Below are 144179 nucleotides of genomic sequence, written 5' to 3'. Positions count from 1 at the left end.
TTTATCCTTTTGTGTGAATGTGTGTTCATAGAAGAACACCAAAGGAATTTAGTCTATGACTGTCAGATAAATTTCGATTGTAAGGGAGTATGCTAGATATAAGAAATTATTAGGATGTAAGAAAACTAAATTGAAACAGACTCATTTTGTATTTTATGTAAATGTAGCTGTCAAATGATGGCCTACACTAAACCACCATGAACTACTCTGTTTGAAATTTACTACAGAGGGAAACAGTAGATTGTTAAAGCAATTCTGATTTAGCCCAAGATATGCTGCTTTGCTTGTGAGTGATACCTGACAAGCAGTAAAGCTATGCTACACTTTGAATTGTGTATTCTTACTTTCAATTACATGAGGTCTTCCATTACTCACGTTGCTTCATATTTCTATTGTGATACTATCAGAATTTTTACTGCAAAGCTACCGGCTTTACTTATCCTTTCTTAATCCTGGAAATGAAATTGTCAGCGAGGACATACAGGCATATCCCATAAGAAGTTTCAAGTTCATGTAGTTTCATGCATATGTTTATGGATCTATTCTAGGATTATTCCTGAAGGTTTAACCTGACATATCTGAGATAAAGTAATGAGTTGAAAATGGCTGACGTTCTTTTAGACACCTGGAAAAATTTACCTAGAATATAATTATTATCTGGTTTTCTATTCAAGATGAAAAAAGTGGTGTATATATTTAAATTTGAATCAAAAAGAATTCATCATTTGTGTTGTTCAAATTTATCTTTATAAACTATTCCACTAGCTTGGTAGAAAAGCATGCCATTTTGTCAAACAATAACCAAGATGTCAAAGAGAAAGTCAAAATGGTTGTCTTTTAAAATGTTAGTTTAACTTCCCTATGAAGTTGGTTGGAAGAAATGTAAAAAGAGATCCAATTCTATAAATCAAGGATTTATAACAAAAATCAGCCCTGATTTTATCTTTGCAACTGCAGAACAAAACCAAATTGATGATTTGTTCAACCCAAAACAGGACAGACTGTCCTGTGTCTGAAGATATTCATATGCACATTTATGAGCACATTTATCATGGTCTTTTAGACTTGCCTTGCAGAAAACATACATAGTACTTGAATCAATGTGTAGGCCTTTCCCCCTTGTTTGAAGTAATAAAAGGATCAAATACATTATAAGCAAATATTGTAGCATGAAAAATACTATTAAAGTGAACATGCTTAATTTAATATGATCTACTGCGAGATATTTGAAATAGTCATGCCAAACTTGACACAGAAAATTTTTCATGTGGGCATGCTGGTCAAATGCTGGGAATGCTGAGTTCTTGAATGCAGGGAATGCTTTGGCAAAAATATAGTTTTCATATGGAAATTACAAATAGAGAGAACCTCGATCTGACAACACATCTGAAAACTGTTAATCCCTTGTTGCTTGCTGGTATAGTACACCTGGCAATTCAGGAGGTGTAGAATATTTCTCCTGGGAGATAAGATATCAGAGAAGATGAAGTCACAAACACTTTTGATGTAATAAGCTCTAAATAAGTAGGTTATGCTTTTTCATCATCCATTTATCTTCTTGTGTACTTTTTCTGGTATAATATAAAATAATTCAGATTATTACTAAACATTCTGTCTTTTTTGAAGAAATATTAAGGATGATTTTTTTCAGAAAACCTGCAAGCTTTGGATTCAACTAAATGCAGGTGACATTTCATTGCTATGCTTTTACACCAGAACACCTCTCTATTAACTGATGTAGAAATATACTATTAACTCACTATGCTGCAAAGAAAGTTGACTGATAAGTTGAGTCTTATTCTAACCTATACACCTAAGAGAAATACTTGTCTGAAATGGAAGGAGATTTAAATTATTTGCTGCTAAGCTGCTGCAAGTTTTACAGACAAAATAGAAGCTCTTGAGACACTGAAGATCTCAAGTTATATTTACATGGATATTTGTTCCTTTATCTGTCTTATTTTACAGAGATCTAGATGCCAATAAGTGTCCAAGGAAGAAGTTAAGTTCCAGTAAATTTTTTGTGTACAGATTGTACTATGTTACATGTAACAATATTGTGATTTGTTGATATGTTGAATGTTTTGCGTAGGATAGATACAGATCACTGCTTTCAATCTGTTTTCTCTATCTTCATTCTCACTACTTTCAAGTTCCACTGCAGTGTATCTCAGTATATCAAGCTATCAGTGCACATTTCTTTCCTCCTTCCTAGGAGTGTTTCTCCTCCAGGATTTCCTGGAATATCCGTAAATTTTAAAGGTTCCTATGAGATTTTTAATATTATTGCAAGATGTTTTCTTTTTAGCTACTGTAGTAACATTTTCCTGGCACATCTCAGTTTAGTATCTTAACATTCAGATATTCCATTCAAATAATTATCATTGAATTTTCTACAGAAAACTGTTTTAAAGGCTGTGAGTTTATTTACATCAGCCTGCAAGAATTCTGTGCTCAACCCATAAAGTATATAGCGCCGTAAAAACATTTTGTTTTTTACTGTTTCAGTCTTCTCTCCAGTTCTATAATGCATGTCTGGAACATTATGAATTTAAATTTTTCATGAAGAATGACTTTTATGACCTCAACAGTTCAGTAACCTTTTAAATTTTCCAAGTCACAGGCAGTTTTCTCCATTTCTGTACCGTCAGCATTCATGTGGCAAGTTGTACAGTTCACCTGGTTACCTCTCCTACATTTTAGGCACATGATTTCAGATTACTTTCTACTGCTTTACCTGCCTTGATCTTGGATGGAAGTTCTTTAATGGGTGATCTTGTGTACATCAACCTACTAGAACATTAGATGCTCTTTTTTTAATTTTTTTTTTGTAATCTTGACAAAAAATAGTATACAGTAATAACATTAATTATTTTTCATAGTCTCTTCTGCACTCTAGCTCTGGAGTCTGGTTGACAGTACATTTTCCCATAACTATGTTTTTTATTTCATTTTATTATGCACAGATAGTTGAAGGTTAGAAGCAATGTGTTATTCAACACGTGAACCATCAACATTTCTCAACAGAGAAATCTATGCATATAACAAGCAAAATGATGCCTTCTACTGTAAAAAAAAAATTGTATAAGAACTTGTCAGTATATTTCACATTACATCACAGAGAAAAGAAAGCGTAGGAAAAAAATAACTCATTGAGGTCAGAAGAAAAACACTTCTGAAGTGTAAACAATTTACTTCTGCAGAAGTGCAAAACAACTTCAGTGGGGATAGTTTCTGCCATAGTACTTGTTAGAACATGTTGTTAGTGTAGGCCCCTTTTGTTCTTTCATGTTGCTTTCTGATATCCTCTTCCCAGACAAGAAGATATGAAGTTCTCCCAAATGCTGGCCTAGTTGCTTTTTTATTTTCTTGTTTGTTTTGTTTTGTTTGTTTGGATTTTATATTTTCTTTTTAGGGGAAGTTGTATCATTTTGTTTTCTTTTTTTCTTTTCCTTCCTTCCTCTCACCTCACCCCCCTCTCCCTATTATGTGAGTCATTTTACAACTTATTAGATGGTGTTTATCCAGGTGCTGCTTTTTAGTCTTTTTCTTCATCTATTGAGGTCTGAGTTGGAGACTGAAAGTAATAGGGTATTGGTGTGATTTGTTGATCCTTGAGCACAACTGATAAACTTGCTAAGTAATTCTATGCTACTTCATATTTTTATTTTATATTCACATTTCAGAAGAAGAATACCATCTACAAATTAACATGCAACTCTTTTCTAGAGTCTCTACTCTAGAAATACATTGTAACAAATAAATTTATATACATAAAGGTATAATTACTTTAGTCATAGCTGAAAATATATGTATTTGTAAGAGAAAATTAATCCTTAGAAACTTAGCAAGTTAAATTTGCATAAATAGGACAGTAGCTAATTTTTAGGTATATTCACAAATGGGAAACATTTGAAAGTGGGTACACAGAAGTTCTTGAGATACAGTTCTTATGTAAATAATATGGAAAATGACCAGTTTACTGTATTCTGCAAGAGCTTTCTTTTGAAGATTAAAAGTTGTTAAGTCTTTACTGAGCAATGATAAAATTAAACATCTGCTAATGACAAAGCAATATTTGCCAATGTGGATAGTAAAACTTGTATTAATAGCACTCAATTCCCTGTAAGTCTTGTAATTAAGGACCAGAATTGTTAGATGAAATTTAATTTAGTATTTATATCACTCCTCCAGATTTCACAGCTTTGAAGAGAATGTATTATTCTATCTGTTATCAATTATTTGGCTTCATTAATAATATTATAGTAAGCAGTGTCCAAAATTCTTACAATGATCAAAGATACAAAGAAAATTGTCAATTGATCAGAAATACTATGTATCCCTTTTTGTGTCACATTTTAAGGTGACTGCACTTTTTCTTCCCTTTGTAAATTTTGCAGTTCACTGGAGTCTGGTGTACGGAAATAGAAACATTTAGGAACATGGAGGAGACAAACAGGACTTCCTGAAAAACTCACTATCCAGTTGATATTTTATGTTTAGTGTTACCACAGTGTGTAAATCATTCAGATGCGGGGACATAGCCATGATCATTTTAGATAGACTTGGGACTGCTTGTCACAAAATTTCTGAACTTTCTGGATCAGTACAAGTGTTGAACAAGTCATTGATATCAATTGGTCATCTTTAATCGATAAGTTTGCCCTGAAGTCTCAGAGGTCTATTGACCTTTCCTATGTCACTTTTTGGATATTTTCATTTCCAGAGCACACATAATACACCTTGCTATAGCACTGGGATGATGCACAAACTGTGAAAAAGGATATCCACCTTGTTTCAAGACATTACTCCATTCACTCACATTTCAAGAGTCACTTTGACAGTAAGGGACATTAATAATGAAAAAGAATATTTGCAGAATCCTTCTTAAGTAGACTTTTCTTTTTATTAAAATCTTCTTTGTTTATGTTCTTACTTTTAATTTGTATGCTACTTGTAATTACTGCTCAGTTGGATGATCCTAGGAACATTTATGAGCTTCCTAACAAACACATTTGGATCATGCCCCTCATAGCAGTAAAGCATCTACTTAACACAGAGTAGCACTGCTCGCATGACTGCACTTAGAGCAGAGCAACTTGTTTTGTTGGATCTGCACCTTAATTCATTTTCAAATACATACAACTGCCCCCTATAGCAGTCTGGTTTTTATGATTAGTATAGAAAATGAGATCCTCAAATTAAATTTATCTTAGTGGTACAACTTTCAAACAGAACCAGTAAAATCAGTGAAGCAACACTGACTGATACCACCTGAGAATTTGATCCAGGAATAATAGACAGTAAGACTGCAAAATCAGAGTTTATAAGTACTGTATTCTAGAAAGTCAGGCGCATAATATATACACATCTGGGAATGAATAGGAAATAAAAAATCATCTGAAAACTTTTATGGAAAATGCTTACTAAAGAAAAATGAGGTTTACAGTAAGTCAAGCAAAAAATAAATCCACGTGAAAAGAGACGTGGATAGGTAAGGAATCAGCTTTTTTTTGCCTCCAATCTGACAGCAATAATTTTAAACATAGTTTGAATTGTAAGGAATATACTTTTTGATCTCAAGGAACAAGACGGTATTTCTTCATTCTAGCCAAGAGAGCAGTAATACAGCTGAACAGAAAGCTCCTTTGGAGTGAAGTAGGAAAAGCCAAAAGTTTGTTATGGGATGGTGCCCTCCCTGAAGTTTCTGGGCATGAATTCTGCACAGACTGTTTGAATCTCCCTGATTAATGTTACACCCAATTCTGAAACTTTGCAGAGTCCCCAGAAAACATTGATAAGGAAAAATTAGAATCCTTATATACAGCTGCAAATTTTGTTTACTTCCTCATTATGCATTTGCTTTGCAGTTAAAAATGCAAGAATGCAATAAGTTGGAAAAATGCCTTAAAACACTAAGTTATAAAACCTAGTTATCCTTGCAACTACTTGAGAGCTAGTCCTTACTACCTCACCTGCATCTGCACAAAACCCATGTGAACATTCCAGAGGCCTGAAGGGATATTCCACTGTGACAGGAAGCAATCTGGGTATCTTAATATAAGTGCCAAGTAATATCTTAGACATTTCACAGACCCTTGCTTGGGCTCCAGCTGCCTCTTCAGAAGGCAGTGGATGTCCTACAGGTCATGTGCCACACCTTCTAGCTGTTTGATGCTTCAGACAGCTTCGGGAGTCTGCACATTAATGACTTGTCAGATAAAACACAAAATTCAATCCTAAAAATTAGGACTCTAGAAAGACTTGGAAAGGCTTGAAAGGTGGCCCCATGCCAACATCATCAAGTTCAAAAAGGGCAAGAGCAAGGTTCTGCATCTGGGTCAGGGCAATCCCAAGCACAGATATATGTTGGGTAGAGAATGGCTTGAGAGCAGCCCTGAGAAGGATTTGGAGATGTCGGTTGATGAAAGATTCAACGTGAGCCTGCAATGTGCACTTGCAGCCCAGAAGGCCAACCACATCCTGGGTTCCATCAAGAGAAACGTGACCAGTGGGCAAAAGGAGCTGATTCTGCCCTTCTGCTGTCATGTACTATGTCCAATTCTGGAGACCACCGCACAAGAAAGCTATGGAGCTGTTGGAGCAGGTCCACAGGAGGGCCATGAAGAGGGCTGGAGCACCTCCACTATGAGGACAGGCTGAGAAAGTTGTGGTTCTTAAGCCTGGATAAGAGAAGGCTCTGGGAGGACCTTGTAGCGGCCTTTCAGTATCTGAAGGGGGCCTACAGGAAAGCTGGAGAAAGGCTTTTTATAAAGGTATGTAGCAGCAGGATGAGGGTAAATGTCTTTAAACTGGAAGATGGTAGATTTAGACTAGATACGAGGAAGAAATTCTTCACTGTGAGGGTGGTGAGACCCTAGAACATGTTGCCCAGTGAAGTTGTGAATGCCCTCCCCCTGGAGGCACTCAGGACCAGGCTGGATGGGACTTTGAGCAGCCTGGTCTAGTGAGAGACGTCCCCGCATACATCAGAGAAGTTGGAACTAGATGATCTTAAGGGTCCCTTCCAACACAAACCATTCTATGATTCTATGACTCTTCAGTGAAATCTCTCTTCTATTGATATCATGAAGTGTCAGCGAGGAAAAAAGTTTAATATCTGATGCAGCCTTTTAAGAAATATATGCTGTCTCCAAAATATATAGATTTTATTTTAAAACTAGTATTACAATCCATACTGGTAGTCACTAAAGATTGTATTCAATAGTGAAAGATGCCCCTCCTCCATAAAATAGATCCTTACAAAATCACCTTGATCATACTTGCAGTAGGATGGATTTAAAGAAAATTCTAGTTAACTATACATATATGAAATAAAGGTTTGTCATACACAAACACACCACAGACAAAAAAAAAATTAAAAAATGCGCTGACACTCCTAAGTGCTGAGTATATTCTAGTTTACAGGCTTTTCATGGACAGGGAAATAAAATGTGTAGAATCTAGCAGAACTCACAGAAGCATCACTTATATTCATTTTTCATTTCATATTAGAAACATCTGATAAATAAAGCAGGAAAGAGTTAAATGACAAAATCTACTGTTTTAACTTACATGTTTTTGTGTCTCAAAATAGTTTCAGTTTCTTCTATTCTCTCAGGCATGAAGCATTTCTTTACAGATAACTTTTTAAAAGGAAGACCCCTTACATTACAAAATTGAAGTGTACCTGCAGACCTTAATAATAACAATTGTATTTAGATCAGTAATGTGATTTCCTCATGGCTATCACATTTCATTGTGCTCAGGTATTTATTATTATTTTTAATTGCTGGTGAACCTTTTAAAATGTCTGATATTCATCTGAAATGTCCAAGTATAGTATCAGTTTGTAGTTAGTTACAACCACTGCTTCACACCCTGTGATATAGAGCTGTTGGACTCTCAACAAACAGTAGTTAAGAGGAAACAAATGCAGATCACTGTGAAATGAGAATTCAGTTTAACACTGCCAGTTTTACCAAGTACTTAATAAACTTCCTATGAGCCACCAAGATAACACTTGGGAAAACTATCAGGAATGAGAGATCCAACAAACCCATTTTTTCCGTCTTTCATATACATGATTGTCATTAACACATAAATGGATACCACACTTCAGTAGATTTCGTTCATATTATTAATTAGAATAAATCCCAACGGATATTTGTAACCCCTCCAAAAGCCAGGAGAGTTTGAACCCTTTCTGCCCATTCTCTATTTACTCAACCTCCATTAAGGCAGTGAAACTGCTTCACCTCAGGTGCTGTGCCACCACACACAGTTTTTAATGGCCACATCTCCATCAGGAAATCTTTCTCATAATATTCCTGTCTTGAGTACTACTGGTGCATTTGCATAAGTGACCATAAAATCACAACTTAGAAAAATAGAGGCTGATTCTCCTCAGCCTCTTGGTTCATCCCAAAAACTAGAGGAAGCAAGTTTGAAAATCACAGTCTTTCTCTCCAAGGCTATCCTTTAGACATCAATGGCAGGTGTTATTTGCGCATCATTCTATTTAATGCTTTTACTTGCTAGCATTTTAATTGACTGATTAACAAGGAAAAATACTCTTAAAAGGCAGATTTTTTTACAGTGTTTCCATTTATTAGAAGTTCATCATATCTCAGTGAGGTGCGCAGGTAAGGGTTCCTCCCATTCCTGTACCGTTCCTCTCTTCACACCCATGCCAGATGTGTTGTGATGGAGTGGTGTTGCTAGGCAGCGTTTCTGGGATGCCACTCGTGAGATTATGCAACCACTGTTTTCTGACAGAATTTACAATAAAACTAGTTTTTGCTGATATACACTTACAGCTATTACTGCACCTCCAAAGATTATCAGAAATAATAGGAGTCCATCAAAGAGCACATGGGGCAAGCTTGCAAATGCAGTGTTCAGATGAGAATATCCTCCTCTCCTTGGTCTTTGCTATGTACATCTCTTATCATTTCAAAATGCTCCTGAGTGTTTGAAAAGTAAAAATAATTTAAAAGCAAAAGTGCCAAACTGCTGTAGAAATCTCGCAACTTATCTTCACAGCAAGTATCCATCATATCTCAGCCATCCTCAGGAAGGAACTGCAATCCACTGTGTGTCAGCCATCAGACATAATTTTCAGTCATGCACATCAATGTCTGACAATTTTTTTTCTATCACTTCTGTCTCTCTGTCGATATTCTTGGTCTCTGTTTATCTGCTGTGATTCTGAGCTTCCTGCATTGTGTGCAAGCCTGCATGGAAGATCACTAATCTTATTCCCACTTTAGGCTGACCTACATTCCCAAAAAGATAAGGCAGCCCAAAATACAGTCTTTAACTTTCTGGGACATGTCTGAACAATAATAAGCTTCATGAGGAGGAAAACACATTAGCACAAGCTCTACTTCTCATCAGTCTACTCTGCTGGCAGAATCTCTGAAGTAGTGCTGCCACTGAGGGACATGTGTACCATTTTCTGATCTTCTGCTGAGTAGTGTTTTTTAACTGGTGATACCTTATCTTTTAACAGCTTTAGAAATGAGCAGCAATCCTGTCAAAGATCATTTATTTATTACCTGAAAAATTTTGTAACCTGTTTGAAAAAATAAAATATTTAAAATGAAATATTAAAAAAAAAAAAACTCAGATAATAAATCTAGATAATCTAAAACCTAGATGATATTGCAGTTCTTTTGTGCAACACAGACTTTCAGAAACTATAGATTCTTGCAGGGAGGCTCCAATTATCAATTTGTTTTTGAGCTGTAAAGGATAAAATAAACATATAGCATATATTATATGGAGATATGTATTCTGTACATAAACATATATTCAATGGAGATTTAGCTTTCTGTTTTCAAAATGATTCCAATCCTGCTGTATTGCATATTGTTATTTAAAAAAAAAAATTAAAATTGTTAATGCCCTTCGCAATGGTATCGCTTGTTCCTATGTCAGTTCTTAAGTTTGGAGAGGATCTTTCTTCTCAGTATCCTTGTATTACACCTTTGCAGCAATATGAATAAATATGATAGAAATAATGGAGCATGGTAAGGAAATACTTCACAGCTGAGCAGGAACAGACTGCAGGAATGCTGAAACCCCATGAGAGCTGCCCAACCTGAATGTGGCTGTCTCTGCCTTCCTTGTGGATGAGCATCCACAACAGCAAGCCATGAACAGGCAGACCAAAAACACTATCAGGTCCTAGGTGCCAAAGCCTGTAACATGGCATTCGCAAGAAAACTGAAGCACTACTGTTTTGAATGGCATTATTTATAGTTTCAGGGGTACCTCACACTCAGCATTATTTTAGCATTTATGCATCTTCTCACTGCATATCCTGACCTTTCTCAGGCAATTTATTTGCTGCTTTGAATTGCGTAGGAAAATAAAATTCTCAAATATAGATGTCCTAAAATATATTTGTTGCAAATTTCTTTTTTTACAAAAATCTATTGAACTGAGTGATTTAAATGGGGATAGAGCTGTTGTTTTATTTTTTAACTCCTAAGAAATTTCCATCAAAAAGAAATCAATGTTGCTGAGTTCTGAAGCCCTAGAAAATGTAGTTCATTGGAAATGGAGCATGAATCCTAAAATTACATTATATTTGAACGGAAAGAAGATTTATTTTAAAGTAGTGCTTCTGAAAAATAGGGGAAAAAATAAAAAGAGAGAGGAATAAATGACTGGAGATGTTCACACTGGTAAAGCAGCTACTTAGGTACAAGGAAACACTGATGAGTGAAGAATGTTGCCATTGTACCAGGTAGGAAGTCTAAACCAGTTTCATGTTTCAGAAAAAAAAAAAAAAGAAGACATTTCCCTGAGAATTATTTTAATCTACAGGGAGGTGTTTCATTCAAGCAGTGATACACCTTTATCTTAGACTTGAATTTAAAAGTTTTGTTGTTTTGAGTTAAACCAAAGGTGGTCATCTGCAAAATTCTTTGCTCTACTACTTGATTCCTTTTACGTGTAACCAATTAACATGGTACTTAGGCAAGGTCCAAGGCAGAGGTGTGGATGCTGACTTATTCTATCCTTTCTTGCTTCGCTGATGGCAGGTATCAGCCAACTTTATATCACACTGCTGTACTGTTCAGTTGATTTATGAATTGTAGTCAGCACTTCTTTGCCTCAGCACAGGACAGTCAGAAGTGATAAAGGAATTGTCCAAAGAAATCTCCCAGTATTGCAGATATTAAAAGAGGTGCAGATTTAAGGATGTATATGTAGTGGAAAAGAACAGACGAAGCGTGTAAATAAAAGATCAGTGATCCCAGTTAGTCCTGTGACAACTAGGTGATTTCTTGGGTTACTTCATTACTATCTGAGCATGTTAGAATTGCTTTTAAGTTTTTCTCTCTGCCCTGGATTAAATAAGAGTTAAAACAATGTTATCATGTCATGCAAGCACAGGGAAGACTGTCAGAGTGAAAAATAGTTCACAGTGTTTACCAAACCAAGATTAAAGATGTTAATTATTTATTAATGACTGATAAATACTGTCAATCAAAAAAATATACATAAACATTCAATATCAGTGATTCAAGATGGAATCCATAATATTAGACACATAGGAAATATTGATAAACAGCTACACATTTCTTAACATTTTTCTGTAATTAATCCAAAGACCTCTACACTCATGGTTACAGAATTACCTGCCCTCAAAACAAACCTTACCCATACAGTCATTTAAAGTACCCTTTTCTGGGATCTTCGGGACTCCGACTTACACAACTCTCCTGTGAGGGATGTGATTACCCCAGTTTTCTGTGCACTCCTACTGCTTCCCACAAGCTCTTGGCACACACACCACTGAGAAAGCCCCCCAAGGGGCCAGATGCACATACTCATGCTGTGGGGTCCCACTTGCTGGATGACCCCATATATCACTTCATAGCAGGGTGCACGTTGCTGGCAGCACTTCATGAACATCATGTACTGCCCACCCTGGGCAAACATGGGTGTGTCATCATGGGGATCTTAATAAGTCCCACAGTGGTGGTTTCTGCTCTACTTCTGCAGATTTCCCTTTTACTATACTCTTTTTCAGACTGACCTCTTTCCTTCAAAAGTATCTATGAAACTCTTGGTTAATTTCTAATCTGACTAATGATCTTCTTCCTCTTTAACATGATGTGTTTTTGACTGAGAACTTCCAGACCACTTTTTATAGTCAATATATAGACACACACACAGTTTCACAGAATCACTGAATCACAAAATCAAAGTGGCTGGAAAGGACCTCACAATATCATCAAATCCAACCCTCTGATAAAACATGTTCCCTACAGTAGACCGCACAGAAAAGCCTCCAGGCAAGTCTTGAATATCTTCAGAGAAGAAGATTTTACAGCTTCTCTGGGCAGCCTGTTCCAGTGCCCTGTCATGCTCACAGTATAAAACCTCTTTCTCATGGTCAGATGGAACTTCTTGTGCTTAATTTTGTGCATGCTGTCCCTTGTCCTGCTGCTGAACATTGCTGGAAAGAGAGTGACCCCATCCACATGGCTCCTGCCCTTTAGACATTTATGAGTGTTGATAAGGTCCCCCCTCTCAGCCTTCTCTTATCTAGGCTGAAAAGACCCAGGTCTCTCAGCCTTTTCCTGTGCAGGAAATGCTCCAGGCCCCTCATCATCTGCTGAGTAGCCTTCTGCTGAACTAGAAGTTCCCCATCTGTCTTGAACTGAGAAACAGGGAATGGACACAATAATCCAGATATGGTTTCACCAGGGCAGAAGGAGATAATAACATGTTCTGACCTGCTGGCCACACTTTTTAAAATACCCCAGGATACCACTGACCTTCTTGGACATGAAGGCACACTCTTGGCTCATTTTCAGCCCATAGTTCACCAGAACACCCTTGTCCTTACAGTTCAAAATCCACTTTCCCAGCTTCTCAGGTGGTGTTAAGTAGGCCTCTTGCTGAGGATATCTATGGAGGTATCCTCAGGCAAATCTAGACACTCATCCCAGGTCAAAATCTAGGACTCATCTCAGGTCAAAATCCTCATAAAATTATGTCCTTGATATGCTACAAGTTCAACAACGAAATATATTACTGGTTTGTTTCCTATCAGACAATAGTACCCCTTCAGTCACTTTCATAAGACTGGTGTGCAAGAAGTGCAAAATTAATTTGTGAGATGTTCTCATGAGATACAATTCTGCTGGAAAACCTTTCCTGGTTTTGAAACATGCAGTAAGATTTCAAGAAGATCTCATCATTCTCAATACCTTGGTGCAGGTTTGGAAACCAGCATTTTGAAGGCTTGTCAATCAGTGCATATAATTGCATTTAGGTGTTTATGAATAAGATTTTTTCAGTATGAACGTAAGAGATGTATTAGATTGCAAATTCTTTCTTCAACATCAAGCCTACATTTGTGATTCAGATACACAGAGATTGTATGTTGCCTGTTGTGATCTACACTGCATTTTACAAGGCAAGAGGCCTGTCTGAAAATGGAAGTGCTTAAAAAGAGTTTGGGATGGCAATGGTGGAGTGATATACAGAAAAGATTTCTAATTTGCTGTGTTTTTTTTTTTTTTTTTTTCTAGGAGATGTTAAAAAGTCACATTATCACCATAGAAGTTCTTTCACAGGAAGATTCCTTTAGGCAAACTAAATTTGTGTACACAAAGCTCATTTTGGTAATTGAAATTCCACTGATTTCAGAAAAAAAAAAAAAAAAAAAAAAAAAAAAAAAAAAGCTACTGTATTGTTTGTTTGTTTGTTTGTTATATGCATCTTTTCCACTGGTAAAGTCTCTTGCACGCAATGCTGGTTTTCCTTCTGAAAACAGCTAATTGAACCCTACTGCATAGTATAATGATGCTAGCAGCTGTATTATGCCAAGATTTTTCACTTCTTGCCTAAGATTTAATTTTAAAGTGGCTAAGCCTTGCAATGTCTTACTCCGTAGTACTTTGAAAACATTTGTAAAAACAGTGTGAATAAACTGGAATGCAATATATGTGAATTGACCATTATTTTAGCGACAAGCTTAATATCAAGTAGAAAAATAGTTGTTAGGCTTTCAGGAAAAAAAGGGTTTCTATAGGCATGTAAGGATAGTGAATTAAAATACAGCTTCAGTAACTTTGTGGAACTTACACAATGTTAAAAATTTGGAAGTAATGACCTCTCTTAGGACATTTACAATAATTTAGATGTTATCAATATCTTGTTTTCAGTAAAGTAATTGTGACATATCTTTTACAACAGTGCTTTTCATTTCCTGGAAAACATTTCAGAATCACAGAATCACAGAATGGCCAGGGTTGGAAGAGACCTCAAGGATCGTGAATCTCCAACACCCCTGCCACATGCAGGGCCACCAACCTCCACATTTAATGCTAGACCAGGCTGCCCAGGGCCCCATCCAGTCTGGCCTTGAACATCTCCAGGAACGGGCCATCCACAGCCTCTCTGGGCAGCCTGTTCCAGTACCTCACCACTCTCTCTGTAAAGAATTTCCTCCCGACATCCAACCTAAATCTCCCCTCCCTCAACATAAAACCATTTCCCCTTGTCCTGCAGTTATCAATCCTTTCAAAGAGTTGATTCTCCTCCTGTTTGTAGGCTGCCTTTAGGTACTGAAAGGCTGCAATGAGGTCACCCTGCAGCCTTCTTCAGGCTGAACCCTTGTTCAGCCCTCCAGGCTGAACAAGCCCAGCTCCCTCAGCCTGTCCTCATAGGAAAGGTGCTCCAGTCCCCTGATCATCTTTGTGGCCCTCCTCTGAACCCTCTCCAACAGCTCCCTGGTTTTTTTGCACTGGGGGCTCCACACTTGGATGCAGTATTCCAGATGGGGCCTCACGAGAGCAGAGTAGAGGGGAACGATCACCTCCCTATCCCTGCTGGCCACCCCTCTTTTGATGGAGCCCATTTCCAAAGATATATTTTGGCAGGTGGAGTAGTATAGAAAAACAAGTTGATCAAGTTCACATTTCTGTAAGGGAACTTTCTCAACAATTGAATACGCACACATAGGCAAGGCAAGGTTCAGAAGAATTGCTGTCTTTTCAAACATGTCCATTGTAGGATTCTCACTTCTTCCATTTCAGTAAATAATTGAATACAGTATAAACAAGTTGTTCATAGAACGGGTGGATTCAAGCATTAGCTGTGGTGACTGTGTTTTGGGGTTTGCAGCAAGAAGAGGACTGGCTGAGTCAGAAGATTATAAAAGAAGTCTAACATTTTCTCATAATTACAAATGTTCTAGACTTCAGAAAAATAATGAAATCGAAAAATACAGATGCAGCCAAGAGGGGTGTTGCATCAAGACCAAGGCAAAGACAGAATCAATCCTTGCTGCCCTGTGATGCCATGGCAAGAGTTCTGCTTAGTTCTCTGGGAGGCTTCACATCTGTAGATGTCGTGTGTGTCCAGCCAGATCTCAGGTTTCCAATTTTACTTTCATTCTTGAAACAGGAAAGTGAAGTTGCTTTTTCTTCTTCAAGCAAACCTATGATTAAAAACCTGCAGAGGATTGTCTTTTCCTGATGCTTATAAAAATATGGGCACAGGTGAATTTGGTGATTATATAATATTCACAGGTCTCCTAAGTTCCCATTTAAAACTTCCCAAAGCACCAAGCACCAGCCTGGATTTATAGTGAACACTAAAGCACCAAGCAATAATGCATCAAGTAGAAGCTCTCTGTTGGCCTTCGGAACTTTTTTCTTCCTTCCATAAAAGCAAAAGAGACACAGAGCCAGATAAATGAACTGCCAAGGAATTTACCCAGTGCCTTAGGTGCAACCTACTGTTTTCACACATGCTCTCTCTGGAAATGCAGGATGTCTACCTTACCTCTGCACTCTTACTATCCATATCTGCTGAGAATGTGAGCAGCTAGATTCATGATTTAATTATGCTTCTCTTTGTCAGGCTGTCAAATCAGTTTTTTTTTTCCTGCTCTTCAGGTATAAATGAGACATAAATCTATCCTTTGTTGGCCTGCACTCATTCTAATGCTACCCAGCCCATACTGCTTCACAGGATTATAATTTCTGCAATTGTAATAAGTTTACATTAAAAATAAAAAAGCAAACTGTTAAGAGGTCAAGGTTCATCAAGGGATTTTCAAAAGCTTCCAAAGTTATTGAGAGAGAAGGTAAAATCACCAGGTAAAAATTGGGTCATTTTTGAAATTGTGGAGCATATGTGTAAATCTTCTTATACATTTAAAGAGATTGAATGTCGTCAGAAAGGATATATTCCTGCTGCACTTATTATGGTTTCTATTCTCTTTTTATTCAGAAGATAGTTTAAAATTATTTTAATGATTCACTTTTGTGATAGGAATTGAAATAAAGCTGATGGTTAAATATTTGCCCTATTTTATAATACAAAAGTACGTCTGGGGAACTTGCTTACTAGAAAAAAAAAAACCTAGAAAACAAAATTTTTGCAATGCAGGAGAATCCAGTAAGGGAAAGAATATTCACTTCATAAAGCTGGCAGTGAGGATCAGCAAGTTGTGATTTTAGTTTCTTATAGTACACAATAACACCTTGAATTCCCTTAAAATGTGTACATGAGCAAGAACAACAATGTAGGAAGCAGTCACAGGAGTAGGATTTGTTCCTCATCCATTGAACAAACCATCCATCAAATCCATATATTTCCAATTTGGACAGAAGGATGTTGTGGGGGAGGCATGTCAAAGGTTTACTGTGTGACATCAATAAACAACAGTGGTAAGCTATTGATTACACAAGTACAACTATGATTCTTTTTTGGAATTTTATTTTCACTTAGAATCACAGAATCACAGAATCGCTCATATTGGAAACGACCTTAAAGATCAACGAGTCCAACCACGACCTAACCATATTGCCCTAACTCTAACAACTCTCCACTAAATCATGTCTTTGAGCACCACATCCAAACAGTTTTTAAACACAACCAAGGATGGTGACACAACCACCTCCCTGGGGAGCCTATTCCAGTGCTTACAACCCTTTCTGCAAAGAAGTTTTTCTGATATCCAACCTAAACCTCCCCTGTGGCAACATGAGGCCATTTCACCTCGTCCTGTCACCTTTCACCAGTGAGAAGAGACCAACCCCGCTCTCACTGTAAGCACCTTTCAAATATTGGAAGAGAGCAATAAGCCTCTTCTTCCCCAGACAAAACAGCCCCAATTCCTTTAGTCACTCATCACAGAGCATATTCTCCAAGCCCTTCACAAGCCTTGTTGTCCTTCTTTGGACTTACAGCATATATTCATCACATTTGGTGAAAAGAATACAGTGGGATCTCAACATGCCTTCATTAAAGTTATTACAGTCTTAAATTTTCTCTGCATGCTTGCTATGAACTTTGCTTGTGCACACCTGCCAATTCTGAATCTTTACCAACTGTGCTAAGGAGGTAATTAAGGTTTGGCTTTATATAGTAAGGAAGATAAATGGAGTATATAGTACATTTCCTTATCAGCTGGAAGTAGAATGCAACTTTTTATGAGACAGCAAGATATATCACTGTCAGAAGAAAAAAGCGTCTTCATATAGGAGAATAGTTAGAAAGTGTTTACTTAACTTCTGCACATTCCAGCTTTTTGAGATTTGCATGGTAGTTTCATTCTTTTTGTGGTACAATTTCATTCCAATTGTATTGTCTTTTAAAAATAATGAGTTGTTTCTTAAATATGAGAAGACAGCTACTATACTGCACCTGAAGTATAATAATTCAGAAAGATAGGCATGAAAATGTGAAATGAGAGCGGAATAGTGCAGGATTTCTGTATCACACAATTTTTCTTTTTCACAAAAGATATTTCTGCTCAACGTCATTTTCCCACTATGCTGTTAAGATAATGAAGCTCTGAATTCAGGGGTAAAAAAATCTTTAAGAAAGTAAAAATATACCATTTAATGTCCAGCATAATTGAAGCTGGAGGAATCTTTCTGAAAATTGTAAGTTCTGAAAGCTGATTCTATGAGAACTGATTTCTGTTCCTATTGCTATGTGGTCTGAACTGGTGTTGAGTAATTTTTGGATGAAGGGGGCGCTTACTACAAATTATCATCAATAATCTAAACCAAAACACCTGTGTGGATGCTTCTGTAAATGGATGAGATTTATCCCCCAGTTAAAGCCATACCACCAGATATCATCTTCTAGATGTCCACAGAGTAATCAGAACTCTGCTCTGATGAAGTGTTACCTGCTTATTCTGGTAAGCAAGACATTGCTGCCTTTACAGTTTTCAGAACGGCTACCTTTAACTTAATACTTCAATTTCTCTGTGCCTCTATGTTAGGAGCCAAGTTTTCTCCAAAGAGATACTACTGCCAAATAAATAAAGTCCGCCTAATCTCTTTTGTAGACACTGCTTCTTTAGAATGGAAAAAATAACATGACCAGGGGGTTAGGTTCTAATCTTTGTCAAAGAATTTCTAAAAAAGTGATTATTTTATTTTATTACTGCATTTTCTTAGCTCTATTGTCTTGTTTCATACATTTTAGAAATGAACATCTTTTCATTTGCATTAAATCACTTCTTTTTATCATCACTCATATGGTACATTATAATGCCATACTTGTACTATAAAATACTATTATAATATTATTTAATGCAACTTCATAAACTTTATCAACACCTCTGAATTATTAAAAAATAAAAAAAAAATCAAAAATAAAAAATAATAGGAACAAATCTGCATACATGTCATTCAAACAAGCAGAATGGCCACACTGTAAAGAGACAATAACGAAACTGATTTCACAGTGTCAGTTCCCTATGCTGTCAAGTGGTGGATGTTCTGTTTAATTTGATGTATTTAAAGCCTTTTTTTTTAATTTTTCCATTTCCCTTCCCAAAACCTCATTATTACTTGTAAAGGGAACAGCTGCTGCTGTAGATTTTATGTAATTCTCAGACATCTTCATCAGAAAGGAATTTTACGGAAGTAAGAACACAAAGGGAAGCTCCTTGTTTGATAGCTCTTAGCTCACACCTCCAGGAGAAGGGACAGAATACCACACTTTCCTGAACTCAGTGAAATGAAGAACTACCTTTAAAATCTCTTAATTCTCACATTTCATTCTGAACACATCTCAACTTAATCCACTAACGTAATAAATTTAATAAATTTAATAAATTTAATAATCTGCATCTCCAGAAAAAAAGGTTCTGAAAATGGTCATGCCAAAATTGACATCACTCTTACACTTTAACTATTATGAAATCAGTGTCCTTCTCTGTAGTGAGCACTTCTAGTGAGCACAGGCAATAATACTGGAGGTGTCTTCCAGAAGGAATGATAGGAGTTTCAATAACTAATTAATGATGATGGATGTGTAGGAATTTCTTAAGAGAAAATAGCCAGATGTCCAAGCAGTGGATTGAGGAATTAGGGTGAAGTATTGCCCCTGCAAGTCAGATTTGACACTGACCTCAGCGCAGAAAAGATACTGTTCTCTTAGAGATTCTGGCAATAACTTTTTTCAGTTTATTCAACCATTTTGCATACAATTGAAATCAACATATCTCCACAATGAACAGGGTCCTTCACATTTTATTTGTTATTTTTCAGTTGTTAAGATTTTATCTAACAAGTGGATTTTGGATAACGAAAACTATTTTCTTTTCATGAAGTAAAATGAAGGCATCTTTAATGAGCCCTTGGATTACATGTTGTTAAACCCTAAAAATTGGTTATTCCCCAGGTAGAGAAGTGAAAAGATGGAAAAAGGTGTAAAAAGCTAAAGGACAAGCAAATTCTACAGTATTAACTGTCTGAATTTATTATTTTCTGATGTTAATTTTTGAAGATATCAAGAAACTTGTCACAGATACCTAACATTTATTTGTAATGCTTATCATGCATACATTTGTGCTAGGATCTCCTCAAATAGTTAATATGCTATTTATGCTCTCAAGGAATATGAAAGTGTAAGAGACAAACAATGCCAGAAATAAAAAGAGAGAAGTAACTTCATAGGTGTCTGAATAACAAGTACTGTGTGAAATGCTGGCATTTGCTTTGAGGCAAAGCAGAACACAGAAGACCAGCCTCACACTTACCATCTGCACAGGAAACTTAGAGATGAAATTGTCCTCAAATATGTAAACAATGAGGTAGGAACCATTTGGATACTTAGTGTGCAGCACTTCCTAAGTGAAGAGGTAGGGTGATTTCTCAGCTGTGAAGATGCACCCTCTCATTCCAGCATGGGTGATTAATTTCTTCCTCTGACAGATCTTCAACTACAGCTTTGGAAAAGCTTAAAGATTGGAAGCTGGCTTGTGTCTAACCCACTTATTTGTAGAAAAGGATCCTACTTTCCTGTGAAGAAGTAGAGCTTTGCCAATCTGTCATAAAACTTGGCAATTGAAAACAGATATCTTGGAGTTCCTTTGTGGTGATAAGTGTGCATGAAGTATGGTCTGTTCATGGGAGTCTATGGGTTATATGATATTCATCATCTTATTCTAAGCAACTGGATAAAAATGCTGAAAACCCAGTTTATGGATCTCTGTAGTGCTCAAAATGAGCAAAGTCAAAGCAAAAAGCATTAAAAAAATTGTAAAATGAGCATTCTTAACAAGACGGAAATGAACTTTTAATGGAGTTATTATATGATAGGGAAACTACAAAGCAAAATAATTATAACTGTCTTGATATTTTTGCTTGTGTAAGATCTTTAACATTAACAAACACATATAAGGTTTTGCACCTGTTTTTAAGATTAATTTTAAAGTCTTATTTCTTTCCCTTGCTGAAACAATATTAACTGTGAAAAAAAAACCCCAAACTGACTGAATTAAGAACTGAAAGGAAGGGAACACTATTAACACCTAGGGAGGTGTATTTCCAACAATCATCTTAATGAGGTGGCTTTCCTTTGAAGTCAGCCTGACCCGTGGGTAATTATTTTACACCAGTTCCAACCCTAGGAGCAGCTAGACAATATGTTACTCTATTAAGACTCAGCATTACAGTCATGTTACATGCTTTCAATTAAACAAATGTTCTACAAGTCTAGAACTCCAATGCTGCTAAGTCTGAAGAAAACGTTTAGTTGTTCTGATAATAAAGGCATTTTCCTCTTTGTCTGGACATAAGCCAAGAGTTCAGATATGTCCAAGATATGTTTGAAACACAGGGTTAGAAAACAATGTCTAGAAAAATAGTACAACAGAGGAAATAGGAGTCTTCACACTGACTTATCTTTATGCTTGTAAATCTTTCCATGTTCTATTATGTCCCATTGTCTGAAAAATAATAGTGAGTCCCTTGAAAATAGTTAATATATCTTCCAGAATGTCCATAATTATCTTTATCTTATTTCCTTGTCTCGTATAGATAAATTTCATACCTTTGTTTAGATGAACAAAAAAGATGTGATTATTATTAAAAGTGCAATATCAAGCCATCTACTACTCTGATAATAACAGAAGTCCATCTCAAAGCAGCATTTTTGTATGTTTCAAAATGATTTTTTTCACTTTTTAATTTTTATTTTCAGCTATGAAATGTCTAAAGGAAACATTATTAATTAATTAATTAATTAATGCCAGCCAAGATGAGAATATTGCATACTGATATATATATATCGAATTGAAGAAGTAAACAAAAAATGATATATTTGAAATTCTGGCAGGATAGAATATTAGTGTTAAATGGCTCCACATCAAGAAATAACAGAGATAAGCATGTAACTTTAAATCTTCCCCTTCCTCTTGTATTTGCATTTATTTTGCTAAATCTTAAATGCAGCCCTGGACATTACAATGATCATGGCTTCAGGCAACACATACATGATTCACTATGTTCGAACTGCCATATTGAGGATCTTAAATACACATGTGTATGTTCTGGATATGAATGTTGTAGAGACAAAAACAATTTTTAAAAATACCCCTGATGAAACTTAGGTTTGAATGATATTAGGATACTTTTGAACAGTACTTTCCAGTACTTTTAAAGATATTAACTTCTGTGTACCCTGAAGATGTCAATCACAGATTCTGAGCATTAAATTTCCTCTGAAGTTTTGGTGTTCCTGCTGCTAGCTGGACTGCCTGATGTGAGGTTACAGCTGATCTTCTCACTGCTGCTCTGCTGATTTGACAGGCTTCAGGCAGACGGAGCATGCAACAAGTTCTCTGCAGATAATGCCACACAGCAGTAGTTCACTTAGCTGGAAAAGCTTGAAAAAAAAAAACCCAAACCAAAAAACAAAACAAACAAAAAACAATGCAGATGCATTTTAGAAGAAGAAAAAACTCGTTTAATAAAGAGAAAAAATAGATTGTATTTCAAAGTGATTGAAAAATTTTATCAAAAAATATAAGTGATAAAGAAAAAGATACGTATGTATGCTGTCTGAAAAACCATTGGTATTGTTGAATCATTTAAAAATGAACTAAAATGAATTAAAAGAGTGTGGATCTTGAAGAAGAACTTCGCTTGTGTTGGTTTTTTGTTTTCTTTTTTATTTCAAACATACACTAATTTATGTGTAAGAAAGAAAAACATGATTTTAATAAGTTTCTGTTGGAAATCTGACTAATACTTCAACTTAGATTAAGATGCTATGCTCAGAGTCATTATTTGTAGACAAGACTTTCAAATGTTTCTAAATAGGGTAGAGGGGAAAAAAAGCCTTTACAAGTATTATTAATATTCTGGCTATAATCCTGGCTATAAGACTGTGCCAAAAGGCAATGTGATGTCCAGATGAAATAGATCCTATAGCTCCTATAGCTCTGTATACATAAAATGACCTGCACATAATAGATTAATTTGCCTAGTCTGCTCAATCCAAGGCCACATGTCATCTTTTTTTCTTTACGCTCCAGAAGACTTTACTTTTTTTTCTTTGAATACACAGAAAATCAAATTAGATGAAATTTCCTAGTGCTTAAAAGAAGTCCTGGACCATCAAAAGGTTTTGGTGTTTTGTTTTGCTTTCTTTGTTTGTTTGTTTTTCCATAGAAGAAAGTAAAAATGTAATTTCTTTCATAAGAGATAGTTGTAGAGAGTGATGAGGTCTCCCTGATCCTCCTCTTCTCCAGACTAAACAATCCCAGCTCCCTCAGCTGCTCCTCATAAGGTTTGTGCTCCAGACTCCTTGCCAGATTTGTTGCCCTTCTCTGGACGCTCTCCAGGCTCTCAATATCTTTCTTATAGTGAGGGATCCAAAACTGAGCACAGTACTCCAACTCCATCAGTCTTTGCTCATAAGATAGTGCTCCAGCCCTTTGGTCATCTTTGTGGTCCTCCTCTGGCCCTTCAACAGTTTTGCAGCTTTCTTTTTCTGGGCTCCCCAAACCTGGTTGCTGTACTCCAGATAGGGCCTCATGAGGGCAGAATAGAGAGGGACAACCACCTACCTCACCCTGTTGGCCACTCCAGTTTTGAGACAGCCCAGGATATCATTATTGATCTTCCAGGCTGCAAGAGCATACTGCTGGCTTGTGTCAAACTTTTCTTCCATCAGGATGCCCAAGTCCTTCTTTGCAGATCTACTCTCAGTGATCTTCTCCCAGTCTGTACTTGTATCTGGGATTGCCTCAACACCTTGCACTTGATCCTGTTGAATCTCATTAGGTTCATAAGAACCTACTTTTCAAGCTTGTCTAGGTCCCTTTGGATGACATCCCTTCATTTTGTCCACTCTAATTTTTTTTCTACATTGTTCCAATATTTTAGCATTTGTGCTGTTGAAGTGCACATATAGAAGGTATTACACAGAGGTAGCAATTGCTATCATTCAATAACCACATGAGCCTATTGCCATATCTACAATAATAAACTGTACCATACAAAGTTCTGCCTTACTCCTATGTCAATATTCTAAATGTTAGTAAGAGAGATTTAGAATTCAAGGTCTAGTGAATATCAGTACTCATAGCTGAGTCCCACATCCTATTCTCTTTTAGGTGTGTATACGTTCGGAGTATTTCAAGGGTATGTTTATATTTAATTTGGTGCTAAACATCTCAGAAACATTGTAAGCAGAATGGATCTTCATATGAGTTTCTTCTTTACCCAGAGTTGTTGACTGTCAGTGAGTAGTAAGAAGATGGGAAGACTCCAGTACACTGTGCTGCATGTCTGTCAAGGTAACTAATAAGCATTCTCAGAAGCAGAACCTACGTTTTCTCTCCATTTCAGGAGAATATGCATGTCCCACATGTGAATAATTTACTTCTCTGTTCCATTTTCAATGGCTAACATAAGCATCCTTTTCCTGCTTCTAAAGCAACTACTGTGTTACACTGAAAGAATTGTGCTACTTCTTTTTCTTTCAACTGTATAATGCAGCTTAAAAACAAGGGAAGAGATTTTATTTAAATTCTCTAGTAAGTCACCTTTGAGAAAGAAGAAGAAAACTTTCAGCCAGAAAGTTAATGTTTTGAAAATCTTATCAGGAATTAAAGTGAATTTGTAATAATAAGCAATTCATAACATAGATAACTTCTTAGTTCTTCTTAGTATAATTTAGCAAACAAACAAACAAACAAACAAACCAGCTGAAAACAAGTTTGCCTAAAAAAAAGCATCAAGAACAGAAGGTTTTGAAGCACCAACTTTGTGTTCTAGGCAGGAAAGAACAGCTGAGCATAAGAAATGTAGAGGTCAAAGACAGTCTGACCTCTGGGTCAAAGAAGATGAAAAAAAGTAATCTAGAAATACACTTTTGTAAAGGATAAAAAGAAGATAGATAGAAGGGAATTAAATGGAGAAAACTGAAAGCAACCTCTTAGAACAGTGAATGGGACTTAAAATGTAGATTTATGAAGAGCTGAGGAAATGTCATATTTATGTAGTGATGCAGAAGTCAGCAACTATATAAGCAAATATCATTTTCATTTTTATATCCACAATCAAATCTTAGATATGTCACTGTTCTGACTCTGTTCTAACAGAGGATATTTACCTCTGCAGTTCTTGTTCTGAAGCTATCCTTATGATCATTCTTGCCTTCTCTGAGAGGCAATGTTGTACCTGATGTTTTTTGATCAAAAGGAATTTTACTTAATGAACTAAATTTTGTATAATCTGATACATAATTGCTTCAGGTAATGTGTTTGTCTGATACTAGTCTTTTAGTCTAACTTGTCATACCTGGGAGATGTTGTAGCAAAAGTTCCTAGTACTTTTTTTATTTATTTACTTTCTTAATACTACTCTGTTATGCTCTGCTGATATCTGCCTCTCTGGCAAACTTTACAGTTCAGTTTCTACTTACAGAGACATATGACATGAACCACATCTATAAATCCATAACAGAGGTATAAAGAAGTTAATTCAGTCTGTGCCTCCCTTTTGTCCTGTCACTAGGTGCTGCTGAGAAGTCTGGCTCCATCCTTTTTACTTTCCCCTGTATCAGGCATTTACACACAGCTGAGCCTTCTCTTTTCAAAGATGAACAACCCTAGCTCTCTCACTCTTTCTTCAGACGTTCCAGTCCCTAAATCACCTTTGTGGCCCTTTGCTGGACTTGATTATGAAGTGTGTCCTATCTCAACTTGGATACTATATTTGCCAACCTTGTCTATCACTTTCTCACTTAATGAAAGGTCTTCATGTCTCTCTCTTTGTTCCTAGTGTAAATTTGTTGTCCTCAGTTTGGACAGCCTGTTGGCAAAGAAGCTTTTAGTCCTCTTGATTGAATGTATCCTTTCTCTTCCTAGCGGTTTCTGATCCTCAGTAAAGGTCCCACAGTCTCAGAAAACAAAACCCATATGCTGGCCCCCACTGTACAACTAGTTTTTGACCCACAGAATATATCCAGTCCTCAAACTATTCCTCCTCATCGTGATGATTATAGGTATGTAGTGAAGCTGTGCAGGGAGAAAATTAGAAAAGCCAAAGACCAGCTAGAACTGAACTTGGCCACTAAGTTAAAGGACAAAAACAAATATTTCTTTAAATACCTCAACAGCAAGAGGAGGGCTAGGGAGAATCTCCATCCCTTGTTGGATGCCAGAGGCAAATTGGTGACCAAGGATCAGGATAAGGCTGAGGTACTTAATACCTTTTTTGCCTCAGTCTTCAATAGTAAGACTTGTGACTCCCTGGGAACACAGCCCCCTGCGCTGGTAGAGAAGGATGGGGAACAGAATAGGCCCTGCATGATCCATGATGAGATAGTTTTGGACCTGCTCCAAAAGCTGGATGCTCACAAGTCCATGGGCCGGATGGATTGCACCCTAGAGTACTGAATGAATTGGCGGATGTGGTTGCCACAACACTCTCCATCATTCTTCAGCAGTTCTGGCTAACCAGGGCTGTGCTGGAGACTGGCAAATGTGACACCCATCTTCAAAAAGGGCTGGAAAGATGATCCTGGCAGTTACAGACCTATCAGTCTCACCTCAGTGCTTGGGAAAGTTATAGAATGGATAATCTTGGAACCATCATGGACCAATTAAAGGTCAACTAGGAGATCAGGCCCAATCAGCATGAGTTTATGAATGGTAGATCCTGTCTGACAAACCTGATTTCATTCTATGACAAGGTGAACCACTTAGTGGATGAGGATAAGGCTGCCAATGCGGTCTACCTGGACTTTAGTAAGGCCTTTGACACTGTCCCCCACAACATTCTTGTGGAGAAGCTGGCTGGCCACTGTTTGGATAGGCGTGCGCTCCACTGGGTGAAACACTGTCTGGATGGTCAGGCCCAGAGTGTTGTGGTCAATGGAGTTAAATCCAGTTCGCTGCCAGTCACAAGCAGTGTCCCCCAAGGCTCGGTACTGGGTCTGTTTCTATTTTCTATCTTTATTAATGATGTTGATGAGGGGATTGAGTGCACCCTTAGTAAGTTTGCATACTACACCTAGTTGGAGGGAGTGTTGATCTGCCTGAGGGGAAAAGGGCACTACAGAGGGACCTGGATAGACTGGATTGGTGGGCCAAGGCAAACTCTATGAGTTTCAATACTGCCAAGTGTCGGGTCCTGCATTTTGGTCACAACAACTGCAGTCAACTCTACAGGCTTAGGGAGGAGCAGCTGGAAAGATGATTCATGGAAAGGGACTTTGGTGTACTGATGGGCAGTTGGTTGAATATAAGCCAGCAGTATGCCCAGGTGGGCAAGAAGGCCAATGGCATCCTGGCTTGTATCAGGAATGGTGTGGTGAGCAGGACTAGGGAAGTAATCCTGTCCCTGTACTTGGCACTGGTGAGACCTCACCTTGAGTACTGTGTTCAGTTTTGGGCACCTCAGTACAGAAAGAACACTGAGGTGCTGGAGCAGGTCCAAAGAAGGGCAACAAGGCTTGTGAAAGGCTTGGAGAATATGCCCTGTGAGGAGTGACTAAAGGAACTGGGGCTGTTTTGTCTGGGGAAGAAGAGGCTGAGGGGAGACCTTATTGCTCTCTTCCAATATCTGAAAGGTGATTGTAGAGAGAGTGCTGTTGGTCTCTTCTCACTGGTGAAACTGGTCGACAGGACGAGGGGAAATGGCCTCATGTTGCACCAGGGGAAGTTTAGGTTGGATATCAGAAAAACTTCTTTGCAGAAAGGATGGTTAAGCACTGGAATAGGCTCCCCAAGGAGGTAGATGAGTCACCATCCCTGGATGTGTTTAAAAACTGTTTGGATGTGGTGCTCAGGGACATGATTTAGTGGAGGGTAGTTAGTTAGGGTAGTAAGGTTAGGTTGTGGTTGGGCTAGATGATCTTGAAGGTCATTTCCAACCTGAGTGATTCTATGATTCTATTATCAGATTTGAGGAGACACCACCCAGAGCCATTGCCCTTAGCAATATGTAGTCATTCTTGAGGCCTTCCAGGTCATTTCTGATAATTTTGTTGATGAATACATGAAAAAGTAACAGGGATCTGTTGTTGTTTGGGATCTAGACAAGCTTTGGCAGTTTTCCCACAATGTCCCAGACCCAATCTCCAGCAATTATCAAATCTCTCTGAACAGATCACGTCAGCAGCTGGTGGCTCTGTCCCCTGCACCAAAGACACTGCTGTCACTCACTACTCACTAGGAGGACACTACTCCTTTCACTATCATGTGATTTAGGCTCAGTCATCTCAGAAAATTCTGCAGAGAGCTCCCACTGCTCATCAGGAAGTATGAGCCATCTTCCTGGTACAAGAAGTCACCAGCTTCCAATCTACCTTTTGGTCAAGAGACTATCTGTCTTTTCTTCAGTATAGTTGGGTGTCGAAGCCCTTGGAGAAGATTTAGTAAATATTTTCTCTTCATCACACCATTCTCATTCTTTGGTCACAAATTTAAGATGTTACACTTGTAACAGTATTTTGTTCATTCTAGTACTGTCATGCAAACAAAACAAAACAAAAACAAACAAATAAACAAAAAAAAACAACAATAACAACAACAAGAAAAAAAAACAGTAATTCTGAGCAGGCAACTTGAATGAGTGCAAAAAAAAAAGACTGAGAGGATAAAAAAGGAATTCCTTGCCCAGTTCTTTTTAAAAACCCCAGCAGCATTTTGACACTAGAATACTCAGAATAAATCAGATAAGGTCAATCAAATATGGAGAAGTAAATTAATTCATAGGGAAAAAAAAACTCTATGCAAAGAAAAGTCAGTAGTAACACTTCCTTGAGCCTGTAAAGCCCTTTTCTCAGCCAGAGTTTCTTCAGTATGAGAGACATAATCTCTCCATTGATCACCAAAAGTAAGCATGGAGTCACGGAGCACTGATAATTTATTACAATTACTATAAAGAGAATCTTACCTTTTTGACTTCTAGTATATCCTTCACCTTCGGGCCGAACATCAATCTATTATTAGTCTCTCCTAATGTATGTACATATAATTCATTCAGGCTTATCACTGTTGCTATGCTTAGGCATTTTCTTTCTGGTTTACAGGAAATGCAAAGGTTTTCTGGCATTCTGCTTACCTTTTACTCTGCAGAAGCTGCCCTCGTATTCCAGTAACACCAATAACAGTTGAGAGATGACTCTCTGGGAGTTCAAGGGCACCTATGAGACATGATCTCAAGAGAGAATACACTTGAAACACTTTGACATGGACACGCTATGGTGAATAACGTTTGGCAGTTATACAACTTTGTGAAGTAGCAGTGAAGGAGGATGCAAAAAAAGTTGCAGCTAACAGGGAATAGCAGGCTACCTCTTCCAAATTTGCCAGAGGAAAGAAAAATGTGCCTTTCTAAGATAATCTGCAAGTCCCCACCTCTTTCTGCAATTCCATACAACTAGTAGGAATAACTGTCCTGAAGAGAAGTGGATCTTCAGGTTTTCCAGGTTTTAGTATTTGATGAAAGAGAAAAAAAAAAAAAAATCTCTTTCTGGCACCCACCTTTGAAACCAATCACACTCTCCAAGAGAATGCAATAAGCATTTCAGTCAGAAGACATATGTCTACATTAATGAAAATGTAAACTAGGAAATTGTAGAAGGCACAGGGGCTAGAATTAGGTGATCTTTAAGATTCCTTTCAATCCCCACCATTTCATGACTCCATAAGATATAGAATTTGGAAAAGTCACCTAGCAAAGTTAGAGACAAACAGTTAATAAGCTAGTTAGTGACTATACCAAGATATGCAAATGTGAATAATAACAAGGGAAAAGCAGTAGCTATTTCCAAATATCTTCTAAACAAGATATGCATATGGTCCCTTATTGACCACTTAGATTTTTAATACTTAGAATCATAGAATGCATTGGGTAGGGAGTATCATCATCAAGAATCAGCAAACTGCAACCCCTCTGTTGCAGGCAGGGTTGCTAACAAGTAAAGCATGTTCTAGATCAGATTGCTCAGTGTTCAATCCAACCTGGCCTTGAATGCCTCCAGGGATGGGGCATCCACAATCTCTCCGGTCAGTTGTTCCAGCACCTCACCATCTCACAGTGAAAAAATTCCCCTGACATTTAAACTAAATCTTCCCTTTTGAAGTTCAAAACCATTCCCTCGTCCTATCACTGTCTACACAAGTTGATTTCTGTCCTGCTTATTATCTCCCTTTAAACACTGGAAGGTCATAATGAGGTATCCGCAGAACCTTCTCTTCTTCAGTCTGAACAAACCCAACTCCTTCAGTCTGTCTTCAAAGCAGGGGTGCTCCAGCCCTCTGATCATCTTCATGGTCCTCCTCTTGAAAAGCTCAACATCTTTCCTGTGTTGGGAGGCCTATGTATAAGGTTTTATTCTAATTAAATTCTTTTGGTATCTAGCTATATAATAGTTATCATAAACAATGCATGCACACAACAAATCATCCCATTACATTTATGGCAATTTTCCAAGGGATTTTGATGTTTATTAAGAATATGTAGAATTAGTACAATAATTGATGAAAATCAAATGGGTCAAATCTCACTTTCAATGCTTTGATTCTACGAAGACTGGAGGGTCCAAAAAAAAGAACAGTTTGATAAAATGAAAAGTTGTGTGCTATACCCAGAAAAATTTTACTTTACAATACAGATGATCCTCCACTCAATGTTTTGAAATCTGATGTATAGCCGTTATAAAAAGAAAAGGGGGGGAGAAGGGGAGGGGACCGTGGGGGAATAAATAAATTTGGGGAAACACAAACATTTTTTTAAACAAATATTTATTATGTAACAACTAAAATGACAAATTATTCAAGATGAGTGCCTTGTTTGACTCTAATTTGAATAGGAAGCAAATCTATTTCTACTGTATTTTCTAATATTATATGAGACATTCTTTGTCATTGTACCTTCTCATTACACAATACTATGGAACTATCAAGCTGTCTATACCATGTGCTTTTACGTCTTTATCAGGCAATTCATTCTAGATTTTTGCTATATAAAAGATGACTAATATCTATGTTTACACATCTCATGTATGTATGCTGTAAAATAAGGACATTTATCCCAAATTCAAGAGTTTGCTATATAACATATACATTTATTACAATTCTGTGTTTTAAAAAGGTAACACATTGTACAGAAATCAAGATGCAGAACTGCTAAAGTGCAATCTTTAAGTAGAAATATTTAACCTTGAAATATCACTTTAATGATAATTAAGTTCTCTGAGATCATGGTATCTTTTTTCCTACTCTATTCTTATCTTAAAAGTATCTAAAGTTTTCCTGTGTTGCCTGAAAGACAAATAGGCTGTTCACACATTATACATAAAAGTGGCAGATAAGAACAAGGGAAACAACAAGTTGGCAGAAGGATCAGACCTGCTATCTAGGCTTTTTTGAGGATGACAATTTTAACTATGCATTAAATCATAGTTTAGATCAGTGGTCTGAAAATAGCCAGTCGTTTTGGTTTACTCCTGAACTACTGCTTAATTATTATTTTTTGAAAATAAACCCTTTTGGCAGGGTTTATTTCTCAATACATCTGCATAGTGTGGAAATCATAATATGAAATAAGTATTATGAGAATCTTAATGAATTAATACGAATGGAATGTCTGCAGCAAGATAGACAGAAAAGCTCCTATATCCATTCAACAGCCAATCAAACATAGTTAAAAAGCAAACATTTAAACATAATTTATAAGAACACTACACTATATAAATACTTGTTAAATGGATGAGGTATTTTACATAAGTATTGTTACGGGAGGTTTTTTTAATTCTCATCAAGCACAGACAGAACTTATCTAAATATCTACTGTGTCTATTTTTTACACATTCCTTAAGACTGATGCTCACAATTATTGAGTATATTGAATTTCTTCAGGACATGCCTTCTATTATTAGAGTTTGCAGTGAGCACAGAGATAAATGTTTTTAGCAATGAAGTTTGCAAGCTAAACTACTGTATATCAGATCAAACATTCCTCCACTATGATGGATGACTTCCTTTCAGCTCTAAACTTCTGAGGCTGTTCTGTTTATTTCATTTCAAGCTCATATTAATACACATTTGAAAGAGCCAAATCTATATTCAGTGTTGTGACTGAACTGTGTTCCTGTCAGATCCTTCCCTTTATTTTGTTACTGATGCTATTTAAAGGTTCTGTGCTAGAAAGCTTTGAATTTAAAAATATATGCATGTTAATTTTGCAATCTATATGCATACTCTATGATAAAAAATGTTTCTGTAGCTAACAACCATATAACATGGTTAAGAATTCTCTAGTTAAGAATTTATTTTGCCATATATAAAATGCTACACTAAGTAGTCAAATTAGGTCATCAGATTAGGTCAGCAAGATTTTTTTTTTCTTGTTGCTATTTTGAAAGTTAGCAAGTAAGAGAGGCTGTATTCATAGTAATGCCTTCTTTCTTTTCAAGTTTGATCCAATTGGCTTCCGTATATTCAGAGATGTCTGAAGAGCCTCTGCTTTCAACATCTGCAGTAGTTAAAAGACTTTCTTTTTCAGTGTAAAACCTTTAAATCTGCTGCCAAACTGACACTAGGCAAGAAGAAATCTCCATTATCTTCACCTGACCACTCTATATTAAATACAATTTCTTAAGCATCAGCCAAAATTAAAATGTTTCCCTCTTGTATTTTAGTTTGATAGTGTTTGTTGTACATATGATCATAAAAACATAGAATTCAGTTTTCACCAACTCTCCACTCTCATGTCTAACCTCATTAGTAACAGCTAAGGGAATGGGTACATTTAGTAGCATGATTCAGATCCTAAGCCACTGGCATGATGTTTTGGTCTCATAAGCATATTAGACAGCTTTATGAGATTTACATTTAACAAAACTGTAAGGAGATTAATTACTGCTTCTTAAGGCACTGGGAAGTAATGTAAAATCAATTACTTTATGTAATTTACTTAAATCACATGGTGTCAGGCAGGACAAAAATAAAATAAATATAACACTCTTAACTCTCCATTACAGGTTCCCATTATAAAAGACTTTTCAGATAGGTGGAGATGATCATGCAACATAGGAGAGTTAGCTAATTTTTAGCAAGGGGACTTTTCTGATTTTCAGTGATTATTAAATATAAAGGCATTTTAGAATTACAAAGGTCTTTTGTGTTTCACTCAAGATGCTGAAAAATTCCGCAGATAATGAATAGCAGCCCAATGTTTTATCCCTGCAGAGACACAGCTGCATATTTAGCAGTTGATAATCAATGCATAGCTCAGTGAGAATAACTCCATTCTTTTCAAACTAGTACAGTGTTTACAATATTAAGCTGAATTACATTTCATTAGGAATTTTATGCAGTTCATTGTAAAGAGTCAGATGAACTTTTACTTATGGATTTTGAGAATAAGGCTGAAAATATTTGATGCTTTTTCCTTAGTTTTATGACTGCAAATTAAGTAAATGTGTAAACACCTTCCTCTCTTATATTCATTTCTCTAATTTTTCTGATATATTCCTTCCATGGTTTCTTTAGAACACAGGATATTTTATATAAGAGATATACATTCGGTGAGAACATAGACTAAGGTCCTCCTGGCCAGTAGTCTATGCAGTCAAAAGAGAAATAGACCAGGCTGAGCTCAGTCTCCTTTCTTCCTCCCAAGTTCAGAGTATATCCTACAGAAGCCCATGGCTTCATGGCAAATCACACATTGTAGAGACATACCATATATATAAATATAAAATATAAATCAGTATTAGTTTGTTCCAAACCAGGTGAGATTTTTGTCTTTGAAAACAATAGGGATAAACACAAAAATAAGTTTTGAAGAACAAAAATTCTTAAGAACAAATACTTCCTGGGAGGTTCATTACAAAAAAAACTATACTCTGCTCTTTTACAAGGAAATAAATTTTCCTGGACTGAAATGCGGAGGAATGACTTGGTTCTGTGGCCACTCCCAAGTGGGTCAGAGAGCAAGCCCCTGCAGACTGTGGCTGCTGTGCATTAGGGACTGATGGAGACTCCATGAGCTCTCCCACACAAATACCTCACACACTTTCCCATCTGGTTGTTGGAAAAAAGATGGGCGTGAACAATTATGTAAGAACTTCTGGCAAAATAAACACTCGAGCTGTTTTTGCCTCTTCTCCATTTACTTAAATGAAAATACTCAAATAAAGAGGTGATTAGGAGAAATTTCTCCTTCCGTCGTTGGTCAGGAATGTGACTGTCTTAAGATAAGGCTTGACAAAATTGTTTCTGGCCAGAGCCTTGGCACACCGAATTAGATAGGAATCTAATTGTGTCCTTGAACAGCTGGTCTTTAAATACTTAACTGATGAGAGAATGTGGTGAAATTTCCCATTCAAGATGCTTAGAGTCATAACAGCCTGAATACCTAAGAATGATATCTTGCAGGTAGAAAATGTCTTCTGAAAGGAAAAAAGGTCTCAGATTACTTAGGTTTTGATTTTACTGGCTAATCATCTCCTGACTAATCCTCCATAAAGTTGAAGTTTCAGTGATTTCCTCTTACCTTCTTCCCGACTGGAAAAGTATATTCATCCAGACAGGAAGCAGGAGCAATCGTATGCGACATACACAGTCATGAATGAACACTTTGAAAAATGAGCAACAACAAAATCACTTATGTACATTTTTCCTATAAATTATTCCCTCATTTCCAGCATATTTCTATGAAAGACAGTATAGAAAGTTTTAACAGAGATATATGATATCTTTTCAGAAGAAAATATGCTGATAAGGAGTAGCACATGTAATGTCAGAGGCATTTCTTCTTAGCTCACCACCTCTTGCTCTTTCCAGTTTCAGCTCCTCACCTAGATGAAATATGACTAAAAACTAATGATTAAAATGCCAAAATGCTCTATCATTCACTGTCCATCCTGTTTTTATCATCTCCACAGACAGATGCATGGAATTGTGGAGTGAAAATGGTAACTCAGTGAGGCTGAATTTACTACCGATTTTAAAAATGAGCATCATGATTTGCTACTTACTCTATGTGAGTGCCTGTAAACATATATTCAGAGAGATGAGTGAATGCATTAGTGAGCGTTTGTATACATGTGTGCATGTGCATGTTGGATATGGTATAATCTTGTAAATGTCAGAAGATTCATTTTTGGTGGGATGGGTGACACCACACGTTTGTCAGCACAGCTTGCCTCCTTAGAAAACTGCAGTATTATTAAGAAGCATTAAGCAGTGAATGATTCCCTATCTGTAATGTATAACATTCATGAAAATTTAATAGGTCCCTTTTTGCAGTAGACATGCTAAGTACACTCTGTTATGGTTGAACTTGCAATTTTACATTTAAATATATATTAGTGCTTTAATTATTAATCCTGATATGCAGGCTGATAAAACAGTATCCAGAGCAGACAAGTTCTCCTTTAGTAAAGGTAAAATACATCTGGAATAGAAATGATCACCCTCTTCTCCTTTGAAGAATTTAACTGCTCTTCACCAAAACTGAACTCGTGTAGGTTCTATGAACTCCTTCACAGTGGATGAATTAGTTTATCCTCAGTACCTCTCTGAGGCAAATTCATCTGAGGAAGGTCACTATCAGATTGGTTTATCTATGAGAGATGTCAAGGAGGGACTATTCGTCCTATTTTTCACATAAAAGATCTGCAGTCTGCTTCACTTTGTGAGCAATGGTATTCCTCTACTTCTTCATCATTATGAGTGCTTCTCATGATGAGAAATGGTAGGATAGCATTTGCACACATTTGCATGACTAAATTCAAGCTGTAAAAAAGCATCCAATCTTTCAATTTGCTGACAAAATAGCAAGCAAATGGCATTTGCAGGATTTCTTTCAACTCAAGAAGTAAAAAAAAGGATCTGAGTTACATTCAGACAGTGAGTCAATAAGATGTGAGTAGAGCCATGACAGTGAACTGTGCAGAGATGTAGTAGAGATTGTTCTTATGTCCAATTCCACCTGAGAAGCAGTCATCAGCAAATAATGAACTACCAGATGATTATGCCACAACTATATATTTTAGTATACAACTGCTGTCTAGAAGTGAAAACACTAAATATTAATTGGATTCCAATGGCACAGAGATGCTCTTATATGTGCGGAACTTTTGAAGGCAGCATTTGAAACATACAGACATACAAAAAAATCATTGTTCTTACAATGCTTTCAATGGAAACAGAAATCAATGTACTGAGATCAGCGTCTGCCACTATTTCTGTTCCACTGTTATCTTGTGGATGTCTCTGTGCCTTCTAGATATCTCTTGCCTTACCTTTAGACTACAGTTTTGTAGGGCAGACTGTCTTTTTGTAAAAACTACTTCTGTGCAGACAAACAAAATGGTCTTGGGCCACAGCCAATCCTCAGTCTGATGCACATAGCATGACTCTCACCTAAACTTTGTCCCTTCACCCCTCAAGCTGATCTTACCTAATTGTACCATCACTAAGAACTATTCTAGTCTTCTGCCATCCTTTGGGGAAGCCTCAGCTATTGTCTCAAAGATTACTACATGGTGCAAGCCAAAACCAGGAGTGGATTGAAAACTAAGTATCTGTGGGAGAGCATTCAAACCTGAATGAATCTGTTTAGATACTCCAGGAGGTGCTTCTAAAGTACCACAGAGCCTTCATTTGGGCTTCTTTAAGCAGTGAAATACAGTGAAAGTATTTCTGAGGCTAAGAAGCTCTGGTTACTAGTAAGCAAGTTGCTTCATCACTAAGCTTCATATCCCTGTTTTGGGTTAGAAATATATTCCTACTATGTAAAAGGCAAATGAGATTATCTTAGTTCATTTTCACAGTGATTCTGGAGTCTTACAGTCCCTGAACAGTTTGTTGTGTTCATAGAATCATGCAACATCTCGAGTTGAAAGGAGCCCACAGGGAACACTGAGTCCAATTCCTGGCTCCACACAGAAATACCTAAAAATTAAACCCTTTGTCTGAGGGTGTTGTCCAAATGCATCTTGGATTCTAGCTGGTTTGCTGCCACGACCTGTTCTCCTTGAAGCCTGTTCCTGGGGTGCTTGTGTTACTGATTCATCCTGATACATATCCTGTACAGCCATCTACTTAATTTTCTACTGTACTCATCACATCTGTCTCTAGCCAAATTTCTATTAAAAGCAAGATTTCAATATCTTTCTTATTTTTCTTATCTCCTTTGGGGAAAAAATAAAAATAAAAGTCCTTAATTGAAACTGTGTACCAAAAAGATAAACTAGCACCTCTTTTCTCTTTCCCATGGAAAGTCAATAGAAGTCCATTGTCAAAATAGTACTCCATACAATGAAGTTCTGTAATATTTCTAAATCACTGAATGATAATTAAGATATGAGTGTGAACGTAGGACCTTTATTCTAACTGAATAAGAAGTTTCAAATTCTCTGTTCTCTTGTCTTGGTTTCAATTTTGCTCACAACAAGTGAAAAATGACACAGTAATACTGGTGATTATCTTCTAGCTATGTACTAGATAATAGGAAATATGACATTTTCAAAAAAACAACTTAATAAAAAATTGAAGTAACTATTGAAAGTTGAGATGAAGTCTCTTTCCTATTGATCATTTGTAAATCAAAACTGAGTTCTTTTCTTTTAAAATTATGTTTTTATTCGAGCAGCAAGGTGATGCTCTGATCAGTGCTTTGGAGGTCCAGATAAAAGATATCAATGATTGCTTCCAGTTTTCTATTAATTTACTTGATTAGCTAAAATATCAAAGCCTAAAAGTTATTCTAACAAGCTGATTAATCTATGTCAAAACACTGAAATTTCAATTATTGCAAATGTTATATATGAAAAATTGTACAAACAAAGACTGTTAAACAAATTTGAAAGAATGGTTAATATTTAGTGGAAAATAATCATGCCCCTCTTCAGTAAATTTCTATTATCTACTCTCACTCTATTCTAGTTATCTTAAACCTTCAAGTGGCCCAAACTTTATTGAAACAGAACCATGGATGAAAAAAAAAAAAAAGAAGAAGAAGAAAAAAAAAAAGGAACTGTAGAGCTGCATTCAGCAATTTTTGCTAAATCTCATTCCAACATGCACTTTTGTACTCAGCAGCACATGTTCTTCAAATTCTTACACAATTTTTTCATGAAGGAGAAGAAGCCCTGTGATTTAAAACTAAGTTGCACATCTAGTAAGGTGAATATTTATGAACATATACCCTCATGCTGTAATGAAACCAATAAGAACACACTGATTTAACACTAGCCGAAAATGTATGCTTACTATAGAAAATCTTATATTTTGCATGAAATAAAAAAATCCCTAAAGCTGAAATTTTAATTCTGGAATATTTAGTCTTCAGTTCTGTTATTAATATGTCTCTGAATATCATAGAAGTTTAACCTTATGGGACTATAATAATTCTTCTAGTACCACATATTTTGCCATTCCCTGCTCAAAAGTAATGCCAGCAAGAACTCTGCTTCTGAATGTAAATAAAACGGTTGAGGAAAATTGTTGTGTTTAGATAACAGGTCCCCAAAAAACTGGGATTCTTGTGTAAAAGTGAAGAATAATGTGCTTAGGAAATAAATAAATCTAACTGGTTTTAGATGTACTCGATGTGGTTGAAGTTGGCTGTAGTTTAGTAATAGCTTTCTTTATTTAGGATCTGCATATTCAGACATTGGTAATATTTTAACTGTATTGAATTGTTATCACTATATCTATCCACTCGTGCATCCTCTTAACTTTAAATGAGGATTCTAGATCTCATTTCTTAATGCTCAGCAGTAAGGAACAGCCTAAAGAACATTTGAAAAACTGTCAGCTCTGATACACAGTTCTGTTGAGAAGTAGCATATTCTTCAGTCCTGAAATGTACCTTTGAACAACAGAAGCAGACTAAGAGTGAACACCTAATAATTTCACTTATAAAGATATGCTGCACACAACCATTCCCTAAAAAGCAAAAAGTGTTTTACAGCAAAATGCATTTGCTCCAAAAGAACAAGACACACTCATATACACACAAAAAAGTCAGTGCAGTCAAAACCCCAAAACCCCTTAGCGTTTGTCTATATAGTATAAACACGTATTCCTAAAAACCCAGGAGGTGGGAGTGAAATCAAATGAAATTCTGTCTCTTTCAAAAAAAAAAAAAAAAAAAAAAAAAAGGAAATTATGCCTGACATATGTCAAAATTCCTCCTCTAGAAGTACGGCAGGATGGATTATAAGAGAAACGATCTCTACAATTTTGCAGCCAATTGGTGTTGGCTCCAGCTCAGGTATGTGACAGAAGGCCACAAACTTAAATTGGACTGCTGAAGTGCTGACTTGATAGAAAAATCTAAAGTTGAATCGTTGCCAAACTGCTTCTTCCAGGTAACGGACATTTATCTATTTGCAGGCTCTGCACAAACTGTCTTCTGTAAAGCTACACTCTTGTGCCAGTATCACCATAAATCACAGTCAAGGAATGAACTGAATCATGTTGCAAGTGTTTCCTAACAAAGAACTGTAATGCAGACTTCATCATTTTATACTTCACCAGTACATATTGCAGCATGCTTATCATAATCCCTTTGGAAGTAATTCGTATTTACAGTGAAATTGTTATTTATGCTTAAAAATTTCACAGCACAAGACCTTTCCTTGATCTTTTACAGAAAACTTTTGGGAGAACAATGCTTGGTCGTAAGTTAAATACAGCTTCTTTCAACTGTCCAACTTCTTACAAGACTTTTCTTTCACATTTGATTAAGTAATGAACAGTCTGAATGCTTTGTGGGTAAGAGTGTATAATATTTTCTTTTGTTGGAAAGTATATTTTATAAAGATTAAATGTCTGGACTGAAGGCAAAAAAAGAATGAAAGGAAAGTAAAGCAGAATGTCATATACACACAAAAAAGTCACTGCAGTCAAAACCCCTTAGCGTTTAGCGAAGGCAAAAAAAGAATGAAAGGAAAGTAAAGCAGAATGTCATCAGGAAGGGCCTAACTAAAGCATTTGATTTGCTTCCTTCTGTTATTTGTTTGTGTTTTTAAATATTAAATAAAGTCTAAAATTCTTTGTTAAGTGCTAAGTAATTTTTTTTTTTCCATTACAAAGCCAGGTTTGACAAGATAGATGGTCACTCATTTCTTCATATATTCATGATAAATTAGATATCGAAGAACAACCAGCAGATTTCTTATGTATTATAACAGCTTAATCAAACCTTTTACTAATGGTGAAAGATAATGATGTTATCACACACAGTTTTCTACGAATAGAAATGGAAGCCTATGTTCCGAATAAGCAGTGAGGACTGCCACATCTGAGATACGGCCAGATGTGAGACATTGGTTGCCTCTATGTGGGGAGGGATCTTCCTGCAGACAAAAACAAACAAACACACATATGAAAAAACAAACAAGTGAAATGATATATTTTAGATGACTTTGTTTTGCTTTTTGTGCTCAAACATATTAAATTAAAAAATAAATAACATAATGCAAACTCACCCATGCCCGTTATCTCCACCCAAGATTCTATGCAGTCTCCAAAACTTCTATCCTCAATCTAGAATTGCTGTCACAGAGTCACAGAATTTTGAGGGTTGGAAGGGACTGATCTCTTAATGGTCTTAAATCATAGCTACATCAACAGTAACCCATTAAAGGCTTACCCTTCACCTCTGGATTCTGTTTATCAGAGATGGTCCTATCTTTTGCTGTCTTCCCACAGTCCTACAAGATGGACTTATTGCTTATCATCTTTTTCTCTACAATGAACAACACTGGCTCAGTGTATAAATTCCCTGACTTGTTAATGCTGCTGCTTTGGCCATGATCTGGTCCATTCACATCTTTCAGACTGAAACAAAGAGCTTCCCATTGAACCCATAAATTATAAGCAGCTGATTCAGCTCCCTAGTCCTATCATACCACCTCTAGAAAATTAGGGAAAAAAAAAATTGTCTGGATGAGACTTCAGTGATGGAATTGAGATAGCATGAAGATGAATAATTAATCCATCAGGAATCAGAAGAAGAAATCAATAATTATTTCTCGATGAAGTCTTCTCCCTCCTCCTTTCTCAGCATACATGCATGCTGCTTTAGATTTGTGTTATGTTTTGCAATGTGCAATACAGCATTTCTGCAAATAGGAGATTATCAGCCAAGCCTAGAGATGCAGCAAATACAGGACAATACTTGCTAACGTGTGTAGTACTATGTGAGCGAAACACCAAGTTGTCTTTCATTTGTACAAAAAGATTCCAAACTAAAATCATTAGAAATAAAAAAAACCACGCTGTTATAATGGAAATTAATAAAGAAGAGCAACCAATGAATGATTGTTGGTAATGAATACTAATCATCACAATTCAAGCTACACATAGGAGTACACCAAATGGAAATTGATATTCTGCCAAAACAGAAATATTTATAACTGAATTATCAATGTGACTCTATTTCTCTATATGGGCCCAGAAAGGACAAATATATTTCCTGCAGCACAAAACAAAACAGTTTGCATGGAGTGTAGATTTGTGCAACACTGAAATCCATGTTACTGGCTTCTTGAAGTCCTCAAGCTTCACATCAACAGGAGGAGAATATGCTTCCTCTCAGCAGCTGGCAAGTGGTCATTCACACCTAGCAAATGTCAGGACAGGTGGTGAGGACTCAGTACTGGAACACAGTTATTTCTGCAAGAAAGATTAAAAGTAATGCTATTTCCTATATTATATGAGACATCTTTGAATCATAATGAACCTAGTAAAGATATGTAGGTCACTCTGAAATTAATGTCTTTTGTGTATTTCCATGGAGACTACAACAGCTAGATAGAACTCTATAACACTATTTGATAGATCAAATTCTCAGCTACAAAACACTGTTTTTCAATACAGTCACTACCATTAGCTATATATTTTTGCCAGCAACAAACAAGAGCCTGCATGCTGTGCTCATAAAATTCTGCACCACTGGAGGTGGAAGCTGTGCATGGCCATCTGGAAGAAGGCTTGACTATCATGTGGCTGTCACCACTGCTGAAATGCATCGCCTACTGCCTCACTGTGCTCATATCCACTGTTTGGTCTCCATCAACATTTAGTGAGCATCAGTGAATATCAGTGTGTACCAATTTTTCCTCATGGAGGAATTCAGTGATATACCTTTATTCCATATGCACTTCCAAGTCAGACACCATTTTGTAAGACTGCCCATCTACTGCGGACAGTCACATGGTAACAAAATGTAATAGAATATTGACAGGAAGTTTTAACCTCTACTGCCATACCATCAACATACCGTCAGGATGGCCCCTGATGTTGTGGGCCAACATCATAAAATGGGAGGCAATACTTTCAGAGCAACCCTCATAATGGCCACCCAAGCATTCTGTTGAATAGAAAAGATGAAAAACCATGGGATACAAAAATGCAGTCACCCTTTCATTATCTCATTTTCTATTATTTTATTTAATCACATTGCAAATCAGAGGACAAAGCCTAGTATTAAAAATAATGGGATTGAGAAGACAACAGCTGCCTGAAGAAGTCCAGCTGTGCAGCCTGAGTTCTGCTTTCAAGCACGTTTTGTGCAAAGTAAGTGAAACTGAAAGCTTATAATAAAAGACCAGCAATCTTCAAGGTTTCATAACTTGTTTTGTAGCTCATAGGAGATTCGCTAAGACCATGCTGGCACAGATGAGAAACAGAAGTGAAAGCAGGGAGGAATTTGCATACAGAGTACAGAATTCATTGTTCGTGGCAAAGCTGCCCCTGATTTGCTTCAGTCACTGCAACAATCAGCCCAGCCAACTGTTTACATGCTCTCCATTGTGTGAGTGTTGGCTAGGAAATGGCAGGCGCAGGGAGGCTTGCTTTCCGCTTACACCCTGGGGAACAGCAGGAGTTCACACACTTGACAGACAGACAGGCAGACAGGGATCTCTTTCCAAGAAACAAGAGCATGGTTTATTTGTTCTAATTGTGGCAATGAAGCCAGAAGCATGTGCAACTTGAAACAGCACACTCTAGGTTTTACGGGAGAAAGAGTGAAGATTTAATTAAAGTAAAGAAACAGCTACAAAGAAAGCTTTAAATAACACATTCCCCTTAAAACAGCTTGCACCTAAGCAACCAGAGATATTCAAGGTTAGGCTAGACCAAGCTCTGAGCAACCTGATCTAGTTGTAGGTATCCCTGTTCATTGCTGCAGAGTTGGACTAGGCAGCCTTTGATGGTCTCTTGGAACTCAAATGATTCTCTGACTCTTAAGTAATTTTTCCTAATCAAACTAGGTAAGTAGACTAGCAGAATATATGCCTATATAACAACTAAAAAGGGCCTAACAGGAAGATGAAACTCAGTCTGTACTTTTCCTGTACAAGGACTTCAGTATTATTGCTGTCATATCAACATAGTCACAGCTGTAAACATAATAAGCTCTCAAATTTAAATATAATCACAATCAAACAGAAGGCCCATGAAAGGCAGTCTCCCTGTGCTTCCCCCCCTCCCCTCCCCGCCTCCTGCATTCACAGCTTCTTAATAGGTTTTTGTTGATAGGTTTCTCCTTCTCTCACTCAGGTTTGATTTGCAATGCATGAATGGAAACACTTCTCTAAGTTATTTGTCAAACTTTGTGGAAAGGCTAAAACTGAGCATTTTGTAAGTTGCACAGTCTTATACCTTATATCTTTCTAGAACCAGAAACAGGGTAAGTTTACAGTCCCACAGTTGGAAGTGTTCATTAACCAATTAATTTTTACAATGTTCATAGTTTAAGGAATAGAAAGATTATCCTATGGTTTAAATACTTACAGACCGTGGCTACAATACAATTTTTCATATTTTACTTCTAATTTTGTGTTAAAGTCTGAACTGTAACCATTACTATTCAGGCAAAGCTCAAACTTACTGCTGGGTATGAATACATAGGCAATTTGTTGTTACTGTAGATGATAATCTGTGGTCAGATGCATTCAAATGCTTATAGTTCTCTTTCAGACTGTAGGGAAGATGTGCTCTAGATCTTCACTGACCTTATTGGTAAGGAACAGTAGTCAAGTTTTTCTTATCAGCCTGCATGCTAGAATGATGTGATATGCACCCCTGAAAAAGCATTCACTGTGTTGAAAGTGATCAAAATACAATGATTAACTTACAGACTTCAAGAGCAAGGGAAGAGTTCCTCAGCCAAAAAAACACAAAGGAATGTGTACTTGACAAGAGAGAAATCAGACTGGTGCTATCGTAAGGCTGAATCCTCTATTGAAATAAAATATCAAGGAATACAATTTAATAAGGTAGAAAGCAAAGCAAGCATTTTACATTTCTATTAAATTTTCCTTACAAGTTTCCTCTGCAAATACAGAAAAGATGAGAATACCATTTCCTTTACACGGATTATTAAAGTTTCGTTCCGTTGTGATTTATTTGAATAGAACTGACTAATGACTTAAAATGAAATGGCAATAGCAAGGAAATTATAAATTATGTATCTGGTGTATAACACTGCTTACAACCTAAACATGTGTTTATAGTTGCTGTTTTGGGAAAGCTGCCAAATAGACATTTTACTTAGCAAGCTATCTTAATATAAGCATTTTTTTTTTCTACAAACAACAAAAAAAGTCTCAAAAAAGTAAACCAAAAACAGTAATGGGGGCAGATCACATTTGCCTGCTATGTTCCACTATGGAACATTTATTATTAAAAACATTTACTCTTGAATTTTATTACATAAAAATTATGATTGAAAGGAAATAATAACTTAAAAAAAGAAAACAAAAACATTTAAGGGTCATTGAATTAGATGTCCACAGTAAATATAAACTCCATGAAGCTATAAAAATTTAAGAAAAGGCATTCTACTGAGTGTAATCATATTTAACTAAGAAAAATGGAAAACAGATTAAAGTCCAGACAATTATATATAAATTCTAATAAAGCAGGTCAGAACATGTTTTACTGAGCTAACTTGCTAACAGCGTAGATACTATTAAAGAAAACATTTTTAAAACTTCAAGAGTAGGAAGCTTGCTGAGAGCTACTGGGGCCAATACATAATTGAGTTGAAAAGGAAAACTAAAAGAAAATAAGTCAGAAGAGTCTGGGGAGTAGCTGTCTGGTCATCCAGGATAAAAGTCTACCAATAGTGTAATCATAGAATTTTAGAACGACAGGACAGTCAAAGTTGGAAGGGACCTCTGGAGGGCATCTGGTCGAAGTCCCCTTCAAATAAAGTTAGGTTTTTTTGAAAATATCAGATTGTGAGTAACAGACTTCATTTACGCTAAAAGTAAAATGAAATTCAAATACAAAGTAGAAGATCTGCCAATAGTTTGAACTGGAAAGATAGTAGATTTGAAACAAAAACTAGGTACCTAAACTTGAGACTAAACATTGAAAGTATTGTGTTGATCAGTTTAATACAGTCTTCGTACCTGTAAAACAATATACAATGTCGACAAAAAAAAACAGTGTAGTTACATAAGTATATGAAGATTTTCACTAGCAAGTGTGAAAAAGTTATCTGGAGAATACTGTGTAATATTTGAGGGGAACAGCAGTGCTAAAAGATACCATACAGAAAGTTCTCCTGTCCTGCATTAGAAATAGTGCGGCCAGCAGGAGCAGGCAGGTGACATCCACCTGTACTCAGCACTGGTGAGGCTGCACCTCGAGTACTGTGTTCAGTTTTGGGCCCCTCACTACAGGAAAGGGGTCTGAGCACAAATTTTATGAGGAGCGACTGAGGGAGCTGGGATTGTTTAGTTATATCTTCCAACCTTGTGATTCTACGATTCTATGATTATATGATTCTATGTTCAGATACGTTAAGAAAGAGGAAAAGAAAACAACAAAAAAAGAACAAACGAAGCCTGGAGACATTTTGCCTCTGTTCTTGAATGTTTCATGCAGTTCCTGTTTTCTTGTTTCAGAAATGATACAGCTAAGTGAGAAAGGAAGAAACACTAGAAATGTTAGATCGTGGATGAAGTTGTGATCTTTCTCACAGTGTCCAAGTCTGAAGTCACTCAATGAAATTAACAAGGAGCATGTTTATAATCAAAATAAAAGGAAAAATTTATTTTCACACATTGTCCTAGTAGTGCATGGATGTTGTGTAGACTAAAACAGATGCAAAATAAAAATAGTATAGCTGGATGAGAGGCCATGAACAGGCTAGTAAAGTCAGTGACTTGGACACAGCCTAATACAGAGGAAATCCTGAAACTACTACATGCTACTAGCTGGAAGATGTAGACACAGAAGAACTTTTCTGTACCTACTCTCATTCCTTAGTTTTCTCTACTGATGAATACCAAATTCAGGGTAGTAATCTAATGAAACATTTGATCAGTGCTAGTGCCATCATTCTTACTCATATTTGTAAGAATATTGAGTGAAAGTTGGTGAGCAGATGGTCAAGAGATAAAAACAAGAGATGAGTGAAGTCTAATAATGCCAGGAACACTGCAAAAAATCTAGCGTAAAAAGATTAGGACAATCACAACATGAATAATTGGGTGGATACTAGGCCACGCTGAAATTTCTTTACTTTTATGGGCCACTGCACTAAAAGAATCCAGTACTGTCCTGATTCACTTAACCACTAAGGATATATTCTGCTGCTTCTATAAATGAAGCAACTGCACATAACAGTTTTGTACAAATGCACATGCTGATCACATTCAGACTTTCTCAGACAGCCTTGAAGGAAGAAGGGATGGGAAGAAAATGGAAAGCAAATGCAGTATTCAAACAAATGGCATATAGTGCAAACATTTTTGAGATTCTAGTTAGAAGTATACACTTTCCCAGTGACTGAGGGTAGTCTCCTAAATCATACAGATTTACTTAACACATACTTAAGTCTTATTTCTGAAGAGCAACTTCACTTTGAGATGACCTTTGCTAGAATGACCAACAGGCTGTGAAGAAGCTGTATAGATGGCATAACTTCAATAGTTAAGAGAAATCTATAAGTGAGAATAAAAAGTTAATGAGGATAGATTTGTTTTGTGGTCTCATTGTTGTCCTTTATCTCTTAATCTTTATTTATTTTTTTTTAAATGAGCATTCACTGCCTATTTCTCTCAGCAAGAATTTATTGAATTATCAGGTACAGGCTTGTTAGGCAGCTCCATTCATTCAGTTGTGTAATTTCCTTGTTTCATTAAAGACAGCTTTCATTTCACAGTTCCAGTATGGGTTTGTTTTGGGGGGCAAGAGTGGAGGTTAATAAATCTGCTCATGGTTCCAGCTCGTTATCTTTAATTTTATCCTGCAAGGACAATTGCTTTCCATTACAAATAGTAACAGTAATAAATTCAAACTCTGTTGTTACTGAAAGGTAATATTTCAGATCACTTTTTGCCAACAAAGAGCCACAGCTGAAAATGAATATTTTACTATGATTGCAGATGGTACTGTTCTCTCTTTGATTCAGTACATACCAGAGAAACATCCATGTGTCTGGGTGGATCTGTACTTTATTTATCCGTGGCTCAAAAGCACTACTGAGACTGTAACAGGCAGTGAGAAGGTCACTTAAGTCCTCCAGCCTCCCTGTGATGCCTTATTTAGCAGCACACTTTTCCAGCTAATGTGCTTTTACAATATTATTTTTCACACTGAGGGAATGGTCACTGTTACTTCAGCCCCTCTTTCAGCAGTATCTGAAACTCATCCCCTCTGACTTTTCTGCAGATGAATGCCAGATGAATATTTATACATATTGATTTCAAGAAGAACTAAAATGCCAGAACCTAAAACAAATTGTGTGTGGTGATACACAGAGTGGCAACTCCAACAAGTGAGGTGGCAAGTTGAGAACATGTGACACTCTGGAGATATCCCAGAGCTGTGAGCTGTATCTCTGCTGCCTGCTCTCTGCCAGATGAATGCTGGCTGGTGCAGTCCAGGAGGGAATTTTCCTTAGAAGTTGGCACCTGCCAATCACAGTTTTCATGATATCTAAGCAGTTTGTTCAAAAGCAAGCCCAATTCTTGAACCTCTTAAATATGTCTAATCAGGGGTCTACCCTGTGGTTGCTTTATTTTATCACTTTAATGAGGATCACTACTACTGGAAACATATGTTAACTCTTTGTTCATTTTTAATATCAGTCAGTACAAAGTATAAAAATGTATTGGCTTGCTGTAGAAAAGCAAAGAATGAAGATCTCAATAGAAAAGTACAGGGCAAGACCACATGCATCAGCAAGTAAAATTCACTTTACCCTCTGCTTGAAAATGTATTTAATTCTTACTAGCCCAGGAATATTTCTCATAGAATTCCACATCACTGAGATGTACTCTGAAGGCAAATGGAGAAGGCAGAGGATTGGGCTCACTTACAAACCTGGGGCTGAGCTAGTTTTCACTTTTGTTCACTCTTACTGCTCAAATTGGAGACATCTTCTCTTCTACTACCCATTTGTTATTCTTAACTCAGATTATGCAAACACCTTCTCCTTTCATTTCCCAGGGAATGATTAATGGAACTCTGGGCAAAATATAAAGGTATGTTATGTTTACAATTAAAGCAATTTCAAAGGTGTCACAGAATCCCAACTGCCAAAGCAGTGTACTGGATTATGGGGAATATCATTGTGCAAACTTGTGAAGCCAAATTAAAAACAAAATGATTTAAGTGTACAATGATAGCTTATAGCATGTCCTTATGAATATAAGAAGATACATCATCATTAGCAGTGACAAAGACCTCTGAGACCAAATCAGCTGAAAATCTTACATCTACACCTTTGTTTTCATCAGTACCAGAACAGTAAAGGACTATAGCTTGAACTCTTTCTTTTCCAACTATCTCATGCAGAACAACAATGATTTTTTTGCAAAATTCCAACAGTCTCAAGTATAATCTAAATGTCTATGTATTCCCCACAGTGTGAATCTGCATGTGAAGTGCATATTGCCTCAATGATAGTTTTTTTAACCTTCTTTTAAATTTATTGCCTGCATACCACCTCATCAATATACGATACCTATGATCAGCCTTCCTCTGGTGCCTTTCTGCCTAAAAATATTATCTTTTATTTATACTTTCTTTTTATATACAGTTGGCATTTTCTCAGTATTTAATGGCATGATACTATTCTGAAGATGTTTTAAAAGTAGTGACTTGGAACAAGATAGATTTAAACTAACTTCACAACTATCACTAGCAGTTGATGATAGGATTAAAAAATAAAATAAAAAAGGGAAAAAGACTAAAAGAGAAAATTCAGTAGCAAAACAGAGGAGTGTGAGAAAGAAGATGAGATAAATGAAAAGCGAAACTCTAGAAACCACAATTTAAAAAGCAAATACAGAGAAATAATAATGTCAGACTTCACAGACAGATAAAGAAATGGGAAGCCAGCCAACATAAGGAATGGAAGAACAATATTATAATTGTTTTTTGAGAGATATGGCAATGGGCCACTTATCCTGCTTGTTTTCACCTTGGGTCATTGCCCAGACTGGACAATTTAAAGGATATTTTTGTCATAAAACCACTCATTTTACTTCGCCGCTGTTAAAAAATAATGTCACTACCAACTGTGCACATTGATTTAATCTGTAGTCACAATCTGTAGTTGAGCTACAGTCCTGAAAGCTCAAAGCACAGCCCTAATGTGAGAGGCCTTTAAACATCTTGATGAGTTTTCAAATTAAAAGAATGACTTTCTAGGAAGTAGATGAAATTTCATCTTCTTTTTTCCCACCACAGAAATTCTAAATACAAAGCAACACCCAAATCCTACATTTATGATTACCTAGATTTTTACTCTCTTCTATCCTGATTGTTGACATTTGCCAGAAACACAATGAATCTTTAAATAGGAACTTCTGAAGAATTCTGTCCTTTATTTTCCATCCAGAGCTAAAGAATAGATGGTGGTTAGTGCATAGTGTTTTCCATTTCAGACTCTAAGCACATCTGTTTTCCAAGGCTGTTTTTGTTTCTATGTTTAGCAAATAAAGGATCTTTTCTAGATGCATCTGATCTCAAAGGGTTAAAACATTTCTAACACTTAAACTTTGCTATAGAAAAGAATTCTGTACCTGTACCTAAAGAAATTTAAGCCTGTAAATCTCAGATTACAAGAGAGTATCTTGCTTATTGCACTGAGACCATCTCTTACAGCTGATGTTTCATATTAAAATTTTTCAGTTGTTATTGAGTACAAGAAAGAGAATAAATATTTTTCTTAGTGACTAAGTATTGAGCCTTGAGGTGGCACATGTCAATTCCAGCATGCTTTTGGAAAAGCGTAGTGAAAAACATACAGTAGTCCCATACCACAGACTGACAAGTTTTTTATTTAAGTTACTGCATGGGAGACCTGAATGTTGATTTCATAGCATCACGAAGGTTGGAAGAGACCACTAAGAATATCTAATCTAAGTGTTGACTTATTACCTCCAGGTCCACTCACCATGTGTCTCTGTGCTTAATTCACACATTCCCTGAAAGCCTCCAGAGACGGTGAATTCACCATTTCCCTGGGCAGTCGATTCCAATGCCTGACCACTATTTCAGAGAAATTTTTCCCAATATCTAACCCGAACTTCAGGACCCTTCGCCAGCTTTGTTGCCATTCTCTGGACACATTACAGGGGCCCAAAACTGAACACAGTACTTGAGGTGCAGCCACATCAGTGCGATGATGAGAAATGATCACCTCCCTCCTCCTGCTGATTGCATTATTTCTGATACAAGCCAGGACACCACTGGCCTTCTTGGCCACCTGGGCTGGCTCAATTTCAGCCAGCTGTCAACCAGCACCCCCAGATCCTTCTTCTCGGCACATCTTTCCAACCACTGTGTCCCAACCTGTAGCATCAACTGGGGTTATTGTGATCAAAGTGAAGGACCTGGCACTTGGTTTTGTTGAAGTTTATATCATTGCCTTCAGTCCATCGATCCAACAAACAAAGATCCCTTCACAGGACTTTCCTATCCTCAGGCAGATCAGCACTTCCTCCTAACTTGATGTCACCTGCAAAGTTACTGAGAGCGCACTCAATCTCCTCATCCAGATTATCAACAAAGATATTAAACAATAAAGATATTAAACAATACGCACTCCTGGGGAACGCCACTTGTGACTGAATATCAGCTGCACAGAGAAGATGGAACTGAGAATTAAATTTTTATGTAGCATTTACTAAAAGGCAACTTTTCACAGCTAAAAAGATTTGAAAAATTTGGGTTGAATTGATCAGAGATCTTTAGAACAGTAAAAGTGCTTTCTTTCCTTGCTGTTGGTTAGGGTTCACAATTGGCTAAGTATATGAAAATATGAAAATATATACTTTTGAAAAAAATAATAATTTTATTCAAAAGGATTATTTTTCATCATTTGTCTATCTTATAAACAATGTTTTGAAGTGTTTATGCCTGACTAGATTTTAGAGACAGGGAAAGTTATCTGTAATGTAAAATAAGTAATTAAAATATCTCACTGTCTGTATGGTTTCAAGTAAGAAAAAAAATAAACCACAGAATAGGATGTTACAGTTGATTTTGCTTGAAAATAGGTGAAGTTCCTTTCCTCATTTCTCCAACATTTAGTTCTGAATTGATCATATCAAAATATATAATATCAAACTCAGATCTTATATCAATACATCTTACACTAGCTACCCTACTTTTCTGCCCATGTATTCAAGATATATAAGCAGGTCAGTGGCTGCATTTCAAGGCTATTGTCAGTCAGGAGAAAACAAAATGGAACTGGATTGTAATTTTTCCTATTATTTCATTTCATCTAGTCATCCTGCTAAGAAAACCAGATAGAAAAAAAAAAAAAAAAAAGAATTAAAAAGTATTGGAAAAGAATTTATTTTCATTTTCATTTATTTTCATTCAGTATCAATGGAAGTCTTGGAAATTGAGGATATAATTAGAGTTGTATAGCATGACAGGAAGCAGAGGGGTGAGGAGATGCACAAAAGTATCTTGATGCACTGTATAATGATATCCCTTAATTTTAAAAAATCAGTATTTGCAGCTGTTTTCTCAATGCACTAGAAACTTTCTGGGATCATGGTGTTCACTTTACCATAAAATCTCAGAATCACACAGGTAGGAAGAGTCCTCTGGATGGATGAATAACTGAACATGAGTCAGCAGTGTGGGCTTGCAGCCCAGAAGGTCAACTGCATCCTGGGCTGCATCAAAAGAGTGGCGACCAGCAGGTTAAGGGAGGGGATTCTTCCCCTCTACTTTGGTCTTGTGAGATCCCATCTGCAGTACTGTGATCAGCCGTGAATGTTCAAGAAGAGAGTGTTCATAAGAAGAGAGTGTATCTGTTGGAATGAGCCAAGAGGAGGGCTGTGAGAATGCTCAGAGGGCTGAAGTGTCTCTCTATGAAGACAGGCCAAGAGAGCTGGGTTTGTTTGGCCTGGAGGAGAGAAAGCTCCAGGGAGACCTCATTGAAGCCTTCCAGTAATAAAGGGAGCCTATAGGAAACATGGGTAAATACAGTTTGTCCTGTAGTGATAGGACAAGCAGTAATGGTCTCAACCTAAAAGAAGGTAGGTTTATACTAGATATAAAGAAATTTTTCATTATGAGAGTGGTGAGGCACTGGAATGGTTTGTCCAGAGAAGGTGCAGATGCCACATCTCTGTAGGCATTCATGGCCAAGTTGGATGGGTCTTTGAGAAACCTATCTTGAGCAAACCCTCCAGCTTTTTTGTAGACCCACTTTAAATACCGTAGGGATGCTGTTATTGAGCACTTTGGTCTTCTCCATATTTCAGGAAACCAAGTCTTGCATTTTCTTTCAAAGAGCTCCCATGTTTTCCCTAGACTTCCATTTATCACTGATGTACATATAGAGTCCCTTCTTGTTGATTTTCATGTCCATGACATAAAATATTTAGTTCTTCCAGGGCCTTAGTTCTCCTAACTTGATCCCTGACTGTTTGGACATTTTATTCTTTGCATGCTACTGTTCTTGTTTTTACCCTTTGCAGTCTTCATTTTTTGTGTTCGAGTTTGAGTTTGACCAGGGTCTCCTTGTTAATCCATTTAGGCCTCCTGGACTTTTTATTCGACTTCCTCTGACTTCCAATTTTGTAGGATGTGATCCGTGAATATTAAACAGCTTTTCTGGGCCTCTCTTCTCTCCAGGGTTTTATCCATAGTACTACCATGTCTACCAAGTATAATCTACCAAGCGGATCCCTGAAGAGGCCAAAATCTGCTCTTTGAAAGTCCAGGTAGTGAGTTTACTGTGCCTATTCACAGAAAGTGCTATAACCTCAAAATGAATCAGAGTAAATATGAATCCCAGTGAATGTGACATAATCACAGATATGACACGCCCATATTTTATTATCAGTTTCTTCCAAACCCTCTTCCATTTGGATGAAATAATCACAGAGAGATTACAATCCATTTGTTGTCATGTAATCTGCAGACAGAGAATTATGTTATTCTGAACGCAAACAGTGATTTAAGGAACTAAGGACCAATTTCTGCCCCGGCATTTTGCATAAACAATTGTCATTGTTGATTTTATTCCCAGATCTAAAAATAAAATTTGGTCCAGCTTCTGGCAAATAATGCCCATGAGCAGTTGAAAAGGATAAAGAATGGATGCCAGATCTGTTTTTGTTTTCTCAGTTCTAAACAGTCCTGGCCACTTTTATTTTTCATGGTGAATGTTGTACCCGTGTTGTTTTTGATGCGAGCCAGTTTGATTCAGAAGGAAGTATGTAAAATTTAGAGCCAACTGTGAGATTTGAGGTAGAAGTGCCATTAAAAATCAGAAGAAATACATGATTTTATCTTTGAGACTGAAAACTGTTTATAACGTATTCCTCTTTTACAGTATGTGTTTATGGTGCCCTGTTTGTTAGGAGCACCTAGCTTACTTGGATATACTGCTGTGAAATATCAGCAGCTATTTTGAGACCACTTGGTAACTTCAATCTTACTAGTTTTGGACACTAAAACTAATTCCACCTGTCCTAGATTTATTTTTTATATTCTATACTTGTACATTTTTTTGTTTTTTCATAAAAAATCCTGCTGTGAGAAACTGTTATCTATAAAAAAAAAATTCATAGGTAAATCCAGGCAAGTGAAATTTAATAGTATCTTTAAGATTACTCATTTATTTGAATATCTTCCCCTTTCTTTGCACTTGAGCATTACTATTTTCCTTTACCACGAAAACTATTTTCATCAGTATCTCTTGTTCTTTATAACTGTTCCTGTATTTCTAATCCAAAGTAAGTGGAGCAGTGTTTTCCTTTGGCAAACCAGAAACCAGCTAGAGAAATGTGAGATTATGTGGCAAAAAACATCCTTGCACAAAAATGTATATTTTTGCTTATTGCATACTTGAGTGGCATGTAGCGGATAATAACATAATCCTCTCTCCATCATTTATGATCTATTACAGTAGTCTCCATTTCATATCTGCTTAACATCATACTGCAAGACAGAGAAGTGATTTGGAAAAGAAGTTCTGATCTCAGAACTTCACTAGATAGATTTCTCTTATATGTGTCTACACATATATATCTATGTATTTGCACATGCATATTTATATATGCAGGTATAGAATTTCAGATCACAGCTTTCTTTAAATCAAAGCATAAAAGAACTAATGTGATAATCCTCACACCTTCCCATTTTGACTTGTAAGGTTCTTAGTTCAGCACCAAAAACATGCAGAGTAAGAAAGGATTTGGGAAAAAAAGTGAACTGAATGCAATTAGGGATTATTATTCATATCATTTTTCAACTGAGAATGTCTTACCAAATTTTTTGTGAAAAAAATTCAGGTGTGGTAGACAGCACCTGTAAGATGCAGGTGGATACGAACCTTAAGAGAGAGCTGAGTTTATACTGCCCTGTAAGACTTCTCCATTTTTAAAGGAATTTTTGAATAAAATTGCTGAGACACTTGAGCTCTTCTCAGTTGTCCTGTTAACTCCTAATCACTGGCAACTGGCAAGCTTTTCCATTTAGCACAGGCAGAAACAGCTTAAATAAATAAAATGCCAGTGGTATAATCTGATCTGCAGTAAAGGAGTCATTGGTCTGGAAACACCTGACTTTAACATGAATTAAAATCTGAAAGTTTTTCTAAACTTTTTTTGCCTTCCTATGATCCTTTCGAGATTGCAGTCTCATGATCCACAGCACCATTCCTGGAGTATTTTCCTTTTGTATAAGCTCTTTCCTGCAGATTGTTGAGATGTTAAGAAAATTGATATTACATATACATGTGTAAACACACTATACATGACTTTCTGCAGCAAAAGAAGAGGTAGGATGTAGAGGGGATAGAGGATAAAAAACAGTCTTTAATGGTTCAAAATAATATCAGATGTGGGGCTAACTGGAAGAGCACTCTGCTGTCCTAAATGTAGGCAGCTATGTGTCATGGCATCCTTTCACTCCAAGTAGCTGGGTCTGTTAAAATATTTTTAAATATCAGTGACTGAATATCACAAATTATGTTACTTGGCAATCTTTGAAATCTCTTTTCCCTCAGGGTGAGCAGCAGGGGTAGTGAATTTGGAAGATACTACCAAGGCTTTTTGAAGCTTAAGTGGTCTGTCTCCAAATTGAAAACCTCTTTATCTACTCACTGAATTTTACAACACAAACTCTATTTCTCTATACATTTCCTGTTCTAGATGTACTGAGAAGAAGCAAAAAATTGCTTTTCAAGCAGTTTCCAGCTGCTACATGCCAGCTAGTGCAGTACAGAAAAACATGTGAACAGATTTTCCTTTTCCAAAATATTTCAATTAGTAACAATCAGTTATGCTTATGCAAAAGTATTTGAGATTTTTTTTAGCAATTTTCCTTCATGTTTTTCAATTCTTCTGTAACTACCTCTGCTAGTCACATGAATATTGTTTTTCCTCCTCCTATTTCTGTATTTCTTCAAATGTGCTCTTAATAATCCCTAGCCTTTGAGCTCATAAGACAGCTCAGTGATCCGGGCAGATTTTTTAACTGAGATATGTATTAAATTTTTTTTAATGCTTGATGGGGGAGTGCAAATTCCCATGTGCATTGCAATAATAAAGTTTCCTCTGGGCAAGCTGTGCTTAGCAGAGCAAGGCTCTGACATTCAAACTGACTGGTGTGGTGATGCTCAGATCAAATATCACTGGTTTGAGTTTTACTGGGTCAAAATACTCATCACCACTGCTAAACTGAGTGCTTCCTGCATCCTTGCTCATCTGAGAGTGCCTTTCAGGTAATGAGACAGAGTCAATTTGTGTAGACACTATGAATGCCATCCGAGATAATTACTTGAAGGTCCCTGAGATCTCAGCATGGTCTTTCCTGTTGGGAAAACCTGCATCCTCCCAGAGCAACATTTACTCAGAACCTTTGTACAATGATTTAAAAATACTTAACATAACCGTCTGTTTACGCAAGAGTAATAATCACAATCAAGTTTTATGAACCCCTTTGTAGATTTACAAATGAACTAAAAATGATTTTTTACTCTTTGTTCATAAAAATAGTCTCTGAGAGCAACAAAAACTTTGCATACTACTCAATAAAGCTCACTCAGACAGTTTCCAAAAATAAGATGATAGGAATAAAATTGAGACAACCTGAATGTATGCACGGTTTTATTCTGATCATTGGTTGCTTTCCTTTTTGTACTGTTTGGATCTCCAGGCATATGCTTTATTTCCTCTAGTATGTTTATGGAAATTTGCTCCAATTGCTACTTGCAAGTGTCCAAAATATGACAAGTGTTCAGACATATTTATGTGACCTACCCTTTGAAGAAATGATAGGAATATTACAGCACCACTGTTGAGTTTCTGTAGTTGAGGGTTGTCATGCTTTCTATTCTAAAATAGTATTTTAGAGGGTTTATAATCCTGGAACAAAAATTCTCTTTGGACCTTAGTTTCATATGCATGACTGAAATAACATATTTCTGGATACAATGTGAGAAAATATCAGTTCCATAGATTTGATAGAGAAAGTGTCAATGAATATAAATGATTTGCAAGAAATGGAGTTTTGTCTATATGAGTTTATTCTTTAAAATATTCTTTAAAATCAGAGTTTATGGCTGATGTCAACTCTGCCATAGCTACACAGATTTTGGATACAAGCATGCACATCTGTGGTAATTTATATAAAAATAAAACTGTCCTGTAAGGATGAAGAATTAATTGAATGCCCCTATACTGCAGGTATTTTTAGACAAAAGATGACAACAATTCAAAAGAGTGGTTAAAATGCAACTGGAAAAAAAAAGGGGAAAAGAAGATAAAAACAGAATTCAATGGCTAACTGCTGCAAGATCTCATGTTTCCTCTGACACATAGACAAGTTAAGTATATTGCACACACAACCATTATATTTCAAGATTTCATGTTTATGTTACTTAAGTATATGGAAACATTTACCCCAATCTAATGCTCCTTATCAATTTGGAGAATCAATTTGGGCAGATGTTGTCTTTCCCCAAGTCACAGTACCTTATGTTCTGGCCCATCATTTACATAGCCTGGCATCTTCTACTGGCACTAATGCATTTGAAACTGTGATTCTTTTCTAGGCATTTAATACTGAAGGAGTGTATAATAGCTAGTTGTTCTCTTTAGGATATTATAAATTGAGGAAAATATCACCTCTCCGTATCCTCTGATTCAGAGTAACTTCTGATTCAGTATCAGTAAAAAATGGTGTGAATTTCTGTTCACCAGGATCCCCCACAAAAAAGTTGTGTCACATTGCAGTGAAAAGTTTCTGCTACAAGAGCCTAATCATCCAAAAAAAACCAGAAATATTTCATTACCATACTTATGCCCAGAATCTCACGGTATTGCCTAGGACACCAGCAGATGACGGATCAGCAGAGTTGCTTTGATACTGCTTAGTCTTCTGTGCTCTCTGAGATTGTTTGAGAAACCAAAATGGTACAAAGAGCATCTCAGGTTTGGCAAGCAAAATCATCCTGTAAGAGCTGGGAAATGTGAAAGCAATTGTTCGTATCCTAACGTTCATTCTTATTTATTGCCTAAATAACATGTTTTCAAATGACCTATGTGTACAAATACGACCACATCACAGCGTTACATCCCCAGGTGAGCCTCAAGTTCACTTTGGAGTGAAGGTGAGAAGCACAGGCAGGTGAGGCCAGAGATCTCCTGGAATGGAGGTGTGTGATATCAGAGTTATCTACCCAGTTTTGCATAAACAAAGAAAGAAACACATCGATAAATAGATACATACATAAATAATCACATAAATAAATATGTTTGAATACTTCTTTGCTGAGATTTGGAACAGAGGATTAGGATTCAGCCAAGGTACCTTCTCATAGCTAACAGTTCTGCTTTTTTATGGACTTTATGTCCCCTAGACGATTGAACTCCTTAAGCACTTCTCCCTTCCCCATAAAGCTCTGAGGCACTAGGCTTAGGCACCCATGGCATGCCAAGGAACATGCAGAAACTGCCTTCTGCCTACTAGATAGGAAAACTCTCCACAACAAAAACTCTCCACAGAGTGCTAGAGGGAGCACTGGACTACGAGGTGGGAAGTCATGCCCTGTCTTTAAAAGTTATAGGACTTAGCTGGCTGAGAAGAGAGTTGTTTCTGACTCTTTTCTCTTTTCACAAGCAGGATAATACATGGTTGAAACAGAGATCCGAACTCCGGATTTGAACCAGATTTGAACCAGGAGTTCAAATCTTCTATGGGGCAAGAGCTGCTCCACTGCTTGCGTCCATGAAGAAACACGGATCCAGCTTCACCAGGAAAGTTAATAGATATGATCTTCTTTCTATTGTCCAAAGGTATGGAAGTGACATTATCAACTGTGGTAAAATGCATCTTCACATTCCTTCCTCCATACATAGGCATATACATAGGAGAATGGCAGGAAGTAATGATCTTTTTTTCAAAATAAATCTGGCCCTGCTCAACTAGGCCATCTGTATTTCAAAATGGATATGGGTGCCTCGCCTACCATTTTCTCTGGTATACCAAGCCTTCAGAAATGGGTGTACTGAATCTTCATCTAAGATGTACTTTTCAATTTAGGAATTTCATACAAAGGCACTAGATTTACCCCTCCTTTCTCCACCTTGCAACAAATTTGCCTAACACGCTACTTAATTCTTCCTTCTACCCTGAATAAACTACATTAAAAATGACTTTTGGAAATAGAGTTTGGCCAGATTCTTTCTATATAAAATTCCCCGTTTTAAAATAACAGCTTATTTTAATGCTATGAGCAAATGAATAGTGAGTTAAGAATTCACTAATTCTTCATACTAAAAATTAAAAGAAAAAAGAAAAAATCATCCTTGTACATTAAAAAATAAATGCTCTATTATAAATCACACTGATACAGAGAGAGAAGATAATTCTGTGTTTTGGTGAGCCTGATGTGAATTATTTCAGCTATAACCAGAAGCAGGGATGACGTACCTACAACATTATCTTTTATGGAGATTCTTCACATGATCAGCAGTCCTGCGTGGGATGACAGTCCTCCTTAGCCTTCAGAAAACCACTTGTCTATTAGTAAATCTATGCCCTAGTCCACCTGCTGCCATGGCATCATGCCCACTCACACTAGGTGAGTAGATCACAGAAGCCAATCAACAAATCTCTGCAGCTTGAGGAGGTTAATACACAGAATGCCAAGAGTCAGGCTTTTGAAGGGGCTCCTGGCATATCTTGTGTTTTTAATGATTAGTATCTCACCCTCAGGGCTGTGTGTTACCAGCTTAGTCCTTGTAGCAGGGACTGGAGCAGATGGCTTGGCAAAACCAAAAGTCTCTTGTCTTTTCAAAAATTAAAGATTAATTTGTTGTTTTCTTCTAATAGGAAATTTCACGCTGATGAGCAGTATTGAGTTGACAGGCTGATATTTCTCCATCCATCTTCTGCTCAGAGTAAAGCATAACCATCCTTATGTTAACTCCACAAAGTCTACATCCTCCTATTAAATGATCATAGAATATTTCTTTTGCCTTTGGTATCAATGCTGTGGTTTCCAACAAGGATGATATCACTGTATTTATAGATGTATTTGTTTGTTTTTCATGATGTGGACAACTGTCTACTGCAAGCTGGCCCGAGATCTGCAATTATATCATATAAACCCACCATCTGAATCAGAATTAATTACTACCTTGGGCTAAAGGAGTATCATGAGAGGCACAACCTTCTTACTGTATAAGTAGTTATTTGGTCAACTCAAGGAGGTCAGTAGCTAGTGCTGATCTTGGTGAACTCTGTTGGGTCAACAATGGTACATAACACCAATTCTCAGAATATTATAAAAGTGCAAAAGTTGAAAGGAAATTAACTCTTTTCTACACAGGGGCAATTAGAATTAACCGTGTCTCATGACTCTTCTGTTGGAAATTCTCATGTTTTTGTCCAATCACAATGGATAACAACAAAGAGTTTGTGTAATTAATTCATTTTGGTAACTAGTTAGTTTAATCAATTTCAAAAGACACAAATATTGAACTACCATTTTACTAAAAATGGCAAGACATTTCAGTAACGTTATTTATCCAACAACCGTGACTCTTAAGGCCTTTTGAAAGCCTACACTCCAAAATCTTTACCATTTTGAGCCACGAATTCTCATAGGAGGTTATTAAGTATATAGCAGTGGAATTGCACAGCTGCTCCTCAAGTCATACTAATCTCCAGACAGATGCTCTTCATGTTCATGTGCTGTGATGAATGCCAAAGAAACTATCAGAGAACAAATTGACCACAGAGAACAGATTGACTAGACCACTATCCTTGGAGAACTGGTTTCAGACTTTCAGAAAAGCTGAGGGGTCACAGAGGGAAGTGCAGAACATGACAATGTGAATAGAGAGAGCTGCCTTTCAGGTAGATTTTTTTTCCCTCAAGCATTTCAGAATGCATCTGTGTTTGGAGTGCCAAAAAACAACACTAAAGCAGATTTCCATTGTATTCTGTGTTTACTTATTTGCTAGATTTTCTGCAGCTAGCTTGGCTGCTCAATTTCATCTGAGTCTGACTCACGGGAGATTCCTAGGCATTTTTGTATAGATCCCGCGCACACTCTCTGGCTGCTGCGATCTGATACTGCCTGTGTTGGAAATCGTAGTATGTAGCAATAGGAGGGCTCCAAGCAGCAAGTCATTCCCCATAATACTCTTCCAGTCTGTAGAGGAAGCCTAAAGTCAACTTAGTTGTTATGAATCTGAGAGATCACACCTGCTCCACTCCTCTGAGACTCACAAGAAAGATCACATGCCATCATAGGATTTGAGTCCAGTACATGTCAGTCCAAAGAGAGATGTCATCTGTGGTACATCCCACTTGGACTTTACTTTTCTGACCTCCATAACCACAGCAGATGTTCTTATTATGTTGTTATTCTGAGGAAGGGGGTTTGTTGGCCTCTCTGGTCTCCTGGGCGCTCACCCAGTTGCAGCTGTGGAAAAAGGATACATATAATAATAATGGAATCTTCTTTCTGTCGTTTCAGCTTACATCATCTTGGCACTAGTAGTCAAGGTAGCATTAGCCAGTCCATCACAGGGTTTCTGCAAATTCCTTCTCCAAACCACCACCCTTCTATCTCCACTGCCACGTTGCCTCTGCTCTTATTCACCCCTTCCCCAGTGAAATTATTTCAGAACTGGGGAAAAAAAAAAAAAAAAAAAAAAAAAAGTTGCTTCTCTGCTGAACATTGTGCATTTCCTCAGCTCGGAATTTCTGCACGTGCTAACTGTGATATTTTCAAAATACAGAAACCTGATTCAATTCAGTTATGCTGTGCCTATGAGAAAGTCTTGCAATGGATTGCTCACAGATAAACAAATACTTATACCAGTTCTCATTCTATGAGACATTTCTTTGGTTTCTACTTCTATAAAGAGCAAAATCTAACTGTTTCTACCAATAACTCAAATGTGATTTCAAGATGAACATCTCTGTACATATACCCTAAGCAGATATATCCCTGAAGGATCTCATCCGCATTGAGGAATATCTTAAAAGATACTTGTTTTACGTATAATCCCTTCTTTTTTTTAATTATATATGGAAATCAAAACTATTAAAAGTCCATGTTGTTATGCAAGTATTTTCTGGTTACTTCATATAGACAGTACCTGCAGGAAGGCACAGGATCTATGAATAGAAGGCTCGATGGGAAACGGGGCAAGCTTGTGGTAAGGAAGGGTAGTTTAAAGTATGCTATATTATAATGATGGAATAACCTATCATATATGCATATCTATGCCCTCACAACTTTTTGATTATACTAGAAATTCTTAGATGATGCCATCCAGACAGAAATGATCGTTGCCTGTTTCATCTGTAGCAATGCTCAAGCAGGAAAACAAAAATCATTTACAGTAGTTTCCATTAGTTAAACAATAGTTTAGTAAAATTTAATTGATGAAATAAATGAAGTTGCTCTTGGTGCGCTCATCCATACTGATCAAAACAAATAACTTTCTTAATCTTCCTGTATCTTGCTTGAAAACGTTTATTTGAAAAAGTATGTTGGTAGAAAAAAACAGGCCACTGTTGTACACTGACATATCAGAAAGAATGAAAATAAAATGTCTTTAACTGAAGGACAGAAAAAACAGCTGAAAGGAACTGTAGTTAAGCAGATAGCTAACAGATTTGATAAATGCAAGAAATTGCAATGATTTTTTTCCTTTTTAGCAACATTTTAAAGTGTTGCTATCTGTGTACTTATGCTAAGTTTGCTGTTCAACTAAAACTAAATGTAATTCCTAGCCCAGAGAAGAAAATTTAGGAATATGAACACCATCTTCCTCTAAAATTAGGGAATCCATTGCCTCTCACAACAAACAAGATGTGAAAGCAGACTGTGTTCCTGCAGTGGTCTCTACTTGCTTGACCTTAAAGATCCAGTATGCTCAAGCATTACTTTGCATAAAAAGGAAGCATATACAGACTTCTTTTCTTGTTACAAGTCAGTGATCACCATTTCTTCCCTTCTTGCTGTTTCCTGTACCTGTCAGATTCCTCAGGGAAGCCATCTGCAGCATGGACAACACAAGTAGGAGTTCTTTTTTCTTCAGCTTTGTTTATGTTTGCTATTACTTCCAGCATTTCCTATCTTTCTGCCAAATAGCACTTGACAAAAGCCCTCTAAAGAGAATAATAATAAAAAAGCTGAACAGAAGGTGTTTAGTCTGAATACTGTCTTCATTTCACCAAATCAAAGTTTCAGATGACTTTATAAGTTGCAATCTCAAAACAAATGTCAGAGACTCCTCATATTACACTTAAGGATACAAACACTGGTTTTCCATAGAAGAATTGCTTTTCTAGCAGATAGACCACTATGGAAAAGATTTTAAAATCAAACATTAAGTAATATGCCATTAGAAAAGGACAAGAAATAGAAGGCATTTAACAGTTATGTAGCTGCATTTTATTGTGACCAGGGTTGAACCCCTTTATTTACAGTTGAGGAGAAAGAAAATATTTTCCTGACCACAGCTGAAGAGAGATCCTGACAGAGCTTTCCTGCTTGCCATCTCCCATGTCATCAGTGTTTTCTGGGAGAAGAATTTGAGGTGGTTTTCCACCTAAGTGGTTACAGCTGTTTCCACAGGATCAGTCAGATGGAGTTTCTGCCTCTGTTTATTTTGGCTCCGATTTTCGGCTGGAGCCCGGCAGGATGACAGTGTTTGCTCAGGGTCTTGGGACTCTGAACAAACATTCCAGAATTTCTGACTTCTTAACATTAATGTTTGATGAATTCTGCTCTTAATTTCTCCTGGAAAAATGTCAAGCCCACTGGGGATTACCCTTAGTCTTACAACAGTCTTGGTTTTTTTTCCTCTTTTTTTTTTTTCTTCTTTTTAAGAGAAGAAGAGAAAATAATTTGTAGCCTGTGAAAATGAATGTACTGTAAAAGCTGGAGAATGTAGTTTTCTGAAATGGCAGACTTCAACTCTTTCATAACTTTTTTCTTGATAATAATACTGTGCTTGACAGGAAATATCCACTGAGATATACCTACAGCTAAAACATGTGTAAAAAGGTGTTCCATATAGGGCATTACTTGAGAAAGTTATTATCTAATAGTTAAGCAATACTTTCTCAAAACGTACAGCATCTGTACGCTCCTGTCAAAAGTGAACTTTTGAAAACAAAATAACACCCAGGTGAAATTCCGAACTCTGTGGAGAGAATAGTTTTTTTCATTTGACTCCAGCGAGGTCAGAACTTCCTCTTGAACAACAGAAAAGCAGAAGTCGCGGAAGTACATTAACCACCTCACAGAGATGGATAGACAAGTGCATTTTCTACAGTATCCAAAAATACATAAAAATGCTAAATTAATATGTAAAAAAACTAAATTAGAAGTGTATTCAAAACTATGTTCAATGAACATAGTGTATTATATGGGCTGGCTGCTGATCTATGTACCTACTCATCTTTAGTAACTCATGAAGGATGTCAAAATGTGTCTAACTGCATAATCATCACTTGACTCCAGGCTAGTTATACAGCTGTACTTTAGAGGATGGCTTCTTATTCACAGTCCAACCTGTAACCATTAAATGTGTGATGGGTAGGACAGATTTCCCCCATTTTTCCCCCATTTCACACACATCAGGAGGGAGCAGGTAGGGATTAAGTCCAGACAGATTTGGGAAGACTTTAGGTCCCAGATCTCTCTATCTTTTTTCTTTTCTTTTCTCCTCACCTCTTCTCTCTAGTTTACTAAGAAAAGAGGAAAGCACAGCTTCCTCAGGTGACAGTTCTGATATTATTTTGTTGATTTACACAAGCTAAGGAATTACCTTTGATAGCAATTATGCAGGTTTTTTACAAAAAAAAAAAAAAAAGAAAAAAAAAAAAGGAAAAATATAAATAAATACAGGAAGATAGTTTCCTAAATAATATATAAGCTTTCACAGCAAAACCTTTGTGCAAAATGTTCCACAACATTGCAGAGGCTGCAAGTTATGAGGCCCCTGGGCCAAATGGTGGTGTCCACCCATCTGGAGAAGGTAACACGAAGAACAGATCTGACTTATTTGTTGGAGCCTGATAGCTGGCACTTCCTTCCCAGACTGTTTATGTTGTCAATGGTCTAGATAAAGCATATATTTAATCTTTACCCTTGCATTTAGATTTTCCATGCATGACAGCCAGAAAGGACTGGAAAAGTTTTGTGGATGCAAAACTTCTTGATTTTACTTACAGGCTCAGAAAGGACAGATAAAACCATATCATTTATTGACACAGACACCACAGTACAGATCCCTGTAGAAAGTAGCCTGTAAAGATGCCTTCCCTGGGTCTTTTCTAAAAATAAATATCCATAGGCCCTCAGTTATGAATTTGCTGTCTTGAGCCAATTATTATATAATTGATATAACCTGAAAGTCCTAAAGAGGAAGTTGATTCTTTCCCACATCTATAATCAAATTTAATTTGCCTTTTGAGATCTCTATACAATATTAACCAATCTTTCATTTCAGAATATGAAATTATTCATAAATTTATCTTTTTGTCTCAAAAGGAGAATTTTAAAGAGTTATTGTCAGCTTTGACTCTCAGACCCTGATCTGAAAGAATGGAGAATGGGATCGTAGAACAAGGAAATGTAATGTGTGATCCCTGTGGAAAATAGATGCTGTGAGAGAAAGCAATCAGGGTGTAAGTAAGTGAGTGTGAGGCTGTATTTTTTTATATGAAGGCCAAGGAAGAAAAGGAAAAACAGAGAGTAAAGAAAGTGACACAAAAGGAAAAAGAAGGTGCTCAGAACAATATTTTGGAGTTCTGGCTTCTCTTTCCCATGGAGAAATAGTGCATCTGTCCAAATGACTTCTAGAAAAGGAGGAAGATCCATCCTAAAGGCACTGTTTATTTTCACAGTGCATCTTCTGATTAGCCACTCAAATTTTCATGGGACAGAGGAACTTATATAAATTCTTTGGCTGTACCTTATCAGATACCTAGGCCAGACCCTGAACAATGAAATGCAGTATCTGGAGTACTTCGAAACATGGTTATTCAAGGTCAGAGAGAAGGTTGCAGTGGATAATAAGGATTTGAGTATACATTTCACTTGTCTGCACAGTTGAACAGAGTGGAGTTACTGAGATGTTAACAGAAGGAAGGACAAAAACTATTTATTGAATTCTCAGCACTATTGTTGTATAATATGTAAAAATCTTTTTTAAAGAAATCAGATGTAATATTTCCTTCTTTAGAGCTTTTTTTTTTTCTATAAGAACTTGTAATAGCATCTAAGTGGGGTATATTAATCAGGAGCTGAAGTTACAGTGGAACAAGGTATACAGCACCAAGTGTATGCGATGACTGAAATTTGTCTCATGTTTCTTTCAGTAATGCTCTGACCAGCCCTCAGTGACACAAGTAGTTTGTCTTACAGTGAGGTATGTCTTTAGATTTTTAAAAAGGTGGAAGTTAGAAGATCAGCAAATAGGAAAAAAAAAAAATCTTTAACTATGAATGTTGTTCCAAAAGTAACGCCTCCTATTTCTGTGGAAATTATAGCAAATACAGAGTATAATAACACTGTTTGATAGAGAAAATTCTTAACTACAGAATATATTTTTTTTTCAACATAGTCAGCCCCAATAACTATGTGTTTTTGTCAGTGATACATAAGCATCTTCATACTGTGCTCAGAAAAAAATCTGCATGACCATCCAGAGTGTGACTTGTCTTTTGTGTCACTGTGACCACTAATGAAACACCCACCACCTCACTGTGCTCACATCCATTCTTTGGTCTCCATAAATAATCAGCAACTGGTGATGAATGTCAACAGATACCATTTTTCCACATTGAGGAATTAAATGACACACCTTTGCTATATACCTACTTCCACATCAGACACCAATTTGTCAGACTTCACCTCTGTGGCTATCAGTCTCATGGCAACAAAATGTAAGTGAATACTGAAGGGAAGGTTTAACTCTATTGCCACACCACCAGAATACATTTCTGAAGATGTGGGCCAACAGAATAACAAAATAGGTGGCATTGCTTTTGCAGCAGCCCTCATACATTAATGAAAGTCTGTTCACATTTGCCAATTGCGTAATTAGTAGAGGAAAAGGTTGGATAGGTTAAGCTCAGATGTAATTAATTCAAGAAGAATATGAGTGTGATTCTTGTAAAAAGAGAACCAGGCAAATCTATTGCAGAGTTGATGTTCCTCTGAATGTGATTTGGTAATGTATCGTTGCAACATTCAGTATTCTCAATGTTTTGATTATAGAGGCCTACTATATTTGACCTATTTCATTAGTTGGAACTAATGGATTCCACTATTTCTACTGTTACTTCATATAAAAGTAAGATACAACACTCTCAATGAGAAAAGAATTTTATTATTCCTTAAGCATGGCTGAGGAAGTGGGCATATGAAGAAGAGCATTGGTTTGCACATCTACAGAAGGTAGCTGCATACATAGAACTGTAGAATGGAAATGACCTGAGTAAACCAGGAAAAGCTTTCATTTAGAGACAAGTAGTTGCAGTATTTAAGTTTTTATATAATGCGATGTTACAAATATCACACTATATTAGCAAAATATGGGAAAGCAAGAAAAATCCTTTTATGTCTAAAGCAGTATCATCATCTATTGTACAATTATTTGCAGTAGATAAGTGAGTAATCTGGAAGGACAAATGGTACTGGAAGATACAGATAAGTCTGTTGCTGTCTTCATGAGGCTGATTGTTCTATCAATTACAGAGTACGAACAATGTATTAATAGAAATGCCGTCAATAAAAGCTGGTAATATTTTTTTGCACAACTAAAGAAAAACAAAAGTATAAGTGTAAATCTGGGATAGAGGAAATAAAGGAGACATCTCCACTCACATGTTATGAGAGCCTCATGCTTGGCACATACTTCCATCACCCAGGAATCCGGGAGTAGCATTTTTTTAATTACCCTCAGTGATAAAGCAATATTTAGATTATATAAAGTATGTACGTATACTGAATGTATAAACATCATTGCCATCTATAGGAGCACCTATAAATCCAAGTCCTAATTGAGCAAAATGCTTTAGAAGATTGGCCTTGGAGATTTGCTGAGAAATTATCTCTGGAAATCAGACTTGAAAAGCACTAGCAGCAGCATGCGAAAGTGCTACCACAGTATGTGGATTTTAGCTGCCAGAACAGATAGCTTTAAAAATCAAGTATTTAATTGAAAATCTTAAAGAAAATCACAGGAACTTAGTTAGTGTATTATTTAATAAAAGAGTTAGTGAATTCCTGTTTTTTGGGGGGGGTTACTGGTGCAGCTGATGATCATCAAACTCACATTAGAAAATGCAGCTACAGTTTCAAGCAGAAAAAAAGACCTGTTGGAATACAAAAGACAGAAGAAGATATTTTCAGTTGCACTGAAAAAGCCACTAATCACTCCAGCAAAATAGTTCAGAAAATGCATTAATTGCCATGAGGAAGTATGAAAGGCACAAGCAGTTCTCCATAGCTAATCGTTTAACTGGTTTCTAGTAGTTCTTACAGAACTGACTTTGTAGAAATCATCAAATTGTGATTATTGCTAACAGTAAATTCAGTGTTAATTTGTTTTCTTTTCAGACTGATTTTCTTTTGCTTTTTCAGCAGCAGCTTGCATCAAATACAAGACTGACATGTCATTGTTGCTTGTCATTCATTACATTGTTCATTAGACTGATTTGCTCATCTCAAAGCAGGAGAGGTAAGGCAAATGTATGTGCTAAAGAAGTGCTCTACACCAGTCAAGACTGTAAATAGAGACAGACCTAAAAGTATCTCCCACTGAATCACATAAATAGCTTTGTAGAAACAAAGCCCTTCTCCATGGAAAAAAATGTTTCCAGCTGGACTACAGTTTTTTAAAAAGCTTACTGATTTACTCAGTGTATTCGTAAAACAATGTAAGAATACCCATAGATGAAGTGTTTCTGTCGTTTAGAAGCTTTCATGTTGAACTGATCTTGTTTTGAGCTGCTTTTAGCATTCTCTGCCACAGCTTAACAGCTTCAAATATTTATTTTAAAAGCCAGAAAATTATTGTTAATTTTATGTTGGCAAACAGCCAGCTCATGCTTCATTTGGGAGTTAGCAGAGAGAGACAAGTATAAGAAACATCCTGCTATCTAGTGGGTTGGTAATTGTGTTATAATCAATTTAACAAATTGAGTGTAAAGAAAAAGTTCTTCACAAAGGATTTAGCTCAACATTAGTATTGAATCTCAGGCAGTCAGCTAACCCACTTTTATATCAGACCTTCTCCTTGTCCAGTCAGGATTCTAATTCCATATCCTCTTCCACTATGTTTTGTTTTGTTTTCACACTCCTCCTGTCTCCCACAGTTTCCTTCAGCCTCCTTTTACTCTTCCTCCTTCCAGACTGGATGCCATTAGTTCATTCACAGGTGCCTTCTCCTGTTGTAAAGAGTTACTCTTTTTCATGTATGTCTAGAGAGCAGACGGACTCTAATCCATCTCTTTAACTGCATATGCCTAAGGATGGTTTCGGTAATATTTTCATGCATTAGCGCTTTCTTCTTTAAAACAAAGAGAGAATTTTGGCTTACTCATTGAGGACAAAGTTTAATCCATTTCAGGACTCAGGAGAACTCAAACAGTGTATACTTTGGACGTGCTGATTTGGGCTCGCTGATTTGGACTTTCTAATTTGGACTTGTCCATGTCTATTTAAGATGAAGTACTGCAAAGAAAATATTGCTCAATACATGCTAGCTCCCACAGCTTTCATGAGTTCACCAGTGACACTATACCTACTGATGTAAAGGCCCATCTTCTGAGCGGGTAAAGCCAGCTCAGAAAGGGAGGCAGAGGACTACAGATAGACATTAGCTACATGAGGTTTGCACGCAGGAGATTTTTTTACATTCTGGTTAACTATTTCCCTACCATCCTTCTGCTACAGTCTCACAGACTAATGATAAATTTTCCTCAGCTCGTCTGTAAATATTTCTGAACCTGTGGCTTTTATGCATCTTTAAGTTGATGCTAATTTACAGATCTTTTCACAACAGTGGTAAGCTACTTCTTATATACGAAATACAATTCACTTTCATTAAATTTGAACAAAAAATTATATGCCCTAGTAAAGGGACTGAACTCTCATATATAAGTAAATACTTATATATGAGTGTATATATACATATATATATATTATATCTGTCCAGAATTTATTTCAGTGAACAGAAGGGCTTAGTCAAATATTAAAGTCGAGTTTTGCAGAAGGAACCTGTTTGCCTTCCGCATTCACTGGATTTATCACAACTCCATTTGCAGCACATTTTGGAAGAGCATATTTTAAGACATATTGCTGTACAACAACTAAGTCTCACTTCTGATAAATCACAGATCTCATATCTTGTCTAAAATGTCAAGAAAAAGAAGAAGGAAAAGGGTCTCTGAAAACTTTTAAAGCTGGCTAAGAGAGGCATATATGGAATTTCAAAAGGAACATACCTCTCCTAACAGTTAATAACAGCTTTCACTTACAGAGCAGTTCTTGTCAAGATGGATCCCAAAGCACTTTACAAACTCATGCTTCTATGTGCACACCACCACTGAAATGCATTAAGATATCCTCTGGGAGAAAAGGGTAGCTGGTACTGTGGAGCAAAGGGCTGTGTGACACTGGATACGTATGAAGGTTCAGTTGTTATAAACTAATACTAATACTAATATTAATTCACATTAACAAAGAGCTTGCTTGGGTCTGTAGAGGAAAGAGACATCTTGACACACAATTGGCCTGCATCACTCTGAGTGTGAAAGGAAGAAAGATTTCCTGACAAGAACATAAAGAAAAAAGTATACCCTCTTCAAAAGCATCAGGGAAATCTTTGATGAGCATGGAGCCATAATCAAGGGAAAGATATTTTACCTTTGCTGATGGAAAAACACCTACTGTACTCACTGATTCCAGCTCAACTAAGATGACATACACATGATTTGGTCATGCTCTGTTCCTGTTGTGGTTACGTGCGTTGCAATCCTCTCACTCTTATCACTGAGTCACTTTTGTCAAGGTTTTGTCACAAGTTGAGGTTGAGAACTGGATGAAGAAGTTTGTATCAGGAAAAAAATGAATTAAGACAGAATTGTAAAAAAGTATCATGTCATAAAATGAAAACTTGTTGCTTGGTATCCATGGCAACTTCAGAAACCAATGCTCTTTCACAGCCTTGCCGGGAATCATATAAACTGCTTTGATAAAACATGAATCGTGGCAGATGGATATGTGAAAATAAAAATAACTTTATATCCAATCTATTGCCCACATGGGACACCCTTGAAATAAAGCATGAGTTATATAACCCTAACAGGAATCATTTTGTTCTGCTGCTGAGACCAAGATAGAGACAGCTTTTTTTGCCATACATTTCCACAGAGGTAAAAAAGGAATCAACAGCAACAGTGTAGTGATTAAAACCCAGCAAGCTAATGCACCTGACACTATCTGAGTATTAATTCTAACTCTCAGCTCCATGTAAGAAATGCTATGATAATCCTGTGCCAAGAACAGGAATAGGTCTGGGCTTTAATCCTATATCATGGATAAGTACCTGATACATGATGTAGGCTGGAGCTACCGAAATGTTTTCTGTAAGTAAGAATCATAAAGGAACCGTGACAGAGATGATTGGAGCAAAGCAACTTCCCCCAAGCACAATATTTCTCCATGAATCTGTATTACAATATTATTTCACTTGTGAATTCCTTCTGATTCAAAATATGATATGATTCGAAGTTGATTTGTGTGTGGTATTGGTTTTTTTGTTTGTTTGTTTGCTTGTTTGTTTTTTGTATTGTTGGTTGTGTTTGTTTTTGTTTTACCATCAGAAGAACAAATCTACCCCCCAGATCAATATAAGCTGAATTAACTGGATAACATTAAGATTCACAAAAAGTTACAACTTGGGTACACAAACTGATCTAGATAAGCTGTTAGGAGAGCTATATACATACATACATACATGTGAGTGTGTGTGTTATTGCAATGTCACTTGAACAGAGATGTATCTGTTGCTACGGGGAATGGGATCAGTGAACTTGAGGGACAATTAGGACTTGCTCCAGGTTCTGAACTGACATTTCTGATAAACAGAGCTCATATTTATTCAAAGGTTTTGTGGTCTGAACAAAGGCACCTCGCAGGCCAGGAACATTCTCTGTCCAAAGCATGAAAAAATACTTCAACAAAGTGGCTCTTTGCAAAACAAGACCCAAAGTAGTGGACATTTTTTGGATCCTGTGATTTTGTACTTTCCTGGAAATTAAACTGAATCTGTCAAACCCATTTTATACGATCTGTTAAGAAGTCATCAAACAGAGATGACCTTTGATCTGTACAAATATGAACACATTAAGCCAAAGCAACCAGATTTTAGAAAATGAGGAGTTTCAGCGTAAAGATTTTGAATTAACATCACAATCCTTGGGGCTGGTGTGCTTTGACAGTACTAAAGCCGAGAGGCATCATTCATGATTGGCAAAACTATCCTTTTCCTCAGAAATATTCACAGCATTTTTTAAAGAATCCTAATATTCTTATCAGGTAGTAATATGTACAGTCTGTCTACACCTCAGGCTTATCGTATCACCAACAAAATCAAAGCAAACAAATGTCTAAAACATGTGCTTTGCAAATAGGACCTCTTCCACTGGAAATGCCATGTCTACTGCTCATTTCCCTCTCTTCTGGAGAGCTCCTTGACCCTTTCAAAAAATGCAGCTCACATGAACCCCTGGAAGAGTGGTTTTAAGTCAAAATGAGGTCCAGTTCAGAAATGAGGTCAAACACAATTATATGAGTGAAACAGGAATAGGCTGTGTAAACACTGAAGGCCAACTACTTATTTCATCATTGAGGTGCTCTAGGAGCTGAGTTCAGAAAGCTGTACAGCCAGTTAATTGTAAATATTAATTTATATTATCCCATACCTTGCACAAATCAGATATTAACAGGTTTATGACAGGACCTTGAGATATATTAGGGTTTGAAGCCCATTTCTCCTTTTGCTGGGTTCTAACCTGTTGTCTTCTGAGCAAGCATTCTAATTAATGGTATGTAATTGTTTTTTATTTTATTTTAAAAACAACTTCCAAAACTTAATAATCAGTGTTCCAGGTACATAAGACCACATATTGCTTTTCAGCTGTGTTTTGCAGACTTGGAAATGTCTGTTTTGTCATATGACCATGTGAATTATAGCACTGCTGGAAAATGGTTCTTTGAAAACTGTGAATTCTTCCCACTTACAGGTTAGGAAAGAACTGTTTTGTTCTCTACACTTAAACTTTTTATTCAAGTTCTATCCAGTCTCTTTGGCTCCATCTTGTGATATGCTTCTATTAGAGTCTGTACTTTGCAGTCACCACCTCCTTTTTTTGCTTTTTCCTGTTATTATTTTTTGGCTGTTTTGTTTGTTTTCTTTTTCTCAATAATCAGAAAGTTCAATTTGTAGCAGCTCAGGACCTTGAACACATTTTGTATATCAGCTTCTATGCAGAAAAACAGTGGAAGTGGATAAAACTCTAGTGATGTAGTCCCTACAGATTTACCTCAACATAAGAAATTAATATTGAGCCCTTTTTCTTGAAGTATTAAGAACGTTTGTAGTGCAATGTACATATTTTCAATAATAATGACAATGACAATAAAAATATGATTATTTTTACCATGTTTTTATGTGAAGTCTCTGACTAAATATAACTGATTAAAATTTTACAGATAATACTTTTGAGACACTAGTTATGTCGTGATTTTAGTATAATATTTTTATAAACTGTGTGAAGGAAGTGAAGCAAATCACGATGTCATATTTCAAAAGTAGTAAATGTAGTAGTGTGTGTTATTGACTAGTGCATGCAATTTCCTGAATACTAGTTTTGTATAATTCCAAAACTATATTGGTTTTGTTTGTCTTCTTTGTGGGAATAGAATAATTGCATAATTATAGTTAGATACTAGTAGCACTGGAAATTAACTGAAAGAAATACACTTCTGAGCTACTTTAAAAATATGACGTAGCACATGTCAAGATTCAGTCCACTTCATGTTGAAGTTAAAGGATGTTGCAGAACATACTGAGTCTGCTTCCAACCACACAGAGAAATGTAAAATTTGAATGCACTGGTATGAGACAGAATTTTTTATGTTCACAGAATCATAGAATCATAGAATGGCCTGGGATTGGGCATAGTTTGTCATAAGTGATATTATGGTAGGGAAAATAAATCTTGTATTTCTGCCTATTAAAAAAGACACTTTTGTAGCACATATAGTTTTTATTAGGCTTTGTGTACATACAGCTGCAATAAGCAGCTGAACAAATGAATGAATGTAAACCATTAACATTTTATAAGGCATTTCTGAAGACCTCTTCAAGACCTGATATGTAACCTGCTGACTTACATCAATTTGGAAACACACCTCAATTTTTTTGCCACAGCTTTACTATTAGCCCAAATGAAAACAAAACACAACAAAACTCCATCATCTTTTTCCACGTCATTTAGTTTTCTTTTCTTTCAACCATTTTCCTGTTTTACTTTGGAAATCTTTTTACTTGACTTTCATATTTCCTGCTTGCATCACTTCCTGTGCATCACTCACATCCTGTTCATATCTCCCTCACAGGTGGCATTGCCTTTGCTAGAGAGACTTTGCTTTGTTTATTGCAGCACTTCCTGTTCTGCTCCCTGCCTCCCTGGGGCCCAGGAGCAGTCCATTTCCTTGGGAACATTCCTGTCCTGAAAGGAATTGTCATCATCCTTCACTGCAAGTACGTGAAGGCCTCTGCTATGCATAAGACACAAAGAGAGGAAACAAGGGGAATTTAAAACTTTTGAGGAATATGGTAATTTATGAGGGACCCGCATTTAGAAACAAAAGCCAGCGGTGGCATTAGAGGGTTGAGAATAGTTTCCTCAGGAGAAATGGAACTATTGACACCATCAGCCTTTTACCTCCAGTCAAGCTTATGAAAATAACTTTCACCAGAGGGGCTAAATGAAAAAGAAGTATTTCTAGACTTCCTAATCACAGTATGACCCAAAAGCAAAAGAACTGCTGTTGACTACATTGAATTTTCCAGGAACTTACTGCAAATGTAGATGGCTATCCCTCTTGTTACATGTCCTACATGCAAGAAAATGAAAGTTATGTGAAGGGAAAAATGATAAAGATAGTGCAAAGAAAAATGTCAAAAATCAGCTGTCTTTTCAGCAGTCACTGAGTCTGTCGTCATTTCTGCATGTAATTGTCAGATGTTAGCACTCTTAAAAACACCAACAGTTGTTTAACATATAATTTTGTTCTCAAAAAAAAAAAAAGAAGAAAGAAAGAAAAAGGAAAAAAAAAAACCTTGACTTTTCCTTTAGAATATAGCAACAGCATTCTATTAAGATACTCAGAAAAGAAGAGCAGGGACTACTGACATCAGCAATTCCTTACAAAATTCAGTTTCTACCCATGTCTCTTGTTGAAAATAGTTCTACGTTAAATTCTGTCTTGATCTTCCTTTCTCCTCTTCTACTCTGTGTGTGCCAGAGAAAGTGAGTCACCATCAAGAAAGAAATTGAAATATTCTGTAATAGCAAATAATGTTCTGTGGGGAGATTCCAGGAGAGTCACGAAGTTAACATGCATTGACATGTTCACAGAATCACAGAATGGTTAGTGATAAGTGACATTTGGTATCTGAGCAGTCAAGCGAGCTGCTTTGCATCCCATCAGGAAACAATGAAATAAAAAGTGTTCAACATATATCATCATTGCATTTTAAACACTGACTGTTGAGCAACTGCCTCAGCAGATTCAGTCCTTTGTGGCAACTTTCAGATACGCTCCACTTAGACACAAGCTCTGATTTGTTTACATTAAGTGTGCATATCTACCTCAAGTATGAATGCCTTTCCAAAGAAACAGGTGTAAACATTAATTTTGGAGAGCAGTGTATTTCCACAACCAATTCTTCTCTCAATGCCTTTTCATCTCAGAGTTTTGGCTGGACTTTGATGGACATGTGCAATATGTGCTTTCATGTATGAAATACTGTTAACTCAAAGTCATTGTATTTTTACTTCTTGTTTTTGTAAAAATATGTTTTGGCTCTTTGCCCGACCTAAAGAGACAGGAAATGGGAGTATCAAAGATCTGAAAATCTTTCAAGGAAAGGAAAGGAAAAAAAAAAAGAAAGGATGCATTCTGCCTAATGCAAAACATTCTCTCACCATTTCTGTACTATTTTTGTGCATTTCTGTTATGCTTCAGCCATCTTCCCCAGACACTCACTTGGCTCCTCATCACATTCCTGATAACAGAGTGATGGAGGGGTGGGAGCACACGCATGGTGAGATTCCTTCCTCTACATCACTTATGTATGTATTGTGCAGTCTGGACATACAGCAGTGCTTTCATTGTAACGCATATGATATCCTCACACTGTCTGTCAGGAAAGCACTATATATGTACCTTGCTCATGCATAACTCTTTTGTATCTCTAGCTTTTACTTTACAGAGATGAAACATCTCCAAAAGAGAGATAGCTCTTGTTCTGATACCTCATGAGGTTGTCCCCATTTTCTTAAAGGTTTCACTAAAGCCCTTGCTACTGTTAAAAGCCCAACCATTTGAAATCTGTTAGACTGAAAATCTCATGTATCAGGGTTATCGTGCTCCCACAACTACTGTCAATAAATCCCTTTGGAGACAGGTCTTTCCTGGGAGCAGAAGGCACATCACTTAGACTCCAGAAATGAGTTGCCCATCCAGATCAGCAGCTAAATATCGCATAAAAGAGTATAGCTACTTCCAGCTGCTACTCTTAAAAATGAAACACAATTTTGGAGACATAAAATTTTCTTTCAAGTTCATACCTGAGGTTAATGATAATGTTTACAGCACAGAAGTGGGCTGGACCAGATGTTCTTCAACACAACTCTATAAAATATGGCAAGTGATCTTCATGTTCTCAGTTCCCATGTCAAGTCAGGAGGCATGCTCCTAAATGAAATCAAAGCTAGCAGCAGGAGGCTGGTTATAAAATAAGTGATGTGAATTTTTTGAGGACTGTACCATCTACTTTATTTGCTCCTTTATCAGGCAAGGAATTGTATACAGCCAATGCAAAACTATCACTCTCTCAAAATTTTACCTCCTGAATCTTCAGCAAGAAGCCTTTCTGAAGGTCAACAGATGTATGCAAGACTTTTGTAGTGTGCCATTATGGACATACTTTTTTTTCCTTTCCCTTTAGCTGGATGCTTTCTTCTCTCACTTCCATCTCAGTTTTCATTCTGCAGCTTGTCACCATTCTCTTCTGGAACATAATGAAGCTATTATTAAGAAAAATAGTTTCGAAAATATGAATTTGTGTATTATTTCAGTGGCACCATTGTTGATTTCTGGACTGAATTGGGTACATTTAGTTGGGTTATATAGAGGCTGAATTGATGTTTTTAGGTAAATTTATTTATTTTTTTGTCCTGTTACTAGCCGTAGGCTTACATTCTGTATGGACAGAAAAATTTCTTGCAGAAGCAGCACTAAAAGGAAACTTTGAAAGTGTTGCTTTAACTGTGGCCAGTATTAACTGCATTGGTTTGCATTTTTCAGACCTTCCTCACTGTCTCCCTTGTGACAGTTGTAATGCACACAGTGGAGCCAAGTATTTACAGTCATCTCTTTTCCCTCCTTTTTGGCTTGTCCACACACCCCTGAGGAGTGTGCACACAAAGCCCAAGGAAGCCATTAGCTTAAGGGTTAGTGAATATAAAAAAGCATGAGATTTACAGAACTTGCCAGCAAAATTCTTTGTTCAGCTCCAGAATACATTATGCTGTTTCTGGTTGTGGTTTAGGGGTTAAAACAGGAAAGCAGGATTCCAGGTTTCTGGCTGCTTTCCTGCAAATCATCCTGCCTGAAAGTTTCTCTGCCTCAGTTTACGTTTTGTAAAGTAATAACCATAATTAACCTTCCTCCACAAACTGCCAGGACTTCTGGTACAAATTGGAACCCTTAAAAGATTGCTAGGAAACTTGTTGGAGAAGCATATAGGCAGTGACCTACAACACAGACAACTGGGAAATCACAGGAAATACAATAGAAAAGCAAGTCTGTGCTAGAAAGATGAATGCTTATGAAACGCATTTAAGAAAGAGTTGCTACAAAAGTTTTTCTTTCCGTTTCTATCAATGCTTAGAGCTCACACTTTCCAGAATGCGAACACAGTAGTCATCTACTTTGGTCCCTCCTAACTCAAGACAGTAAAACAGAATTGAATTCCCAAAAGACAGAGGCACATGATTTCATCTGAAGGTAAGTATTTAAATGTGTACATACATATGTATAAATATTCTGTAGATGGCAGGAAATTAATTCTTCTGTTCTCACTGACTCGTTGTTAGAGTTGGTGTGACCTTGTTAGAGCAGCTGACATCTGCTTCCCTGGGATTTCCAGATTGAGCACAAGATGAGCACCCTTTTCTCCTTCTCCATCCCTTCCACTGACAAGCATTGTATTACAACACAGTACCAGTGCTCAGAGGAACACCATGGGTGCAACCAGGGCAAAGGGAAAGTGAAAAGTGAGACCAGCTTCCAGCACTTCCTCTCCTTGCTATTGGAGTGCTAAGTTTACAAAGGAACATCATCCCAGCCACTCCTAGAGGAAACGAAGCAGGAAAGGACCGTGAAATCACAACAGTTTCCTCATTTTAGCTTCATTTAACATGGCATGCATCTGGAAAACCAATACAGTAGCCTAAGAGTTTTATATGTCTTGATTGCTGCTGTTAATTTCATTTCATTCTGGATTATTCAGGTATGAAATCCACAGGGATTACCATCTTGCTAAATTCAAATCTTTCCACACTCAGCCTGTGTTTGGCCCAGTTCTCACATGATGGACATGTGGATCTACAAGGTGGTTTGGCCTTAAAGGAAAACCCTTGCACCCTTGCAGAGTTTGCTGCTGCATGTTTTTAAGAGCTGCTGTCCTTCTGTGGTTCCTCTCAATGCCTTTGAGACCTTCCATGTACCTTTCACAGCAGCAGAGACAGACTCACAAGGAGTGCATGTCTTTCTCCTCTGAACTTAAAGGGACTCGCAGAAAAAAGAAAAAAAAATTGTGCTTCATACTGTCTCTAAAGATTCATATCCAGGGAATATCCTGAAATTCACAGGTAACATAGGCATTATGCCCATGAAATGGCTTCTGCTTAATGGATAATCTGCAGTTCCTTAGCTCCCTGACTTTATGTTTACTGAATGTTGTATTCTGCTCCATTTTTCTGCCTTAACATCCCTGCTATTGAGTGGCAAAAGAAGCGTTATGAATCTCTCGGACTTTAGAGAATATGTGTCATTTAGCCTTGTACAAATCATTTCTGCAGTAGTGGATCTCTCTCTCCATACTTGCAAAGAGACTAATACTACAAATCAGATGCACAAATGTTTTGGGAAAATAGGTACATTGCATCTGCATCTGTTTTGCCAGACATTGAGACTGTTAGTGAAAAAGGCTGCATACTCTGATGTCAGAGGAAAACGTTCTGCAACGCACTGACTGTTGGATGCAGAAAGAGCCACAGTCTGCAGATCAGGATTCGCAGAAATTTGAGCCAGTGCCATGGCAACAGGCACCAGTACCTGTCAGGAGCTGGGATATCACTGTATTTACGGCATGCACTATTGCTGTGCATTTGTTTCACTGACACTGAGGCCACACTGCAGTTTACAATTTAAAAACATGCTGGTGATACAGCATCATTCTCAAGTGGACTTTGGCACTGAAACCTGCAAAAACAGATTGAAACAGCATTTAAATCATACCTATGAATGCCTCTAAATGAAAATAAAACCTGGTCATGGCTACAGGGATTTTATGGAAGAAAAGTCATGATCATTATTTTCTAATTGCTAAGCAATTGGCCGGTTATGTTACAGGACTATTGAAGCAGGTTAAATTAACGAGCAGACAAAGCTGATTCATAAACAAAATGGCTGGATGTTGAGGAACCAATTAGAGAAGGAAAACTGTCAGCAGCTGGGAGCCTGTCAGAAGGAGGCTGTTTGGAGCAGAGCTGTCTTATCAGCTTGTTTTGTTAAGTATGAGCCAACTATCTGGATTGTAAAATATGAAATTATGTGTATATTTATTTAATCTAATACATGTGGTGGCATGTATTTTATAGAATTATATGTAATATGTGATACAATTTATATAAATTTGCCTGTTGCTTTAAAATTGATTTTAATCAAAACTCTTGCTAAAAAATCACATTTGAAAGCACAAATTCAAGGTACCTTTTGAAAGCATTTATCCTGTTTCATATGTACTTCTCTAATCTGAGAACACCCTTAATACACACTCTCATCTTTTCAGAGTTGTAACAGTATGGAGCATCATTTGACTGCATGCAATTATTCCTCATGCGATTGGATTTATAATTCATTCTTCTTCACTTAAGGCTACAAACATAAACTGCTCGGTAACAGAGACAATCTGGAGATAAACTCCATAATCAGCAGTTACACAAAGGTAACATTTATCTCAAGGGTGCTTCAGAATGCAGCCATTGTTGTTTTAGCATTTTCAAGTGTCAAACTCCTGGAATAGTGTTTATTAGTAAGCTGTGAGTCTGATTGGTTCATTTGATTTACAATAGTGGTGGCCTCAGTCTGGGAAACACCACAGGAAACCACAAAGCCACAGTCAAATTTGTCATAGCTAGGATTATTCAGGACAGGTATAAAATATGCTGAACTTCAAGAAGGATCTTTCAGATTCTCTGGCCTTACCAAGAACCAGCATTACAGGAAGAAATCTCTTTTGAAATGAATTGGAAAGCAGAAATATTGAGGCAAAGCCTGAGGACTTTCTTGAGCGTTACTGAAGGAGGGCTCTGCTCTACATCACTGCAAGTCAGGTGCGTACAAGAAGTAATGTTCTCTTTTAAGTGTCTTCCTTCACGTGCTTCTTTACTCTCTGAAGAAGTAGTCATTTGCTTCCAGTAAAATCAAAGGAAAAGTTAGGAAATCGAGGATTTTCAGCAAGATTGAAGAGCTCTAAATCAGCCTTAGTAAAAAATGTTACTAATTTTTCAGATTTACTAGTTTTTGTGGGTTGAAAGATATTTATGCAAAAGACATGTATCTAAAAATATAATTGCCGTAGAGGCATCTTTAAACCTTGGGTTAAAAATCTGTATATACCACATAATTACTATTACCCACATTACTCCTGGTGTTCTGATTGCTTCTTTTTTCAGCCAAAAGTTTCTAGTGAAATCACTGCTGTGGCTGGGCAATCAGCCTGTAATCAAGATTTCCTGACACTAGGGCTTTAAATACATATATTATCTCCTGGCTTAATTGTAAAATATGACCAAACTTATCTCAGTCATAATCCCAGTTAAAATTACCTAACAGATTCATATCCATTTAGTGAACTCAGAACCTAATCCTCATCCACTTAGTGAACTCCTAGAGCTTTAGTGACACTACTAGAGTATAGTATCCATTTAGATAAAGTCTGATTGTTTCCAAGTAAAGATTTTGTTTATTCAGTAATCCTCTTTCATTTCATCTGTGAACTCACTTCAAATGGCCTGTGAATTCTCATTTGGTTGTAACAGAAAATAAACAGCATCACTGGGTCTATGATAGCCCTGAGAATGTGAATGGGGTCAATGCTGGGAGAAGGAGAAGTTGCAGCATGCAGTCAAGTCTGGAGTAGCACCGCTCTGCCCAAGAACTTGGTGTGAGCTGCCTGGGCTGAAGTTCAGACACCTGTGCCAGCTACCCATAGCTTCATAGAATGCAAATGGTCATGTAGAGCTAACAAACTGATGAGCATAACCTTCTGAATGAAATATTAGTAATTGCACACCAAGACAGAGAAGGCCTGCATTAAAAAATATTTCAAAGCAGGTTATTTTTTTCTTTGTTTGTTTGTTTAGAAAAGAAGATGGTAAAAATTTTTAGATGTGTTCTTCTTTGTTGACAGGAATACCCAGTAGATATTGTCTATTGAGTGATACTGAATACTGAGTGCACATTTTCTGTTCAATTCAAGTGGGTATGAAAAGGATGAAGAGCAAAGTGTGAGTTGTCAGTAAGGATTTACCCTGTTAATCTGTTGTTTTGCATGTGTTAAAGTTAGGAGTAGACATAAAGGGATACAGTTGCTTTTCATGATAGATTTACCACAGAAAGATCAGCATCTCATTAGTAATCAGAAAAAAGGCACCTTTGGTCTTTCTTCAGGTTTTGTTGGAATGGGGTGTTCTTATGTTGCTATTAGTAGTGCTTGAAGAAATTGTTTTTGCTTAAAATTCAAGCTTCAGTAAGAATTAAAAGAGAAAAAGAGGGCTCAAAGACACAAGTCCCTCTGTCACAGCCATCCAAAAAATGACAAGGCAAAAATACTTCCATTGTAAGTGCAAAAGAAAAAGATGTCACAGGAAATAAAGTACTGTCATGTTCTTATGAACAATAATGCTGAGGACTACTGTTTGCTGAAAGAGTGTCAGAGTGTCTGCTGTACCACTAGAAAGAGCTTGAGATACTCACAGGAACAAAAGATATTAACATCTTCTGAACAGGTTATTTGCCAGGTTCACATGCAGTACATAGTTTATTTTTTAGTGTTATTCAGATCCATGTAATGCTAAAAATAGAAGATGATAAGTAAGTCATTTTTGTAACCTCTAACTATCCAGCATAATTTAATCATAAAGACCCACAGAACTTTAGAAAACCAGTAGCAGAATAGCTAGTTGTTACCATTTATATATCTAGATTCAATCTATGTTAGGCTCTCATTACCATGGTATCTAATGATTTTAAGGTTAATTGGATAAAGAGTTATCTGGCAGACTTCACACTGGCTTATGCTCTCTTCCTCACTTTAGTGTATAAACCTTTGTTTTGTCTTTAAAGGAGTTAGTTAAATGTGTGAAAAAGTTGTACACAACAGAATTTGTCATCTACACAACTCCTTTTTCCTTCCTGAGGAGATTCAGTTGGCAATAATAAACAAATTAATTAAAATATTTTCCCCTTCTTATTTGAAAATAAATAAATAAATAAATAGGAAATATAGCTATCACAAGACAAATTGGCTTGTTAAAATACCAGCAGTAAAATAGTGACTGCAAGAGAACAGAGTGTTTCAGAAATCACTTGTTACTATCCAATAGCTAGGATGTGTAAGAAGAAACAAAGATGAAAAGCCCAAAGGGAAGAAATAATTTAATAAATTGCATCATGAGATTATTTTAATGAGGCTATAGAGCACCTGAGAGAGCCAGAATATTGCTGCCTACCTGGGTAATACTGCTTTTGTACTCGTGCTCAAACACTCAAGAGACAGCAACAGCCAAGCAATGAAATAATAATATTAACACCGAGCAATACTGACTAATGGAGAAATTATTACTTTTAACTGGCTATAAAACCAAGTCAACTCTTTCACTGAGCCACCTTTGAAATCTTAAAAAAAAAATAATAATAAAAAATAATTAAAAAAAATCCTGTGGTGGTCTACAGTTATATGCATTTGCTAATTTCTTAAATTTTTATCTTCATCTGTTTGATGATGCGACTGAGGAGTCTGACTAAAAGTCAAATACCCTTCTGTACATTTTTATAATTTCTGTATACGTGTGTGTCTCAGAGGTTTTTTTTTTTAATATGTAGTACTTGTATACTTTATACCTAGAAAGATCTTAGTTTCTTTGTACTCAAGTATTTCAAAATAAAGATTTTTTTGCCTGGTATAAACCTGCAAAATTTCACTGCATATTTCTGGATCTGTAATGATCTAAACCAAATGAAGGGCTGAGACTTCATTTGCTTTTTGTACTGCCTAAAGTTTGTCTGGAAATGTCCTTATATTTTTCAGTTTCTTCCCATTTGACATGTTTTATACAAGAAACCTTTGTCTAAACGTGCAGAAGTTTTACTAAAGATGGAAAATATTACATTCTCTATCAGATCTTCTCTTTAGGAATTCCTGCCTGTTATACATCTATTTCTGACATATTTTTCTTTAGTTTTCTTTACTTTTCTATGTGTCTGCCAACTGTTTGGACCAAGAGAACAGATTTATTTTTCTCTACTGTGTGTTGACATGCAATCAGTGATGCCATTTGATTTAAGTCACCAATGGCCTTGAAGATCAAGGCTGAGGCCTTACAAGAAATGACTACCTGTTGGGATTGCAACACCTAAATGAAAGTTCATGGCTGCCTCTTTCATTTCCAGGGTGGCTTTCTGCTCACTGTTATTACTATCTTAGTGACCTGTCTGGGAGTGAAAGATTAAAAGAACAGTAGCTGAGCTGGTGATTTTTAGAAAAAAGTTAGAATTTTCAGTTCTAGTAAAATAATAGTTTCTTCAGATGACTGGCAGGTTCATCTCTGCAAACTGCCACTTCCACTCTCAATAGACAGAGTGGTTATTTTCTTTGGATTTCATAATCCTAATGTCACAGATATCTTGGTAGAACAGGTCACTGTCACCCACCAAGGGTTACAGTGCTTGAATGTTTCTTTTCAGCTTCTTACATTTTCTTATTTTCTTACCTCTTCTTCTCTATTTTCTATTTGTCAGCGTGTGAGCCACAGTTCTTCTTAGGCATCTCTTATGTCCACCCCTTGTGATGCATGTTGTATTTTCTTTCATAAAAAATGTTTTGTTTTTTTTTTTTTCTTCTTCCTCCAAATATTTCTGGCTAGTTCTGAATGATTGTTTTGAATCCTCCACTGAGATTTACTTCAGAACATGGGAAACTGAGAAGCAGAATATAGTATACAGGAAAAAAAAAAAAAAAATCCAAATATTAATACATTCAGAAAATAATAATAAAAAAAAAAATTAAAAATCACCACTAAAAGGGAAAATCAAAGGGAATTCATAATTAAAAAAAAAAAGTTAAATGACAGTATTGCCTGTGCAGTTCTGCATTGCAGTGTGCCAGTAATACCACATCCAGTTTAGCATCTTGCAGTTCTGACCTCCTATTGTCCACATGGACAACTTCTTGAAAGTCTCCTTCTTCCTGGAGGCCTTCTTTCCACAGAAACTTGGACATGAGAGGCAAGGGGGAGGTGTTTTACACTCAGATCTCATTGAAAAGTTTGAGTTTTGTGTTGTTGCTTGCTTTTTTTTTTTTTTTTTTTTTTAAATCATGGTGAATTCTTCTCCATTTCTTCAGCGCCTCATGATTTGTCATGTCCTTAGTTGCTGTCACAGAGAGAAAACCACTTGATCCCTCCCAGGAAACGCCTTATGGTTGAGGGAGAAAGAGGCTTTTAATCCATCTCTTCGCTCTTTTCTCTTAGCTTTTTCCTAGGCAACATCTCTCCTGTATTATTAAATATCTGAACACATAGTTGTGCTTTGTGAGGATGTTTCCTCCATGAGCAAATAAAATTCCGTCTCCAAAATCAGTTCATGGATAAAGCTGATTCTATTGGTATATTGTTGTGGTTTAAACTGGCAGGTGGCTGAGTACCAGATAGTTGTTCACTCCCTCCCTCCCTTCCCAGTGGAATGGAGTAGAGAACTGGAAAAGTAGAACTCATAGGTTGAGATATAGCTATTTACTAAGATAGAGACAAGGAAAAGGGTAATAGTCATGACTACATATATATATATAGACTGTACATGACAAGTTATGAATAAGAAACTGCTCACCCCAGTGCCCAGACAGCTGTTGAGCAGCAGAAGAGAGCTAGATGAACTCCCCCCCACACTTTAAAACTCCTGCATGATGCCATATGCTATAAAATATCCCCTTGGTGAGTTTAAGTCAGCTTTACTAATTCTGTTCACTCCCAGCTGCTTTGGGTCCTTCACCGTGAACGGCCTTGGTTCTGTATAACATTGCTTTGCAGCAACTATAAACATTGGTGTGTTATCAACATTGTTTTTCTCCCAGAACCAAAACATAGCATCAGACACTCTGAAGAAAACAATTCCATCCCAGCTGAAACTAAAACATATATAAGTTATATCTTTTATCAGAACTGATGATATATGAAGTACTCAAGAGAAAAACATAGAATGGTTTGGTTTGAAAAGGACACTAAAGATCATCTAGTTCCAAACCCCTTGCTATAGGCAGGGACACCTCCCTCCCATCCAGCCTGGCCTTGAATGCTGCCAGGGAGGGGTCATTCACAACCTCACTGGGCAACATGTTCCAGTGTCTCACCACCCTCACTGTATAAAAATTTCTTCCTAATATTCGGTCTACAGCTACCCTAAAACATCCCTGCAAGAAGAAAACTTCCACTTGGAGTTTATGACATAGAGCACTTTTCATTTGGTTCATAGGACAGAAAGGGATGTGGAAATTGTCTTCTTTTTGTTGATACATCTCAACCTGTTTTAACTTTAAATCTGCAGCTCAAGTTCACTCTATAGAGGACAGTTTATCAAAGTATGTTTCTACATATTGTCAGGATGAACAGTCTTTAGGGTGTCATTTGTTGTCAACTGAAGGTTATTTAAAAGGCCACTGAATTGAAGTTTTTTTATTAATTTACCAGAGCATTATGAATGTAGGATATTGTATTTTATGTGTATGCTACTAGGAGTAAAAAGGGAAATCCGCAATGATTAGAAGGCTTTTATTTGTCATAAATAATTTTCCCAAGCTGCAAAATATTAATTATATCAATAACTCTGAATTAATCTACCAAAACTACAGATAATTAGGGAGGTAAAGAAAAATAAATATGACAAATAATGAAAATGTTGCAAGTTTGCACGCCTTATTATAGTGCAATAAAGGAAGCTGTGTAGAATACTTTAGCTAAGTAAATCTATTGCAAAACCAGAGGCAAGCTTTGCTTCTTTTATTGAATGTTTCAGCCCTTTCAATTGTGTAAAATGATAAAGCTAATAGCAGAAGAACCTGCATTCCACAGATAATGAGGAATGCAGTGTTTAATACATATTTACAAGCTTAGGTCAGGCACCATTCTAAAGTAATGGTGACTTTTCCTCATTATTTTCACAAGTTATAATCTTCCTTATTAAGATATTACGTTAGCTGGGAAGTGCAAGGGTATATCTTTTTATTAATTCATGTAAAATTTTTGCAAATGGCTTTTGAAGTTAGTTACTTTTTGTAGCTATCCATTTAATATCAGCCAAAGAGATACATAACTGCAAACATATCAGCTGGAATGATCTGAATGTTTTGCCCGTGCTTGAGTGGAACTACTTTGACTGGTAATATGCGGATGTTTACAATAACCCCAGTGAGCTAATAGTCAGGCATAAGGCTATTCCTTTCAAACAGATGTTGCACCATTTATTGGTGCAACATGTATTATTCAATTTTATTAAAAGTTGTTAATTCTAACTTTTTAAATGGGTTTTGAAAGTTTTTCTCTTGCTTATTTTACAACTTCTCTTCTGCTTTAGGAACTAAAAGGCCCATGTTTAGAGTGGATTTTATAGGTGAGCACTGGAGAGGAGGGGAGGGGAGGGGAGGGGAGACCACATTTGCACTTTCAGACCAATGCTACTGTGAAGCTAATCATCTCTGAATATCAAAAAGCAGCAGAACTTTTCAGCTGTTAGAAACAGGTGCAGGTCCTCAGGAGTTTGTTCAGGAGTGTATAGCCTTCTCATCCAAGCCAAGTTTTTCTTAACATACTTCTTTGGAGACTAGAAGGCATAGCTTTGTGTTTTTGTTTCCTTTCACAAATAATTTGAGAGGTTTTCAGTTCTTACATTCATGCTAATCACTGTATCTGTTATCAATATAATACTTGCTTTATTGACAGCACATCTGTTCACATGCTTCATTCTCCAGCTCTGCTGACAGGAACCAGCCTATATGCAGTAATCCAATTCTTCATGGGTCCTTTTTCTGTTTCTCATGTTACTGTGCTAACATCACTTGTAAAGTAAGGCCTTTCATATAAGATGGCTTTTTGTTGCATATTTAAATAGGTTAATATATGTTTCTCACAGTCTCAAGTGGCAGTTGTCACAGTTTGTTTCATATAGATGATACATCCCCTAGTATGCTTTTTAAATTCTGTATTAAAAGTTCAAGTGTGTATTCATTGCTGGCCTTAGTATTAATGGATAAACTTACTTGGCTTCATTGGGATAAACATCAGATCCTTGAATTCAGTAATGTAATAGTCATGCTGGATATCTGATTCTATTTATTTCATCATATTATGCTACTGAGTCTCTTAGCTACTGTGTAAGATAAATAAAAAGGATTTATAAGTAGCAGCAAATCGGGCCAGACTATACCTTTAACTCTCTTGCTGTGGCTGCTGATGCACATGCTACAGAAGATGCAATATATTTAAGAGGCATAAAACTTCATCAGTTGTCCATAGGAGAAAAGAGATAACATTTGACTATTTTTACTGACAGCAATACTCACCCTGTCTAAATCTCTTCAGACTGAAGTGGGGAAAAAACACAGCTTTAGTTATTACCGCTTCCAATCCCACAGCTATTAGCTTGCTTGAACAGCTCCCCTGCATAGTAATTGCGAGGTAATTAATATAAACATGGACCAACAAAAGCATATTCCTTTCTTCAGTGAATCATGCATGATTGATTTGTGTATTGTGGTGTAGATAGAATGTGAAGATCTCAGATTATTTTTTCTTTATTGTACTCTTTCATTTTTTGGAGGTTAGTATCTCTGTAAATATATCCTTTGCAACTCACTAAGGTCTATTTTATTTATTGGTTTTCTGAGAAATGATTTATAGCTGCTCCTGTTCCCACCAAACACACTTTCAGATAAAAATGCAACCTGCCTTGTGAAAGACACAGAATTTTATTTCCTGATTGTGTCCAGTGTCCAGCTTAAATACTACTAAAAATTTCTCTGTTCTGTGATTCATAGTAGTTACTAGCACTTGTCAAATAAAGTTAAAGTTTCTTTTTCTCTTTTGGAAATGTCAAGGGGAAAAAAACCTTTTTGCCTAATTGGCCTTGACAGGATAACAGCAGACCTGTTATGCTGGCCTCAACAGTATTTCACTAGACTCATGTCACTGGTAATTAAATTTGTCTTAGAACTGAGTTGAATGTTAGGGGTGGGGAAAGAAAGAAGAAAAAGAAAAAAACTCCACTAAAAACAGTAAATTATAACCCCTGGAGATCTGATTACAGAATCATCTATTCTCTTTTTACTAGAAATTGAGTTATGCTCAGATTGCTTATAAGGCATGGATTTCTACAAATGCATTTCTTTTTAAACTGTGATAGATAATACGTATAAATATTTTTTATTTATTCATTTATGTTTTTACAGATAGGGAAAAAGCTGGGTCCCATTGGAATCTGAGTTCAAAATATGAGTGTACGTGAGTCTCTCATCTTACAGTCATAAAGCAAACACAGACCTGGACAGTGGGATAGTTTGTTTTTTGTAAAGTTTTTAAGTGTTCCCTAGAACTTCCTCTAGGAAAATGCTTTCGTCTTGTTGCCCTAAGAATGGTCCCAAAAGTCTTTGATTCAGACTCAGAAAATAATTTAGGCTTCTAATTCCTCCATAAACCTCAGATGTCTCAATAAAATTGGAGTTAGGAGCCTAGATGCTAGATGGATGTGTGCTTTTGTATCTTTCACCCTGTTCTGAATGTGTCCTTATCTTGTTGAAGATTTAAAAGCACCTTGAATTTGTTTGTTACAATACCAGAGTCCTTGGATCAGATCAGTATGTTTTGCAAGAGAATTAGAGGGAAAATACTGATTTATCCCATAGCAGCATTTTCTGTCTTGTTTCGTGTTTTATTTACTATATCTAGGAAAGATGCCAAAAAAAAAAAAAAAAAAAAAAAAAAAAAAAAAAAAGGCTGAAGTAGCTGTGTGCAGGAATGCATGTCTTTGTATATATGTGTGCACAAATGTATGTATATGTGTGTTCTGTAGTTGGAAGTGGTAAATAGGCACAACTCTCTCACACATAGGCTCAATCTCTCCCACAGTTGTCAGAGATTTTCCCACAAAATATTTTCCCAGAAAGGAACACAGACTGTCTAGGCTCAATTACTGCTTTTATTTGAAGCAAAGCCCTGGTTAGTTTTCCTTTATCACTGAAACTACATCACCTACTGTGGTTATGGTTGGGAAGATAAGGATACAAAAGGAATCCAAGTTGCCAATCCTTAGTTTTTTTACTGTATCTTCAGGAAGTAGTCTTTATTTTAGGGAAAAAAATAAAGGCATATAATTACCCCTTCTTCATGTGTTGTTTTAACTCCATTTTATGAACCTTCCTGTGGCTAAAACTCTTCAGACATCACATTGCTTGAACAGAGGCAGTTCATAGAAAAGATATGGCAACTTTTCAGACATCCCATGCCTTCTCTGCAGTACACAGTAAGGCACATTGTGCAGCTGAGCCTTCACAATTCAGACTGAGCAGCCTATGTAAGAATCACTTCCTTTCACAACCATGGATTCAAATTGCCTTAGAAAGATTATTACATGACATGTATGCAGCTTGGGAGAGACAGCTGAACTTGAGGTAAATTCAAAAACCACTGTTCTGTGACTTCTGACCTATCTAATAGACTGGATTAGTCACCAAAAATATTTTAAAACAGAAGTCAAAGTAACTTCTAGTAAAATAAAAATGAAAATGTATATGAAAATTATTTTTCAACAATTAAAAAAAAACAATTTCTCTGAAAATTTTGGAATATTTCTTATTTTAGATATTAATTTATGAGCAGTAGTAGTGTTTTTTTAGTAACTCTTGGATCCGTCAAGGAAAAGAAAAAAATCTGAATATTCAATCCTTCTACATATATGAACTATTGCATTCACAGAAACAGAAGTATCCAGTTTGTTGAATTCCTGAGCATACATACCTTATGGACTAATAGGGCACATTTGAGTTTCTCTGGTAGATAAGTAGGTATAAGATCAGGAAGAAAACCAAACACCCCTTCAGTACATGCAGAAATTAAATTGGAGACACTCTATAACTGAACATTTGAATTATTTCCAGCCTTTCTGTCATAGAATTTTTACAGTCTGATGTTTCTATTCAATATGATTTCTCTGGGTGCAGCTATCTGAGGTTTTTAACAATATTGAAGAGTGAGCTTACCTTTGAAATCATTGAATTTTTAGGCAACATCACATGGGTCACATTATTTTTCCATTGAACTCCTAGTGGTCGTGTAATCAGAAAAGAGCCATTCTCCTTGATTGGCTTGTGGCTCTGGCTGGGATGCAGTGAATTTTGTTTATAGGAGCCCATAAAGATGAGATAGATATGTGACTAAACAGCACTGATTACGCACCAGTGTTTTAGTAGTTGCTGAGAACCACTGGCACAGTATCAAGTTCATTTTATTTCTCCTTTTTCCTATTCAGCACTTATAGCGAGGATGCTAGATGTCCCCAAGAAGTTAGGAGGGGACAAACAGAACTAAAAACAGAACTAAAGGGATATTTCATAATAAAAGATGTCATGCTCAGCAAAAAAAAAAAATTGAGGAAAGGAGAAGGAAGGAAGAAACTCTTGTGTTTACATCCTTTGTCTTCCTAAGTGTCCATTACATGTGCCTGCTTCATGGCATGCTTCATGGCATGCTTCTGAACATCTGTCTGCCAATGGGAAACAGTGAATGAGTGCCTTATTTTGCTTTGCTTGCACATGTAGCTTTACTTCACTAATTAACTTGTCTTTCGTTCAATCTCCCAGTTTTCAATTTTCACTGCTTTGACTCCCACATTCTGCTGTGGGACTGTGAGCAGCTGGGTAGGCAACAACTGCTGTCTTGGTCAGTATACAATAGCAGGTTAAGTGCAAGCCATACAAAAAGTTAGGAAGCAGTTTACATGTGAGAGGAGATTCATTGACTGCAACTCAGCTTTAGTGGCACATTTGAATTTCCCAGATGTGGACACAACAGTGCAAGGACAGCAGCTTGTCAGGCCAAAAGCTGAGGTGAGAATCTGGGACTAGTGATGCAGATATGTTTCTTGCTATGACATTAAATTGAGTTCAGAAAAAAAAAAAAAAAAAAAAAAAAAAAAGATTCTTCACAGAACAGTTGCAGCAAATAAAAACTCAGCATATGCAGTTCTTCAAAGGCAGTCACCTGGTAGGAATACTGCTACAATAAATACTTTTACTGTCTTGCATACCTGAAAGTAAACTCACTCTCCATAATTAAATGATACATTTTCAATAAATTGCAGACCACAAAAGCATCATGTACACAAGAGAGCAGTTCTAGGACAAATCAGAAAAATCTTGTTTTCCAGTCATTACAGGACCTACCAGATGGATAGTTATGCAGGTGTGCAGGCCCCTGCCTCTCACCCTTGTCATCAGTTTTGTAAAAGGGAGCAAAAGCAATATGTGCAAGCAGCTGAAGTAAAGGCACAACGGTTTAAACCTTATGACATTTAAAAATTTAAAATAGTAGCAGTTGATCACTCTTCTGCTGCAGAAAGCCTAGGTTTTCAAGGGCAGAGTGACAAAGAATTTGTATTCATTGATTCACAGAATCATTAAGATTGGAAAAAACCACTAAGATCATCAAGTCCAATCATTTACCTACCAGCAATATTGCTCACAAAACAAAGTTCCTTAGCACTACATCTACAGTTTCTTGGACATCTCCAGAGATGACAACTCGACCATCTCATTGGGCAGCCCATTCAAGTGCCTGACCATTATTTCAGAGAAGAAACTTTTCCTAATATCCAACCTGAACCTCCTCTTGCACAACTAGAGGCCATTCCCTCTAGTTTTATCATTAGTTATGCAGGAGAAGAAGCTGATGCAATCTTAATATAACCTCCCTTCAGGTAGTTGTAGAAAGCGATAAGGTCTCCCCTGAGCCTCCTCAGTTCCCTCAGCAGCTCCTCAGGAAACCTGTGTTCTAGTTTCCTCACCAGCTTTCTTGCCCTAGTCTTGCCTAGTTGTTCCTTCATTGCCCTTCTCTATTTAAACTTGACAACTCAATCAGCACTTTCCTAATTACGTTCCTTCCAAGCAGATATTCATTTAGGCATTAGAAGAGTGCAGGAACCAATCTATCAGACAGGTCTCAAAGTAATTAATATTTTAAGTGAAGGATGCAGCCAGCAGTATCATGCTTTCATGGTGGCTTCCTTGCAGATAGCAATAACACCATTAAAAAAGAGTGTTCTTAAGAATGTACCTGCAGTGTTCCTTTAAGGAGAAATACCAAAATTTTGAAAACTTTGTAGAATATTCTTGCCCTATCTTTCCCTCACAATTTTTGAGAAGCCCTGTTCTAACTTTGAATTTCATGCTCTCAGTCCCATCTAACATAGACATACCACAGTTGTCTTTTTTGGCAAATTAAGCTGCAGGTAGAGCACGGAAAGAGCAACACAGAAGCTTCAACACCCATTCTTGTAGCATATTCAGTGGTAGGAAATGTAAATTCTCCTGCGATGATTTCTCTAGGTTTGTTCTCCATCTCCGCAAGGTGTTAGGAGGTTGGGCACTGTGCTGTGGATATACAGATAAGGCAGAAAAAAGTGTGTTCTTTTCTCAAGAGAAATCTCTCAAGAAAGAGCATAGGAAAGCCTCACACAGCGGTAACCAGCACTGCAGCCATTGCTGGCTTTCATTTGGGCAAGATTCTTGCCTGCTCAGCAGATGAGATACAGGAACTTTAGTTGTACAGCTGCTGCCAGGCAGGAGGACAGATTGCTGACTTAACATTTACTTTTGCTGGATTGAACATTTTCAATTTAAACCACAATTTTCTAATTTTCAGAGAACTGTGGCTCATGTAGCTGCTTTTAAAAATGTTGACTGACTAAAGACAAACTGAGAAATAGTGAGGAGTGAAAGTTTAGTGTGACAGAACTAACACTCACTTGCTAATTGTAGAAGTATTTGCTGCCACTGAGAGAGGAACTAAGTAGGTGAACTGAAGTAAGGTAAACTTAAATCCCAGGAAAAGAACAAGCTACAGGTGACACAAAGGATTTCTGCATGGAGGCATATTAGATCAGTAGCCTCACATTAACAAAGCCCAGTAGCTCATGCAAAAAATTTGTGCAAGACACAGACATGCAATAGACTGAAGAGGAACTGTCTGAAGTTAAACAATGTAATATTGAAAGGATTTGTTCATAAATTAGCAATGCTGAGCTATGGCAAGCACCAGATTAAAGTATGTAGCTTCTCTTGAAATAAACAGGAGTAGAAAAGACCATCTTTTCTGTCAGCTCTATAACCAGCTGCTGTTTTCTGGGTGCTAACCCAGCAGAATTAAGTACAGTTGAAAAACAAAACATGGAGTGAAATACACTAGGCTTAACCCCTCTGTGTGTTGAGATGAGCAGAGGATCAAGGACAAGAGGGGCAGAGGGAATAATCTGTGCCTTTTCAAGGAGTGTCTTAAGTCAAATCATAGAATGACTTGGGTTGGAAGGGACATTAAAAATCTTCTGATTCCAATCTCCCTGTCATGGGCAGAGACAAATCCAGTAGATCAGATTGCTCAAAGCACTTTGAGCACCTCCAGCACTGGGGCATCCACAGCCTCTCTGGGCAATTGGTTTCAGTACCTCACCAACCTCATATTGGAGAATTTGTTGTTCGGGGATAGTAAAACATGTGATCTTCAGATTGAGATGGAAAAAGCTGACTGAGTCCCTATTTCTCTGTTGAACTTGACATGTGAGGAGAAACTGACAAAAGCTACTCTACCTCTCTAATGTTCCAGAACCTAGATATCCCTCAAGAGTCCAGCCAGCATCCTTATTTGACAGAGATGGGTGAGCAGTTGTTCCTTGGCTGCATTTCTAGGCTGGGTAGAGGCAGCAGTGAAATGAGTTGTGTGTAGTGGGGATACAGCTGGTGCTGGTTCTCAGGTACCTCCTGCCCAGCAGTGGGAAGGAGATGGAAGGTAGGGTGAAGAAAGCAGCTGGGCTGGATACAAGGTCCATGAGCTTTGCACCAGCTGTTTACTTGCAGCTCATTCCAGACAGACCATTTACATCATCTCTATGATAACCAGTGCTGTGGTCTGCACACAGGTTGTCTATGAAATCTCTTTAAAGAAAAAGCTTCCCTTTTGGATTCTCATATCTCTAAAATTACACAAAGATCAAGCACAGTAATGAAATTTTATTTGTATCTCTTTCGTAATTAAATGTTCAAATCCTACTCATCAAGAAAAATAAAAAGTATTTCACCTAGGAGACATTAGGAAAAAAAAAAAAAAAGAATATAGTATTGTCCTCATAAATAACTTTTAATTTTTAAGATGATTTTTAAGCAAAAATGCATGAAAAATTACCAGGAACACGTTGTTTTTTTTCCCCCCTATTTATCAGCTAAGTATTGAGTGCTTGTACATTTATAAAATTATTTATTTATGTATGCATGTGGTTTTATATATAAATGCCCATGTAGTGAAAGCAAACTTCTCACTAAAATTTGAATTTTAATAAAAATACTGGTAAAATGTCATAAAAATGAACCACCCTTAACTACTTTCAATTATTGCTTATTTTTTAATATCCTAGATGTTTTAGTGGAAGGATTTTAGACATGAATTACATTGTGCTATATATAAGCAGAAGAATACAATGAGAATGTATATGTTACTATATTCTTCTTTCAGAAGTGTATTCTTTGCTGCTTTCTAATTATGTGAATATGAGAAGGGGTTAAGGAAATAACTTCTAATTATATAGAAGAAAATTTCTGAATTGATAGTGGGAGAGAAAATCATTCATGATGCTATAAAATGTATGTGAAATAATTATATCATCAGGACTTCTTTTTGTGTGTAACTTACGTGCTATGGAAATGGAGCAATTACAATATCATGACTTTTTGTTTTTAATTAGAAAATTTGTCTGCTGTTTGAGTAATTACAAAGAGCTTCTCCTTTATTGGATCTTTCTATAATAAGCATTAGATGCAATTATAAGTAGTAGAAGAAAAAATAGCCTATTTGCAAAATTTAAAAAAAAAGCCATAAAAATGTTTTGCCATTATAAATGCCTGAGTTTCACACCATGTGAGATGCAGAAGATGCTCCTTATTTTAATGGTTTCAAATTCACTCTACATTTGAAAAGCATGGAGAAAAAAAGAAACACTTTGTGCTTTAATTATAGAAAGACTTGATGATTTCAAATACACATAGGGCTCAGTTACATAATCACCAGAAAACTAGAAAGGAAATGATCTTTCACTAATTATTCAGATCAAAGGCTCATCTCCATTACATACATCCTCATTAACAGCAGACAAGGCACTAATTCAGAATGTCCTCAAACAGCTGGGGCTGTTCAGTCTGGAGAAGAGAAGGCTCCGGGGAGACCTGATAGTCGCCTGTCAGTATCTAAAGGGGGGCTATAAGAAAAGAGGGGTGAGACTCTGTAGCAGGGTCTGTGGTGATAGGACAAGGTGAAAATGTTTCATACTGAAGGAATGGAGATTTACATTGGAGATGAGGAAGAAGTTTTTTACAGTAGAGTTGGTGAGGCACTGGAGCAGATCACCCAGAAGGGCTGTGAAAGTCCTGTCCCTGGAGACATTCAAGATCAGGCTGGATGGGGCTCTGAGGAACCTGATCTAGCTGCAGGTGTCATTACAGAGTATTTGAACTAAACGGCCTTCAAGGGTTCCTCCCAATTCAAAAGATTCCACGATTCCATAACTGCTGGCTCCTAAGCTTTCAGAGACATAATATTATCACCATGAAATAATTACATGTGATGTGATGTTTGGAATCCAGAATTTAAAATAAAATGGATCTGGGTTATTCTGACAATCCCCAGCACTGTGATTTGAGTCTGAAGCTGAGCACAAGAAAAGATTGATAAAAAGATATTTATGGTCCTTCATGGTTTGTTGATCGTTTTGTACTGACCTGTGAGACCTGGATTCCAGGCTCGTGGTAATTGGTATCCAAGAGAGAAAGACAAGTATACAAGTTGAATCCTAGCTTTGTATTCTTGTGATGATTTCTTAAGCCAATTGCTCCTCAAGTCAGCAAAGTAATGTTCAAAGAATTTATCAGAGTACAATTCTGTCGTCTAAGCTCGAACTCATTTAGTAGCATTTACAAATGCAAGGGCTGCTCCAAAAGTAATGCTTTCTATTTTATCATGCTGACATGTGACATCAGAGAGGCAGTAACATATTGGAGCAGGAGGACAGTATGACAAAATGACATCTGAAATGGAAGTGGATAGAGCAAAGGTGTGGAAATGAATTCCTCCGTATTGAAAAATGTCACCCATTGACATTCATTGATACTTGCTGAAAGCTTATGGAGAATGAAAATCTGATATGAGCACAGTGAGGTGGGGGGTGATGTATTTTAGGAGTGGTGACAGCAAGAGTGTTTCACCTCTGCTGGTGCGGAGTGCAGGTTCTTATTCACTGCTAGTGAAAATGCATAGCTAATAGTGATGACTATGCTGAAAACTACTGTTTTGTAGCTGAGAATTTGCTCAATCAAACAGTATTGTTGTGCTCTTTGTATCTTCTAGTTTCCATAAGAGAGGTTACTTCCATGGCAACTTACATATCAATAAGTTCCTATTATGTAGAGATACAATACTGGTAAGAAAATTCTTGCTTTTCTATATTGCTCCATTATAATTTAATGAGAGAAACAAAACAAAGAATAAAACCCACAAGCCTCAGTGCATTATGCCTGCATGAAGTTTTTATTAGAAAAGAGGTTGGTCCTGGGGTAAAATAAGGAGTGCACTTGATTTGAACTTAATTGCTCTCATATCAGTCATTTTTCACGTATTTTTGTTATTATTAATGAATATTTATAGTTGTTCACCCACAATTGCATAGCCTGCTGATAAGAGTTTCTATTTTAAGGTCCGATCTTGTAAACATTTCCAACTGGACATCATATTTACTAATGGGATTCATAATTTACTAATTCCCATTTATTAATGGGATTTGTTTATGGTACGGAGAGCTATGGCCACTGCTTACATTTTTGCAATTTTAGTCCTCAAACAGAAATATTAATAATTAGTTGTAAATGTACTATTTTAAAAAGATTTTTTATATTCCTACACCAAAACAAGAAATAAAACTCTTATATCCACCTGAGCAAAAATATTTCTCATGTAATAGAAGCCAATTTGAATCAGTTTTTCCATCTCAAAATATGTAAATCTGGGAGTGCCACATTCAACAAACTTAGGTATTTAAACAGCTGTGTTAAATAAGAATCAGTTCCAGCTTATTGAGACTTTCTTGTCAGGTTTCTTTACCCTTAGGAGAAAATTACATCAGTCATCATTGCATCTTATTCAAATTTGGTAGTTAAAAATCCTATCTTTAATTTCGTATATTGAAGATAATTCTATGAATATTCAAGCACTGCATGCTTTCACTCAGCCTGAAGTAGACAGGGAAGATCTTCAGCTGTGAGCCAGAAGTACAGCACAGGTATGGAACGTGGCTTAATTTTAACTCTGTGCTCTCTGAGCACTGACTTGTTTGATACCTAAAAGCATGAAAGCTTCTGTGATGGAAATGATCTTTTTTTTTACAAGACACACTGTGGCAACTACAGTTAATTTCCATAGGAGGAGAGGAGTCCCTTCTTGGCCTTCTTCAGAGGCTCTTTGAAAGGGGAGAGACTGAAAGGTCAAGGTTATCTCTATTCTGAGGGATATTTCTGTAAAGCCACTGAAAAATGAGTAAACTCAGAAAAAATTAGGAAACTCATTTAAAAGTGTGATTTTGCAATGAAAAAATAGAGATTCTGAAGGACACAATGAGGTCTCCCTGGAACATTCTCTTCTTCAAACCCAATTCCCTCAACCTTTCCTCACAGGAAAGGTACTTCAGCATTCTGATCATTTTAGTTGTCCTCCTTTGGACCCACTCTAAGAGCTCCACATCCTTCCTGTACTGGGGGCCGCAGGCCTGGACGCAGTACTCCAGATGGGGCCTCACAAGAGCTGAGTAGAGGGAGACAATCACCTCCCTCTCCCTGCTGGCCACCACTTTTTTAATGCAGCTTAGAACACAGATGGCCTTCTGGGCTGCAAGCACAAGTCAAAAATGATTTTGATCCATTGCTTTGATGAATTTGAGAATACAGACCAAGACTGTGGGATAGTTTCAGGTGGAAGGAATTAGGGAAGCCAGCATTCTAGAGGAAGTTTCACTTTTCAGTAGAAGTTAGAAAGCCTAAATCAGATGCCTACCTTGAATCAGACAGAAAGCAACTTCCGCCTCATATTTCTAAGAAGAAAAGAAAAAAATTCTTAGCTCAATGAGACACTTCAGCATGAGATACTCAGTCCTTGCAGAAATTTTTTTTTAACTTCTCTTTGCTTTTTCATTGAAGATTTTCTGGTACACTGAGCAAAAGAGAGGGTTTCTTTCATCTAGTTATCCATTGAAGGAAATAAGAGTTGACTATACTGCACTCTGCATAACTAAAGCCCAGCTTTCACACATCCCAAGAGAATTATCTGAAACTTTACTTGCGAAGTACCAAAACAGTTGTGGGTTTGTTTGTTTGTTTGTTTGTTTCCTGTAAAGTGAATGAATGTTTTATATTGAACAGAGAGAATTAGTTTTGCTTGAATGAGAAATAATTGAAATATTATATTTGATATCATCTTTAACAACTTTGTCTTCAAACAAGTTGCCGACCTATTATACATTCTTAGCTACAACTCAGATAAAGCCTTACATCTGCATAGGATTTGCGTATATTTTATTTTGGATGAGGATGTGTGCCCCTACATATTGCAGAGCCTGCTGTTACTTCTGCTGTCTGATTTTATAAAAAAGCTTAACTCTTGTTAGCTAATTTTTCATATTTACATATGAAACATATGTAAATATGCATAACAATATTTGTTGCAACTACTGCTTTCAGTGATTCTCATACTTTAACTGTACAATAGCAAATATATTAAAATTGGTTAGAACTAAGTGAATCTTTGTGAACTTGGTCTAAAAGCAGTTAGAACTAAGTGAATCTTTGTGAACTTGGTCTAAAAGCAGTGGGATTTTTGTGTGCAGATCTGTCAAAATGTATTTAAGATGTATGCATCTTCTATGACAAAATAAAATACATTTAAAGTACAATTCCTCTTTGAAATGAAACACATTATTAAAAAACAACAAACAACACCATAGGTATCAGTGTTTACTTTCTTTTTGTGATTCCACAGCACACAGCCCATATGTTCTCCTTATAAGCAATAAGGTTTTCTTTGCTTAACTGCCACCAATATATTCAATGTGTGCACTGAGCTCTTTTCTTTTTCTGCATCACTAACAATAAAAGTTTTTCAAACAAGTTCAGCCACAATTATATCTGAATAAACCAATGATATTTAAATTGCACCCTCAGTGAAAGCTAGTCAGTCTCACTACTGTTAATGGTTTTGAATACATTTTTCAAGAGAAGACTGAAAGTTTTTTGATTTTCTCTCTTGACTCTTTAAGAACTGCGTTTCTTTTTATGGAAAATAGTATTGGCATACAACACAAGGCAAAACTGGATGAGCATTTTGGGCTCATAGCTGCTACCTGCTAAATGTGTTCAGATTCCACACCCTTTGTCTCTAAATCCTGATGATGAACTAGGAAAACAAGAGGAACCATGCCTTCTGATGTGGGAGAGTCATACAAAATGTGCCAAAGAGAGAAAGGGGAAAGCCAAACAATTAGAAATATCTCATCAGGTGATTTGTATCATGGAATCATATAATTATAGCTGGGAGGGACATTTAATAGTCATCTAGTCCAATTCCCCTGCAACAAACAGGGACATGCACAACTAGATCAGGTTGCCCAAAGCCAGATCCAGCCTCACCTTGAAAGTCTGCAGGGACGAGGCATCCACCTCATTCCTGTGCAACCTGTTCCAGTGGCTCACCACTCTTACTGTAAAACACTTTTTCCTTATATCCAACTTACATCTACCCTTTTTAAGCTTGAAACCATTTCCCCTTGTTCTACCACCACAGAACCCACTAAAAAGTCTCTGTAGCTCTCCTCTAGACATTGAAGTATCACTATCAGATCACCTGATATCAGGTCCAGGCTGAATAGCTCCATCTCTTTCAGCCTTTCCTTGTAGGAGAGGTGTGGAACCATTTGGATTGTTTTCATGGTCTTCCTCCAGACATGCTCCAACAGACCTATGTTTCTCCTGTACTTAGTACTCCATAGCTGGATGCTGTACTCCATGTGAGGCCTCACCAGTACAGAGTAAATGGACAGGATCACTTCCCTTGACCTGCCAGCCACACTTCTTTTGATACAGCCCAAGATGGGTATAGATTTATGGGCTGTGAAGGCACATTGCTGGCTTATGTCCAGCTTCCAAATCACCAGTACCCCTAGATCCTTTTCAGCAGGTCTGTTCCCAATCCTTTCATCCCCCAGCTTGTTTTGGTACTGAAGATTGCTTCAACCCAGGTGCAAGACTTTCCTCATGGATTTGTTGAACCTCATGAGGTTCATCTCTGCCCACTGCACAAGCCTGTCTGTCTAGGTTCCTCTGGATGGTGTCCCATCCCTCCGGTGTGTCAACAGCACCCCACAGTTTGGTGTAATCAGCAAACTTGCTGAAAGTGCACTTGACCCCTCTGTCAATGTCATTGATGGTGAGCTGTCATATCAAAAGGGTGTTAAGGTTGTTTACTCCTTTTTTTTTTTTTTTTTTTTTTTTAAGTAGAAGCACTGACATACTTATATTTATACATATATTTATATGTGTATAATTACTACAGATACTGTTTTTCTAGACAACAGTGATATAACCATTATTTCCAGTCAAAACCTGTCAAAGATCCTTGTTTTTTTGTTAAATGCAGACTGGCTACTTTGCATATACACTGTGTTCAGAATAAACATCGTAACTTCTAAAACAAGTAGTAGCAGTAAATTCCTCTCATGTCATGGAAATACTGTATGAAACCCTTGAAATAACTAAATCTTTATCACCTCACAAAATTTAGCCAAATTAATAATTCATCTTTATAGGGCTAAGGGGGATGAATGCACAATTAAATATAATCTAGTTGTAACAGTTAGCATTTGATGATATTTACAGAGCCTCATAGACATGCTGCTGTTTATAACAAAATGCCAATTGTCAAGATATCATCTGCAGAGGAGCCCTGAATGTAAGAGCAAACTGCACAGGCTTCAATTAGTCGGCCTCTGTTTGTCACACCAGTCTGAATTCAAACAATCACCCTCTTTCTTCTTTGAGATCAGCAATCTTTGAAAAATATTTACATTACACTTTACTAATTTTTAATTGTACCAAGGATTCTGCATAGTGTATTTTCTCTAGCTACTCCTTTATTCATAATTTTAATATTGATATCCTCTTGTCTTCCCAGTAACCTTCAATGAAACAATAGTAAATTCTTCATTGGTTTTATTGTTGCTGAAGATGAATGAATAGGCCCAGCATAGGCATCTGAATGCAGGTAGGTTTGGAAGCAGTCCCTAGTTGTTCAAGCTGAAATACAATTCTACTTTTTCTACACTCAGCCTTTTTATCACTAAATTAATAGGTGTTTTGCATGTGCAAACATGAGAAAGAAGCCCTTCCTGAGGTAGGCAAAACAACAGTCTAGGTCAAATTTCCCTGTGGTGTGTATACACATGAAACCTTTTCACTGATGGAAGCATAAGGAAACCACAAAGCACACTGCATTTGGATTTATTGGTTCACAGAACATTCACAGAAATGGAGTAAAATGCCCATGATAAAATATTTGAAAAGTTTTTACACTAGGAAACACATATAAAGCTTTCTGTGCTTATTAATAAGTCCTAATTTTGATACAACTTAAGTATCTTTGAAGACTGCAAAGTCGCTTTTCTACACAGCCTTTAATTATAGTCTGTGAACTGCAACTGAAGGGGGGTAAAGCTGAGGCTAAGTGAATGGGACAAGTGAGCTGAGGACAATGCACTGGTTCACAGGCTGGCCCTAAATCCTGAGCTGAAAGCTGCAGCCACTGTCTGTCTGACTGCTGCTCTGCTGTTATACTTTCTTGATATTTCCAGTACGATGCCTCTTTGAAGAGTGTTAAGTCCAGATTTAAAACTGTCCATATCCAGATTTAAACGATAATGGGCAAGAAAGAACGACAGGAAAAAAATGAATTATGGCTTTTCTATGGTTGAAAAGATGGCAGGGGACACACAAATTTTCACACCAAGACTAGTCATCTGTGTCCAAGCAGTAGTCTGTGTTAGTACAGGTTATTATTAACATTGTATAGGGACTGCTTTCGAGTCAACAACCAATTCTATTTTTTGAGCTAGGAACAAAGGAGCAGCCAGTTTCCCTCCTCTGTGCATAGTTCAGGCAGCCCATAGGAAGAAAATGTGCATGTAACATGCACACAGGAACAGGGGAATCTCTATTTGAACAGCTGCCTTCATCAGTCCTGGAAACACCATCTTGTGTGCTCTTGGGTTTCCCTTTTGTGCTTATGGAATGAGGGGACTACTCTCAGTAGGTGAGGTGTCAGTTCTGACATTAGAGCATATTTGGAAACAAGGAAGTTTCACAAGCCCCAAAGTGGGTGCAGAAAGACAAGGTGGATGTTTGTTCATATAAGATACTGTAATCAGCAAGTGCAGTCACTTGGAACTTATTGCTTGTTCTAAATAATGGGGTGTTAAATGTAATAGCTCCAGCTTTAAACAATCATTAGCAAAATTTACCTTCAAATGGCATTTATTTAAGAAGTCTTCTCATGGTAAGTGCTAAAAGTTCATGTTTACCTGGAGGACACACAAGGACTACATTTTCTGCCTGCAACCTGTGCATTTCAACCTCATTTACAATATGCAAAGAAGAGCAAGTGAGGTGTACAATATTTGGGATGAAGGAGTAAAGAATGTTGTTTTGCATGGAAAATACATGCGAGTATTAATGTTTTCTGCAAGTGTTGTTTCTATCACATAGTCAGAATCTGCACATATTCAGTACCATGTAAATTTTCTCCTTTGTGGAGCTTTCATTTTAATATGAACAACCTCAAATTCACATAAATAGGAGCATAATTTTTCTCCTGTGCATGGCTGTTCTGTTTTTTCCTTGCAAGATCATATTTTTTCCCTTGGTAGGGCAGGTTTTCTCAAGTTCTGTGCTACTAGATTTTGGGGTAACCTAGGCATAGCCAATGTGTGCCCACAGTCTGCATGCAGGCCAGCCCAGCTCACAATGTAGGCCCCCTGCCCTGCGCAGAATTGTTGGATTGTGTGGTAACTAAGACAGCATTACACCTCCATATACACTGACATCAATTTTGTCAATATCATCTATTTGATAACTTATTTCAGTTGCTTTTTTGAAATTATTTTTCTTAATATAAAAAAGAAGGACTAGAAATCTGTTTTCCCCTGCTGCAGAAGAAATTTATAGTGTAATTTTTTTAAAAGTGTGGAAAGTTCTGTGTATAGTATTTATGTGCCTGGAGAAGCAAAGCAGGTAAAGTAAGAAAGGTGTCAGGTGATCTGGACAACTTCATACCCAGATACAAAGGAATTTCAAGAACTGTGCGAATCTTCTACACAAATAGGTTCTAAAAAGCCTCCCTTGGGAAATGCATGTTGCATGTTGCCTTCCTAAGAAGCTTACATACCTTTTGCTCTTCCTAGGTTCCTTCAGCATTTAGGCATTTAAAAAGTGATGCCCCAGAAGCTGGAAGTACATAAGATGACTCCTTCAGTTTCACCCTTAGTCTGTGACTTAACAAGTTAACTGTACAGGCAATAGGCATGTTTAATGAAAAGGGTGCAATTCTGAAATAAATATCCCTATACACCACAAATATTTCTGAAATTTAGAGGAACATATGGCAGCTTTCCAGTATCAAAAGAAGGCCTACAAGAAAGGTTAGGAAAGACTTTTTTACCAGAGAATGTAACAATACAACGAGAGGTACTAGTTTTTGTGTTTAGATTAGATCTGAGGAAGAAACTCTTCACTCAGGATATTGTGAGGCACTGGCACAGGCTGTCCAGAGAAGCTGTGGGTGCCCCATCCCTGAAGGTTCAAAGCCAGGCTGGATGGGGCCCTGGGCAGCTGAGCTGGGGGTTACAGCCCTGCCCATAGCAGGAGTTTGGGACTGGGTGGTCTACAAGGTCTCTGCAGTAGGAACCATTCAGTGATTCTTTGATTCTAAGAAAAATCTTGTAATAGCTTTGTGTACTTTTAAATATTTTGAATGGCTATGTTCGCCAGCATTTGCATATAACCCCCAGAAGCAGAAATCGACAATTGAAAAATGCATACAACAGATGAGAATTTCCCTCTGGAAAACTAATTGCTGTAGCAAACAGTGAAGCTGCTTGAAACAAGGTGTGCACGTACACAAACACACTGACAATCTTCAAGGGCTGTATTGTTACTGATACCAAATTCCTCTTTCTGTGTTGCTGATTTTGGCTGACTGAGGAACTGGCAAATAGTCAAAGCTCTCTACCAATTACTCCATTTCACTGATATCTCAAATCCAGCCTCCAGCTTTGAACTTGAACTTAGGTTCAAGAACAGTCAGAGTTTTAACAATATTATTTTGATATGCTTATTTAACGGTTAAGTTCTTGTGTAGACATAAACTTAGCCTATTTTGATTATCTTTGTTTTAATTTGGATGTTAGCCTGAGTATTGAGTTTTAAAATTTTTCTAGAGTGTGGAACTACAAAGTAAGAATACTTTGTTTCTTTGCTGACATTTTACCCTAAACTTTTTAAAAATGAGTCATCATTCCCTTTCCTCCCTCTGCTGTTACCACTTACCATGGCAATTCATTCCCGAGCAAGAGCCAGTTAAAAATATAGAGTGCCTGAATACTTCATCTGTCGGTGGAAAACCAGAAGGGTGAGATGCAGCATGTGGATGTCTACACCGTATCTCCTCTTACTTCATTTTCTGAGTATAGCAACAGGTGAAGCATGGCAGCTGTAAGAAAGATCAGTCTTTGAGCTTCATTGAGCTCAGAACTCAAACTATAGGTCAGGAATCAGGACCTTAAATTTATTAAATAGAAATGTATAGAGAAACATGGTCACATGAACTGTTAACATGAAGGAAAAATCACTTTGCAATCTCTGCGTAGGAGTGAAACCGAGTTTGGAGACACAACGTTTAAACTCCACCAATATAAGAGAATATATCTGCAAAATGGATTAAATGAGAAATAATAATGTATTCAGCTTTGAAATTAGCATATCCCTAACATGAAGCAGTTCTCACCAGTTGTTATTTTTCTTTCCCTTCAGCAGACTCAGTAAGAGCCCAGAATCATTTCTCATTGGGAAGACTTTTTGTTGTAAATAATAAGTTAGAATGAGATTGCATAAAGCCCAAGTATTCACTAAGTTCTGCAGCTGTTTTTAGTGGAAAAAGAAATCTCAGTTTCATTTATATTTTTTTTATTTTCCTAAAAATTTTTAAAATTCTTTTTAGGTATGAAAAAAAAAAAAGTTTCAATATAGGGAAATGGAGACTGAGAATTTGACAGAAAATATTATTATGCTACCGAAACAGGTTCTCTTCAGATTTACCCCAGCAGTTCTCCCTGCAAAGAAGACCACTCCTGAGTGAGTTGCACTGCTGGGGACATAATGCTATCAACAAATTAGTGAACAATGATTCCAAGTTATAAGTTACTGTTGCTCCACAACATTGCTTGTCTATTTTGTGCTGCTTTACTTCTTATTGCTTTATCTTAAATAGGAGTGAAGAGTAGGTTCAGTGTAGGTTTAGGTATAAAGGTTCCTGAATAGATCTCTTTATTGCCATAACCATAGGCTTTATCATATCTGATTTTTTATTAACTATAAATATAAGTTAAATAATACTATGTAGCTTCTATAAATATATCCTGCAACCTTGATTAATATATTAAGATGTAAATATGAGAAGAATCCAATGTTTTGGGGTTATTTTTGCTTGCATCACAAATTATAATAATTCACTTGTTTACAGTAATTTTCACAGAGTCATGGAACCACAGAATGGTTTGAGTTGGTAGGGATACCTTCCACTAGATCAGGTTGCTCAAAGCTGCATCCAGCTTGGCCTTGAACAATTCCAGGAATGGGGCTTCCTACATTTTCACGTGAAAAATACTGCATAGGACTTTGTGAATGCATTTTCTAAGTTTAGAATTCTTCAGAAGGATCATGAGGCCCCACTTTCACAGTCTGTATTCGTACTGAAAATCAAGATCAAGTGAGCTTTTGCCGTTCTGCTCCATGGGAGGTTTCTGGCCTTCCTGAGCTAACCTTAACACCTGTGTTATGCTTTCACATGTGTACTGCCCCAGTCAAACTCCTCAAACGTTAGAATTCCTGGTCTTCTATCGATCTTGCACTTATATATAAATATATGTATGTATGTACATATATATATAAAAGCTATATTTGAAGAAAATTCCATTGTTCTCCAAATTTCCATGTATTTGTACTGTTGCACTCAAGAGTCGCAGAAATAACACAAATTTGTGATCAGCAACAGCAACAGTTATAATTTCATATTTAACACTTTAGACCCATAGGACTGAGAGTTTTTTGAATGCAGGAATAATAATAATAATAATTATTATTATTATTATTCCCCATTACCATTAAATGACAAAAGCAAATAGAAAAAGAATTAAGGTCTATGTATTGATCTTTCCGAGGTTTTGCATGTCAGACAATGTTTTTATAGAAGAATTTGAGTTGAGAACACTTGGCTTTTATGGGTACATATATGCGCTTAACAGATTTGTCTGAGAACCCATATCAGGTGTTCTGTGAGACTGTATGAAATTAAAAATCAGAGACAAAAGTATTAAAAGGAAAGGCTGTCAGTTTCAAATAACCACTATCTGTAGGATGAGCTGCGCAAACCCACGTACAGCTACACTATATTCCACATAGGTGGGATATCAGAGAATTTGTAACAATATATATACGTAGCATGGGGAAACTCCCATCCAATTCTATTTCTCACATCAAGTCCTGAGCCCTTTCAGTCAAATAATATAAACTGAAATAATGAGAGTGATATGTCATAGCTACAAAAAATGATGTGAGATGTACTTGTGGGGAGAAACAATGAATTGTCTTGGACCAAGTAACAGCTGGAAAAAAATATGCGCAGTTTTGTGGAATGAGCTCTCCCTGATTTAATATACAATACATATGAGTGTAATTGAATCTGAACCCAAATAGTTTAATGTCAAGACTAAAATTTTACACATATGTCCAGACTTAAAATACTTTTTTTCATTACCATGCACAGTGTATCTGTATCATTTGGTTTTCTGGCTAAACATGGGTTTTGGACTTTGATAATCTGGGTTTTGAATCTTACTGGAATTTCATCATACTTCTCACTAGAAGACAAGAGAACAATGTACAAGTTACTTCTTTTCCTATTAACGTTACATTGCAAATCAAATTCAGAAGGCAATTTACCTCCCTTATTAGAACTGCTTTGGCTCCAAGGTTAAAATTCCTGGCTGTTTTGAATTTGGAAGACTTCCCACAGTAATCATATTCTGTATCAGAGTGTGGTCTGTATGCTCAGCATTCCCTTATTTAGATCTGTCAGGCAGCACTGACTAGCTGAAACCAGTTTAACTTTCAGGAGAAGAGTAACAGGAGCCCAGCACCGAACTTGAATAAACCAGCAGGAACTCAGCACGAAGCTCTTCCCAGATAAGCGAAAGTACTGTCCTACAGAGAGCTAGTCTCTGCTGAAAGACTGGAGAGACATTGTTTTAATGAACTCTCCTGAAGCGATTGAAATCATTTAATAAGAGCTCTGGGATTTATGATTCTCCTAAATCCCTTTGATTTCAAAAATATGGGAAGTCTGATATGCATTGAGATTATTTCTATTGAGGTCTTATCACTATCACATGCTTGCACTCTGCAAGAGTGGCTTTGTAGGTGCCAGTGGGTTTTCTCATAGGAAGACTAGATACTTACAGATCAGGATTTTTTAGTTATTATTATTATTGTTGTTGTTACTGCATTGTTATAGGCTTAGAACTAGATTTGACAGAGCATCATTCACAGCTTATCATTTAAAAGGAGAAAAAGTTGTTCAATTTCCCTGGCAACATGAGAATTTGATTTGGGTTCTTTGGATTCAGCTTTTTTGCTCCAAAGGATGTTTCCCTCTCATTCTACAGATTGAGATCATTTTGATCTTTTTCTACTTTTTATTCTGCAAGACCTCATATCTCTGTAACTGCCCACTTTCCTCCAATGGGAAGTTCAAGACTGAGGACAGCAGCATGTGTGAGAGCTTTTGCTGCATCCTGGCACACAGCTGTACAGGAAAGATGCTCAGAGAGCCAGCCATTCTGTATTTTGGATAGTAGGTTTTTATCTGGAATTACCAATACAAACCTATTGCATAGGTGCTGGTTCTTTCTGCATTCCTTGTGCATAAAAGCCTGCTCTCTTTATTAGTGAAATTAACATCCTTACTTAAAGAGATTCAATTTTTCTTTTACACTTGCCAATGGAAAGTGTTTTACTTTTGAAATGTGGATATAGAGGTGGAAGAAATAGGCTTGTAATTGGGCTCATTCTACACTCAAGGGAACAATATTGAATCTGGCCCTCTCATGGTTCTCATTGCCATGCCACTGCTGACTATCTTTACTACAGTAAATAGATACTTTATAGCAAAAAATATTATTTAGTTTTGGTGCTTGATAGGTGTTCTTTGAAAAATGACTATCCTGAAATACAAGTGACCCAGATGAAAAGGAAGAAGTTTAGTATCAAGAAGCCATGGATTTCAGAATGTTTGCAGTCTGATGGATCATTTTACTAGTTTAGCCAGTGCATGACATAATATCTTGCCTCCTAAAGAAAGAATGAAGGGTAATAAATAAATAAATGAAATAAAAATCATTTGCCCTTGCCTGTTGGAATCAATATGTAAACAGGTTTATCTGAATTTTTACAACATTATTCGTGTCCACTTCCCCCAACACTTCTCTTTTCTCGGAATGAAAGAAAAGTGTCAGTCTGAGTTGCAAGCTGAACTTTCTGAAAATTAGAAGAAAAATGTCCTACTCTGGAAATTTGTGAATAAAATCCATGGTACACTGTGCAAAATTTACATGTCGTAAGTTCAGAGGTGAGAAAGAGTCTCAATAAAGGCTTCTGCAGGGATAATGTGTCTGAAATTGAATTCAGTGCTTGCTTCCGACACTGCTGTATCAAACCCACTCAAATAGGCTGCCTACCACTAAATTACTCAGTTGTATGTTCTGCCTGCAGTCCTGTGTGTGATGCCTCATGCCAGTCCTGTGTGTGATGCCTCATGCCATGTGGCCCACTCAGCTACATGCCTAAGTCTGGCAAAGATACACACATGCCAGGCCTGGCTTCTACATGGATGCTCACACCTCAGCGATTTAAACTTTTCCACCTACTTATAAGGATAATCTGATTTGTATGTTCTCTGTGGCATATAGGTATTTATATATGCATATTTAGCTTGATTATTACAATTAATTGAATACACATTATTAAAAATATTCATATATCTATGCCACATATGAATTAGGGATCTTCCTGGCCAGTTTAAATCAAGTTGGAAAGAATAGAATACCTTTTTAAGATAACTTCCAACAAATTCCATACAAATATGTGATTGAGCAGTAGACAGAGACCCAAACCAGTGTTTTACTCATAGAAAAGGCAGTCAGAAGTCAGGTTATTTGGTTGAATGCAACTAGCTGGATCATCAACCTGTACACATATGGCACACGTGTAACATACATATGTAACACACAGATTTATCTTGCCTGATAGGGCTGAAAGTGGCAAGGAGTTTTGTACAGTTGGGTGGGAAATAAACTAGCTTTATTAATTCCAGTATTCAGAAAAGAATATAATTTTAACATTTGTTCAGTAGAATACTGCCTATTTTATTTCTGAATTGTATCGATATTCTGTCTTATGGTTATTATATATATAGCATTGGAAAATCTGAAGTGATCTCAACTCTTTACAAGGGTAGATAATGGCAGGACAAGGGGAAATGGTTTTAAGTTGAAGGAGGGAAGTTTCAAGTTGAATGTCAGGGGGAAGTTCTTTATTACGAGAGTGGTGAGATGCTGGAACAGGCTGCCCAGAGATGTTGTGGATGCCCCGTCCCTGGAGATGTTCAAGGCCAGATTGGATAGGGGCCTGGGCAACTGGTCTAGTATCAAACTGGGAGGTTGGTGGCCTTGCATGTGGGAGGGGGGTTGGAGATTCATGATCCTTGTGGTTCCTTCCAATTTGAACCATTCTGTGATTCTGTGTGATTTTGTGATCTCACTACCCAGAGCTCTGCAACAGCATGTGATGAAGTGCACCCATACTAGCTAGGTTTCACACAGAAAAGGGAAGCAAAAACTTACAAAACAATAGGCTTGTGATGACCCATGGGAAAAAGTGGTAAGCAGTTTGACACACAAGACAAGTAACACAAGGAAATTGTCCCTAAACTCAGTCTTCCATCTCCATATTGTGGCCAGTTGCTGTAATCTGTATTTCAACTATTTCATGTCCTTCTCCAGAGTCTCAGTACAGATTTTTAAGATCAGTCGAAGAAACCTTTTAGTGGTAAGAGTCACGGAGCTACAGATGTAGATATTATGGCAAGAAATTACCATAAACTCCGAATAGTGTTCCTCTGTCTGTGAAAACTGTTGAATAATTGGTTATCAGTAAGGTCTTAGTAGAGATAACCATCACTGCCATAACACATTAATTCTAGCTGAACTGTTACAAGGACGTTTGCCTTCAGTCCTAAAGAATTTCCTTTCTGTTCAAGGATAACATGATACTGGGAACAGTAAAGGAAGATTACTTTGCCATATCCTCTGCTCTTTCTTTTGTACAGATAAGTCAGGTTTCTTCAGTGAGAGTTGTCAATCTGCTACATTTTACAAGAGCTACACTCACTATAAAAATGAAAAGAAGTTGAACAAAAAAAATATTGTTGCCAAATACAGTATGTACAGGAAAATCTAGACACGTATTATAGGGTGGAAATGAACTTTAAAGTGTAGGGATAAATGGATATTAGCCCAGTAATACTACGGAAAAAGGGAATGTAGCTGATCATGCCCTAAGCAAGAGATATGAAAACCAGATGGCATCTTAAAACTGAGTAGAAATCCACAGCCTGTGTAGCAAGGACAGCAAGTGACCTATGGAAAGATTCATTGGAAAACTTAATTAACTCTTCTATGTTTGATCCAGGATTCTGGCAAACCTTGAAACCTTTCAAAATCTGGAGTAATGACTCATTCTGGTATTGCACAGAGATTCCTGGTGCTTACTTATTATGATGCCTACCTGCAATAGGGCAATTAGGAATGGAACACAGAGCAGAGGAGCTGCTCTGTCCTATGGGCGCTGACTCAGTTTCCCAAGCAGACAATTGCACTAGGTCTAAAACATTACTACTCACAACTTTTGGTCATTTCCCTATCACTAAATGGTGCCACCAAAAATGGCAAATGGGGCCTTATAGCAGTGCTTCAATTTCATTCATCCTTCCTAGGTTTGCCAAACTGACATTTCAGCACAAATCCAACTTATATATCCCAATCAATCAAAGTTTATGTTCTAGATATTTGTTGATGGACTTGGAAGTTTGAATTACAAGATTAATTATGAAAAAATTTTTTGAACCACAGAATAATAATAAAAAAAAGAACAAAAACATCTAATAAGTGCCTTATGATTGCATTCCACTGTTGATATCTGATTTCCAGAGGTTTCCAAGAATATTTCACACAAATGCTAAATTTGAATTGTTATTTATAGAATTCATCATTATAACCACAGAATAAATATTGTCAGCATAGAATTAAAATGATGCATTTAAATTATTTAAATTCTGGCATTGTTCCTTTACTTATCTGTTTTGGTGTAGTATCCTTAACAATGACTCCAGTGAAACAGCCCTTGGTTTTCTTAAGCTTTGTTTGCCAAGTGACTTGGGAGGGCTGTATCTACTCTGTAATTCAGTATTAGAGTTGGGACTGGCTTACTACTCTGTGCTTCTTCACATTCCACTGTGATAGGCCTCATTACGTGTCAACCAAATCATCCATACCACAACGACTGGTGATCTGTTGCTGGACTAGATGCTCATCATTTCATACGCATTTATAAAAACATCAGAGAATATAGTATATATTACATTATGTTCTGAGCGCATTAATTTCCCATTCTTCTGTGTGTCTCAGCCTGGTAACTCCTGGAAATTCGCTCAGCCTTCAGGCTCTTGAAACTCATACTGAGCTCACCATTAAATAGCTTTCCATATTCCTTTAAGGAGAGCTCTCTCCTCATATCCTTATGGCGTGAAGCATTAGAGATCACTGAAGTGATCTTGGTTCTTGACTCAGCTGCTGCTGACTTCTCCACTCTCAAATCTCTGTGGCAACGCGCTTCGGGTCAGTGCTCCAGAATTTTAGAACCCTCTATTTTTTTTCTTCTAAATTGGTAGCAATTTGGAACAAAATAGAGAAAATAAGGGAACATATTATCCAGTTAGACAGCTAGAAAAAGTTGCTTTGCCAGCTGTAAAAATTTTTGGGTTACTTCAATATAAAAAAATCACAAGTTGTAGAATTTAACATCTTACGGAGTCTTACGGTCTGCAAAAAGACACACATAACCTGGTAACATTACCCTGTGAGTTGTTTGCCCAGTGTATCACAGCTGAACTGTAAGGAAATCATTACAAAGATGACTATCTAGCTTTGTCAATGAAATGAAATGAAACGAAATGTAACATTAGCCTACCCCAATTGTGATAGCGTTACCGTCTGTACTGAGTGACAGCTCCAGTCAGTGCCCTTAGCACATGAGTCCATGCAATTATTTGTGGCTCACTGTGTGTGTATCACACTAGATACAAGACTTTTTCAGGGTAAAGGAATCCTACAGTGAATCTACAGTAATTGCAGTGATATGACATAGTAGAAAGCACTATGAAGATTACGTATCCTATGTATCCTATACGTTACCTATGAAGATTAGGTTTTTACTGCAATCCCCTTTTTACAAATACTTGCAATGGCGTGAAAAATTCCTAAAACATCAAGAATGTTCCATGGCTACTGCTACCTCAAAGGCAGAAACTCCATGCACACAGTTTTGTCATAAATTACATTAAAAAAAGGCAAAAAGGGAAAATCATTCTATATAGCTCTGGAGTAAGCTGTTCCATTAAAGATCATTTATTTGGTTGCTCTTCTTGGAGCAGATGATAAAGCATGATGTGGACACAGTCCATGGATGCCCAACTTCCTGGCTTGCCTGGACCATACTGAGTGAAGAGGAACAGCAATTACCTTGTGCTGCATATGAAATAGATAACATAGTTAATGTATATAGGTAATAAAACTTTAAAAAAATTATTAAAATATAAAAAAGAGAGGGTGATAAAACCATAACACTGCCAGATTGGACACCGACAGACCTTCAAAGAAGACTGTTCAAGATCTAGTACATGAAGGCTCTGTCCATGTGCTCTGATAAGAAGATTTCCTTGTGTTCTGTATGTCATGCAGATGTTTTGAAAACTGGTGAGGTAATGATTATAGTTTGTAACAAAACCACTTAATTAGTAATCACCGTCATGTTTGCTAATTGCTTTAGAAATGTAATATCATGAGTTCTAAATGTTATATTCATATCACAATATTTCAAAGGTAAGTCAGATAAGACATTCAATTTATTTTCACTTAATCAAGAAAATGCATATATCAACAGTTTTCTAGGCATTTTTGTACATAAAAAATGACCTAATTTTAGCTGCTGCTTTTCTCTCTGTAATATGAGCGTAACTATATTAGCGTAACAAGGAATTATTGATCCTTTAAAGAGACAAAAGAGAATTAAAAGATTTTTCAAAACTCTCATAGATCAACAGAGTTTAACTGAGAAGATGAAAGGTTTGAGAACATATAAGGTCCACAGTTATTATGTATCCTATAAATGCACGTGGAAATAAGACAGAGAGGTTTCTAGAAGATTGACACAAATCTGCTGCTTGCTTCATTTACATTTTGTCTTATATTAGGTGCTACTGTTAAACACAAAGATGATGAAATAATTAGTCCTCAAACTAAAATTTTATGCAGATCTAATTATATAGTTAATATCTTCATTATTTAATAATTAATTATATATTATACAATATTATATCTTAACTATTTTTTCATTAAATGTTATATAATTTATGTATTTTAATTATATATAGGAATGTGCAACTATTTTATTATTAATAAATGCTATTTTTTATTTTGGATAATGATGTTGTTGGCACCTTGCTGTCATGGCGACAACCCAACCAGTGTCGTCCAGTGGCAAGATAACCACCTTTACCCAGGCAGGACAGGTAACAACAGAAGCACTGGTAGCGTTCTTGATTTCTAAACACTAAAGCAGGCTGTACTTGAGCTCAAAATAAACTGCATTTATAAAATGCAGTATACATTAGACTGCAGCACCTTGAGACAGAAAATAAATGACAACAGCTGTTTCTCCAGCTGAGCTTTAGAGCCTTCAGCAGTTTGCCTTTGTTCCGTGTGCTCTGAAAATTGCTACATAAAGGCAATTTTGAGTTAAGCAACAACAGTACAAAAGCACAGGAAATGGTTATATATTTCCCCAGTGTATATGCTGGTTGATGAAAGGTTTGTCAGAAAGCATATGGAGTAATGGACAGAAAACAGTAGCACTAATTCATATCATCCTGGCTCTAGCTGAATTCCTCCTACAGATTATGGAGGCTGCACGCAGTCTGTCCCTTGCTTTCCACCACAGATCTGGCCCATGCCTTCCTGTCTAGGAACTTCCATCCCTCACCCTGAGGCAGGAAGCAACTTGCTGCTAGCAGCAAAGGGAGGTAATTCCTCAGCCTTCAGGACTGCTAAAGGAAAAGAGATGTCCCAACAGCTATTGCTTATTTCCTAGGCAAGCAGAAAGAGCTCCATTTGGAGTTAATTAATAAATGGACTGGGTCTTTATTTTTTAATTTTAAACTCTTTATCTTTCTAATGTGCTCCCCTCTCTTCAGTGTTTTCCATTCATCACTGCTTGCCAGCTATCAGCCTTGAGCTCTGCCGATTATTAGACAGTGATGTTACATGGGAGTTTCCTGACAAGAGATACAGAGTCATTTTGTCTGATTTAAAAGCAATTACTGCTACTGAATGGGTAACCAACTTTTTGGTTTTTCTGGGCTGCACTGAATAAAGTGGATTTGTCTCGGGCCACATATACCTAGTTTGCTTCAAAGGTAATGTCTCCTATTTATTTCCATGGAAGCCGCAACAGAAACTATAAGCACAGTAACTCTTCTTGATAGAGAAAATTCTCAGCTACAAAACAATAGTTTTCAACATAGTCACCACCATTAGCTATGCCTTATTACCAGCAATGTAATAACCAAATAAGGTTTAACAAAAGCAAGCATAGAGTGTCGCATCTAGGGAGGAATAATTGCATGCACTGGTACAGGTTGGGGGATGACCTGCTGGAGAGGAGCTCTGCAGAGAACGACCTGGGTGTCCTGGTGAACAACAGGCCATGAGCCAGCAGTGTGCCCTTGTGGCCAAAAAGGCCAATGGCATTCTGGGGTGCATTAAAAGGAGCGTGGCCAGCAGGTCGAGGGAGGTGATCCTCCACCTCTACTCTGCCCTGGTAAGATCTCATCTGGAGTGTCCGTTCTGGGCTCCCCAGCCCAAAAACGACAGATCTCCTGGAAAGAGAGGAGGGCTACAAAGATGGTGAATGGCCTGGAGCATCTCCCCTGTGAAGAAAGTCTAAGTGAACTGGGTCTGTTCAGCCTTGAGAAAAGAAGACTGAGAGGGGACCTGATCCAGGTCTATAAATATCTAAAGCGTGGGGGATGGAGTGGTGAGGCCAGACTCTTTTCAGCAATGTATGGAGGCAGGACAAGGGGAAACAGCCAGAAACTGCAGCATAGGAAGTTCCGCACAAATGTGTGCAAGAACTTCTTTACAGTGAGGGTGACGGAGCACTGGAACAGGCTGCCCAGGGAGGTGGTGGAGTCTCCTTCTCTGGAGAGATTCAAGACCTGCCAGGACATCTACTTGTGCTACCCCATGTATGGAACCTGCTTTGGCAGGGGGGCTGGACTCGATGATCTCTGGAGGTCCCTTCCAAACCCTATGATTCTGTGATTCTGTGATTCTGTAAAGGACAAGAGCCTGCATGGCTACGCTCATCAAAACAAGTACCAGTGGAGGTGATGCACTGTCACTGCTGCTGAACTGCACCACCCACTCCCTCACTGTGCTCACATCCACTCTTTGATCTCCATAAAAATTCAGCAAGCATCAATGAATGCCAATGGGTGCTTTTTTTCCACATGGAGGAAATCAGTGGTACACCATTGCTTCATCTGCACTTGCATATCAGACGTCATTCTGTCAGACTGCCCCTCTGATGCTATCAGTCACGTGGCAACAACATCTACTGGAATACTGGTGAAAAGATCCAACCTCTAAGCCATACTGCCAACATACATCTCTGATGTTGTGAGACAACTCCATAGAACTGGAAGCGTTCTTTTTTGAGCAATTAAACCCAATTTCAAAATGTGAATGCATTAAATATTTTCAGAATTTTTTCAATTTTTTCCTGTTTTTACATGCTTCTACTTTTAATATTTGCATAGGTTTTATTATAAGCTCGTTTTTTTAAAATAACAAGAAACAATATTTTTTCATTTATTTCATTTAGAAATGCTTTGAACTGAGTTCTTCTCAGTTTTGCATCTCATGAAATCAAAGCAAAGAAATCAATTTATCTTTGCAATACATTGACAAATATATTGGAGAAAAACTAGGCAGAATTTACATTGCATATTTCCAGGTTCTGAGATTTTATCACAAATCTCTGGTATTTTTTACTAGTCTGAAGTGTTTCTTGACTTTTAAAGCAATCATGGCATTCCTTGGACTTAAGCTAATGATTTTTGAGCACATGTGGACTGCAATACTAACATATTGGTTTGTCCACAGCATCAGAACAGTATGGTCACCTCCCACTACACAAATCTTCATATCATCATCATAAATCCTCAATATGCTACTATAAACTGAAATATTATCATTAAATGGTCACTCACCCATACATAATTTACTTTATTCCACATGCTCTTGGAACAAGGTTTCACCTGTTTTTTTTCTTCATATAAACAGGAGATTGTTAAACTTTGGTTGCAGACACTGATGGCTTTCAAATTTATTGTCCTTCTGTAACATACGGGTGATATTTAATTCAGAAGGAATATTTTCAGTGCTCACCTGCCTTTCATATATGAAATAGAGAGGATAGATAGAAGTATTTGAATGAATAAGTCACTTACCAAATGTTCTGCTTATTCTTGTCTGAGGATTTTTTTTATAAAGAGTTCGCAATTTTCTCATACAAATTAGCCTTTCAAGATTGCTGCCTGTTTTTTTGCAAATGCTCTGTGGTCTGTCAATTGTACTCCAGCAGATCTTCTCAAATATATGAAATCTGAGCCACCCTAGATATTTCTGAGACAGAGTAAATGTTCACGTAGCATTAATTTTCTCTTCAGCTTTTGACCACAGCTATTAGAATCAAGATTTTTCCCTCCAGAGGAGCATCCCAAATTCATTTTCCATTAACATCTCCAAATATTCAGTGTTCCTGCAAAAAATATGACCAATAAATTCAGTCATTAGAATGTTTACAAACATTGAGTGGAAAAGTGGGAGGACTAAATTGCTGTGAATGTATAATCTTCTTTTGCAAATAGGAACATAAGCCCTCATTCAACAGACTTTCTGAAGGAAGTATGGTGCATCTTGTGGAGCCTTTTCAGCATATTTAAACAAACTTCAGAATTTGGTCAGTTAAGAAGTTTTAACATACAGGGCTGACTACCATACACCACAACAAAATTCAAGCCAAGAAGGTAGAATTCAAAGTAGTTTATTAGGAACTATCATAAATTAATATACTGCTATAAACAACATTCTTTTTAATTCTTGCTATTATCCTATTGCATGGAACAATTCATCCTACCTAAGCCTATCTAACTACAAGTTTCCATCTAGAAATAATTTTCATCTTAACCTCTGTGCAGCTTATACAGAGAACTCAGGCAACACTTTCCTGGAGAATTTGAATCTCAGCTGATCAGGAAAATAGCTTACCTGACTAACTCTGACTGTAGACCCAACAGACGGTGAAAGCAGATTGTGAAAGTTTGAAGAGATGGACCAAAGCAATCGTGGACAGTTTTCTAAAGTTCTTATACTGTAAACTTCTTCTATTGGGTAGCACAATCCACAGTCAATTAGACTTATTTCAAACTGATCAGGGCTTGTGTACAAAAGAAGGGATAATCTACCTCAGAAGGTTCATTCTTCATATTTTTTGTAGAACTGAAATATCTGATCTAATATATTATTTTCTTTCCCAAAAGATAACCTTAAATATTAATGCATTTGGTTAGGACATCTATATACTGAACTAATAAACAAACAATCAAAACAAACAAATAAACAAAACTCCACCAAAACAGTAATTCATATATTGAGGGGGAAAACAAAAAAAAAACAAAAAAAAAAAAAAGGTTGATTGTTTTCAGAAGGTAGAAGAGAGTTGAACTTTTTATTAAAATCCTAAAATTTTGCACATAAAATTTTCATTTCTCATTATAAACAAGAGTAAAATCTTATTCTTCCATCAAACTGCTGTAAAATTAGTCCCATTTTTTAGATCTCTCTTAAAAGATGAGATTATAGTTTTTGGCCCGCAGTCAGATCCACTCTTCATAAGTGTTCCAAATGTGCACAATTGCATTTAATCAAGTTTGGTATCTCATGACAGCCTTCTTTTTTTTTCCATAATTCAAAGCAGCCTTACCTTAAGGGCAATCTTGACAATGAGCCCAAAATCAATAGATAGGCAGATTCCATGTTCTGGGCTGGAATAATATCTCAAATCCTGGGAGATCACCCTTCTTTATACATATCCTTTGTTCCAACTCACACACATTACCAAACAGAAAAAATATGTTTTTGATGCAAGACAAAATCTTATTAGTTTTTGTTTCTACTCTGAAAGACTCCTCAAAAACTTCACCAACTTGAGTTTACCATCTTGACTCACGTGAATGAATAGTACAAGGTAATAACATAAGATGCCACACTTCTTTTTATATATAAAGAAATTCAGATTCCAGAAAACAAAGAGGGAGACCAAAAGTTGACAAGATTGCTTCGTTTTATTTTATCCACTGCTTGTTGTGCAACCTTGGAAAAGTCTCTATCTTTCTGGTTTTGACTGCTTGACATAAGCTTTTTGGGATAGGATATCTTTTTCATGTCTGTATAATGCCTGGCAGAAAGAGATCTCTAGAGTAGCATGAGGATTAATAATAACTAAAGGTCTATTTAGTGTATAAAACACAAATAGGTCACTGAGAAATGTTTAGCTTCTAATTACAAAAAAAAAAAATGAAACAAGAATGAAAATTCTCTTAACCATATGTCACGGATGAAGAAACTGAGCTTTTTTTTTCTAAATTTCCTCAGAATTGAAACTGAAATCACTGTTATCCACTGGTGTTTTCTTTCTGTGTTTAGCTGCCTCTCTTACTTGCTGAGAATTTTTTTGGTTTTCTTATTTTAGCAATTATTATTGTCAAATCGAAAGCAATGAAAAAGAATCCAGGTTACCTGTTTCACAACTTAAGACAATTGAAAAAGCTGGTGGAGGAAACAGATGCATTACCTGCAAGGCTGCTCAACAAGAAAGTGTAAATACCTGCTACATCGTGAAATTCAACTGCATGACAGATCAAATGTGTTCCCTGAAGTGTGCTTGCTAATACGTTGTCCAGTTAAGTTTTAATGTCCCTCAAATGTGCATACAGTGTTCACAAAGTATCTGTGTGTTGTAATATTCCTGCAGGGACTGGCCAAAGATCCAAACATCCTGTATTATTGTCTGTACCACCTAGGAAGAAATTTATGAAATGTTTTGGTCCTGCTGCTTTCCAATTGTTTGGGCATCAGGGAAATGTGAAACTAAGTCAGTTTGATGCTCCAAGTTTTCCTGTTGACTTTGGCATAAAATACTTATTTTGGGACTGGAAAACTGAGATGTTCTCCTTGCAAATCGAAGTGGGTTAAATTTCATAACAGAGTATCAGCCAGTAGGGGGAAAAATATTCTTTTAATGAAAATACTGGATGATTTCACAGTGAGTGGGATGAAACCATGGAATCCACAAAGGAGAAAGAGAGGAAAGTAAGATTAGCCACAATTACTTGGAGTCTACAAAGATCTGTGTTTGATCATAAGGGTAAAATAACAATAATATAAATCAAATTAATATATAATCTAAGTTTTTTCCTCTTATTAATACCTTTTGTTATCCCATGGTTTTTCTGCAGTTCTCCTGCTTTCAAATATAATTGTTTTAATTACATAATGACAGAATAAAATACTATATATGCTTCAAAACAAAATACAATATTTCTTAATCTACGCAGCATGCAGTTCTCCAAAGTACTAGCCACCAGAACAGGTTCAGAAGCTGTCATTGTACCAGCAGTATGGTCTGCAATTGTCAATGACTGAGGTAAAAATGTGCTGCTAGGTAATGTGCACTATGTAAATATCTGTACTAAGACAATTATGGTCTTATTTAAATGATATTAATTCAATATTTCACAGATATTATTTAGAATTTATTGTAAGTGAGAGATGTTCACTTAAGGACTGGTACCCAAGTAGGGAAAAGTCCAGGTGGAAAATAAAATTATAAAGCATTCTTCTTCCCTTGGTAAACAAAAGGAAAAATGGAGAAATACTTCTCAAGTGCTTCTCTCCAATATAGAGATATTGGAAAGGAAAAGCTCATACATGCAAGCCAGAACCATACTGATCAGTATGGTCCAGGCAACCTATTATCAATACATTTGAGAAAAAAGCCATGCAGAGATTGATGAGAAAGTGTGTGATGACCTCTTAATGAGCATCCTGCTCCTGGTTTGCAGCTCTGGAGCAGCTTTCTGTCAATCAGTGTTTGGTGTTGCAGCACGGAGCAATTTTCTACACAAGAATGAAATGAAAGAAGCTTGAGTGAGCTAACTCCAAGAGGAAAGCTGGCCTTCCCTTCTTGGGGCTTTGCCAGTGACCTCATGGCTTTAATACATATTCATCAACTCAGTGACGTTTGTATGCAATAGCACATTTTAGGAAAAGAATTCTGCAATCATTTATATCCTCTACCCCAATTCCAAGACCTAGTTCATGAAAGGATTATACAGTCATTTGTGTCACATACTAACAGATCCTCAGCACACTGCAGCAGTGTTCCTCCCAGCAGAGATTTCTATCCATACTTCTTGCCCTTTTCCCAGAGATCTGCTCCTTTCTGAAATGTGTTCTCTCATCTTACACTCACAGTCTTCAGGCTCCTGCTTGGAGAATTGTTGATTTGAAAACCTGGTCAATTCTCTCTCACCTAGACTCATTCCTCTGTTCAAACATGCACGTGTTCTGTGCTATTATCTACAAGTTGGCTTTGGTTTTCATGAGAAAGATCCACCCTGTTCATCTGATGGGTCCTATATGCAGACACACAAACAAAAAAAAAAATAAATTCAATGACAGCTTTGGGAAAAAAAATCTTCTAAAAATATCCTATTTCTGTATTTCCAAGTAAAACATGTTACAAATTAAAAACATAAAAAGTGAAAAATAAACTCTGAGTACAGTGGGAGAATTAAAAGGAGAAATAGTTTCTCAGTATTTCAGTTGTGATCATGGGTGTTCCATATTTGCACGACATAAGACTAAGATTCATGCAGGCCTTTATTTGTCACGAGATGGAAAAGATGTTAGATTTCTGTACTTGGAGACAATACAGTTCAATTAGCTGCATAAATCATTGCTTGGCTGATAATGAATCTGCTGCACCACATAATAAATATTTTTATACTACACAGATTTAAATAATTATTTCATTTGTAGTTGTATTATGAAATCCATCAGGACCTCAAAACCACATGCAACAATTAAGAAATTAAATATTTTCACAAAAAAATATTTTAATTGCCTTGCTTGAGGTATTAAATTGGACTCATTTTCGCTAGTCATAGATTTTGTTTCAAGAAAGTAAAACACTGAGACAAAATTCTTTGTGAAATAATATCAATGTATTCAATCAGTTGTTTATAAATTCTGCATTAGGCTCTAAATATGAGTTTAAAATTATATTTCTTCACTGGGTAGGAGACAGAATGCTTAACTAATAAAGCAGGAAATAATTTTAAAACAACCATGCTAGTAGTTGATCTTTCAAAAGTAATTTGCTGAATAAAGTTTCCCAGTAGAAGTCAATATTTTAAAAAGGAGTTGACACTGGCTACTTTGGTATATGAAATTAAGACTTTAACATAAGGTTAGCATGTTATTTTTAGCATATTATTTTTTTTCCAAGTGTTTCTGTCAGATTGTACAACTCAGAGAGATGCTGTGCTCACAGACATCCTTACGGCTCAGTCGGAATATGACAGGCATGCTGATCTCTCCCCACCATCTCACCACAATGTCTGATATCCCTTAATTTTTAGAAATATTGATTTGCCAATGGGACAGCCACAGCGTGTTAGTATTGAACTATACTCCGATTTCAGGCATAAGTGGTGCGATTCTATTTATTTCAAATAAATCCTTATAAAGTTTACTCTAGTTTATTACAGTATGAAAAACTATGTTACACAGAACACTAAACTAACTTTGATAGTTGTCTTTTGTTTGTTTGTTTTGTTGAATCTCTCTACATTCATTGAACTTTGATCACATTGCTGTGATCATTCTGTCAACAGATCTGCTTTGGACTGAAATACTTTCAAACAAAAGGGGCAGAAGAGATGTGCACAGTAGAGAGAAGAGTTCTTGAGACAAAAACAAAACTGAAAAAAACAAACAAACAGACAACAACAAAAAAAATCCACCCTAAACACATACTGAGTTAAATCTACCTCAGAAGCTTATGGGAATTGGACAAAGAAGAAAAAAGGCAAAAGATGAAGGATTGTGGGAAGGTCTGAACTCTCAGAAAATGGGGAAAAGGTTAAAGGTGAGTCAAACCTACAAAGACAGAAATAAATTTTCTTGGGGTTCAGAGAGAATAGGGATGTCTGTGGAAAGTCTAAACCATTAGACAAGTTGCTGTCTTCTTTAAAGTCAACATTGCCTTCAGTTTAAGCCAGGGCTATATTAGAAGTATAACCCCCAATAAAACAAGGTATTGGCTTCAGTTGGTCCAACTTTCCTTCAAAAACTTTCCTGCATGAAATTTTAAATTTAAAAATTTAGATCTCATGTTGAATTAAGTCAGGTCATACTTAGCATTATCTTAGCCTGTTATGATATGATACTAGATTATTTTTAACATCAAATAATTACATTGCAAGCTCTCTCCAGAAAAATCTCCTGTGGCAACAATGTATCTAACAGAGAAGATATGAATAGTGACATCAAAGTAAGTTAATATCAATAATATTCTGAATTCAAAAAGGACCCAAAGATGGAGCTGAGAAGAATCTTTGGTTAGTCACAATCAGAAAGCTGGTAAACTGAGGAGAAGTAGGTGAATTTTTATTTAGTTTGGCTATTACATCCCAAACTGAATCTGATTTTTTCTGATAATATTGAGATTCAAATAAACAGCTCTCCACATAGGATAAAAATGCACATATAAATTCACTTCACTAGTTATCAATAGTAAAAGATCAGGAGGAGACAGTCATACCATTAACACAAAGAAATACTCTAATCATGCACAGATTTTTTTTCTCTTCTGAAGTTATGTGAATTAAAGACATCCCCAAGAAAGTTGAATCTGGGAGGCTGTTTCTTCTACTTCTTGATGAAAAGTATTTGGAGGTTTCCTCAACCAAGTACAAATCCTCATTTGTGCAGATGAGCAGGGAAAGTCATTTTGACTGGGACAGCTCACGTGGTTTCTCACTCTGGAGGTCAGATGGAATGACCAGAGTCTTCATCCAGTAACCGCATCTTCTTATCACATGGCAAGCAGTCCTACTCAGAAATATCTGTAGTAAATGTTCAGTAACAGCAGTGCCACAGGCAATCTGAACAGGAGGCCATGGCCATATGGGCACACTAATGCTTCAGAAACTCCCTAATAGGCATGGAGTTACACACGGAGCCAGACCACAGCATTCCATAGTTCTCCTGAGGTCAGCACGCTTACAGTTTGTCACTTACACTGCAGTGTTTTCAATCGCATTTATGTCTGACAAGCCTCTTATGGTTTCTCCTATTTGCTCATTGAGGAGACAGTTACAACCACAGATTTAGAAACCTCTCCATCAACAAGATGTTTAACTCTTTGGTTTTTTTTGTTTTTTTTGTTTTTTTTTTAATTGTTTGTTTTGTTTTGTTTTTCAGGGTATTTTTTTTTTCTTTTTTTTTCTAGCAAGTTTTCCTAAATAAGGCTTTTTGTAACACAGAGTTGCTTCAAGTGCACAATAGTAGAAAATGTCCCCTGGGACTAAAATATAAAGAGATAATAAGAGATAATAAGACACAAATTTACCTTTTCTTGTCCTCTTCCATACTGTGCTTATGGTAGCACTGGATTGCTGCATTAAACATCTCAAGGCTGAAAATTAAAATATTCTGCATCTATGCTGTTTTTACTGCTGTCGCTATACTGTTCTAACCCAGCACATAGTCAGGAAATGAATAAGTTTGAGAAAATGGCACTATTCTTTGCTATTTCCAAGGATCTCTCTATTAGCTATACACTGGACAAAATTAAATGTTTTCCAGAACTGCTGATAAGCACCCAAAACCTCTGAATGGCTTGCATTTGCAAAGCTAGAAGGGAAATCTTGTAAAAAGTCTTTCCTGTAATTTCAGACAATTTCTGTTTAAGGTCAAGCCAGAAATTCTTCACAAATAGTTTCTCTCAGGGTACAGAGGTATTTCCTTTTCAGGTTCTGGCTAGGACCCAAAGCACAAAAACATGAGGAAAAATACTAATGATAATCGTAAAGTTAACCAAATCCTTCCTATCTCAAAAGTATTTTCACTAATACCTGCAATTCAGTTTGGCAGACAGTCGATAAAAATTGATATCATGCTATCCTAATGGGTTTCCCACCTTGACATCCTCACAATTAAGGTGCCTCTAACTTTAAGCTGCTTCTTAGCTATGGAGTGTTTTTTGATTTCTTCAGCTACAGTGCATTCTTAATAAACGAAAAATAGTTTTCAGTTCAGTCTGTATTTTCAAACAGTAGCACTGCCTGTGCTTCTTGGAATTTCTTACCAACTAAACATGAATGGTGTCTTTGCGCATTTTCCTCATGGCTCCAAACACAGACACCAGCATTAGCAGGTAAAAGGAGATACTGATGACCTGTTCTGAAAGCAGGTATACTTTTCTTCTAATATTTGTTCTCACACTCTGTCTACTCTCATTTATTTTTTTTAATAAACCTCTTGACATTATTTTATCTTCTTCCAGCGTGGCAGGGAATGTATATACCCTCTTCATTTTATTTTCCAGAAAATAGTAATCAAAGGCAGATGGGCCATCTGGAACAAATGTTGAATTCTCTAACATGTGAGCCCTAGAAATCTGAGCTTTGAACTATACTTTGACTGCAGTTCTGGATTGGATTTCAGGTAAATAATTTAAAATAGGAAAACTGTGCCAACATAAATCAATTTCCTGTGTTATTTTTGTGTTTAATGTAACAGCAAGTGCCTCATTCCTGAGTGACATGATGAGACCACATCATAGTAAGGGCAGAAATACCCCCCAATAAGGCTTCGGTTTGGCTTCCTGATTGCTTTCATAATGAACCTTGCCAAAAGGCTCATGTATGGTTAAACTGGAGCCCTTCAGAGACCTCATTGTGGGTTAAGTATTGTGACTTGCAAATCTTCCTTTTCCTCCTGTTTCTAGTTACAGCAGGCAAGGAAAGGAAAATAGGAATTCAAGGTAACTGTCTTCATCTCCATCTTTGTCACTTATAGCCTCAAAGATAATTTCACTTTGGTCCAGTATTCTATTTCATTACAACATCATTCCTTGCTGTTTTGTATACTGATGGGCAATGTAAAGTGACATGCACCTTATCAAAAGACGTTCTCTATTTTTGTGGACAGTACTTCTGCTAGGTGGTTGTATCACTATTGTTGAGTTACATGCAACATTCATTGATTCTGCTAAAGTTTTAACTTGATCTGAAGTTAATTTGTGACCATTTCAGGTTAGATTCTACATAACTTGAATGTTTATCTAACACTGACATACATAATGTATCTGGTGAATTATGGGTGACTGTTGTATCACTTCCATACATTTATTCAGAGTTATGAAATGTCAGTCAACATAATGAAGATACAGAGTTTTCCATTATCTGGACTCTTTTCTGAGAGGTCTTTCATGACAAAAATATTATCATGAAAAAAAAAAAAGAAGACAAAGGCACCACAGTCCTATGTTCTGAATTTTTTTAAATTACTTTCCATGTTGGAAAATGACTCAGCTAAGCACTATAACCTGCAAAGAAAAACTTTTGATAGGAGAAAAACATTTATATGTAATCAAAAATACACTCAGATTTTGCAGTATTCCCATTCGAAATCCATTCTGTTTGATTTTTAGAAACAGTAGGAGGAAACTTTATGAGAAAAAGATTTCAAGTATTAAAGTGTACTTCACAAGTCTTAATATGGCTTTGCCTTGGCCTAGGTTTTGGAAAAGAGTTCCATCTCTGCATGTTATTGGTATGGCACATCATAGCTCTGGGATTTTCTTTCCCTAAGCTAATCGGAGAGATGAGGAGACTTTTCTAAGCCATGGAAGAGAGAAACAAATTATGGGATGATTGGGACAGCATTAAGGAGGGAGGAATTTATCTGATTTATCTTGAATTTCTGTTTTAAGATGAAACTACGCACCTTGTAGTAGGTGTTTGTCTTTGTTACATATTCAAGTAGTCTACAGAGGAAATTCAGAGCCAGAGACTACATTTTTGTGGTCCAGAGTTAACCATGATTAACCCCACTTAATGTTTGAAATGAAGATGTGCATGTATGTATGCATTTGTGCAGGAGCATATGCAAATATATTTGCTTATGCATCTTCTTGATCTTTCTTTGGCCCTTGGTTTTGTTTCTTTCCTTCATGAGCAACATTTTGTACATCATTTTCCTTTTTCTACTGGTGTGAACTTATGTGCTTGCTGCTAAGAGCTCAACATTTACAGAGAACTATTACAAGCATAAGCATAGTTTTCCTTGTATGTAGAGTAAGCAGATGTGATATATGTTGAATAACATTTGTCAACACAGAAAAAAAAGAAAAAAAATACCAGCATTACAGCTTGTTGTTCTCATTTGCCTATTGGTCAATTACTCTGCATATTATCCTTTGGAATATGTAAACCACCAGCAGGAACCTTTCTATCCACATCCAGAGCCGGAAGTAGGCAGCAAATGCCTTGTAGCAATTACACCATTGGACCCTCTATTCCCTCTGTCCTCCTGGGAAGACTGACCAGCATATATTCAATTCCTTTTCTGCTGAAAAACTGCTGAACACCAGTCACAGGAAAAAAAAAAAAAAAAAAAAAAAAAAGATATGCTTTCTTTAGAAGTCAGAGATCAAGGAGAAATGGAGCAGGAAACATGACTGCTATTTTTGTGTTTCTGCATTTAATCCACATATCTGTATTAAAATTTCTCTTTTCAAGATTACTGTTAGGCTTTTTTTTTTTTTTTCCTTAATAAAGATCATAATATTTTATGTGAAGCAGACATTAATCATAAGCAAAATATTTATTCTTGAAGAAATGCATATCTAATTAAAGATTTTTTTGTCAGCTCCCAGAGTATGACAAAGTTCATATCTGCTGCTCCAACAGTCCTCATCACGTGGCAGGGAACTTAAAAAGGAAATACTCCTACACGAAATTTCACAGTGAAAAAAAAAGAACAGTGCAATTTCCTTTAAAAATCATTTTCTACCCTCACAATCTGAAACCATTTCTGCACATCCAAAGCACAAAAGACCACAAAGATATCAGCTATAGCAAAATATATCACGAAGAAATAGCAAGCAAAATACTGAAAATATGCTAACCTGTTAGAATTCAAATGTTAATACTGATTTATTTTTATCTACTGTTGATTTTTTTCTACTACTGAAAAAAAATTATTAAAAGTATGCACTAGACAGGTACAGCAAATTTTATCTACTCCTCCTAGGGTGCCATGTATCTATTCATTTACAGCACCATCACTGCAACAGAAATGAGCACCTAAAAGAACGTTCTACAAGTAAAGCAAACCTTGGCATTACAGTGCCTGGTTTGATTTTGTTCTTCTGCTGTCATTCTTTACATGTGACCATGAATGTCTATAATCAGCCACTTTCAAAATGGTGTGGTTCTTTCTGTCTCCAGTGTGCTCATATTTGTTGTAAATGCATTGCCAAATATTTCTCAATGGAAAATACTGTTTGCCCAAAGCTCAATCTCTTCACAGAATTTGGCTCACAAGACTTTAAAAACATTTTATTCTTTCTTCTTATAGATTTGTCATTGGTAAAAAAAAAAAAAAAAAGCTCATGTATTCACAGTATTTCTGAATGTCTTTGTGAATCAATGTTAAACAGAATTTTTAAAAAGTGCGAGATGCAGTTTAGTAGATAAAACAATTTGTAACAATTTAAATAACCATTCAGCACTGTTTTATTTGATGACTGTCGTTCTTTGTTTTTTTTTAAAGATAGTATAAGTATTCATTGTGATTTAGAATGGAAAGAAATTCTGAACCCTTGAAAGTCTACCTGAAACAAGAAAATATTCAATCCTAGCAGGATTTCCAAATGGCTATCCAGTCAGATCTTGAGTTACCTCATACCCAGGTATATTGCAGTATCACATCTGTGCACACACTGCCATTCCCACTCCCCCATCCAGCCTTACTGATCATTTGTGCTTCTCAGCTGTCTGAGTATATGCTCTGCTGACTCTCTAGGCAAGACACCTGTAGAGGAAAATGCCAGCAGACCTGCTTGGCTTGCTCCTGCAGAAGCTCTCTCTTCTCCACTGTGCATATTGAACCTCCACCTGTGCTCTTTGTAGCTACCCTGTGCTAAGATTTTCATGAAACATAGTGAGAAACAACTGATCAATTCTCACTATCTGGAAATATACTGGTATTCAACAAAGACTTTCTTCTACCGTTTTCACTTTGTCCTCATCTAACTTATTCCTCTGTAATCAGTTCAATTTGAAGGAATATTTTGAATGTTGCCTTTAGGCTCTTTCAGGACAGATACAGTAATGCTTTACTGTGTAGTATAGTCCTTCCCAAGGCCTCATGTTATGTTCTTAGCCTGTATGTGTTGACAAGGAATTGTTCTATGGGGAGTTCTCATGTAGGCAACTCATCTACATAAGAAAGCTCATCATATATCAGGTTACAAAATGAAAATCTAAGTTATTGCGAAAGATATTAATTTGGAGGTGTTAAAAAATGTGTTTTGCCTGACATCAAAATTGTTTTCCGTGTTGCATTTAAAACTATCTAATTCATTATGACCAGAAAGTTCTAACCAGAAAAAAAGGACTTCCTCACAAAAGTTGTAATTTTTAATAGATGTGTCCAATTTCTCATGCAAATACATGCAGTAAATAACAATATGAATTTAGAGAAAAATATGGGGGAAAAAATGAAGGATGATATTTATGTAATTGAATCACTTTTTCCATAATGTTCCTAATGTTCCCTAATGTTTTTCAAAAGGCTTGTCCTTCTTTTTCCTTTCTTTTCTTTTTCTGTGATTACTGGTGGTAGAAAGCTAAAAGGAGTGTGATACTGAAAATCTTGTTCCTGCATATTTACCATTCTGTGACTGAAAATGTTAACAACATTTGGCATGCATGAGCATGAAAACCTATTTCATGAATTTTCTCTTTTTTTTTCTGTATCTCAGGCACTCCACCCAGTTGTAACTGTATGCTGAAAATGATGAGTAAGATCTAAATTTATGGGAACATGCTCTCTGTTAAAACCTGATGTAATTCAGAGATGTCAATGACAAGCTGGCTTGAAATTGGACCTTCCCTACTTGTCTATTGAACTATTTCATATTTCCTAATGCAGAAAGATTATAAAATAGACAATCTCAACACAAGTCTGAATCATTTCTGTAAGACAAATGATGTCTTCAAAACCCTTGGTAAAAACTACCAAATCCCACTGAAGATTTTCAACAGTCTGTGTGGTCAGTGAGTAGGTCAGCAAGTGTTAGACTTGACATGCTTTGCCAGCAGTCACAAACAAAGCAGCCAGCAGAGGCACCATTTTCTAAAACTGCACCTTCATCTATATAAGGCAGTTATCTATTTTCATAAATCAGGAGTGTTCCAGAGGAAATAATGGTGCTCTTCTTCAGATTGCCCCATGTGGCAGATCATAACTTGCCGTTTCAGAGGGAATAGCTGAAAAAAAACTTTCCAAGTTTTGAGGATCATGACTGAGATTTTTGCTTCTCTGCTTCTGTCTGTGTCCTTTACCATAAACATGGCAATGCAGTTAACATGAAAAGCCTCTCAGTTCATTCTTTTAAGCATTTTGCATTTTTTGATTCTGCAATGATGTTAAATAAATTAAACTGATGATGGCTTCAAATGAAAAAGAGTGTTCTGCTTCCTGTAATGCAGAAAGGAATTACACCGGGATTTCTCTTAGCTGGTGAACAGAGTACTAACATACAAATGCTTTCTCCTTTAGGTGCCTTACGTTCTCCCTTAGGTTTCTGTCAACAGAATACACGTACAGGGGAAATTCTTCAATAAATATAAAAGCCCATGGTTCTCTGATGTAATTCATGCATTGTTCTTTCTGCCTCACTACCTGTTGCAGTTTGATTTCTCATTGTTTTAGGTAGATGTCAGTATCACATTTCCTGTTTAAACTGGGCATAGCCATAAAACGATGAACTCCAGAAGCATGTTCAACTAACTTCACCACAGCATGACCATTTCCTCTTTACAGTTAATGATGAAAGAGTTTATTTTCCAGTCCCTGAATGTTTACTCCGTAATTCTTGTACATTAAGAAATTCAAAACCAGAGATTTTATTGCAGAGGAATTTATGTTTCTATAAAGCAGTGATTCTGAGAGCATTGATAATAGTATCTGGTTGGCCTTCACAACAGCTCTCTAATGATGTGTACATGGCAGTGATAAGAAGAACTATGGAGAGAGGTGTTATATATACAACACTGCAGGAAATACTAATATTATGTTATGTTATGTTATGTTATGTTATGTTATGTTATGTTATGTTATGTTATGTTATATTATATTATATTATATTATATTATATTATATTAATATGCTGCAGGAGAATAAATCTATAAAAAGACAATTTCATCTAACCACAGCCTCATTGCCATCTGAGATGTCTGAATCCAACATCTGCCTCATACACAACCCCATTGCCGGTGGACCACTAGTTCATAAAGTCCCCTGTGTGCCTAAATCTCTGCTGCAATGAACTACTCCAGTTTCCAGTTTCTGGCAACTGAGCACCAGGTATCGCATAAAAGCCTTTGGCTCCTCAAACCAGGCGTCCTCCTCTAATCTTGCCTCTGTTGTCTGACCCATGTCAACAACTGGGCCTCATCCTAACAAAGGCACGGTCATAAAATATATGGGTCATAAAGGGAGGATCCTCCAGGGAGATCTGCTGCTATCTGCAGAAACCCCTGGAGTGGTAAGTCTGGGCCAGCATGTCATTCCTGTCCCCTCAAGGACAGTTCAATGTGCTTCAAGAAGGCCATAAATAACATCCACATGAATATTCCCTGAGGTTAGTATCTCCAAAAATATTAACTGTTAACACTCAAAGGTAAAGCCTTCTTCCCTAAAGGAGAAAAGATGCTCATACACACGCACTGAATCTTTCTACTCTAATTTATTTTCATTATGAACCTCATCTGAAGACTGACATTTTTCAAAGAAACATCAGAAAATGCCATCGTGAAAATCTGATTTTTCAAGATGACACAGCTGTTTTCTGGTAGGAATTGTTTTCTGTTTTATAGCCATACCTATGAGTTGGAATTTGCATCATGAAAATAAAAATCTGTTGTGCCAATTGTAATAATACCAAATTAAAAAAAAAAAAAAAAAACAAACGAAAATCTACTTGATCACAATAACACATAAGAAAATGGATGCTTGCAATACAATATTCTGTTGATGCAGTTGGTAAGTTCTAGTAAGTTTTCCATTTACAAGTGACTACCTCTTCTTTAATTATGAAACACAACTTGTTATTGAACATCTAATAGCCATGCTAACTCAGGCACATCATATTTCTCTGAAAGCAAGAGAACAAAAAATAATTAAATATTATACCTGCAACGGCTTTCCTTGTAATAGCACTGAAGTGATATTATTATCTCCAAATCTATGCCTCCCTCTATTAATTCCCAGGGAAATTTCAGAAGCTGTACATAAAGAATGGAAAAAATGTGAAATCAAATGGAAGTGTGAGATTCAAGTTTAGTTGAGAGCCATATCTCATACATTTTAATTATTACTATTGCATTTTTAATTGAATTGAACCTGTTTCTTATGGAAATGTTGGTACTACGTCATCATTCAACCTTCATTTATCTTCTGATCTGACAGCATCAGGTGCATTTGTGTTGATGGCTTAATTGTTTCTTACCCTGAGCATGCTGAAGTGGGGAAAGATTATAGGATGCCATTCCAGGTTATTTTAACTACAAACAACTTGCAACATTTTGTGACTAGGAAACAGTACATTCAGGATAAAAATGAAAACTGAAAGTAGAAGTAAATAATATTTGAAGTCAAACTAGTTCTTGTTTAATCAGAGTAGGTTATTGTTTTGCTTTTTATGTTTTCCTATTATTCCTTCATTCCTTCCACAATGACAAACAAATCAAAACAGTGAAAGAAGAGATATAAAGAGGAAAAGATGTCAGCAGATATGAAAGGAAAAAAAAGTTCTTAAGAAAATCTATGGAATGACAATCTTATTTGTTCTTTTTAAAGACTGTTCAGTAATGAAGGTTTAAAATGTTGTTTTTCTGCACACATTAGATTTGTTTCCTATAAAACACTCTCATTGTGTTGGGCCATCAAATAGATTTAAGGCTAAAAGAAGAGTACTATCTGTACCTATGCAGAGGCAGTGTGTTGAGCTCTCTGTTGGCTAAGCCAAGTTATTTTCTATAGTCTGAGGTAAAACTATACAAAACTATCAAGTTGTTTCTTTTTTTTTTTTTTTTTGCTAGCAGGCTTTTGTATTTTTTTTCCTTATTTGTTGTTTGGACATTAATACTGCTGATGTGAGCCATAAGATACTAACCTATCAGATAAATGACGTCTTAGAGCTATTTTGTCCTCTTTCTGTGCCAAAACAATTAACTGCACAAGTTATTGGGCAATGAAGCAGTCTTCAATGAAGTAGGCCACAATTTTCTTCAGAATAGACAGAGAGAAAACTAGCAATTTGCATAATATATAACTAAAATTCCTAGCTGTGTTTAGAAAGTGGAGCTGTGTTATCAAGAAAGTGAGTTAAATCCAGGTCTCCAAGATACTTTACCTGTACACCTGTGTTAGATGCTAGCTAGGATTTTAGTATTTTTATAGTTTTTAGTATTTTATAGTCTGCCTAGAATGAGCTATGTGAGCTAATCTCACAAAGAGGTTTGCATTTGTTGTAATGAGAAGGGAAATTACAATGGAGGTTTTTTTTGTTGTTCTTTAGCCTAATTAAAAATACTTGCAGCATTGTAGCACCACCTGCAGGAGGCCTCTAATTTTACTAGGGTATGTATTATACAGTGCCTAGGGCAAGCGTGAGGACATTATAACCCAACACATTAGATCAATCAAAGATCTAATGAAGAGATTTTTAAAATGGCAGGGAAATGACATTAACCCCACTGCACACATGACAAAATCATACAAGATGTATGCTGTTTCAGACAGACAATTTTTAGCTCTTGATTTTTAATTGCTTTCTTTTGACAAATTTGATGCAAGAAATTGCTTTTAAAAAGAGTTTTTCATTCCATTGGGTAACGTGTAGACTGGAATACCACAGATTGTTGGGCTGACATAGGTGGAAAGATTAGAGGCATGTTTTATACATGAGATGCACACACTGCCAACAAATGGGGATTCTGGATCCTGGCTCTTCTGATATCACAAAGTGAATGGGCAGCTGCCCTAGAAAGGCAGTAGGGGACATCCCATGTATAGAGGAGCTGCGTGAGGAGGCATGGGTCATCAGTTTAGATCACTCTGGGGATATTCCTCCCCACATGGGGACTGCTGGACCATCTGCAGCCATGATTTTGTGCACGCATCATGGCAAGTGTGAGGGGCTCCAGAGACTGAGCAGGGTCCAGACGTGTAATTGAAATTCATGGGTTTCATAGAACAACATAGGGTTGTTTTGTTGTTGGAGTTTTAATCATGTACAGTAGTGTAACTCTGATACATTTAAGAATCCAGAAACCTGAGCATATCATCTGGTAGCCCTCCATCTCATCCCTCAATGTTAAGGCTGCTGGTAATTTGGCCATAACAGCCTAGACACCATTACCGGGGGCAGTCTAGGGTCACGGCTGAGCACTGGGGACAAATAATGCATTTCCATTGACTTTGCTGTCAGTCTGTAGTACTGAGCCACAGTGATGGGGTCAGGGCAGTCTGGGACTTCCACCAGCCATGTCCAGAAGGATCCAGTATGAAGGGACTGAGACTCCGGAGGGAGGCATTGCTCCTTCTCCTGGGTGTAGGTAGAGAAAGTCACAAACACAAAACTACAAGATCAGCAATTTTCTGCATAGCAAATGAAGCAGTGTCCAAGCTTCCAAGAATGGGCAGTCTCTACTTTAGGCAAGATATCAGCAAGAGCAACAGACCATGGAAAACTAGTGAGAAAAGAGAAGAACGAGGACACATAATTTGCAATAGCTGGTTATTTTGCACATATTTCTGGGGTTTTACATGCATGTGTGACTGCAGATATAAATGTAAGCAAAGCAGCTTTGCTGCTCAGCTCTATCATATTGTAAAATCTTCAGTCTGCTGCTAACTCAGAAGTTTTTTGTTGTATCTTTCCTTTGCTCAGAGCAGGGAACATGCAGGAGACAGGAATCAGCAAAGGAAGGAGCAAAGATAAAATTACGCTAGGCAGAAAGCAAAGGCTCTGTGAGAATGCTGTGTGTGAGTAAGGGATGAGAGCCTGTTTCCTTCTCCGCAGCCCCTCGCCTCCCCAGGCTATGCTGCTCCTCCCCAAGTCAGATTGTCTTCCATCATCTCTGTGCTGAGAACTCGAAGAAAGGTTTCAAGGAGACAAAAATGCATCTGTCTGGACAAAGATTGTCAGAGCATTATCCCATGAGACCTTGCCTCAGCTCTGAGAATATGTCTCTAATAGCTGTTGCCTTTGTGGATTTGCTTTCTGTTTGAGTTGATTTTTAAACCAGTCACTCATGGCAGCCTCTTCAGTAATGCTAAGAAAGACATGGGCACGTATGGTTGGTAAAGGAATTTTGCTTTTCAAATAGATGCTTGATTTTGTGATGAATGCAATGAAGCTCTGTTCCCTGGCAGCAAACTGTCTGGATGGTATTCTTTTCATTTGCTTTAAAGGAAAAAAAATGGGGTTAAAAATGTAGCTCTATTTTTGAAAGTGCATCTCTATTTTTCACACTATACCTCATTCCCTCTTTTGCATGTTTTTCCTATTCTATGCACCTTCACTCTCCTGCTCTTCCTCTCTCTTCCCCTGTGTGCACACATATGTGGATATATATGTCAGTGTATGTATGCATATGCCTTGTTTTGCCTTTTTTTTTCCTCCTGGAGAGTCAAGCTCCAGTAAATTACTGTATAGTCCTGTCTTGCAGCAGCTCGCCTGTTCCCTCCCCTAGGCAATCTGGTGCCAACTGGATTATATCAGAGCAGTTGCTTTCCCCACAAGAACAGGAGAAGGTGCAGGAGATTAAAGTAAAGATCAGCCAACCCTGTAGCACAGCAAATTAGCTCAGGCCATTAAGCATAATGGCCTTCTAGAGGCCATGGAGGTCAGCTATTAGTTCAAAATAATGACCTTCAACCCAGGCAGGAGGAAGTACAGAGGCAGATGCCTGTCATTTTCCCAACTCAATATTTTAAAGAACTATCTCACGCCACATTTTGTACAGCTGAAGTGTTTAACACATTTAATAGAATTGATTCCCCCCTTCCCCTTTTGGGCTGGCAGGGGAATTTGAAGTTAACCATGAGGAGGTTGCAAAAATATCCAGGCGGAGTGATTCCAATTAATGACATGGAAACATAGTTTGCTTAATTTTGAACCCACTTAAACATCAAAGGTTCAAAAGTTCACTGCAAATGTTCCTGGATTACAATATTTCAGAGAGGAAGAGAAAAGGGAAAAAAATATTTCAAAAGCTGTACAGTATATACTGCATATCATATGAAATATGAACTAGTTGGGGAAAATGTTGAAAGCACTGGACTGGGACTCAGGGGATGAAGATTAAATTCCTTGTCTCTGCTGCAAACTTCCTGTGTGGCCTGGAGCAAACTGCAGCACTTGGTCTGTGTTTTAGTTTCAGACACGTGTGTGGGGTGCAGCTAATGAGCCCTTTCTCCTGCCCTTTGTCTCCTTACTCTTCTTGGAGATGCTCTTTAGAGAAAGGTCTGCAGAGATTCTCCAGCTGAGTATATATACAGAAGTGAATGCACAATACAGGCTTCACCTCAACTCTGAATACTGATGAAGAAGGACTAAAAAATCAGTAATTAAAAACAGTAGATTGGCTTTCAGGAAATTCTTGGCTCTGTCACAAATTTCCTGTGTGACCTTCACTGGGTCATTTACTCTCTCTCTGATTCCACTCCACAGCCATAAAAGTAGTTCTCAGTAATGCAGTGATTCACATTTTTAGGAGCTTCAATGGGAGGCCCAAAACACAGCAAGGTTTCTTTTGTGAAGAGAAACTAGAGAACTTAATCTCATATCAAGGTATGTCTCCTGTTAGGATGCTGTCTTCTCCTATGTAACTTGAGATAGGACTAGAGGAAATGGTCTCAAGTTGCACTGGGGAGATTCAGATTGGATTTTAGGAAACACTTCTCTGAAACAGTGGTGAGGTGCTGGCACAGACTGCCCAGGAAGGAGGTAGAGTCACAGTCCCTGGAGGTGTTTAAGAGAAGAGTAGATGTAGTACTTAGGGTCATGGTTTAGTGGGCAATATTGATGGTAGGTGGACAGATGAACTATATGGTTTTAGAGGTTTTTTCCAGCTTTAATGATTCTGTGTTTCTAAGAGGCTGTCTTGAAACTCTGAACATAAACAGTGTTTGGCCTGGTGAGGGAGGGGAAGGAACAGCAAGCCACAGACACATTATATATGGTCTCCATATGTGTCAGCCCTGAATTTGAAGAATGTTGTTCCACTTAAAATGCATGGCATACATTTTTGCTTAGTTTAGGGGGAAAAAAATGATTCTCAAGCATATTTGTTTGTTTAAACTGAAGTGAAAAAAGATTAGAGGGGAGTGTTGTTTACAAACTCAACAAGTTTTGTGAACCCCAATAAGTAGAGGGCAAAGTTCACAAATCCTCAAACCCTGTTGCTTTCTGTCATGCCTTGCTCCAATATGGAGAAATCTGCCTAAATTTATGACTATTTACAGCATGAAAGCTACACAGTGTTTGTGGAAGTATAAAAGCTGTTGTTGAGTAACATAAAAAGAATTAAATCACCAAACTATTTTCACAGAAGGTTAAAAGGTCTGATATAAATCTTCAAAGGGTAGGCGGAAACTCTGTCCTTAATCTGCCCTGTTGTGCTGAGGTACTGCAGGCAACGCATATGGCACATAACATTACCCGCTGCTGAGAGACTTATATAAAGCCTATAGGCACAACAGAACTAGTAAGGGTGAAACTACATCATTAGGCTAACAGTAAATTTTCTGCTTTCATGAGTAGACCTCAAACTCTAAAGCTTTTTATATAAAACTAATATATATATATATATATATTTTAATATGTGAATGTAATTTTGAGCTCCTCACTTCATTTGGAGGTTTTGTAAAAAAGGATGTGCAAGGGGAAGGCTCTTGTGTGCGATGGTCCCTCCAGTCTCAGTGATACTCATTAAGGCAGCCTTCTGCTGGTGGGCTGAACTTCACCCCATGTGCTGTCACCAGGCATCACCCGCTGGTGTGATTGCAGCAGCTGCTCAGTAATGGATCCAAGTTGTGAAATGCCTGATAACACTTCTGAGGGAGCTGCAGTGGCACTTGGTCTTTAAAATTCTTTCTTGGGGTCATATTTTCTCTTAAATACTACAATAGGGCACTGCAGAAAATGAGCTCACCTCTTACAAAATTAAAACTAGAGCTTTTGAAATGTTTTTAAGCTATGCAAGTGTGAAAGCACCTGGAAGTTCATTTGTATCCTGCATACCTTGTTAGGATGGCATTTTGAGTTTAACAATGATTAAAGATGAAAGATTTCTTATTAATTTACATAAGTCAAATGCTGATAAGTGAAAAACTAAATTAAAAAAATCATTAAAGAAAACATCATTTCCAGGCCTACAGTGATGCCAGCCTTTTCTTGCCTGGATTGTATTTTATTCTAAAATTAAAATATAAACCTCTGAAAAGAGGGTTTACAGTGGAAACACTGACAAACTCTGAACTGGAGCATGCTACTGGTGCCTTTATAAACATACCAGGCATGATGGTTTGAAGCCAAAAAAGTACTTCTTAAAAAATGTATTAAAAATTAATTTATTCCTTATGCATGTCTAAGTTAAAAATTCTTGGCATGAGCTTTATTAATTCCCTTGGGGCTCCTCTCTATTCATTGCAGACAACAAAAATGTACTCTGCATCAGACATACTGGAATAGCTCAGCATTCAATGGATGAGTATTATGCTTTGCTGGTAGATATCAGCACCTTCCCCCAACCTCTGTACACAAAAGCGTACCCAGAATACATCTACAAAGCAGCCAGTCTTAAGGAAACGGGATTTTGCCTCATCTTTTCATTCATAGCACATGCAGCCAGGCAGTGCACATCAGAGAGCTTGTGGCACCTGATGGTCCTCTGCCCAGCCCCACATACACATGTAGAGATCCCCTGTGATATTACCCCAGGGATGCAGGGAGGAGCACCTAACACAAAATGATGGATGCACTCTGCTCCAGCCACCACTCTCTGTCTCAGGGACAGAGCAAGTCCAGCAAAGCCCTTCTTTTCAAAACAGGGTCCCCTCCCACCAACAGGGAGCAAGCAGGATTTGGCCGCTTCTTCAGCCAAATAAGAAAAGGGTAATTTGAAAATTGGATATGGTCTGCAAATGAAATCTGATGTGCAAACAGCTAAGAATTTGGGTGATGTGTGATACCCAGTCCCACATCTGGACCCAATTTTCACAAAGGATTCCTGTCATTTTCCAGAGCTGAAACAAAACTCCTATTCAGTAAGCCTCCAAATGGTGGACATTTGAAATCTGCAGCAGAATTTTGCAGCCTGGTTCTCCTTCAGATGGAAACACTTTCTTTTGTAATTCTTTATCTTCCAAACGCTGAGCGTGTTCTCAGCCTCAGCTGCACAAGACTGAAAATAAGCCTGGGGCAACATTGAGAAGCTGCAACATTTCTTTAAGAAGCGAATATTAATGTATTTCCTGTTAGACATAGAAAATAGGATTAGAGGTGATATAATGACAAAGACCTCCTATGAAATGATGAATAAATGTCATTAATGCCCCCTAATGGGCAAACTGGTCTCCCACCTGCATGTGCATGTCAGGCTTGTATTAGATTGTCATACATAATTGATAGTGAAATAAGACCACTTTTCACTTAACAGGAAAAAAGCTCAAGCTGTAAATTGGCAGATTCATTTGCAAGCAGATTGATCAGATCAAAGATCAGGCAATTTACTCCAAATTGATTCAATTACATGAATTCTGGGATTGTGTCACAAATATTTTTATATATCAAGTAAAAAAATAAAAAATAAATACCCATTAGAAGAACATCTTTCCTTTCTCTGAAAGAAGTATGCATCTTTTCCTCCTTCCTACCAGTTCAATTTGGGTGATGATGCTATATAAAATGTCTCTGTTAATAGTAATGTCTCTCAAAACAGTGACGTTTACTAGATAGTGACATCTATTGGGGAACAGAATTTCGAGCAAATGGAAAGGAGAAGCCCATTCAGACCCGGCCAACCAAAGCACTTGAAATTCTGCATTCATTAAACTCCGAATTAGGACAGAGATGGGTGGGATGATAGTGTGGATGTATTTTATCTCTAGATCTTAGGTAATAGGCTGCAGCAGTTGGTGTGGGGGGTGTGCAGGTTTAAGGGAATGTAACTTCAGTGTGATTTTAAACAATATACAGACTGCAAGTATTTCCCATGGGCCTCCCCTGGAGTGCACATAGCAGCCAAGCTTTCCCCATTCCCCAAGCTTTTAAAAAATGCTGGAGATGAATCATTTCAGCAGGCAGCTTCAAAAGCCAGGGGTCCAGATTAGAGGTTAGACACTGAGTCTTCTGCAGCTCCTCCTTCACCATAGGAAGGGTGCAGTCCTCCCATCCACAAAAAGTGTCCTTTTCTTTCTAGGACTGTCAAAATGAAGCTATGACAAATCACACAACAATCACACATCAATGTGCAGGATTGTGTTTTTGAAATAGCATAAACTTGTTGTAGAACAAGCTGCAAAAGAGCAAAATTAGAGGCTTAGAGGCAAATTTAGGCTGCATAAGACCCTGGAGATCCCTGGCCCAGCCCTGCTGCAGCAGGCTCAGCACTGAGATAGGATCAGGCTGCTCACAGCCATCCCTTGCAGGGATGGAAAACTGCCAAAGACAGAGCCAGCACAGCCGCTCCCACTGTCCCTATGGGGAAAAGCCTTCTTTTGTCTGGCACAAAACTCTCCTGCTTCAGCACTGCAAAGAGCCTGCATCCGTCTTCATGCTCATCTTCCCCAGGCAGGGCCAGCCCCCATCTTTCAGCATCTCTTTGCAGGGCCATTGCTCCCATTTCTCCCCAGCTCATATGGAGATGGGCCCATGCCTGGACACTGGATCCAGAAATAGCCCCACCAGTGCAGGCCTCAGCACCATCCCCAGGGATGCACCTTGGTCCAGCCACCCCCAGTCTACATCCTTGCAGGGTTGTCCGCATAGATGTTTCAGGAGACTGTTCTACTTCTCCTTGAATGTCACAAGATTTCTGCTGGTTCACCCCTCCAGCCCATCTGAATGCTGAGGTGGTGAGCTATGCTGTTATTGCTCCTGAAATAATTCTACTAATGTTGTATACACAATTTGGAAGACTTTCTGTTCATTTTTGACAGGATCTCCAGGGTCAGACAAATTTCTGAAGTGAAGTTGGGAAGCATTGGCTGAGAGGTAGGCCAGGAAATTTCCCACAGAAATTCAGTTGCTGTGTTTTTGATTTATATTGTTATTTTGTAAGTGGCACATTTTAGAGCTTAAAAAATAAACAAGTTAAGCAATGTAGCCCAGTACATACTTAGAAGAAAAATGAAATGAATGCTGAGAACCTGCATACTTAATTTCTGTGGCATGACCTCAATTTTGGGTTGACCTGGAGTTTTTCAAAAGAAAATAGAAATGCACAGCAATGATTCTTTTTCTAATGAAAATATATTGTTTTCCAGTAATGAGGTCCAGAATGGAATTTCTTGTCTGAACCAGAACAAAGGAGCTGTACCTCAGAATGATCCCTGGCTAAGGCCCACTCTGGGAGCAGGAGAGTCACAAAGTCCTGATTTGCTCTGCTCACAAGGACCTCCTGCCTCCCCTTGGCTCCCTAAAGGATTGCTCTACTCAGTTTCCAAAACAGTTTTTTGGAACACTTTGATTTTATTTCAACACAGAATGAAAATAAGTTTCAAAACCTCAACAATTTTTGTTAAACTGAATTTTCCCAGTCAAAACTACCATGCGTTATTACTGTTACAAATCCCCCAAGCAATCACAGAATAATCAGAAAGGAGCACTGCATCCAGAAAAATCCCAAATCGAAACCAAAGTGTAGAATGAAGAGAATACAGCGCATCAGGAGGTCAGTGTTTGTGTGGCCAACCCATGCTGGCATTATATTGCAGGGACAGAGATGATGGTTATAGCTTAAGGCTCCACGGGGGTAATCCAACCTGGTCTGTCTGGGGGGAAACAGATCTGAGTTGTGCAACCTCCCACATGCTGTTCCCCACACAGGCAACTGCTGCTTGTGCACACAGCCATCTGTCTCCACATCTCCTTCTCAGCCTTGGCAGCCACCTCCTTCTCTGAATTTCCCCACCATAAACATAGCAGCCCTCAAACATCCCTGTGGCAGTAGCTGCTGTTGCCAATGCTACCCTTCTGCTTGCTTACCAGGAGGATTTTGAGGACAGGTAAGCAAGAAAAATGGAAAGGAAGCAAATTCAAACATACACATTTCAGCCTTTCTTGCCTCAGCTTGTCACAAACCAGAGAGGAGACAAGCTTGTTCCCTGCCTGATTTTCCATGCCTCATTTTTTAGAGCTCACTACGTATATCTCACAGCCTGTGTTTGACCTGCAGGCAACTAGAATGATCACAAGAATCAGAGTCCTAGAATCATCAAAGTTGAAAAGACCTCCAAGATCATCCAGTCCAACTATCCACCTATCACCAATGTTTCCCACTGAACTATGTCTCTCAGTACAACATCAAAATGTTTCTTGAACACCTTCAGGGTCAGTGACTCCACCACCTCCCTGGGCAGCCCATTCCATCCTTCAGAGAGGCCTATTCACTCTAATCCTGTCTCTAAGTTGCATGGGAGAAGAAGACGACCCACACCTCACCACAACCTCCCTTCAGTTAATTGTAGAGAGTGGTAAGATCTTCCCTGAGCCTTGTCTTTTCCAGACTAAACAATCCCAGCTCTTTCATCCACTCCTCATAAGGCTTGTGCTTTAGATTCATCAGCTGCTTCAGGACCCAATGTCTTGTAATGAGGAGCCCAAAACTGAACACGGTATTCAGTGTGCAACCTCACCAGAGATGAGTACAGGGAGATGATCACTTCCCTGCTCCTGCTGACAACACTACTTCTTATACAAGCCAGGATGCCATT

This window comes from Lagopus leucura, unplaced genomic scaffold (genome assembly GCF_019238085.1).
Source record: "Lagopus leucura isolate 7727_CA_CO unplaced genomic scaffold, USGS_WTPT01 Super-Scaffold_73, whole genome shotgun sequence".
Lineage (NCBI taxonomy): Eukaryota > Metazoa > Chordata > Aves > Galliformes > Phasianidae > Lagopus > Lagopus leucura.
This window is presented reverse-complemented; position numbering follows the sequence as displayed.